The sequence below is a fragment of the Sminthopsis crassicaudata genome, chromosome 5 (genome assembly GCF_048593235.1).
Source record: "Sminthopsis crassicaudata isolate SCR6 chromosome 5, ASM4859323v1, whole genome shotgun sequence".
NCBI lineage: Eukaryota > Metazoa > Chordata > Mammalia > Dasyuromorphia > Dasyuridae > Sminthopsis > Sminthopsis crassicaudata.
Window position 1 is genome coordinate 22,962,125 of NC_133621.1, and position 144,179 is coordinate 23,106,303.

At 37.2% G+C, this 144,179-nt stretch overlaps 1 protein-coding gene and 1 long non-coding RNA gene across 2 annotated transcripts; one reads left to right on the top strand and one right to left on the bottom strand.

Annotated features, from left to right (window-relative positions):
* Positions 1-6,928: 6,928 nt before the first annotated feature.
* CMC1 (C-X9-C motif containing 1) lies at positions 6,929-98,529 on the bottom strand. Its single transcript, XM_074267900.1, has 5 exons — positions 98,165-98,529; positions 72,302-72,597; positions 55,714-55,803; positions 10,909-10,999; positions 6,929-8,341 (listed from the first exon to the last, which is right to left on the bottom strand). Exons 2-5 carry the CDS (start codon positions 72,318-72,320, stop codon positions 8,221-8,223), a joined length of 321 nt encoding a protein of 106 aa, XP_074124001.1. The 5' UTR covers positions 72,321-72,597; positions 98,165-98,529; the 3' UTR covers positions 6,929-8,220.
* Positions 71,549-95,976, top strand: LOC141543069 (uncharacterized). The gene is made up of 3 exons (XR_012482319.1): positions 71,549-71,637; positions 93,804-93,853; positions 95,872-95,976. It is a non-coding gene; the product is annotated as an uncharacterized LOC141543069 (long non-coding RNA).
* Positions 98,530-144,179: the final 45,650 nt, after the last annotated feature.

Sequence of the window (144,179 nt, forward strand, 5' to 3'; positions counted from 1 at the left end):
AGGTCAAAAATGTTTTATAATTTTATACATCAGTATGTTAAGAGGTATATGTCAGTATTCAGAACCGGCAAAAGGAAAAAAATTATCTCCAAGTCTTGACACTAGCTGCCTTTTTTAAATGGCAATACATTAATCCACGGGGAACATTTCAAATTTAGTGAAGAATCATTCATTACCAATGGAATTTTGGTGGGGTTGCCAGAGTTTTTTGCAAGTGCTAATTGCAGAGAACACTTGATGAGGACGGAATAAACAGCCGGCCTTTCTGGTAGGGATCATGTACCTGTTCTTCGAACTGGTGCCGTCTGGACATCTCCTGGCGTAGAGATCTTTTTGCTTTGGGATCTCGAATGCCTTTTTTTTTCCCTTTGCAGTATTAGGCAGTTTGGTGTTATTTAAACTCAGAAGAATTCCTCAACCCTCCTGCTGTATTACTGAACAGCATACATAAACAAGACCAGATATTGTTTGTATCTTTCTATTATCTTACTCACGTATACTGGCTTGTCTGTGATTAATGGAAATGGTGTCAGATGCTGGAATTTATTCTGACCAATGAACACAGCTGACTCAAGGGAGTACAATCTCTTGCAAAGTAATAGAACAAACCCAATATGCATAAAACAAATGCAAGTCACTAGGCTTTAGCTGATAGAACCAACTACCTGTGTAATAACAAAGTGGCAGAAACTATTTCTCATGTGGCTGCATAGACTGTACATTATGTCTGATCTCTAATGTAGCTTTACTGGTGTTGCTTTTCCTTAACCAAAATTGAGTCTTTTTTCTTTTTTTAAAAGTAGTAAATTGGGAGAGACACTGGCTTGGATAACATTCTGAACTATACAAAGATGAAATCATATTGTTTGATTTAAATAAATTATTTTTATTTGAATATGACTGCATGTGAAATTCTTTGTTCCATTTCTCCTTCCCTTCCTTCTTCCCTCCTACTTGATCTGTCTCATGATGTTGTTTTCTAAACATAATAACGCATTTCTCATATTGTTTGTTTTTTCTAACAGTATCCTCTGGCATTGGGAAAATTGTTTTTCTCTACTAACATATACGACATACACTGGAACACAAATTTACAGGGAGGTTACACTTTGAAGTCACTGCTAATTAATGAAAGGGATTAAAAGATGAATGAGATATATACTCCAGAAGCCGGCAGTCTTGAAGGGTCCCGTAGTATTCAATAGAGGTAAAAGTTATCAATTTAAAATGCTCTGTAGCTAATGATGTCTTTAGGTTATGTCTAAAAAGCAATTTTTTGTAGACTGGAATAACTTCCTCTGGGAGCATAAGCCTAGTTAGTGATCTTTGTCTGCAAAATAAGATTTCTTTGTTCTGCTTGTCAAATTAAATGATAAAATGCAGTAGAGGTAGGAAAAGGGATATTGAAAGAATGCTTTTTATGAAAAAAGCATTGGACTTAGCATGAAAAGATCTAGATGATCTTGGCTTCTCTAATCACTAAACACTCAGAATACTGCCACATGTTCTGGGAGAGTTAATTGTTCTATGGATAATTGATTTCCATATACCATTTTATTTCAAATCTTCCTCCTTACCCCCCCACCCCCGAGGCATTTGGGGTTAAGTGACTTGCCCAGGGTCACACAGTTAAGAAGTGTTAAGTGTCTGAGGCCAGTTTGAACTCAGGTCCTGGCTAGAGGGCTGGTGTCCACTGGACTACCCAGCTGCCCCTATTTCAAATCTTTAGAATTGAAATTGCTTAGATTTCTTTTGCTTAGAAATTGCTTAGAAAAAACTTAGATTCCAGTTTCATGGAAACCATGATAATGTTTGTTAATAGGATATGACTCCTACACAACTTAATACATATAACAAATGCCCTGTGGTGTTCCAGGCGGAAAACACTCAATACTGACAGGTAGAAAGAGTCCATCAGATAAAGTTTCATGTATTAGAGATGCATTTGAACAGTGCTGCTCTTTGCAGGTGTAGACATTTAACACGTGGGTCATAGGAGAGCATTTATTAAACACCTCTTAGGATTAATAGTGAATCCCAGAAAACAGTCTTTAGAGAATGAATGCTGATGGCTGCTATTAAGTCCTAGAAAACAGTCTTCAAAGAATGAATGCTGACGGCTACTCAAAAGGGCTACAGAGAGGCTGCAATCAGTATGTTACCAACAAAGAATTGTGTACAAGTCATTGCAATATGTCATCATAGGAGAACTGTATAAGCAACATTTTTAATGCGAGTAAAGAGCCGGTGATGGTTCCTGTGGCATCCAGGCAGTATCAGGAGCAAGGTCTCTGGATGACCACCATCCCGAGAAAAGATGCACAGGAGAACATTTTTAAGAATCACTACCATCTTGATCTATATCAGAAGCATCAAATAAGCCCCAGGCTTCAGAACCAGAGGCGAAATTGGGAAACATTTCACAAAAATAAAGCATGGATAATATTCACATGTGGTTTTCTAAATCACAGGGATCCTTATTAGGGTTTAGACACCTGTTTCTATTTGAGATTGACACTACAACATGTATCATTGGAGGGAGTCTTATTAGACAGAGATGGAGAAATGAAGCTCAGAGAGACTGAATGATTTGCCTGTAGTCACCCAGCCAGTCATTGTCCAGTCAGAATTCCATCCCAGGTCTGAGCACTTTAGATTTTCTGTTCCTACACATTATTTCATACCCTATTATTTTTCCAACTGAACTGACTGCCACCTGCTGGGAATCTTATTTTCTCCCAGAAGCACTTGCTGGAGCTGACAAAGCTTTGGATCCATTGGCTGATGGAGCCCCCATCAACAATCCTGTGAAGAAGGGGGTATTCTTATTGACTGGGATCACTTGAGTCAAACTTTAGTTGAGGGAGATGTGGATTCTGGTTGTCCCCACTCTTAAGTCCAGCTCTCGGGCTGTTCTGCCACCTATAAATGTTGCTCTTACTGATCCTCACCATAACTCTGTGAGAAAGATGCAGCCAACCTGCTTTACAAATGAGGAAACAGGCTAACGTTGCATGACTTGCTCAGGATCATACAACCAGAAGTCTCTGAGGGAGGATTCTAGCCCAAGACTTGGTGCTTTCTTAGGGTTTGCTGCGGTTGCCACCTGTATTTAGAAAATCCCTTTGTTTCAGAAGAAACATGAGGCCATGGAAAGCCTTGGGCAGATTATGAAAGCCAATCTATTTTTTCCTCTTCCCCTCGGGACCCAGGTCATCATCCATTTGCCACGATTGTGTTTCCTAATATCGGATCAGCTGTGGGTGTTGGACATCCAACTGTTATCTGGACAACAGACGTTCTTCCCATTTTTCTTGAATAGGTCAAACCCTTGAGCAAATGGAAGTATCTTTTAGAAGGGTCTGCAGTATCCTTGGGCTTGATGCAATCAACACAAATAATCAACATAGAGTAAGTGTACTGGAATCTTGTATTGGCCACTTTTTGGTCCGAAGTGACCAGTGATCTCTTACAGAATATCAGTTTGTGAAAGCCTATTTCCTTCTAGAACCTTCAAGGATGCGAAATGGACAGAGGGGGTCAGTAGTGATTTATATTCTCTTGAATTTTTTTTTTTTTTTTAGTAATCTCATCTGAAAAAAGTTTCCATTCATTAGGATGCTCTCATGTCATTGTTCCCTCAATGTCTTCAAATTTGTCTTCCTTAGAATATCCCTTTTCTGAGTATCCGTGGTCCACGTGATTTTAGTTCCCATCTTTACGTCCTTCATTACATCCATCTTTTTCAAAGCCCACCTGGTGCGAATGTGGTGGCCCCATTGAAATCACAGTGAAAGGTTTGACACAAATCAACCTCTACACGCCTTTGCCACTTTCATCCAGTGACTTAGCTCACTTGATTCTTGCAACTTCTCTTTGGGCTGTTTGTCTTGTTTTAAGTAGGAATAGCCCTCTATCTTCCACCATTTTCCTCTGCAAGATTTCCTTGGGACAACTGATTTACATTGACTGAACTTCCTTAGAAAACAGTGAGTTCCCGTGGTTGCCACTTTAATCCGTTTCCTGTGTTTTGAAGTAGGTCAGGCTGTAGTTACTTCAGTTGCAGGCCATCTTTTCTCATTTTCACGCTATATTCTCATTTGATATTGTTTTTAATTGATGTATTAGTGGTCTGATGATCTGTTCGTAAGTGATTTAGGTCAGTAACCAATTATTTCTTATTAAAAGAAAATATATTTATTACCTTCTTGTGATGTCATTTATTGTTCATTCCTTTTTTAAGGAAAGTACTTGGAGTAAAAGGCAGATTTTGGTAGAGTCTACAGGTCTTTGGCCTGCATTTTCTTTTTAATTGAATGTCTTTATTCTAAACCTAACAAACAGCACCTCCTGCCCCCTCATCCATGAGCATTTCCATGTACAATGGAGATTGTATAAAAAACTGAATCTGTTGCAGCTGCTTGATTTAAATAAATATTATCTAATGAATCGAGCCATCACTTTCAGAACTCTCTCGCTTTGCTCTGCTTCCTTCTCCCCTGTTGTGTGGGTACTTTAAATGCTGTTTTAAAGGCATTTCTCTTTCTTTCGGACATCACCCTCACTACTCCTTTGCGACCAAGTCTCCCGCCGCTCAAGTCCAGCGTTCTCTGGACACGGACACCGTGTTTCCCTTACAGGAAGCGTGGGTGGCCCCCGCTGGGAGGAGAGCTTGCCTTTCCTTCCATGCAGTCGTGCAGTGTTAGTTAAGCTTGTTACTCCCCATCCCAAGTCTCTGAAATCACATCAGTTTTTACTTCCTGGTGCAATGGTTTTCCATTACATTCAGAGATTGCAGTTTGAGCTACAGCCCAGCTGATGAGTACCCTCTTAGTTTCTAGGTATTTTCTCTCTTCCCCCTCCCCACCCAGCCCTTTAATTGTCTACTCAAGATCATGAGATTCTTTTCCTTAAGATTCTTTCTTCCCTCCACTACTTACCATCTGGTAGAGGAGGTAGGGGATTGGGAGGAAAACTTGGAACACAAGCTTCTGCAAGGGTTAATGTTGAATTGCTATTCATGCATGTTTTGAAAAGTAAAAATCTTTAATAAAGAAAAAAAGAGAAAGTGAAATAAAAATTAAAAGTAAATTATATTTGATTCCTTAAAAAAAAAAAGATTCTCCCTCCAAGAATTGTCCTCCCTCAACCCCACCTCTCCCCACCTGTGTCTAACCTTTATTTTTAACTCCTTCGCAATTCCCTCTCCTCTGGCCTCCTTTATAGCAAAGATGTCCAAAGGGATGGCATTCAGTTGTTGCGGCACTGTGTCTTCTGGGCCCCTGGACCAAGTTCTCGCTGTTGTAAGGAGATGGAACGGGGGGAGGGAGGACTTGTGCTTTTCCTCACAATTGGTTGTGAAGGTACAGTTCAACAAATACTTTAGAATTATTGGTAAACTTCAAATTATCATGTAAACATGCGTGACTTTTTTGGTTTCCTGGAGAGGAGGAAGAACCCAAAAGAACGGGTAGTCAAAATTATCAGATGCTTTCTAAGGAACCCAAGAGGAAGACTGAGAAAAGCCCCTTGGGTTTGAGTTTGTAGTTTCAATAGTACAGGGAAATAACAGATGACAAGACTGCGAAGAGATTAAGGCGGTCTGGTGGGGACACTGGGCAACTACTTTATAAAACAGGAGTAGCCAAAAAGGAGGCAGAGAAAGGTGGAACCATTGACAGGGCTGGAAACTCCCTCTGCATCTAGGAGACCTCAGCATGTTCATAGTGAGATGGAGCATATTGAGAAGACAGTAAAGACGCATGACTGATGACACAAATCCTCCACTTGGATGATCAGTGAGGATTTGCCATTAATCTCGCTAAAGCTGTCATGATAACGATGATATATTTACAAATGTTGTCTCCTTTGACACCACCACCCTAGGATATGCGTGACAGCAGCTGTTCTATTTTACAGTCAGGGAAACCAATGCTGATAGAGAGTAAGTGACCCTAACAGTAGTGCATGCCCAAGTCTGGATTTGAACTTGAAAGGGGAGACACTTTTAGTCAAAGGAAATGAAAGACAGACTGAATGTCAGAATTAGAACCTGGTTTTAAATTCAGACTAGAAGTACCGAAGAAGACTTCGCCAAGATTGGGTGCCACGTTAGTTGTTTCCAGTGGAGGGGACATATTTCAGACCTTCCTTCCCCAACTCTCAGTGATCTTGGGGGTCTGCCTTTTTGCCTTTCTTTATTCTCCAAAATGCTCAGCTCATGCTGGGCAAGGAGTAAGGGATTAACAAATGCTTGGTGACTAGCTGATTAGAAGCTGAGGATGAGAGTCAGGGAAGCAAGTGAATCACTACAAGAATGGAAGCCCATTTGCCCAGAAGTGGGAAGAAAGACTGAGGATCTGACTGTACATCTTGGATTATCAGTGACCTTGGCAGACTTCCATTTTTCCGTCTATAAAATGAAGATCTAGCTCTAGAAATCCTAGGATAAGAACAGGTCATGAGGAGGGCAAGGAATGAGTCTAGGAAGGAAGGGAAGGAAACAGAGGAGGATGGTGATTGTGAAAGTACGACTTCATCCACCATCAGAACTGAGGCCTGGGAAGGATGAGGGGCTGTGACAATGCCAGGAGGGGGCGGCAGGGAGGCTTCTAATGGAGTGCCCTGGGACGGAGAGGGGGACAACGGCAGGAGGAGAGCACTAAGAGCCAACTGGTGAGGAAGTGGGAATAAGACAACTCTTGGCCACAACGGGAAAAGGTGATCTGACTGGCACATCATTTGTCCCTTTCACCTATCAATTCATTTTTCCATTTTACATTTGCCTCTTCTGCCCTCTTCTATGTGCAAGATTTCTTGATCAGAGAAATTTCAGTCGTGTCTGTAAATCATTTACCCCCCCACACTTAGTGTTCTGATTTTCCCCCTCAATTTCGTTAGGTCGAATTAAGTCAGCAGACTGAGAGAATTTTGCCAGTTGGATAATTTAATTTTTAAGTTTAAAGTGAATAAGACAAAAATTGATGTAATAAAGAATATCAATTTTGGAAATTTAAAGTTCCACATAATATGCTTAAAGGTTATTTGTGTTGAATATCTTAAAAATATTAATGATCATTTTAGTTCAGAAATGAGTATTGTTTCCTTTTTTGAAATTACCTTAAAACTACCTATTCTTTGAAAAAAATAAATAAAAGAGGCAAACAGTATAGTATGTAAGTTTTCCAAGAGGTAATTAGTTACAGCCACATAACAGTAAAACATAATACAGAAAGATGTTTTAAAACAAGAAAACCTTTCCAAATTGACTCAAAGATTTATGTGTCTACTCTGAAATATTATAGGGTAAGAGGTTAAGGTGTAAGCTCTACCCCAATAAGCTAAAGCTATTTAAACTTATTTTAATCATACTTCCTCCAAAAAGATTTCTATACAAATGCACAATTTAGAGTATTTAAAGACTATGAATTCACATTGTATTTAACATTCTCTTCTTTCTTTATGATCATTATTTTCTTGTTATATCAAATGACTTTCACTTGGCACTCTAACCAAGGAATAGCTGCCAACTAAATGCACGCACATCTGATGAAAACAAAAGGACACGTAGATTCAAACACGCTTTGGACAGAACCTGAGACCTATGTCTCAGAACAACTCCCTACTCTCCTACTCCCCCATTAGACATGGTGGCTAAAGTTCATAACATCTGTAGCTACCCCCTGAGCTAACAATTGAGAAACCGTGGCTGAGGCTGGAGTTGTATTCTTGTCACTCCCCTAAATGAAGTGATATACTGATTAAATATTTATGGAGGCATACCAAGCTGTATCAGGCACTGAGGTAAAGCATATACAAAGGGAAGAATCCCTCAAATTTTATTATCAAACTATGGAATGAAACAAACATCCATTCATCTATCAAATGATTCAGCATTAAAAGGTGCTTGAGACATGTCATACAATGGAGGGGGACCAGAGTGAAACCCCAGAAGAGTGATGGTAAAAATGAGCAGAACTTACACATCCACAGGCAGGAGGGAGGGAAATACATCCACCTTATTCATAAACACATTTCTTCTATTCACTCATAATCTAACCAATAAATTAAAACTTTATTAAAGAAGTATAATAAAAGATATTTATTTCAAACAACAAAAATATTTCCATAATATTAAGGGGCAAACCAAAGATACTGCTTCTTGCCTTGGCTTTTTGCCATTAGAATTAGATTAAAAATTATTCATAATTAACTATTTTGTTACATGCTGGTAGGAAGCTTCTGCAACCTGTTCTTAGAACGAATTCCAGTTCTTCTGAATTCTTCTCTTTCCTTCAAATATTCCATTTTGCATTCTTCATAAAAATCTGGGTTTTGATAGCTATAAAAAAGAAAAGAAATTAATATGAAAACCTTAAAAATAGAACACAGCAAAATTTAGGAACAGTAGGAAGAGTTAAACAGCAGCAGTAGTAGTAATAGTAAAACATCTCAAATAAAATAGCTATTTTTAGAAGAACAGGAAAAATAAAAGATTACACTGCATTTTTTTCTTTAATCATATACTTAATTTATAAAAGATAATGACCCTCTTTTCTTTCCTTTTTTGCTACTTCATCTCCCTTTACCTTCTCACCTATTCTATGCTAGTGTTATTTTATAAAGTGGTTTCCCGTTTCTGTTCCCTCTCCTCTATATCTGTTCATATAGGTCTTCTCAGGTTTCTTTGAAACCTTCCTTCTCTGTCATTTTTTATAGTGCAAAAATACATTACTTCATATATCACAAATTTTTAGCTATTCCTCAATAGGTAGGGAGTCCTTTAGTTTCTGTTCTTCCTTACTATGAAAAGGTCTTCCAAAACTATTTTGATACATGTGGCTCCTTTCCCAATTTCTTTGATCGCTTTGGATTGTATAAAAGCACAGGAATACTACTACTACTTGATCTCTTTGGATTGTATAAAAGCACAGGAATACTACTACTACTACTATGTCAAAGAGCCCACAGAGTTGATGACTGTTTTCCAAACTGCTTTCCAGAATAGCTACATTAATACCCAGCACTACCAAAAACATACGCCAGCATACGGATTTCTTCTTTTCCTTCTCTTTCTTCTTCCTATTCCTTTTCCTACTCCTCCTCCTCTTTTTTATATCTTCTTGGCCAATCAGATGGGTATTAAGAAAGAATCTCAAAATAGCTTTGAGATTTCATTTCTTTTCATGTGTTTTGGCCATTTATCCAGGGTAATTGGGTCTTTTCTTACAAATGGCACATAGGCCCCTTATCAAAGAAATTTTCTGTAAAACTTTCCCCCTCATTGTTTGTTTATGCAAAACCTTTTAAACTGTGTGTGAACAAAGTTGTCCATTTTATTTTTGGTGCTCCTCTCTATTCTTTGCTTGGTCACACTGTCTTCCTTACCTGCAGATCTGAAAGGAAATAACTTTCTTCATGATGTGATTTGTTCATGTCGAAGCTCTGGTGGGATGTGGGGGTTCACCGATTTCTGCCCGACTACTTTCCGGTTTTGACCAAATCGGGCATCTCCTAACGATTCCTAACTGTTAAATGGCACTCTGCAGCTTGCTCATCAGGCCTTCCCTCGGCTCCCTTGGCTCTCCTCTCACACCTCGCTGGTTCTTGCTCGCCTTTTTTCTGCCCTGGCCTGCTGTCTGATGATCACCCTGTCCGCTCTGCTTCTTTCCCTCTGTGGATCACCAGTTCTCATGGACCCAGTGATCCCCTCCAGCTCTGGCCTCTCTCCTGACCCCTTGGCTTCATTACTCAGGTTCCACTGGACAGCTCAGCACCCCACGTCCCTGCCTCCATCACCTCTTCCAAAGTCCCTCATTTCTGTTCAAAGGCCCCAAGCTCCCCACGGGGTCAACCCTGACTTCCCTGTCTCACCCATTGCTGAGTCTCCGATTCAAAGCCCACATCTCTCCTTTCCACCTTCTTAGGGCCTTTAGCTCAGCCTCTCTTACTACCTCTCGTCTGGGCAGCTACATCGAACTTTTAATTAATCTTTCTGCTCCCAGTTTCCACTCATTTGTTGCCTCGAAGGGCAACATTTATATCATCTCCAACTCAACATATTTTAAACAAAAGTGACTTGATTTCTCTCCAGTCTTATCACCCACATAAGTCACTCTTGATCCTACTGCCTGTCCAGCCCTTTATCCCATCAGCTGCCAACTCTTACTAATTCTACTTCCATCTACAACGATGTAGCCATTGAGTTCCACACTCTCATCACCCTGACTAGACTTTTCCAATAGCCGTCTAGTTAAGAGTCCTCAAAGCTCTTCCCCATCCAACCCATCCTTCACATAACTGCCAAGTGAATATTCCTAAACTATTTTGCTGCCGAGTCATGAAACTCCTCAAGAAGCTCCAATAGCTCCCTATTGTCTCGAGGAGAAAATGCATTCTCTGTGTTCAACCCTTCCCAATCTTCACATAAATTTCAGAAAAACAGGTTCACCATTGTCTCCACGTGACATTTTCACTCCAGTTTCACGTCTCCCGGAATCTGTTGCCCATTCCTGGACTGAACTTCCTCCTGTTTCTCTCCACCTCAGAACCCTGCACTTCCTTCAAAGCTCCGCTCAAGGATCCTTTCCTATGTGAGGGGTTTTCTAATCTACCTCGGTGCTTGAGCCTGAGAAATTACTTCCTATCTCCTTTGAACCTATTCTGTATGTGCTCATCTGTGGACACATTTCCTACCCTTGAAGGCAGGAACGGTTTTATTTCTGTCTTCTTCACTCTAGCTCCTGTACCATGCTTGAAATACAGCAGGCACTTAATAAATGCCGAAAATTTATCCGAAAATGTTTTGTCCCCATGAACAAAGGTCTCTGGATTCCTTCTCTAAATATTCTGAGTATCTATTTGACAGACGCAAGGAAAGAAACACATGGCACTGATTCAGCTACTTACTGTGCAGTTAGGCATTCTTTTAAAGCTGAATTTTCTTTCCGACATTTTACCACCATAAGAAAGCCAGAGTCTTTGCAGCATTTCGTAAAGTCTGAAATGAAAAATGGAGAAACAATTATTTCAATAAGGAAAGAAAACATTTTCATCATAAAGAAAATGTTAACTCAATTTTAATAATATTGTATTCAGCAATTTAGGGGTCCAAGACAGCCCATTTATTAGGGACTGTGCTAGTAACAGTTCCTTCTCTAAAAGGACTTGATAATTTAGTAGATTTAACTTGGTTCTTTCTCCTTCATTTTCTAAGAGCTCCAAAATGACCTCGCCTCAGAGTGAAGGTGCGGGTATGTCCAACTGTAGCTGACCGGCCAGCTCTGCCACAACAACAGGTACAAGTAGCCCAGGTGAACATTGGGAATGAAGTCATCTCTAAATCTGTTTCTCGCACTTCTTTTGAGTAGTAGAGTATGGGTATTAGAATCTCAGAATAGCTTTGATATTTTATTTCTTTTCACATGCTTTGACCATTTATCCATTGGGTAATTGTGCTTTTTCTTATAAAATTTGGATCTGTTCCTTACAAATGGCACATAGGCCCCTTATCAAAGAAATTTTCTGTAAAACTTTTCTGCTGCAATTTGGCTTCCCTCACAGACCACGGCCTTCTCCGTCACACCTCAGATCCCAAAGTTCTTCCGAGAGGCCCGGAGAGGGCCCTTCTCTTGCCCATGGGAGCACCTGCCCTGGGTTTGGCCACTGGAGCGGCTCTCAGCAGCAGGCTGAACGCTTGGCAGCTTATCTTGAGAAAGGACCTTGGTTTTTGTTCATGTTTATGTGTGTTCAAGTGCTTTGTGTGTACACTCATATACAGACACATGCATGTAGACATGAATGCTCAGATAGCTTATTCCCAATTAAGACATGGTGACCTTAAGGACAGCTCTCTCCTGAAGTCTCAGGAATGTGGTGATGAAAGGAATCACACCCTCAGGGAGGAGTCGCAGGAAGGAGCAAGGGATGGGTGAGGAGGGCGGGTGGGCCAGCAAGGAGCGGAAGCAGGATGGCCTCCACTCTATCTGTCCTGACCAGAAAGACCTTCGTACTGACCACAGGGTTCTTGCTCCACCTTGATCTCACAGAAGTAACACAAGATCATTTGCTTTTACAGGTTTGAACAGAGAGACTATTCTTAAGTGTTGATAAGTAGGTATAGGACTTTGCCTTTTACCTCATGTAAGGTATCAAGGTCGGGCAAAACAGGAAATACCCTGCTTGATACTGAAAACCAATTTTTCTCCAAATCTAATTCTTGTTAAACTGAGAAGTTTATAAGAGACTGCATTCCTGCTGCCTTATTTCTAGATTGTCTTTTCCAGTACTATCTATGAGTAGAAAACTAAAGGCCAGCAGCTCTGCACAGCAGCTTTGTTTTGTGTCCTGAACAAATCTGATAAAGGCATACTCTCTATATTTTCTCACTTGACCAAATCTGCTCTTCAGGAATAACTGTGACTGGCCTGAAGCCTCAAGCTGTTTGTAAGGTCTTTGTCACTTGTTTAGCAACAAGGTTTTAATTAGGATCTTTCCTTCGTACCACATAGCAAATTAGCACACTTTTATATATCTAGAGTGATGTTGCTAATACTGCCAACTAATTTCTCAAATGGTATTCGGCAACAAATCCAATTTAAAATTCTTCTGCCTTTCATTACTCACAGGGCCAAATAATGTTACCATGTTAAAAAGCAGAACATATTACTCTACAGGCAAGACACTGAAATGATAATTACGACTACAGACAAGTGTCTCAGCCTACAGACAGAGCAGCCTGACCTGCCTTGACAGAGGAAGCTTCCCACACTCACCGAGGAAATCACAGGTCAGCACCAAACCAAGCAAAACCAAATCCCAAACAAACACCGGCAGCTTAGGCAACCGGGGCCGCACTGCCGGTCTGGAGGCTAGTCGCTACTGAATGAGTCTAAAAGCTGGGGGATACCAAGCACACACTCAGACATAAATTTAATTCTCCTGGTACCAACTTTCTGAAAAACATTAATAATCTGGATCTGCTTCTAATCTTACCTTTGCAGGAGAAAACACTGTAGATGAAACCTGGGGAATTGGTTTATTTGAACTAAATTGGGCAAAAGGTGGAACAAAATTGTCCTCCGTCAATTGTTTCTGACTCTTGAGTGCACCAACAAATGCTGATTGTAGGATTTCTTGGCAAAGATACTGGAGGGCTTTAAGGCCCTTGCTCAGGGTCACACAGTCTGTATGTGTCTGAGGCTGATTTGAATTCAGGTCTTTCTCCCTGCCTCTTGTGCTCACTCCTAGATATACCCTTCACTTTTCAGAGGTGACGCTGGGCTACAGAGGCAGCCCAGCCTCTGTGTGTGGTGGTGGTACCCTAGTCTGCAGTCATAGAGACTTGTCACCAGCTATGTGACCTGCCTCAGTTTTCTCATCTATAAAATGGGACAAGAGAAGCCACCTGCCAAGAGATATTATTTGTAAAGTACTTAATTAGCCAAGTGCCTGGAACACAGTAGGCATTATGTAACTTGTGATAATAAATGTGATCTTTATTTTGGAAGTTTAAAAAAGAAATTAATTGGCTTGAAAAGCAATGATTTTTTACAGGAAAAAGAAAAAAAAAAAAAAAGGCAGCTCCTGTTTCTTCAAAAAAGCAGATCTTTTTTCCAAGCCTCTCTGCAGGGAGGTCTTTTGGGCAACTCTCCTTGTGCCCTCTTCCCCTGCATGTAGTCATCCATATCTTTTTCTATACTTCAAACATGATCACTCTGGCCTATGTAGGAAGAGGCAGTCAATAACAGTTTTTAAATGAACTGATAAATGAAATCTTAGATGCTGTTTCACACTGACAGTGCTCACTCACCCTTTTGTATTTCTGTTATCTTATCAAGCCAGCTCTAGGTTTTACAATCTGCACACCTGACCCAAGTAGCCACAAGGTTTCATTTCTAATCAAGATTAACAACTTTTAGTTCTAGTCTTGATGATTAATTTTTAATAAGAAGATAAACAATAACTTTTTCTGAACTTAACATATGCAATGGATTCTGCTTGGAATAACCTTTGTGGCTAAATATATTGAAAATTCTTAAAAACAAAAACAAGATTTAATAAAATAACTTGTTCTTTCCTGATATAAAAAGTGATCCAATTCCTGAATTATAAGAGGTTAAATGATGTTTAAAAATAAAATACAGCTGGCATTAATAGCATTTGGGGAGGGGGAAGGAAAGAATTTATTTTTTTAAACTATTCATTTTTTTTTAACAAATAATTTAAATTCTGTATTCTTATTAAAAACTGGCTTTTATTTGAAGCTATGCATAGCCAACATTCTGAATTCAAATCCCAGTAGACAAATGCTTGGGTGCTGGGTGGCTTTTTGTAATAATCTTCCCTTCTGTAAGCTGTGAAATAAGAGCCAGCTGACGCCGACAGGAGGTCACTCTCACTTGTCCGCTTTATTAGCTTTGATTGGTTAAAGGCATGATGTCCTAGTGAAACAAAGCCGGGAGCCACAGATTTCTGACTTCTCAAGGTTCAATGTGGTACTTAGATGGTCACATAAATAAGAGGCATCATTACCACGTGACCACACAGCTTCCAGCTAGTTATCTCTAATGTGCTAATCCTAATAAAGATGATAGAACAGGGCAAGTTCTGACAAAGAAGGCAGGCTTCGAGGAACACTCAAAATATCATCGTTTCTTTGATTCTATCCTTTAACATTTCTTTGGGAGTGAGACCCACTTTAAATAAGTATTTTTGCTGATCCAGGATGCAGAACATGAACTTTCAAGGGGGAAGAAAAAAAATCAAATTCATTTCTGAATTTTCCTTATTAATATGCTATTTTCTACTGTGACTTTAATTACAACTTCCAGTTACTAAAATGTCAATGGAAATTAGCATGACTATGGACTATTAGTACTAGTTATTTACACGGTGCAGCTTAATTCCCTTGTAATGCCTACTGTCAGGGGATAAGGATAACAATTTGTTCTATTTCTTCCTCAATCCATCCTTCAAAGGCTTCCTGGGTAATCTCTCTAAGAACAACTCTAATCACATGCCTTTCCCTACTCACAAGCTTTTAGTGGTTCCCCACTGCTTACACAATAAATTTTAAATTCCTGATCTTAGTATTTGAGTCTCAGTAAAAACTCATTAAAAAAAAAAAAAAACAAAACAAAACAAAACAAAACAAAACAAAAAATAAACTCTATTAGACATATATATATATATGTATATATATATATATTTAATAAATGCATTGTTGTTTCTGGTTCCAAATGACTTTCTGACACTTATTTTACCCTAAGTCCCTTTCACACACTCTATGTGGGGAAAAAAAAAAGTGTTCATTATATTTTTGGATAGCTAATTGTTAGAAAATGTTTCTTTACAAAAAGATAACAAAATCATCCTTACAAGTACTAGTTTTTCTATTTCTCTTTTCTAATGTTAGGCATCCGAAAGTTCTTCAAATACTTAAATACAAACCATCACAATTTCTCTCTATCAAAGTAGCTTGTATAGCACAATGGAAAACACCCATGCAAGGTTACCTAGAGGAACAGGTTATAGTGAAATCAGACTAAAGATGATCCACTGGAGAAGAAAATAGAAATCCACTCTAACATTTTTACCAAGAAAATTCCCCAGACAGTATTAGATGATGAAAGAGATGACACTGGAAGATGAACTCCTTGAATCGGAAGGTGTCCAACATGCCAGTGGGGAAGAGCTCTAGTACTGATGAAGCTTCTGGGCCAAAGCCAAAAGGAAGCTCAGCTGCAGATGTGACTGCAAAGATCAATACTGCATGAGAACCTGGAATGTTAGATCTAGGAAGCAAGATAAACTGGATGGGGTGAAACAGGAGCAGGAAACAGGAAAAGTTTAAACATCAACATCCTGGGTGTCAATGAACTTAAGTGGATGGGAATGGGGAAATTAAATTAGGTGATCACTATATTTACTACTGTGGACAAAAATCTCTCAGAAGAAATGGAGTAGCCTTTATGATGGTCAATAAAAGGGTGGGAAAAACATGACTGGGTTAGAATCTCAAAAATGACAAAAAGATGTGTTTAAAATCAAGATTAACTGTTCAACATCACCATAATACAAATCAATGGTTCAGAGGCTCCAGAAGCCAGAGTTAATCAGTTCTAAGAAGGCTAACATCTTCTAGAAATAATATATAAAAAAAAAAGTCACATTCCTTATGTGAGCTGAAAAGACTAAAGCAGGAAATCAAAAGATAACCGGAATAACAGGCAAGTTTGGCCTTAGAGTACAAAATGAAGCAGAGTAGAGAGCCAGAGTTTTGTCCCAATAATCCACTGGACATAGCAAGCACTCTTTTTCAATAACACATCAATAGCATCATCAAATGGTCAATATAGAAATCAGACTGATTAGAAAAGATAATGATAAATGGGGGAAAACTGGGACACTAATGCATTGTTGATGGAGTTGTGAAGGGATCCAACCATTCTGGAGAACAATTTGGAACTATGCTCAAAGGGTTATCAAAAAATGTGCATATTAAAATTCCCTATGACCTGTGTCCCATTAACGAAGCTTATTACTGTTGTTTAGGAAACTGAATGTGGCTTCTCTCTTGATACAAGTGATTATCTGTGAAAGCATGTCTGCATGTCCATTTTCCACAAGAGGCCACATTTAAAACAAACGCCACTGAAAATCCTGAGAGAATGGTCACTGATCTAGTGTCAGCCATGTTGAAGAACGAAGCTGAGTAGATCTTAGTAAGAGTTGCTAATAATAAGACTGGCAAAGATGATGGAATCCCTGCTGAACTATTTAAAATCCTAAAAGACAATGGCAAATCCTAAAAGACAATGCTATTCCAAGGTGGTCAATGAATTGGAAAAAATCTTTTTTACATCCTGTCCTAAGGAAAGGAAATAAGAATGAATGTTCAGATTACCAAACAATTGTGCTCCTCTGACCCATCACAAAGGAAGGTTATGCTTAAGATGCTGAAAGCTAATAGTCAGTGATAAGTGAACAAAGAATTACCAGAAAAGCAGGAGGATTTTCGGAGGCAGAGGAACAAGAGACCAAATTGCCCACATTCATTGGATTATCACGAAAGCAAGCAAGGTCCAGAACAGCTTCTGCTTCAATAACTACCCTGAAGCTTCTGGCTCTGTGGGCCATGGTCCACATGTGCCAAGTCCTCAGAGGTGGGACTAGTAAATTCTCTTGTCTCCTGAAGAATCCGTGTGTGGATCAGGAAGCAAGAGTTAGAACTGAACGAGGAACGAGTGCTTGGTTTAAGATTGGAGGAAGGCTGTGCATGGTCACCTTATTTATTACCTTATATGAAGAGAGCCAGGCAGGACTGATCCAAAGATCACCAGTCTCAGATATGCAGATGACACCAATCTGGTGTCAGAAAGTGCAGTAGCTAGTCTGAAGCTTGACAACAAAGAATCTAAGATCTTGGCAACCAATCCCACCAACCCACAGAGGGCTAAGAAATGGAAGTCATGTCAGATCTCAAATTCTTGGACTCAAAGATTACTACAGATTATGACCGAGCCATGAAAGTCAGAGACTTGCACCTTGGAAGAAAAGCTATGGAAAAACTGAACAGCTAAGCAAAAGACCTCCTGGCCCACAAGGGTTTGTACAACCAAACTTATGGCTTTTCCAGCTGGTTTATAAACAAAGTTTAATGCCACAGAATTGACAGAATTATTGGAAAAACCCCGATACTGGGAAAGATAAAAGGCAAAAGGAGAAGGGCACAATAAAGGAAAAGAGGATTCTGCAGGATCATAGAAGCAAAGAACACACTTGGACACCAAGAGAAGTAAAATAGAACAAAAGACAGAATATATAAACAAAATAAACACAAACATGATTAATCTGAACAGATGGAGGAAAGCAGCAGCAGGTAAAAGACAGGAAAGGCTTTCTGCAGAAGTTGAGGGTTTGAGCTGAACCCTGAAGGACAGGATGTCAAGGAGAGGATGCTGGGTGTCTCGGGTCTGGGGGGGCAGGAGGGGAGAGGTCACTCCCAGGAGGTCTATGAGAGAAGCCATCAAGTGGGATGAGGCTAGAAGGAGAAAGGGGCCGGGGGATGAAGAGCTGGGTCTATGGGGAATAAGGGGCCACTGGAACTGACTATGTGGGGGCTGGGGATGGACCCAGGATGAGGCCTTACTTTAGGAAAGTCACTCTGGCAGCCATGGGGAGAACTGACCAAGCAGGAAGACTGATGACAATTGTCAGGGGCCATACAAGAGCATCTGGAAAGCTAGGAAGGACAAATCTGGTAACTTGGCTGGGTATATCAGAGGAGCAAGAGCTGAGGAGTCCACGGGGACATCTTTGGACACCTTGGCAAAAGGTGCTTAATAAAGGCTAACAGAAATGATTATTTCCCTCCTAAATTAATAACCAATTGTTGTTAGGATTAAGATTTCTCCTCTCCTATTTCCTCATTCAAAACCCAGTCTCTCAAGCACATTTCTGACCTCACTGAAATTCTTAGCCCACCATCATTCATTGTTTACTGACAGAGTGGAAGATAGATCCTTCTGAATAGATTCCAGAGGCTGGAGTGGTCCTGCCAGAGAACAGTTTTTCTTTGTCCATGAGTAACATAATCAAAGTCAAGTCCTCAGTCTTTCATCAGAATAAACCCACCTCTCATTATAATATCCTCTCTCTGATTAACTGATAGCCAATCAGAACTGATTTCTATCAGACACTCTTCCAAGAGCAGTTAAGTGCCGATTTGCCTCCATGATGAATCTCTGGCTTCTCAGAGAAAGCTCATCTTATACAAAAAGCCTTTCCCATCCTCCTACCTGCTGCTGCCTTCCCCCTCTGACTTCCTCCCTCCATTTAGCATAATCTTGCATGTGTCTACTTTTTAACCCATAATCTCTCCAATAATATTTGGGGGCCCTTTTCTGTAACTCTTAACAGTTAACACAGGATGTGGCTCATACTTACTCTAAAGAGAGTTTTCTGGGTATGGGAGGGATAGAGATTTGGAAACGAAGGCAATATTAAAACAAAGTGGATTATCAAGAAAAAGTTTGTTTTAAATGTGGCCTCTTGTGGAAAATGGACATGCAGACATGCTTTCACAGATAATCACTTGTATCAAGAGAGAAGCCACATTCAGTTTTCTAAACAACAGTAATAAGCTTTAATACTCTGCATTAATGGGACACAGGTCATAGGAAATTCTGTATTATCGTAAAAATGCTGGTTCTTTTGTGCCAAAGAGATTTGAAAGATATTCATAATTAAAAGAAGTTGTCATTTTTCTTAGTGATGACAGTTCAGTTGAAGTAAATTCACTTTAGAATGATTTATTCTATATGCATTTTTGATGGATGTTTTTGAAAACCTGAGCAAAATAAATACAAAATATTCAAATTTTAATCCAAAAATGTGAAATGGCTACATTTTGAGAAAGAGCTACAAAGAACTACCTTTTTGATAACCTTCTCAATTTGTGTTTAAAACAAAAACTAAACAAAAAGCCTGGTCTACAGACAGTTCACTTTTTATTTTAAAGGCCCAGATATATTTACATATGAATGAAGGAATAGCCCCCCATAGCAGGGACAATCAGGAGGCAGCTGGTCTGACTCCACCTGAACAAGAAGAGTTAACAGATGCTTTGACTAGGGGCAGGCAGGACACACCAACCACTGTGTGAAAATGAAAACTCTCCTTTGGGCTGCAAGTGAATAGTGACTGCTCTGGTTTATCAAACTTAGCAATACAACTTTTTACTCCTGTTAGCAACATCTGATTTGGGTGAAATGCTTTCTACTATAGCTGTTACTGACTGAAAAATCATGCTGATGAACTTGAAAAATAATATGAGCATCAATATCATCAATGACACTAAGTTTTGAAAATTGCTGCCTTGAAAAACTCTGATTTCCCTATATTACTGTTGCTGTTTTTATAATAAATGCGAGAACTCTAAAGAATTCTATCAAAATTATCTGAGTATGTTATGCTTTTTTATATTTAAGATTTGTATGCTGAATAAATCTGAGCTAAGAAAATTATTTGCTTCAATTGTTTCATTATATGTGAAATAAAAAAAAATTCATTGTTACATCAAGTTTTTAAGCTACTGATTCATAACAAAAAAATTTTTTGGAAGAAAATAGCTTTGTGTTTAACAAAATTGAAATTTTTGAGAAATTTGATGTTTTTAACTTTGATGTAAATATTAATTTCAGGTTTATGTACTTCACACTCAAACAGAGCAAGTTAAGTAAGATGATGACAGAACTTGTCTATGTCATTGCTTAAGCTTTGATGGTGACAGTGGCAGATCACACCCATTTTAAGATCTGACATGCACAAATTCAAAAAATGACCTTGATGGTGCATATTATATTAAATAATTGTTGTAGAACACTGTTGGCTGAGGTTAATTTGCAATGTTGGTCAGGCTTTTGTTGACTTAGGTTTGAACTTTATTTTCCACTGGAAAAACATGTGTTTATACAAGAATAGTTTTTTGAAAATATCCAATAATTGCATCCTTCTAAGTCTTCTTACTCTTTTCCCCAACTTTTACCTCCCTACCCCCAACTGCTTCAGGAGGGCACCTGATAGTCTCAAAAACTTTGCACTAAAATTAGTCTCCTTGAATAAAAAAACATTAGGAGTATGGAGCTTCCCCCAGGGTCACCAAGTTCTAAATATGGTTTTAAAATGTTTTGTTTATATTTTCTTGTGTGCATAACTAGGAAAATACCTAACTTTAAACATGATAATGAAATGCAAATTTGGATTTTTTTTTTTTTTTGGACAAAAACCATAATAAAGTAAATGCTACTATTCCCATAGCGTCAATGCCAAGTGAAAAACAATGTCATTCCATTTTGACACTGTCAAAATTATAGAGAATCTCTGATTTTCTTGTAATTTAAGACATTGAGACCAATTGTGTTGGTAGAGGAAACCTGACGATATTCTAATAAATAAAATCCTAATAAACAAGCTCAAGTGCTTCTTTTTTATGGAGGGAAAAATAAAAAGAATTATCTCAAATTTAATTAGACATTTAATAAATTCCATATGCCTGGTCACCTATGGCAAACTGATCCTTCGAGGTCTGGCTGCAGTTTATTTAAAGACTTTACAATTTTGATACTTAAGAATGAGTCCTATGGAGGTGCTATCTCACCATTTATATTTTCACAACACTTATGATATTGCTATCACACTCTTAAAATAAATGAAAAGCCCATAACATCTTAAAGACCAAATAAAATACTATAGGCTATGTTTATTTCTGATAAGATAAAAATATGAATTTTGTTATGCTCATTTTAATCTTGCTTTATTTGAATACGGGAAAATTTATTAGCTTACTTAAGAGAAAAAGTCTCATGTTATCTTGAAAAGCATTGGTTTAAAATCAACTGATTTTTAAAACAGACACTAGATAACATACAATTATAAAATTCTGACATCAATAATGTTTTATGACAAAGTTATTACGCTTTTAATTTTGTATTTAATTGTGGTTTATTAGCTTGTTACTTTGAAGATTACTTAGTGTGCATAGAACAAATTTAGTGGTGCATTTAATGAGCCAAGAAGGTAGGAGGATGAACATGAAAAGATTGTTTTACATTGTAGTGCATGAGCTATTTGATAATTCTAACATGGTACAAAAGAAAGCTTCTCTCTAGATTGATCATGGTTCAGTTAACATCACTGAATATCTAATACCTCCAACTCAATTAATTCTCACCTGATTAAGATCAGGCTGATATTCAAACTAAATCATCTCTCCAGTCAAGTAGAAATCAATATTTCTGATTTTACTTTTAAATTACAATAACAAATAAAATACTGCATCTTCAATATGCCAAGAGTGGCTTTTCTATTCTAGTCTACCATAGCATGGATAACACAGCTGATTAAAGAATTATTCAAATTTGAGCAACAATATATAGGAGAATCAGATTAATTTGAACAGAGAGATGGAATGAAGTAATTAAATACATCTTACATAGGGCAAATAGAAAATTGACATAAAATAAACTCTACTTCCTTAAAACAAACCTCACTATTTATCAGCTTAAGTAGTTAGGAATGTGGTTTTATTTGGGATTACTTATTTTTGGAAAGAAAATGTTTGAAGCCAACAAAAATGTTTAAAAAACAGACCCCCCCTTTTTTTTTTTACTACCCTTTTCTTATTTTCCCCAACTCCATTTCCTTATCCTGTTCACTGAAAATAACCAAGAAAATCAAAAATAGCTTACTTTCTCTTTACGGTACAGCGGACTTTTTAAAAAGCCTATAAGTATTAGCTGAACATATAATCAATAAATCTTACCAAAAAAAGAACTAGAAAATACTGAAGCATCTTTCCTGAAAAGGCCAAAGAAGAGAGAAATCCATATTGACTTTTTTGTAGGATGGGGAAAGAGGAAGCAACCATTCTCCTGTCCCCATCCTTGCTTTTTTTCCTTTTCTTTCTTTCTTTTTTTTAAACCACACTGTACAAAACCCAAAAGATGAGAATGGTAGGATCCTTTCATTTATTGGAAATGATTGTTTTGTTTTTTAATAGGACCTAAAAGGTTCAGATGTTATATGATGGTCAATAAGCAGATTTTAAATATTACTCTTAAAATAGAAAAAAATTAATATTTTGATATAGAAATTATGTGTGTTAAAAAAAAAAAAAAAAGAAAGATACTGAACATGTTAAATGTGCACATAACTCAAGGCCTGATTGCCACGAAGGAGAAGAAATGGAAAAGTGGTCTTCATAATTTAAGACTCTTGATTTCTGGTAATTCCTGCTCTTCAAGCAGTGCTTCCCAAAGGCCTAGGCGAAATGAATATTATCGGAGTCTCCAAAACACTTTAGAATAGAGGAACTTTTCTCAGCTCTTTTGGGGAGTGAAAACTCAAAGGTCAAGTGATCTATGTCGAGGAGTTCCTCCAAATAAAGTCTTTAGGGAAATGCAAGACGACCACTTTAAACTATATTGTAGAGAGGGATCCCTTAATTAGGTATGGAATTAATCACCTCCATAGTCCTTTCCAGTCCTGTGATTATTCCCTGCAAAAGTTAACTTAGGAGAATGGAATTCAAGAAATGGCTGTTTCTGTTAAGGTTTTCCAAGTTTAAAATTTTAAACCAGGTCATAAAAATATGTTTTAATTATGAAAAATTTTTTTTAGAAAATAAAGAAGTACATGAAAATACAGGATTTGCTCCCAGAACAAATAGAAATAATTTGGGCTGCCTGTGACTTTTTTTAGTTTCTCTAGTCTGATTAAACTTCTATTTTACATATATTTTATTTGCTTATTTATTTATTAACCACCTACTAACTGTATAGTTCTGTAGGGAGAAAAATTAACTGAGAGAATTGAGCAGTGATATCAATTAGAAAACTACTGCAATAGGGGAGGCAAGGGGGGAGGAAGGGCTGAACTAGAAAAGATGATGTTTAAGGCAACAGAGAACTCCTCATGAATGGCTGAGGCAATGACTGGAATGTGTTCAAAGGAAGGAGAGCTCCTCATGAAGAGCAGAAGTTAGCCATTTTGCTATAATTTGTACCTTGAACATAGGGGATATTTAGTAAATATCTGTTAAATGAATGAATTTAGAGGAGAGCCTCTAAGTTTGATTTTTTTTTTTAATATAGTTCTCTTTTAAATTGAGTTTCCATAAATGCCATTGCATATCCTGTACCAATGGTAGCAACAGAAGCTCACATTACATAGCACATAGGACTTAAAAAACACTTTCTTACACATCTAAATATTTTAATATTTTTTAATTATAAAAATTTGCAAAAATACTTTTGCATGCATTTTGGTAAGCAGCAACAATAACTAAAATACAAGACTGTAATAAAAAAGCTGTTACTTTTGCAAAATAAGGTAATGAGAATGTATAAAGGTTCTATTTTCTTTTTTTTTTTTTGCTTAACAGTTGCTTCTCCTTGATTTTAGAATTAAATATGTGTATATATATATATATATATATATTTTTATATATATGTGTGTGTGTGTGTGCATATATATATGTTTCAAAAGCTGCTAATAAAAATGTACACATATAGGTACCTTCCAAATTAAAGATTAATTTAGCAAGCTGTCTTGTAGTTTTTTCTTACCCCACAAAAAGTACTTTAATTTTAAGAGAATGTCAGTAAGATTCACTGAAATAATAGAAAATAAATGAATGCTAAATAATTACTAAGGAAGTGTTTATTTATGGAAATGAATAATTCAGTGTTTTGCAAAGTAAATTCAAAATAGCAGCTGCTTTGCTGACATCCATATAACTTAGAACTTTCTAAAAAAAATCAACAAACTTTTAAACTGAAATATCATCAAATTTTTTTTCTGCCAAAAGTAGAAGTATGTTTTAAATCTTCAATATTCCCACCTATATTTTAAATACAAGGTTTCACAGCATTAATGTAACACCCCAGAGCACCCTTTTCTGCATGAGCCCTCCACAAAAATCTATCCCAGGGTCAGAAGGTTCAGTGGATCATCACCAGCACAAAACCATGGCCCAGGAGCCCCCACCAATACAGGTATTTTCACAAGCTAGTGATAATTGTTTATTAAGTACTGACCAGGCCCTGGGCACTGTGCCAGGCACCGAGGACACAATGCAGGGGAGACAAACTTCCCCCTGCAGAAGCTTGGGTTCTAAGAAATATAAATGGTAATGACAGGAATAAGGGCTGTATGAGAAGACATAAGAAATGTTGTGGCAGCAGAAGCACCTGACAATTAGCGGGTATCTGGCTTGCGGGAGGCCAAGGAAGAGGACTCTAAAAGACTGAAGGAACAGCAGCAGTTCTGACTGAAACAGGAACATTTAGTCAAACAGCATAAATGACAAAAAATAGAAGCGCGCCACAGCCTGGGTGGGGTTTGAGGACCTCCTCTCCCCGCTCCCTTCCAATCAGATAGCAGGGAAGATGACCCGGATGAGGTGTCCCCCCTTGGGACTCCTTTGAGGGGTGGGCACTGTGTTCTGACTCCCCTTGGGCATCTGCAAAGTCTTTAAGCTCCTCTGGGTCACTGGTCTCCGAGTTTCAGTTCTTCAGGTCATGGGATGGGCTCTCACCTCCCAAATGCCGGGTGCAGTCACCAGAGAGCATCTCCCACAAGCAGGCCAACACCCCTGAGTGCTGAGAAGAGTCCATCGGCCAACCACCAGCCAAAGGAAGCCCCCTGAGGCCAGCTCAGGCCCTGCAGGGACAATCTCTTCCTGTGCTAGTTGTGGGGCTCCACAGGCTCTACATAGGCCTGTTCTTCCGACAGTGTCTGCTGCCAATTAAAAACTCGGTGGTCCCATTCCTCAGCCACCCAAAGATACCCCCAAGGCCGTAGGAGCCGTGCAGAGACCTAAGGATCCCCCTTCAGCCCCTCAAGAACAGGGGTGCCCAGCCCCCAAGTCCATAGCCTGGCCTTTGCTATGTTTGTCTACCAGCAGCACAAGCAGTTGAGGGCTTTGTATCTGGTCAGGAGCAAAACCTCATGGTCTTCCAGCCCTGACACTGACAGCCAAATAGTCAGCTGGGGGCACCCAGCCTGGGAAAATACTGCTTCATGAAGGAGCAGCCCTTTTCTAGATCTTGCACTTGATCTCCAATTCACAAAAATTAGACCTAATTACTGATTTCACTTATCAAGAAAATATAGGTTGGCACTTTAAGAAAAAAAAGACATATATATGAATTTTTAAAATTGACAAATTAGAGACTAATTATTGCCAAAACAAAAAGGGTTTTGTCCTTTAAAAATGCCCCTTTCCTAACCCTGAAATCACATCAGATCAGAATGAGAAGGGATATCAAAATCCCACATGTTCATTCAGGTTTTGTTGAGCAAACCCCCTATTTTTAGGACCACCAGCTCTGATTATTACAAGTTTACAATTTATTGCAAATTTATCAAACTATTTAGGTTACTTCCAATTAGGACATCCTATGATCACAGTTAAGATGACAATTACATATTTAAAATTTTTGAAATTCACCAAACTCTTTACATATGTACTGCCCAACCCTTAGAAATGCTTAGAAGTTGCTCCATGGGGACAGAAAGCACTGTCCTACCTGAACACACAACCTCACAATTCACAATGACCAAACCTTCATCACTTGGGGGTTCAACTCTTGGTGATGAACTGGGCAAGACTGAACAGATCTGCACTGGGAATATTTTCAGCTTGACAGATCAAGAACACAGGGACATCTCTTCCCATTACTCTTTTGCTTCTATTATTACTCAATATTAGAAGCGGTCTACCAAAGATAAATTCTAAATTTAAGAAGAACTGACTCTGGATTTGTCACCTTCTGTGTGACTTCTAAGGATCTTTTTAGCTTTAAATCTAACAGTGACAAAAAATCAAAGGGGAAAATAGGATTCTTTTGTTTACAGACAAGTTTAAATAATACCTTTACTGTGCAATCTCCTCCAATTAAATAAACTAGGGGTATGAGTCAGTAAAATAATTTTCATTTACAAAGGATAGCAAAGTAAAATCACAGCAAAAGTTGCTCAATTTATGTAAAATAATTTAAATGGGTTTTAGAGAGAAGGAGTATAAAGGAACACTTCAAATGGATTTACTTGGGGTATCTGGATTATATTCTTCCATTCTTAATTTGTGGTTATCATGAAAATTCTTAAGGAAGAAATGTGGTTATCAGTGCCAAGACTGATATAGTGTAAAACTTTTCACGGGAGACAAAATGGACTGCTATAATCCTTGTCTTCAAGTGAAGATGGAGTTAAGCAAAGAATGAGAAAAGGTAAACAGACAAAGCTACACAGGAAAGGATTCAGAAGCTTGAAGCAGAAAGTGGAATGGAACCAAAATGAATCCACCTGAAGAACCTTCTTTGCTGAGAGTATTTTGGATGCAGCCAAGTGTGAAGGTGGCGTTCTTCACTTCTTGAATTCCAAAGCTTCTTTTTTAAACAAAATTAACACAATGAGTTATGCATCTCTTCAACTTCTCTGCCACAAGAGGAAGGATGAGTCACAAGCTCATTTAATAATCCCTCAATGGGAATCTATGAGAAGCCACAGAAGCATTCTTCATTATTGTAAGGAAAGACCACCTACAGAAAACACCAATGTAATGAGTATTACTGAAACACCTAAGTCTATTTACTTTTACACATAGAAGCATATGTTCCCATCCAAATGCAAAAGGGAAAAAAAAGATTTAACAACTCTATGGTAAAATAAAGGGGGTAATTTTTTTTAAAGATGCTCCCAAAAAATGCAGATCAAAATTTAGTGTTTCTTTGGTGTTCTGAATTGTTTTAGAAGTTGAAATTTATACGATTTTGTTATTCAAGTTTTTTTATAACACTTTTTAGTTTTGTTTTTTCACAGCAAGACAATGCTTAATATCTGCTCCTTCCTAGTATAGCTAATGATGTCACAGAGTTGCCTGGTTTTTTTATTTTATTTTATGCTTTGGATTTCCTATCAAAATGAATAGTCTTTCCAATCCACTTCATATCTTAAATGACGATCACTGACCTCAGTTTTAGCTTCACAAGTAAGCATTTGTTTAGGGTGCATAACATGCCATATAATTCTTGTGCATATGCTAATATTAACTAGATAATTATTTGATGAATAGATCCAATTATTTGTTTCCATAAGCTGGCATTTATACATAACCACAATGTGTATAAATAAACTAGAATAAATGAGTGAAAAGATGAATTTATGTATTTAAGCCCATATAACTTAAAGGTGTCATTTGAAAATCACATGCTATATCACACATCTTATTTAGTTGTGCTTTTATGAGAAAAAAATTAAATAATCTTCACTCTCCTGACCTCAAGAGAGTTCTCACTTAAAGTCATATCAAAACATAAAAAACCCCATAAATTTTACATATGAAAATCTAGGAAACAAAGTTTAATTTTAAAAAAATAATAAAGCACAATGTTAGTAAAAAGTAATGCAATACAGCTAACAATTTACTATATTTTCTTTAAGACTGGGTTCGAAAGGCAATACCAGAGCAGAAAGAAAGGGTCATGAGGGAGAAAGGATTCTAACTGGATAAGGTCCAGAGCACAGAACAAGAAGGCACCACTAACAAAATTTGAAGTCAAGAAATAGGTTGAAAAAAAATGAGCAAGAAACAAAAACTAAAACTTAAAAAAAAAAAAAAAAAATCTCAATATAAAAAGCTATCATGGTGACAAGGAAAACTCAAGACAAGGTATTTAGAACAATGACAACATTCTTTCTGTCACACACACACACACACACACACACACACACACACACACACACACACACACACACACACACACATTCTTGTTAGACTTGTATCCAGTCTGCATTTTTCTTTGAGATATATGTGTGTGTGTGTGTGTGTCCAGGTTGGACATATTTTTGGGGAAGGAGTATGTATGTGTGTGTGTATGTGTGTGTGTGTGTGTGTGTGTGTGTGTGTGTTATCCTCAAAGAAAAATGCAAACTGGACACAAATCCAACAAGAATTCCTAGAAAAATCTACAATAACAATTTTTTTAGAAGGCAAAAATTATTTTAAAAATCAAATAAGAATATTAGAGGAAAACTTGGGAAAAGAAATGAGAGCAATGCAAGAAAATTGTTAAAAGACAATTAACAGCTTGGGAAAAGAGACACAAAATACTGAAAAAACTAATTCCTTATAAATTAAAACTGGCCAAACAGTAAAAGAGCTACAAAATCTTACTGAAAAAAATAATTCCTTAAATATTGAACTGGTCAAGTGGGAACTAATGATATTATGACACATCAAGAAATAATAAAACAAAGTTGAAATAAAGAAATGAGAGCAATGGAAGAAAATTGTTAAAAGACAATTAACAGCTTGGGAAAAGAGACACAAAATACTGAAAAAACTAACTCCTTATAAATCAAAACTGGCCAAACAGTAAAAGAGCTACAAAATCTCACTGAAAAAAATAATCCTTAAATATTGAACTGGTCAAGTGGGAACTAATGATATTATGACACATCAAGAAATAATAAAACAAAGTTGAAATAATGAAAACAAATAAATGAAAAAGTGAAATTATCTCAGTGGAAAAGCAACTGACCTGGAAAATAGAACAGAAAGAGTTAATTTAAGAATTTCTGAATTATCTGAAAGTGAAAATTTTAAAAAAGGGCCTATCATATTTTAATAAATTATCAAGGACAACTGCCCCAACATCTTAGAGGCAAAAGGCAAAATAGAAATTAAAAGAACTGACTGATCATTTCTTAGAAGAGATCTCAAAACAAAACTCTTGGGAACATTATGGTCAAATTCTAGGGCTCCAAGTCAAGAGAAAAATACTTCAAGCAGCCAAAAAGAAACTATCCAAATATGATGGAGTCACTGTTGATTACACAAGATTTAGAAGCTATCATTCTAAAGCAGTGGATGACTTATAATGGTATTCTAGAAGGCCTAGGATTTAAGATTACAAGTAAAAAAGAATAACCAACCCAGCAAAAATGTGTATAACCTTTTAGGGTGAAAATAGTTATTTAATGAAATTGAAAACTTTTAATCATTCCTGATGAAAAGCTCTGAGCTGAGCCGAAAATCTGGCATTCAAACATAAGATTGAAGAGAAGCAAGAAAAGGTAAGAGCGTGTAAAGGGCTGAAACTCTGAAAAGGTGTACTTGAATCAGACAGCAGAGCACGTAAGGCTAAGTAACTAGTCCATGTGAGATAATGGTTCTATATACATATATTTAGATGAGATGATGATGTGATGGCTCTCCTCACCATTGGTGCTTGCTGAATGTGTGGTGGTAAGGTAATCGTAGGCAAGGATTGGAGGGCTGAGGGAGAGAGTCAGAGTCACTCTGCTGCAAGACAAGGAGGAGAGAGGCTTCATGCTCCAGACTCCAGGATTCATCTTTGGCAAGCTGCATGGCAGCTTGTGCCTCCTTCACTTTTCCTCCTAAAGACCAAGGACTTTGACTGATTCTTAGGCCCTCCAGAGAGCTAGCCTGGACATTATAAGGAGAAATTATAAAAAACAATGAGATTAAATTATTTACATCTCCAAATGAATGAAAAGATAATATATATAACCATAAAAACTTTATCATCATTAAGATAGCTTATATACTTATATACACACTTACACACATGCACACATATACACACATAGACGCACCATACACTTACACAATACACATTCATACCACATACATACACACAATATACACACTCATACAATACATATACACACTTACACACAATACATACACACACTTACACAATACACATACATATTTATACAATACACATACACATACTTATACACACAATTGGGTAGACTTCTCCTTACCCCACAGGTTAGACCAAGGGAAACAGAGGCTATGGAGGAGGGGCAGTGACAGGACGGTACCAGACAGTTCCTGCTGCGCACCAGCCGAACCTTCCACAGACTTGGACATCAAACACTTTCTATGTAATGCTAATCTGCCCACAGACACGGGGGAAAGATCCAAGTATGAACAGACCACAGACAGGGGATGGATCAGGCCAAGCTTCATCTCTCAAGCCCCTGATTCAGCAATGGCGGCACCATTCATTCTTCTGCTTTTATCTGGTCTTTTAAAAAGTATTATGTTCTGCTTTGGGGGGACAGGCTGCAGAGCACCAAGCCAAAGAGAGCAAGAGTGAAGAGAGGACAGTACTATGCAGAAAATTAACCACAGATTTTTTGAGGGGGAGGGAGGATGTGGATTTCTTTCAGAATTCTTTACATAAAATCAAATTTGCATAATGAAAACTTACATAAAGAACTGTAGGTATTAATGGAGGCAACAGTTGGAAGCAAAACAAACTTTTGAGGAAAAGAAGGATTAAAAAAGAGAGAAGGATAAATAGAAGAAAACAGCATGGAAGGAAACATAAAGTTAACAATATAAAAGTTAGAATATGAATGGGATGAATTTACCCACAAAATGGAAAAGGATAACAGAATATATTGGAAATTAAAATTCAAAAACATGTTTACAAGAGACACACTTGAAAAAGAAACACACAGAGTTCAAGTAAGCTCAAATAAGGGGCTGAAACAGAATCTATTATGCTTCAAAGAAATTCAAAAGGCAAGAGTAAAAATCCGAATTTCACTTAAAGCAAAAGCAAAAATAGTTCTCATTAAAAGAGAAAAGGAAAGATACTACATTTTACTAAAAGGAATCATAGGCAAATGAAGTGATAAAGACTAACACATGTACCAAATGGTATAGCATCCAAATTCAAGAAGGAAAAATTAAATGAATTATAGGAGGAAATAGTAAAACTATACCAACAGGGAACCTCAACTTTCCTCTTCAGCCCTAGAGAAATCTAACCATAAAACAAATAAGAAAGAGGGCAAGTAGATGAATAAAATTTTAGAAAAGTTAGATATGATAGATCTATGGAGAAAACTGAATGGTAATAGACAGGAATATATCTTTTCCCAGTTATACATGACATCTTCACAAAAACTGACCATCTACCACCTCATTTAAATTATCATGGACAACTACAGAAAAGCAGAAATAGAAGTAAATCAATTTTGGACTAAAATGAAATAAAAATTATGAAGACCCAGGAACAGATGCATTTGTAAGCAAATTCTACCAAGCATTTAAGTAATATATAGTATGTAATATTAGAAAAAAACAAGAGAATCCTACCAAATTCCTTCTGTAATACAAAGAAAGAAACCATTCCCTAATAAATATCGGTGCCAAATAATAAAATGCTAGCAATGGAATTACAGCAATAGTTATCCCTTCCACATTCCCTTTCCCCACAGTGATTTCACTATATCACAAGATGGCATAAGAAATTAAATGAAAAAAATTTTACAAGTTTTGCAGAAGCTGCAGATAACTTGCAAAAGCCAGTGTATGATACAGAGCTTATCACCAAATACTGTACGCAAATTTTATAAGGTACTATAATGACCACACACACACACAAAATTTAGATTTATTCTCTGGTCAAAGGGAGGGCCAAAAAGTTTTACAATGATTTAACAGGAGATAGCTTTGTCACAAAAATCATTTCACCATAACTAGATGGGATTTATATTAAGAATTCAGGATTGGTTCAATTTTGGGAAAACTATAAGCATAACCCTATCAATAACAAATGCAACCAAAATTATATCGTTATATCAACAAATGAAGAAGCTTGTAACAAAATACAACACTCACTCCTATTAAAGAAAACAAACAAACTATAAAGTGTAGGAGTAAATGGAGTTTTTCTTAAAATAAGATGGATACAGGGGCAGTGAATAGAGTACCAGCCCTGAAGTCAGGAGGACATAAGTACAAATCTGGCCTCAGATACTTAACACTTGCTAGCTGTGGGACCTTGGGCAAGTCACTTAACAGATGGATATATCTGAAAGCAAAAGCAAGCATTATCTGTAAAGGTAATAAAATAAAAGCCTTCCTCAAAAGATCAAGGATAAAGCAAGGATGACCATTATCATCATTATTATTCAATATTGTAGCAGAAATGCTAGCTAAAGCAATTAAGACAAGAAAAAAAAAACTGAAGGAATTAAAATAAGCAACAAGGAAACAAAACTCACCTTTTTTTTTTTTTTAATGTTGATACAATGGTATATTCAAAGAACTCTAGAGATAGTCAACTAAAAATTAGCCAAATCAATGATTTTTAACAAAGTTAAGAGATAAAAAATAAAGCCACATAAATCATCAATGTTCCTATATATTGCCAACAAAAGCTCAACAGCAAGAGATAAATTCCATTTAAAATAATGCTGCAGAAAGTACAAAATATATGGGACTTTACCTGCCAAGATAAATACAGTATCATATGGACACAATTACAAAACGCTTTTTTATCACAAATAAAGACAGATCTGAACAAGTAGAAAAATATTAATTACTTGTGAGTAGGCTATAATAAAAATGCAGCCTTAAATCTTATAGTCTAAACAAAGCGCAATGGATTGATATTTATATATCTCTCTGCCACCTTAAAATAGAACTCATCACATCTCTGCTATCCTTACAACTGTCTGTCTTTGTCCTGGCACCTGGGTAACATCTCTCAGTTACCTAGAATGGAACTTTTAGAGCCACCTATGAATCATCCCTCTTCTCCCTCCAAATTTCCTTGCATTTAACTAGTTTGTGTGTGTGTGTGTGAAGTACCTAAAGTATACACTATTATATGTGTACATACTTACACACACATACATGTATAGATATGCTTCATGTATTTTATACATAATTTTCTCTTCTATTAGAATGTAAGCTCGCTGAGAATATATAATGTTCTTTTCTTTGTGCTTGAATCTCTGACAAGGTGCTTAATAAACACTTATTGAATGATTAAACACTACTGCCAATTTTATACTGTTCCTTTGGTTGTGTTGAATAAGGGGAATGAAAACAATGAGTCATAACAATAACCTGACTATAAATTTGAACTAAAGCTGGAATTATTTTTTCATCAACATTTAAAAATTATTAGCTAAAGTCAGAAGTGGACATATTGACCCAAAAGAAAGATGATAAACCTTAGATGATGCTTTAAAGAAGTATGCATTCCACTGTTTTTTACCACAAGATGGAGATAAAGAAGATGAATTTCTAATCCTCAAAAAAAAAAAAAAGTTTACTTTGAAATCAAATATTTAAAGCTATCTGCAGTCTATATATCTAAATAGGCTATATAAAATATGCACTTAAAATAAGTTTTAAAGAAAAGCAAATCACATGCAATCACACCAAATTGCTGAGATTTACAATTTTTTTTTTTAATAAAAAGAAGGGTAAAACAAGGATAGACCATAAAAGGAAATAGAACAAGAAATTCTAATGTTATGTATATTACAGAATTGAGAAAGTTGGCTCTCCAACCATTTAGATAGTAGGATTTAAATATTGTAATCATTATCATGGTTTTGTCAATTTGACATTTTTAACAAAAATAAAAATTATTTTTTTCTTAAGGAAACGGAGCTGGGAATATTGACAGACTTCAATTGATATTTCAGTTTAACATTTTTTTAAGACTAATACTTTGGGTATTGTCCATAATCATAACATAAAAATTAAGATATTTCTACATAGGGTTACAAACATTTTCCCATTTAAATTGTTATATGAAATTTTTACATCTTCAGGGAAAAATCCTCATTACAGAAAGATTTTTAAAAACATCTAAGTGTTCCTTATTTGATATATAAATACATTTACATATCTGAATTATTATCTGGATCACCTCTTCCTACTGATTATGTACAAAAGTCAGGATTTAAAATACATTTCTCAATAATAAAAAAAAGGATTTTTTTTATTTTTTTTTTTTACCAAAACAGAAATGACAGAGCTGTAATTATGCAACAGAAACAAACAGATCTCAGACAATGAGCTACAAGTTATAGCAGGGAGTTAACAGCAAAAACTTTCAAAGTAGACAAGAATTTGATTCAAATAAGTGTGCAATGAAAGTGACAAGTCAAAACATAAAACTCTCTTTGATTACAATTGCTTGCATTGGCCCTATGCTAAAAACACAAGTCACTTAAGGGAGGCTGTCACTGGGTTTTGGGGGGGAAGAAGTATAACTGCTAAGTGAAACTGAAGAATGGAAAAGATTAGGGTTGGAAATGATGGATATGTACTTGGAAAATTCTTAAAAATGTGATGATTGGATCTGGAGGGAAGGTATACATGAAGCTGATAAAAAAAAAAAAGAAAGTAAAAGTAAGCTCAGAATTACCCACATTCTACTATTGAAAGGGTGTGAGTATGTATATATGGGGGTGCTTGAATGCTTGTTTAATAAACACATTCTCAAAGATCATCGTTTTTCTGCAAAGTTCTCTTGAGCCCATCTTTCTACTTGGAGCATTTTTTCTTTATGTGTTGTGCTAAAACAGAACCCTAGAGGGCAACTGAGCATCAGTTTCCACTTCAATAAATCTGCTGGTTTCTGAACTTGGGGTTGAGACATTTTCTTTAAAACAAGAGCTAGGTTGGCTGTTTTATTATTAATATTGTTGATTTGTTCATCATATACATGTAAACTATCAAATGGAAAATTAATTCTTAAAAATTTTAAGTCCTAGAAAATAAGAAACATTAAAGAAATAGGTATAGTCAAATTGGGTTCTCTTTCTCTCACACACATGTAATTTCAGCAGGAATTCTGTTGTACACAGAATGGCATATATAATGATTTATTAAAATATTTTTCTTATTTTACACTGATCTGACATCAAAATTTACTAGTAGTAGCAGCAATTAGCCAAAGAAAAATCCAGAATGGGAGTTGAAAAAATAAAATGGCAACTCTCATAAGTCACATTTAAGCCACCCCATAGCAACTCAATTTCTTATTTAAGTCAGAATTACTAACAAACAGGGGAGCCCATGCAGAAAAGTAGCTCATTTGTAGATATAAAGGTATATGCATATGGAGGGGGTGGGGGAGAAAGAGTTGATTAGTCACTTTGCTTCTGTGGTACCCTGATATCCCACCAGTCACATCAACTACTTGGTGACATCTGATAATTAGACCAATCATTTTCCTGAAACTCAGGAATTGCTGTTATATATGAGTGTTTAAAACAAGTATTGTTTATTAATGGAATATATTTTGCAAGGAACTGTAGTTGGATGACACAAAACTATGGTATTAATTATTGAACCATCTTTTTTTTCCCCCTTCTAAAAACAGTGATTTTAGCAGCAGATTATATCTGATATCTGGAGGCCAGCTTAGCTTATTATACATGGAACAATCCAATTATCTACCAGGGTGTAAAAAGGCTGTGGTTTGGGTGAGGGAAATAACCAAAACAAAACAAAATTACCTATGGTTGAAATTCCTGAAAAATAAAGTCAATTATCAAATATCAATAAAGAAATTTACTTTGTGGGTTATCTGGAACAAACTTTTTTTTTTCCTCCAATAGTATTTTATCTGTCCAAATACATATAAAGATAGTTTTCAACATTCATTTTCTTTTAAATTTTTTCTCTTTCCCTCCCTTTCCTCCTCCCTCCCCAAAATAGCAAGCAATCTGATATAGATTAAATTAAAAAGCAACCTTTTAAACCCATTTCCATTATCTGTCATGTTGTATAAGAAGAATCAGACCAAATAGCAAGAAAGAAAACAAACAAAAAGGTGAAAATACTATGCTTTGATCCACATTTAGTCTCCATAGTTGTCTCTCCATGCAGATGGCACTTTCCTTCCCAAGTTTTATTGAAATTGCATTGAATCACCACATTGTTGAGAAGAGCCAAGATCATCACAATTGATCATCTTGTTACTGGGTACAATGTTCTCTTGGTTCTAACTCACCATCAGTTCTGAAATAAGTCTGCTCATCATTTCTTATAGATAATAACATTCCATTAACTTTGTATACTCTAACTTATTCAGCTATTCCTCAATTTATGGGCACCTACTCAATTGCACTTTCCTGAACACTATAAACAGACCTGTTAGAAATATTTTTGCACGTATGGATCCTTTTCCCTTTTTTATTAGCTCTTTGGGATATAGACCCAAAGTAGTGGGACTGTTGGATCAACAGTATATACAGTTTTTAGCCCTTTGGACAAAGCAGAACAAACCTTTAAGCAACTAAAATACTGAATGAGCATGTCCTGTGAACACAAGTGTCTTCAAGGAATTTACAATCCAAGCCATTGGACATGTCCTCTAAAGGTAAACAACAATCCAATGGAGAAGGCTAAATGCCAAATGGAAAGTACAGAGGATCCCCTGGAGCTCTCAGCTCACCAATGACTCAGTCAACAAATCTTAGCAAGTTGTTTATAGCTCATTTATCCATGTAAATAAAAGAGTGGTTCATGCTCCAAATTCATGCAGGGATACCTTGCATAAAACCAGACTTTAAATCCCTCAATTTAACTTCATCTTTCTCCTGGTACCCAGCATAGCTGCTGCATAGAGTACATATTCAGTGTTTGCTGAGTGATGACTAACAAACTCCTAAATCTCTAATGCCTGTCCTTGTTGCACACAGGCTTATCAAGGAAAACATGGGCTGTTAACATAATAAATCTCTTTTGAATAATTTTTCAAAAGGTCATCAAGTACTCAAATTTCCCCCGTCATTAAAGATCCTATCAAAAAGTAAATTTTCAATTCTGTTACATCAAGATGTTGCGTTGTTTAATTCATTCAAAGTGCAAAAACAAGGCAAATGTTACAAAAAGCAGAAGCTTGTATGGTTCATCCAACACAGTATCATACTCTAGAATCTCATTAGGTTAAAGCATTTAATGAACACTGACAGTGGTCCCCACACAGTGCTAAGTGAGGATATAAATGCAAATGAGCAAGATAATTCTTGCACTAAAGTTTACATTTTTTAAAAAAAGGTTCTGCTTTTTATTTTTCAAGTGACAAGTTTTTGTTGATCTGGTCCTTTCACTACCCTTCCCCACCTCTATAGTAAATGTAAAAGAATTTTTTTTTTAATCCCTCAATACATATCTGCCACAGTCTAGCAAAATAATTTTCTGCTCTTTTTCCATGTATTTGTATCCCTTTCTTCATTCTAAGTTCATCACCTACTGTTTAGCAGTAAGTGACAGGTTTCACCTTCTTTTGTAATTAGGACTCAAAATCCTTCAAAGTTATTTTTCTCTCATTACTATATATACACTGTTCTTGTTATCGTTTCACTCTGCCTCAATTCAGAGATCTTTTCACAATTTTTTAAAAACATATTTCTGACAGTCGTTTTCAATTTTAAGTTCCAAATTCTTTCCCTCTTTTACCCTCTCTCCTAACCACAGAATAGGCAAGTATATCAACTATACATGTGAAATCATGCAAAACATTTTCATATTCAGTTATATAAACAAAAAAGGAAGGAAGAGGAAGGAGGGAGGGAAGAAAGAAAGGGAAAGAGGGAGAGAGGATGGAAAAGAAAGACAAAGGAAAGGATGGGAGGTGAGGTGAGGGGAAAGACAATTATATTTTAATTTGCACTCAAGAGTTCTTCAATTCTCTCTGGAAGTAGGGATAGCATTTTTTCATCATGAATTGGAATTATCTAGTCCTACTGTATGATCAGAGTAGCTAAATCTTTCACAACTGATCATCTTTACAACTCTGCCATTATTGTGCTCAATGATGATCTAGTTCTAATTTTTCTTTACATCTGTTCATACAACTTGCCATATTTTTCTGAAACCATCTCTTTTATAGATCAATGGTTTTATGTCACAATCTTATGTCACAAATTGTTTATCCATTCCTTAATAATGGGCATCCCCTCGATTTCCAATTCTTTGCCAACACCAAAAGAGCTGCTATAAATATTTTGGTACATATAAGTATTTTTTCTTTTTTCTTTTTTTTTTAAATCTCTTTGAGATACAGATTTACTAAGAGTATTGCTAGAGCAAAAGGCATGCAATTTTATAGCTCTTTAGTCACAGTTCCAAATTTTTCTCCAGAATCGTTAGATTAGTTCACTACTCCACCAATGACTCATTAGTGTACCTATTTTTCCTAATCCCTTCCAGGAGTTGTTATTTCTGATAGGTATAAGGTATTTTGTTTTGCATTTCTCCAAGCAATAGTGATTTGGAACCTTTTCTATATATATAACTACAGACAGCCTTCATTTTTTCTTCTGAAAACAGCGTGTTCAAAACTTTTGACTATTTGTCATTTAAGGAATAGCTCTTTTTTTTATAAATTTGACTCAGTTCTCTTTACATTAAAGAAATGAGGCCTTTCTCAAAGAAACTTGCCGAAATTATTTTTTATATTAATTCATTGTCTATGGAACCTTTTAGCAAAATAAAGTTTCCCTGATTATTATCTATATTATTTTGCTTTTGCTCTGAGATCATGATTTCTTCCCCTGCCTTTTTTACTTCAGCTGAAGCATATCAAATTCTGTTCTAATTCCTTATTTTAACTTGGGGTGTCTTTCTGTTTCAAGTATGTCTCTTGGAAATAGCATATTGTCAGATTCTGGCTTCAAATCCATTCTGCTATCCACTTCCCTTTTATGGGTGAGTTCATCCCCTTACATTCACAGTTATAATTACTATGTATGTCTCTCCATCCCATTTTTTCCCCCGTTTATTCTTTTCTCTTTTGTTCCTGTCCCTCCTTAAAAAATGATTTTGCTTCTAACCACTGCCTCCACTAATTTGCCCTTCATTTTATCATCCCTTCTTTCTCTTTTTCTCTTCTCTTCTTCTCTATTGTTTAAGATAGATTTCTACACACAACTGGACAAGTGTGTTCTTCCCTCCAAACCAAATCCAATGAGAATTTCAAGAATTTTCTGCTACCACCAACTCCTATTTCCCCCTTCAGCAAAAGCTCTTCTTTGCAGGCTTCTTTTATGTGAGAAAAATTTTTCCCATCCTACTTTTCCCTTCCCTCTTCTCCTAGAGCATCTCTCTCTCATTCTTTCAATTATTGGAGACTATTCCACAATCATCAACTCGCACTCATGCCTTCCTATTTATGTAAACTACTTTAATACTGATAATATTTTAGGATTTACATGCATCATCTTTCCATATAGGAATGTAAATAGTTGAACCTTGAGTACTTTATGATTTCTCTTACATATTTACTTCTTTTTATTCCATCTGAGTTTTGTGTTTGAATGACAAATTTTTGATTCTGCTCTGGTTTTTTCATCAGGAATACTTGAAAGTCATCTATTTTGTTAAAGATCAATTTTCCCCCCTGAACGATTATACTGTTTTCCTGATAGGTTATTCTTGATTGAAATTCCAGCTCATTTGCTTTCTGGAATAGCACATTCCCAAACGCCCTGCTACTTTTAACACAGAAGTGGAATCTTAGGTGATTCTGACTATGGCTCCACAATATTTGAACTGTTTCTTTCTAGCTGCTTGTAACATGTTCTCCTTGACCTAAAAGCTCTGGAATTTACCTATATTATTACTGGTGTTTTCATTTTGAGATCTCTCTCAGGAGATGATCAATGACTTATTTCCACTTTTATTTTACCCTCTGGATATAAGATATAATTTTTTGAAATAGGATAGCTAGGTGCTCACACTCTCTCTCTCTCTCTCTCTCTCTCTCTCTCTCTCTCTCTCTCTCTCTCTCTCTCTCTCTCTCTCTCTCTCTCTCTCTCTCTCTCTCTCTCTTTCTCCCTTCCTCTTCCTCCCTTCCTTTCCCCCTTTCCCTCTTCCTCTCCATTTCCTTCTCCCTCTTCCCATCAGGCTTTCTGGCAAACAAATATTAACTCTTAAATTATCTCCCCTCAATCTACTTTTCCAGATCAATTATTTTATCAATGAGACAGTTCACACTTTCTTCTATTTTTTCATTCTTTCAACTTAGCTTTATTTTTCTTGATGTCTCTTCCACATTTCCAATTCTAATTTTAAGGAATTATTTTCTTCAGTGTGGGTATACTTCTTTTTCCATTTGGTCAATTTTGCTTTTTAGTTCTTTTCTTCAATAAATTTTTGTATCTTCTTTTCCCTTGAATCTAATCCACTTTTTAAGGAGTTCTTTTCTTAAGATTTCTGTGCCTCTTTTACCAATTAGGTCAATTCTATTTTTTTAAGGTGTTACTTTCTTCACTATTTTTTATATCTCATTTTCCAAGCTGTTAATTTTTTTATAAAACAGAAATTTAAATTTTCAATGATTAGAATTGTTCATTTTATCTTCTGGAATCTTATCACTTGTTTAGTCATGGATTCTTCCCCTACTTATAGAACCAAATGGTACTTGCTACAACTAGGTGATGCAAAGGTTAGAGCACTGAAATTGGAGTAAGAAAGATATGAGTTCAAATTCAACCTCAGAAACATGCTAGCACTGTGACCTTGAACAAGCCATGTAACCTCATTTCTTTCTTCTTCATCAGCACTTTTTTTTTTTTTTAATGAAGTAATTTTATATTATCTGCCAGGAGCTTAGAGTTTATTTGGTATTGGAATTAATTGTTCTTTGAAAGTTTGAAAGAATATACTTCTGAATTTGTCCTTTTTTTTCTTCCCGCGTCCACTCTCCCAATTGAAAGGTTCAATTTCTTTTTTTCTGGTACTGAGTTATTTAAATAGTCTTTTTTCCTTTTTTCTTAATATGGGCACTTTATATTTTTCTAAGTTTTTATCTATTAAGTTGTCAGTTTTGTTAACATTTAATAGGGTAATATCATTTCTATTAATTTTCTTTATTTCCTGTTCAATTATTGTGAGTCCTCTTTCTTCAGTTTCAATACAACTTGATTTTCTTCTCTTTAAAAAAAAAAATCAGATTAGCTATTTATGCATTTTGTTAGTTATTTAAAAATTTTTGATTTACGTCTCAATTCAATGATCTTTTGCTTTCAATTTTACTCATCTCTTCTTTCATTTTCATAATTTCTACTTTGTTATTTAGTCAAGGATTTTTTTTTTATTGCAGACTGATTTATATTTTTTCTCTCTTTAATTGATAAAATTTTTAGAGACATAATTTCCCTTTAGAACTGTTTATACTGCATTAAGCTTTGGTATGTTGTGTAATGCTATTATTGTCTTTGATAAAATTGTTTATAACTCGTTTTTTTGGCCCATCAATTCTTGATAATTATTCTATTCAATCTCTAATTACTTTTTAGCTCTTTATAGACCCTTCATTAAATAAAATTTATTATACTATGATTGGTAAATGGTTTAGTATTTCTATTTTCTTTCCTTTTTGAGAGATCTTTATGCCATAAAACCTGTTCAATTTTTGTAAAACTGTCATGAACAATTGAGAAGAATATAAATTCCTTTCTATTTCCAATGCCAGAGATCTAGCATCACTAATTTTTCTATGAGTTCTATTCAGACCATTAATTTCTTTCTTGCTTATTCATTTTATTAGATTCATTTAGCTCTAAAAGGGGTAGTTTTATTATTTTTCCATCCAATTTGAATAACTTTTTAAAGTATTTAGATGTTGCATTGTTAAATGCATACATATTAAGTATGACTATTGATTCATTATAATGGTAGCTTTAAGCAAAATAATTTTCTTGATTATTTCATTTTGGTTTATCTATATTTACTATGACCTTAAATGAAATTATGATTACTACCCCTTGCTTTTTTTTAGTTCAACTGAAGTATAACAGTCTTCATTTTAACTCTACTTGAAACTTTGGGTTTTAAATGTATTTCTTGTAAAGAACATTCATTCTATTACTTCTTCTGTTTTATAGGATAATTTATCCCATTCACATTCATAGTTATTATGATTGTTAACTATTTATTTCCTCCATCCCAGCTTGTTATACTTTTTCCCTCTCAATTTTCCCACATTCTTCTTAAGAAATAAGATTACAAAAGAGAAGTTTAAATGATACTAATGAACCAAAAAATGAAACAGCCTGTTTCTTTTCTTTACCTATCCTTGCCATAGATTTTTGTATTCTTCTTATTCTAAGTTTTCTTTTCAATATTATTGCTCTATAAGAAATGACCATCAAGATGAATACAGAGAGGCTTGGAGAGACTTACATCAACTGATGCTGAGTGAAAGGACCAGAACCAGGAGATCACTATACACCTCAACAACGATACTATATGAAGATGTATTCTGATTGAAGCGGATATCTTCAACATAAAGAGCTAATCCAATTCCAATTGATCAATGATGGACAGAATCAGCTACACCCAGAGAAGGAACACTGGGAATTGAGTGTAACATGTTTCACTATTGTCTTTCTACACAGGCTACTTATACCTTTGGAATCCAATTCTTACCGGGCAACAAGAAATTTGGTTTTACACACATATATTGTATCTAGGTTATACTGTAACACATGTAAACTGTATGGGATTGCCTGTCATCTAGGGGAGGGAGGGGAAAATTTGGAAAAGTGAATACAAGAGATAATCTTGTTAAAAAAAAAATTACGCAAGCATATGTACTGTCAAAAAAAATTATAATTAAAAAATTAATTTTAAAAAAAGTTTTCTTTTTACATTCCTCCTTCCAAAATGTTAGTTTGTTTTACTTTTAACTATGCCCTTACTTATTCTGCCTTCCTTTTCAGGCTTTGCATGACCCCTCCCCTTGCCCCAGGAGCTCATATTCTAATGGTAGAAGACAAGGAAGAAAGAGCAACTAATCAGGAAGTGGGAAAGTGGAAGGTTTGGGTTCATGAACATGGTTTAGAATTATGATCTGTTGGCCTAACTGAGTAAAATAAAGTGAAATCTCATCTATTAGTGCCCAGAATCTCAGAAAATGTATCCAAAATTCTAATAGAGGGAAAATGAGACTACCTGGAATGCAGAAAGTGTTGGTTTAGAAATAACCAGGAAGTGACATTTCAGAATTACCCTCTATTTAATTGATACTATAAAAACGTCATATGACAATGTTCATTTTTCATCTATATCCTACCACCTGTCTTCTGGGAGGAGGTTGGAATATTTTTCTATTATTGATCATAAATAACAAATATTCATGAAATTTATGTCACAATTTGTCCAGCTTTTCCCTGAAATTATGAGTAAATGCTTTATTCCAGTTTTCTACTACCATGGAAAGTAATGCTATGAATATCTGTGTATATGTTGAAACTTTTCCTATATCTTTGATGTCTCCCAAGTGCATGCCCAGATGAGATATCATAGGATCACAGGTTATGCAAGTTTAGTGATTTATCTAGCACTGCTATCATACAACTGACATGACTTCATCTGTGTGGGTACTCATTCCCCAACACAAAGACAACTTGCTCTAAAACATAATAGGTGGTCTTCAGGAATTCTCATAGTCAAAAAATTCAATTTTCCATAGCTAATACATTAACATCTCTAATTCTACCAATATACTAAGTGACCGTACACCGTAGTACATGTTAAGAATACAAAGACAAAATCTCTTATCCTTTAGTCTACCTCTCAGACCTGTGGAGGAGGAAGGAATTTATGACCAGAGGAGAACTAGAGATCATTATTGATCACAAAATAGAAGATTTTGATTACATCAAACTAAAAAGTTTCTATGCAAACAATACTAATGCAAACAAGATTAGAATGGAAATAACAAATTGGGAAAATATTTTTACAGTTAAAGGTTCTGATAAAGGTCTCATTTCCAAAATATATAGAGAACTGACCCTAATTTATAAGAAATCAAGCCATTCTCCAATTGACAAATGGTCAAAGGATATGAACAGACAATTCTCAGATGATGAAATTGAAACTATATCCACTCACATGAAAGAGTGTTCCAAATCACTGCTGATCAGAGAAATGCAAATTAAGACAACTCTGAGATACCACTACACACCTGTCAGATTGGCTAAGATGACAGGAACAAATAATGATGAATGTTGGAGGGGCTGTGGGAAAACTGGGACACTAATACATTGTTGGTGGAGCTGTGAAAGAATCCAAAGAATCCAACCATTCTGGAGAGCAATCTGGAATTATGCCCAAAAAGTTATCAAACTGTGCATACCCTTTGACCCAGCAATGCTACTACTGGGCTTATATCCCAAAGAAATACTGAGGAGGGGAAAGGGACCTGTATGTGCCAAAATGTTTGTGGCAGTTCTTTTCGTAGTGGCTAGAAACTGGAAAATGAATGGATGTCCATCAGTTGGAGAATGGTTGGATAAATTATGGTATATAAAGGTTATGAAATATTATTGCTCTGTAAGAAATGACCAGCAGGAGGAATACAGAGAGGCTTGGAGAGACTTACATCAACTGATGCTGAGTGAAATGAATAGAACCAGAAGGTCGCTGTACACTTCAATACTGTATGAGGATGTATTCTGATGGAAGTGGAAATCTTCAACATAAAGAAGATCCAACTCACTTCCAGTTGATCAATGATGGACAGAGGTAGCTACACCCAGAGAAGGAACACTGGGAAGCGAATGTAAATTGTTAGCACTACTGTCTATCTACCCAGGTTACTTATACCTTTGGAATCCAATTCTTACTGTGCAATAAGAAAATTGGATTTATACACATATATTGTATCTAGGTTATACTGTAACACATGTAATATGTATGGGATTGCCTGTCATCTAGGGGAGGTAGTAGAAGGAGGGAGAGGAAAATTTGGAAAAATGAATACAAGGGATAATGTTATAAAAAAAAATTACTCATGCTTATATACTGTCAAAAAAATTTTATAATTATAAAATTAATTTTAAAAAAAAATAGAAAAAAAGACAAAAAATAGCCTGAAGGAAAAAAAATCTCTTATCCTCAAAAATACCCTAAAATGATTTCCATGTGATTAAATATTTGAAAGCATAGCACTACATATCAAGTAGAAGACTAGGCTCAGTCAGGATGATTCAGATGATATCTGAACAGACTAGCTGAATGACAGGGAAATTACTTTCTCTCTCAGTATTGTCAATAAATTCTTTAAGAACAAAACAGCAAATCAGCTGCCAACCTGTGTCAATGCAGAGTTTTCAAAGTTCCCTACCCCAAGATCTCAAGTTAAATCCAATATATAAATAAGTAAGATGTGTATAGTCATTTCCATATAAAGAATATGTGGACTTTGTAAGAAGCATAATTAACTATGATAACAATGTTCCCCTGGGGAAAAAAAATTCGATTTGAGTAGAAACCATATGGAACTAGTAATGTCATTTATTACATGAGGACTGCTTAAATAAATAATCCTTGAATGATTTAGACCACTGCTTCTTCCCTCCATTAGTGCAGATAATTCAGAGTAGGCTGTAATTAAGATTTCCATGCATGTGGAAATGGAAGTGACTCCAGTCTAAGAGAGAAACCATACAATCAAAATAGATGTTTTGATTTCTTTGGGTATGATATGGATTTAGATTATTTGAGCATAATTTATCAGGTTACTAAATTTTTTAAAAGTCAGCTATTTGCCTAAGAAGAAATAAGGTTTATTTTAAAGCTCTAAGAGCTTATTGACACAGATTAGATTTAAAATGTTTTAAAAGGTCACAAAATAATTGTCTAAAATTAAAAATAAATGACCTACTAATTTAGTGCATAAGAATATAATTCTGTCATAACTAACTCTTGAAGAGATATAATCATTTCCAGGCACTAGTTGCACATATGCAGGGATCTGACAGTTTTCATAAATGCTGGGAGGAGAATGCTAAACAAGGTAAAATTTCTGAGATAGGGGTATCCCTTTAGCTCTGGGAAAACACATTCTTGACTGTCAATGTTAATGAGCCTTTAGTAAAAACAGCAAAAACAACTAGGAAAACATCATCACATCTACTGTTATCACACTGATCTTCTTAAATGCCATTTTCACCTTGCCATTCCCTTACTCAATCCCACTTCTTACAGTTTCATATCTAAACAGTCAGTCAGCACCACGGTGGGGTTGAAAATAAAGGCAAAAACAGAGTCTCTGTATACATGTAGTTCACATTCCAATGGAACACAAAATACACCATCAGCCACGTCCATATACAGCATACACAACATAAATGGGAGAATATTTTAAAGGGAAGGTACTAGAAGTAGGGAAAACTAGCCATAGCACTGAATCTGGAATAAAGCCAAAAGGCAGACGTGGGGAAGGAATAATATTCCAGGGGTGGGGGGCAGTTGGTGGAAAAGGGCAGAGGCAGCAGATGAGTATCTTGTTCTCAAACAGCAAGAAGGCTAGTGTTGCTGGATTGTAGCCGATTGGAAGGGGCTAAACTAGAAAGGCAGTACTTGTCAAGAGATTTAAAGACCAAACAGCATTTCATACTTAAAAACAAGGACACAACTGGACTAGGCCTTAGGTCCAGTGATAGGTTTTTAGGAGGAGCACAGCCTCCCATGAGAACATCCGTAGGAGTCCCCATCACATGTGACACACAAGATGGTATCCGTGAAGAGACATTTTCAGAAAGGTGCTCATCATCAGTAAGTCACCTTCATCCATTTCCTTTGTGCGTTCTTGTTTACATGTTGTCTTCCTGATTAAAATATGAGATGCTTGAGGATGGGAGCCATTTTTTCTCTCTCTGTATTCTTAGCACAGTGCCTAAGTCTAATATGTGCTTGTTGATCCACATAATACTGACTGGCCAGATGACGCCAGAGTGGCAGAAACTTTAGATTGGAGGGGGACTCACCTGAAACACAAGAAATGGTAGACCAACCCACAGAAAGTCAGGGTGCAGCTCTTCAGCTGAGTTTTTAGGGGGATAATGCAGGGAGACACTACAGGTGCTGACAGATGAGGTTAACAACATATTATCTACACCTGCTTCTTTACAGACTGAGAAAGCTCCAAGGCTTACTGTCCTAAGTGTTAGAGAACCCAAATTCCATATGTGGGGACTGCCATATCTCTGAATTATGGAATTACTCCTAAGCCTGCCTTTCCTTTTGGGACCCTTTGGACCGCTTCTTAGAGATCTCTTTCCACAAGGACTAAGTGGAGGGGAAATCTTTGGCAGGGAAGAAGTAGTGGAGAGATTAACCATCATGGGCTTTGGGAGCCATAAACTCTTTGGAACAGCCAGTCATTACAACGTTTGGCAAAGGGTCGCTTTCCTGTTATTGGGCCCTGGTCGCCACTGAATAGAAGAGAGCCATATGATGACCTTTCACTCAGCATGACCTTCATGAGTTGGGTAATGGAAGAGGGATTCTCTAACAAATTGGTAGAATAGAAAATGCTTCCAATGACAAATGGAAGTAGTATTTCCTAAATCATCACAATGCTGACGGCTGACCTCAACTCTAATGCTTTTCTGCCTCAACTTATCCAGTGGAGCCCTGCCTGTAAGGAAATAGCTCTTGAAGAATGCTGTCTCATCTATGTATAATTTGAGTAATGGTCCTACACATTATGAGAAATGTAAGCATAATTACACTTCAGCAAGTATTCACTCAGTTATTAGGTTAATATGGGGAGATACTCTCAGAAATGGGGGTTCTGGCAAATCTTCCCAGTGAGGTCAGTTACATAAGCATAACTGGCCTATAAGAGAACCTTGAAGGATGGAAGTGACAAAATTCATGATGAAGGTAATCAATCGGGTTAAATGGTCTGAGGTCTAGAGAGAATATAACTCAACAAAGCTCTCTCTCTGGTCCTGGAAGAATGGAAGAACCTGGTTTACATTTTCTACAGGATGCAGTTGTTGCTGAGACATGTCAATGTCTGGAGTCAGGAAGATTCCGGCCTCAAAATTTCAATAGCTGTGAGACTCTGAATAAGTCATTTCAGCTCCATCTACTTCAATTTCCTCCTCTATAAAATGGACTTCCAGGGCTGTCAGGAGTCTCACGTGACACCATAATCATAAAGCACGTAGCCCAAAGCCTGGCATAATGTGAGTGCTCCATAAATGTTGGCTATCATCATCAGCTCCTGCTTATCAGGCTTAGACATCCTACGTTCTAAAGGCTCTTTCTTTGTGAAGTCAGAGCTCCCCCAAGAAGGGTAAGTGCTCTTTATCTAATTTCCTGATCTCTACTTCTCAGAAGGACTTGCCTGACCAAGAAGACTTTTGTTAAGCAGAAGCTCAATGGCATTTCTCCAAGCTTCCTTATTTCACTTTCTATATGGAGTCAACCATACCTTAAAGTTTTTTCCACCATCAGAAAGACCTGTGCAGTTTAGGGAAATGGCATAATTTCCCATTAATTGGCATGCCTTTTCCAAAAAATAGTTTGAATAGCCCTTTCCCATAAAGAGTTTGGGGAGTCAAACTGTAGAATCACTGGGAAGAGCTTTGTTTTTTAATAAGAGACATGTAAAATTATGTTATAATCATGATGAACAGGAGTTTACCTGCAATAGGAAATTTGTTGGGTTATTGAGTAGTATTAAAAATTCCTAGATAAAAAGTGAAGAGAAATCTTATCCAATCCTCTGCATAAGAAGTTGATAGGTCTTCAACAGAAGTTTTTAAAGGGACCAGAATTGGATGTTAATCCCTTGATGAACCTTCTAAGTTGGAAGAGATTTTGGTGTGCCTAAAATTATTAAGTGGCATGAGTCCTGCTATCAATTTAAGGTCCATTTGTAATTTTTATGAACTGCCCTTGACATAACATTCCCATTGGGAAGCCAAGGGGCCCAGTGGATAATGCAGGTGGCTTGAAGTCAGGCAGCCACATCTTCAAGTTCAAATCTGGCCTCAGACCCTTCCTAGCCTCTGGGCAAGTCACTTTACCCTGTTTGCCTCAGTTCCTCATACACAAAATGAGCTGGAGAATGAAAGACAAACCCCTGCAGCATCTTTGCCGAGAAAAACCTGCATGGGGGTCACAGAGTTGGACACAACTAAAAGTGACTCCACAACAAAAATTTACATGCATTTTGAGTTAAGCCCTGATTATCAGAGATGTTTTATTTAATGGGTCCTCCAGAAATCGATGAGACCTTGACCCAAAGGGTAGGATGTCACCAGAACTACGTCGAGTGCCTGGAGCCATTGCAGTAGTTGTGACCAAATCTGATCTTTGATCTGCCAAGGCGCTTTTTATTGATTATATTTGATTCAGTTCTCTACATATTTGAGAATGAGACCTTTATCAATGATGCTTGCAATAACAATTTTTTTTCTCAGCTTTCTACTTTCTTTATAAATTTGGCTGCATTGGTTTTGTTTGTGCAAAAACTTTTTAATTTAATATTATCAAAATTATGCATTTTATATCCTATAATTTTCTTGAACTTTTGTTTGGTCATAAACTCTAAGGCAAATAAGAGTTGAAACTTATCCAAGGCAACAGCCATTTGAACTTGGGAAGATGATGAGTCTCCCTGGCTCCAGGCCCTACACCAAACTCCCTAGCTAGCCAAAAATATTGCTTATTGTGGTTCAGTCCCCAGTGAGGTTTTCTTAGCAAAGAAACCGGGGTAGTTTGCCATTCCCTTCATCAGTTTAGTTTTATTTATGAATGGTCTTTCTCATCAGTATGCAAACTCCTTCAAGTCAAACTGTTTTTGTTTTGGGCTTGCATTGGGTCCCTAGCAATTAGCACAGTGCCTAGCAAAATTTAGGAGCTTAATAAATACGTGTTGGTTGAATAACTAATTGAACAATAGACCAAGGACCTGGGTTCACAACCAGTCTCTTCTTAATAGTGGGTCTTTGGACAAATCACTTAACATTTCTGAGCCTCTCATTTCCTCATCTTTAAAATGAGAAGCATGGACTAAATGATCTCCAAAAACCTTTCTGGTCCTATTATCTTTTTTTCCCTACTTCAGACAACTTTGATCTTTGATCTAACAAATTACTAGTCTGTCTGTATAGAGAGCTAATTTTCAAGAATGCCCACCCATATTAGTAATAAATTATTTTGTAACATTTGTGTATAGATAGAGTTACTACTGGGTTCTCATCAAACTTGGGGCCAACTCAAAGCAGCATTCATGATATATAATCACAAAGTTTGTGTGTACAGTCTACAAATATTTGATATTTCTCATTCCTTATTTATGACCCATGTTTTTCAATGTTTTATACTAATCTTTGCACTGAAGTGCATAAGTACCAAAATATATATATTGATTTAATTTAAAGAATCTTATCAAGTTCTTTGTAACATAATGGTGCAAAAGTTGTAATTGTTTCATAGTGAAACTTCATAAATATTCATTATGGGCACTGCTATTATGAGATGACAAAAATGTCCTATGAAATATTACTTTATTGGCTTTGGCTTATGGTACAACTAATTCCACTAACCTTTTTATTTACTTCTCCAAAAAGAACATGTAAGCCATCCTTCCATCTGGTTGTAGCTTCTTTTGGTCTTCTGATTTCAATTATGCCAACATTAGATATGATTAAATTACTTCAGTGTTAAAACTACTCACTATTCACTGGGCAAAAATTGCCTATTTAGAATAGCAATAATAAAGCCCATGTTTATAAATGATTTAAAAACTGATTTCTAACATCTTATGACCCTTTTTATAAATCTCTGCATAAGAAAAAGAGGCCACAGAGGACTCACAAGACATTTTAGATCTGTCTTTGCTTCAGGGACTTTGCCAAGGCCAAAAAAATTCCTCACCAAATGACAATCTTAGTGAACCTTCCTATATCTGGATACAAAGGCACCCAGAAAAGAGTTTCAATCCAGTGAAGACCACCAGATTCTTTCTAGCACAGTACCATTTGCCAGTGACTGACCTATCCCTCTAGAACTCAGGGTCACCTCCACACTATTTATGAGGGAGACTTTATAGAAAAAAACAAAACTAAACTAAAACTGTTAGAGCAAATTTCTAATGCAATTTCTACAGATTAAAATTTTTCCCTTTCAACCCATTTTCTTCATTAAAACATTTTACTACAGGGCAAAAAAGGAGACTGAAAAATGTGTTTAAAGTTAAATGATGAGTAGGACCAGGATTTTTGATGAAGTTCCTAATTTGGTACTTGGCTTTCGTGGCCAGGATAATTTCACAAATGAAATGAAAACTTAGTTTTCAATAGAAAATATAAAAAGAAAACTTAACTTTCTCTATACAGAAAAAAAATTTGATCATTGCCCAAAATAATTTACCTCCTCATGATATTTCAACCTACAGTTTTCAAAATATCAGAAGGCCAAAATGGTTTACTTATCACCAGATTATTTCTCCTTATAGTATAAATACAGCAAAAATTCCTTTCTTTCACATGAAGGTAAAACACATTTATACTAAGTATTTCTTAGGATGCCAGTTATATGACTGAAAAGTAGTTCCAATAGTGATTTTAGCCATACACATAAAAAAATGATTCAAGTAATGTTTCACAGAAAGAGTCACTGTATAGTTACTTACCTATTGATAAAGACTAACTTCAATTTATTAAAATAAGATAGCTGATATGTACAACTCAAACCAAATCTGTCACCTATGGGTATTAAAAATCAATAGGGTATAGATAATTAAAATATGATATCAGACAGCAAAAAAAAAAAAAAAAAAAAAAAAAAAAAAAAAAATTACAAGGAAAATTAGTGCTAGTAGGAATATGGCAACCTGGCTGAAATTGATATTCATTAGGGTACTCTTCACATGAATAGAGAGCATTTGGACTCTGTGGTCTTTATCAGAGTCCTCAGCTGGTAATGGTTGAAGGTTAATGCCTTACCCCATTCTGTTCAATTTTTCTATCCTAATTAGCCTCCAAATCTATAGCTGTGAGCACCAAGTGTTCTGTGCTCAAAAGAAAACTAATTAATGCTAGCAAATATAGATCAAGTCCAAAGATCCAACAGCCAAACTCTTAGTTAAATGCTCCTTGTTAATAGGAAGTGTAGTCTGTCAACTGCTGTTGGTGACTAATAATTGAGGCGTCTATTCTTTCTAGTTGAAAGTGATTTCATTTCTCTTTGTCCCTTTAAAAGCTGTTCCATTCCCTTCAAAAACCAAAGTTGCAATGGTAGAGCTCCCAATCTGACCCAGTTCTTGTGATCAGCTGGGCTGAAATGATAAGAAAAATCAACCAAGAAAGATTTCTGTGTAAACCATGTCTTAGGTGTTAGGCAGGCAGTCAGATACTTATTAAAATTCCTATGTCTTTATTCAAAAACAATACAATTAGCAAGTTTGTTGTCTTTATATAAGGTCCCAGAACTATTTAATGGAATAAGAAACAATGAAGAAAAATATCTTCTAATGCAAACAACATGTGGATTAGTGTTCTTTCTGACCAGCTGTAGCAATGGGCAGGAAGGTTAATTCTTAACCCACAGGTTGGGAGGAAAAAGTTCAGCATTCTTACTAATACATAGACACAAATCATCCAATCTCATGTAAAATATGTATTATATACCATATGGCCTGGAAAACCAGTCATCTATTATTAACAAAAAATATTAGAAAAAATAGGCTCCGTCTAAGTTATAATAACTCTAATGAAGATAACAAATATACAGAAATGGAACCCAAAAGCAGCCAGTCTTTAAAGAACTTCTGAGTCATCAAAAGCCAACAAATGTTCTATAAAAACATCATCTATAGTAGGCCATTTTACTTTGATTATGGCAATGGAGAATAAAGATTTTCCCTTTTTCTTTAACCTTACTTAGCTATAGTTTTATGGTTGCACTAAAGGGCAAAAGCAATATAAATTTTTTTTCTTTTTTTTAATCAGAAAAAAAATCTGTTAAACTTCTACCCTCCTGTAGAAGGCATCAAGAATTTAAGTTCACAATCTAAGAAATCAATGCAAGGTTACACACACACACACACACACACACTTCCATTTTAAGCTAATACTTTCTCCTTTGAGGGTGGCACAAGATACATTATTGTCACATTAACTTTCAAGAAGTATCTCAAACATTACTTGTGAGCTCTTCTGCAAATTCTGTAAATTAAAAACCTAAATTTAAGTGACAAGTTTTGATTGGGTTATAAGGCAACTTTACCAGAAAAAGGGAGCTCACTTTAGAACTTCTAAGATGATCTATTTTCCCTTGTGTCCCAGATCACCTGAAGCTCAGAAGCATCCCAGCCAGAAGCAGGTGGAAGATAACTCCACGAGAGTACCAGCATGACACCTGTCGGTGCCAGCTGGGCTTTGGAAGGCTTGTCTGCAGGGGCCAAGGGGTTAATCTTTCCCAACACCTGGAGGGTGTTTGTTCTGATTAGCAAAGCTGGGCCATTTCTGTTCCTGGGAGAAAAAGAACTGCACTGAAGTGCACCCATCAGCTTGAATTACTCAGGACTTCACCCTTATTCGTACCCATTTTTTCTGATAAGAACAGGTCATAATAAGCCACTTAATTCACCGTAAAGCAGTGTTGCTTTGAAACGTCTATACACATTTACACAACAGTCACCAGCACAAGTCCAAGCTATGGCACTGCTCTCCCTTCCCAGGGCCTGGTCTGTCAGGTACAAAGGTCATTCTCAAAAGCAGGCAGCTCCCAGAGGACAGAAATGTTCCCAGTGACAGAGCCTTGGGGAGCAAATGCCCACTCCAGAAAGCCCGGCTGACATCGGCCAGGCTCTAACAGAGAGAAGCCCATCCTCTTCACTAACAATCACAGGGGCCCGCAGGAGGTGGGGGTGGGGGGGAGCAGCAATTGGGGGCAGCCAGAGTTTTTTTGTCACATAACTCTTACGTTTTTAGTTCATTTTAAAGAGATTCTTCAGCTGCAGCAGCAAAAGGCAGTTCTAACTGCCCAGTCACTATTTTACAACTAATAATAAAAAGGACTCATTTTATATTTTCCACTCAAGTGCATAGTTTATATTCTCCAATGAAATGTTAAACAATAGACAGTTAAAAGAATTTCATGTCAGAAAAATCTGCCCAGAAAAAAATTTAAAGTATAGCCCCTGCTCCAATCAATCCTCCATTCAACAATCAAACTGATTTTCCCAAAGCATGGGCAACTTTCCTCTCCAGTATCCAATATTCCTCTGATTGGCTTTAAAAGCCCTTCATCATCTGATCCCACCCCATGCCCCATCCCCGCTTTCCAGTCTTCTCATATCTCATTCCCTTTGAAGAAGACCTTATCTCCCTCTTCCATGCATTTTCACTAGCAGTGCCTCATGCCTGAAAATCTGTCCCTCCTCCTTTCCACCTCCTAATTTCCCTGAATTCCTTTGAATTTTGGGCCAATTTCGGATTTTAGCTGTCCCAGTGTCAGCAGTTCAAGGATTTCCAGTGTTTACACCCAAATGGTTATAAAATTTTGCATACCCTTTGATCTAGCAGTGCCATTACTGGGCTTATATGCCAAAGAGATCATAAAAGGGGAAAGGGACCCTCATGTGCAAAAATGTTTATGGCAGCCCTTTTTGTAATGGCTAGAAACCGGAAACTGAGAGGATGCCCATTAGTCGGAGAATAGCTGAACAGGTTATGGTATATTAATATTATGGAATATTATTGTTCTGTAAGAAACGGCAGCAGGATGATTTCAGAGAGGTCTGGAGAGACTTACAGGAACTGATGCAGAATGAAATGAGTAGAACCAAGACAATATTGAACACAGCAACAACAAGATTATGTGATGATCAACTGTGATAGACGTGGCTCTTTTCAACAATGAGAGGCTAGTTCCAATAGATTTATGATGGAAAGAGACATCTGCACCCAGAGAGAGGACTGTGGGGGCTGAGTGTGTGGCCCACAACATAGTACTTTCACCTTTTTGGTTGTTATTTGCTTGCCTGTTTTGTTTTTTTTGTTTTTTTTAAAGGGAAAAAATGTTTTTCCCTTTTTGATCTTTCTTGGGCAGCATGAGTTTGTAGAAATTGTATAGAGGAGTTTGATGACTTTTTGAGCATAGTTCCAAATTACTCTCCAGAATAGCTGGATCCATTCACAGTTCTACCAATAATAATGTCTTTGCATATATTTTGAAAATAAAAAGCTATTAAAATTTTTTAAAGACAAAAAAAAAAAAAAAAAAAACAACAACAACACCCCCCACCCTAACAGAAAAGTGAAAATACTTAGCCTCTGTAGTTAAAATCTCAACAATCTCTAATACACATTACTTTTTAAGGAACTATTTTTACTATATAGTTTTAGAGAATACTGTAAATTGTATATAAAGTGAAACCTTCCAGGAAGTTCTCAGAACTAAAATATGCATGAGAAGAACATCGTGCATATTAATTTACTGACTGCTTGACTCTATGGCTAAGGATTAAATTCAGTTCACATTATCAAAGAATGCATTTGATCTCTGGGTGAACACTCCAATCTTACCTCGCACTTGATCAGAACACCTCTCTCTGGCCTTCTCTCTCATCATCTTAGGAATCAAAACATCTTTTTCTACGTGTCTGAGATGGTCTTCTGCAAAAAAAAAAAAAAAAAAAAAAGGACAATATTAGTAAAATACATTATTGCATTTAAAAAACAAACCCAATTTATAAAGGTCTCTATCTCAGTCAAATCACTGCCAAATAAGAATTCTGTTTCCCACTCTCCCCAAAACCGTTACAGAATGTACTCCAAGTCAAGTGGCTAGAGTGTTGGGCCTGTAATTCAAGACCAGTCTCAAGGATTTACTAGTTGTAATCTTGGGGACATCACTTAATCTGTTTGTAAAAAAGGGTTAACAACAGCATTTACTGTCAACAGGCAATCACCACCTCTGGAGACTTAGCTGAAAACCAGGTTTATTGCAAGAAAAATGAGGCCACATGTAGATTCCAGAGAGTTCACATCCTTATAGAAGTTTGCATGTTCATGATGGTACAAAGAAAGAGGGAAAAAAGGAGAGGCTAGACAGGGAAGGAAGGGCAGGAAGGCTTTTCCCTTGGGAACCACTAGACTATGAATAGGACTTATCCGCACAGGACCCAGGCTGGCACAGACTGGCTGGCACTTGTCCTGCCCACCAAGGACACCCGGGGAATCCAACAAACTAGGTCGGCCAGGGGGACTTTGTCCTTGACACAGTCAGGGCCTCCTACATGGTCTGGGCCCAGGAGCTCTGAAAATATGGCAGCTCATGAACACCAACTCCCAGGATGGCCTTGAGGATCCAGCGAGAGAATGCTGTCTAGTGCTGGCCAGTGCCTGGCACACAGTGGGTTGGCTGCCCTCCTCCATTCTCCAGGAGGACCAAAATAAAGTCACTATGTTAGTCGAGCTACGGGGCATCCGGCGTAGTGGATGAGACTGCTATGAGTTCAGAGTGCTCGGCCACAGGTCAGACACAGAAAGTCCCTATGAATGTTTGGAGGGCTTCTCCAACTGTGCACATTTCATACTTCCTCTGGGCTAATTCAATTCTAGAAATGTTGGCCATTACCAACATTATTAACATTTTAGTAAAAAGTACAAATATATATTAGTACTTGATTTATCATAGCACAAATCTTATGGCCACAGATGGTTAAAATCACTAGCATGGCAGTGAAAAAATAATGTTGTTTAACTGACACTGCCTCTAAACAACTTCCTTTCCCCTCTGGCATTTTTCCTATTGACTTCTAAGTAAAAGAAAGTTCTTTTGTAAAGACCAGGGAAGGGGGCGATCCCATTAGATCTTGGCAGCAGCCTTATGAAGTCAAGAGCAATATCCATGAGAAATGTATCCAAACTGCAAAGGGCAGAGGCACTGCTGCTGGAATGCAGACTGGTAACGCACTGGACGAGGACATCGGCATGGGGGTGAACAGGGAGTCAGAGCCCGTGGGAGGGCAGTTGTGAGCAAAGTCCTCGTGCCAAAGCCAGGGAGGGCTTACCCCGACACAGTGGAGGAGTCCAGCCCGACTTGTTCTGGGGACCCCTGTGGTACACTGAAGACTGCAGTCTTGAGGAGACCCCAAGTCACGCCATTGTCTCCTCTGCTGTTCAGTCATCTCGGTTGTGTCTGACTCTCCGTAACCCATTTGGCAAAGACATTGGAGTGGTTGGCCATAATTTATGTCTCATTTTACAAATAAGGAAACTGAGGCAAATAGGGTGAAATGACTTGCCCAGAATCACATGGCTAATAAGCGTCTGAGGCCAGATCAGAACTCAGGAAGAGGAGCCTTCCTGACTCCAGGCCCCCAGAGCTCTAACCTCTGCTACACCCAGCTGCCCATTCTCTTATTACATCAGAATAAGCCAAGTCATCAAGTCCTTATTGGGCCTGCTAGTGCCAGTCACCGTGTGAAGCTCCGCCACAACCAACATAAGGACAGCAAACACTGCCCTAGTGCTTACTACATGCGAGGGACTTTTCAGTCATCATCTCACAACAGTTCTGTGGGGTAGGTGTTATTATTAACTTCACTTTGAAAATGAGAAAACTGAGGCAGAGGAAGGTCAAGGGGCTTGCCCAGGCTCACACAACTAATAAATTCCTGAGGCTGCATCTGAACTCAGGGTCTTGTGTACACTCACATGCCACCTGGATGCCAAGCTGAGTACCAGTAATACAAAAAAGGCAAAAACTCTCAAGGAAATTACAGTCCAGTGGGAGAGGGAATCTAGACATGATAAATCAATTAGAGGTAATCTCAGAAGGAAGGTACCAAGATGAATGAGATACAGGAGACACCCAAACGTCCAGTGCCCATCCCATGGCCACCTCCCTGGAGGGAAGCAGGGAGAGTCCCAGCAGAGCCTCCACCATCAGGGGCAGAGCATGGTCCAGACACAAAGCTCCAAGAGACCCTGCTTCTTCCCTTTCACTCCCCACCAGCCAGCAGCCAGGTGGCACCGGCCCAGCACCAGCAGCCGGACAGCACCAGCCGGCATCCCCAGTACAAACCTGGCCCCCTGCAGTCTCCAAACTGGAGATACACCAAAAAAAATCTCATAGGCCTCTAACTCACTGAAACATGATTATAATCAAGATAAGGTCACAAACAGAAATCAGATGAGAGGAACCAAAGTAGTTTTGTTGTTACCAGTGTGTGTATATGTGTGTGTTTATGTACATGTGTATATGTAAGTGTATTGTGTAAGTGTGTGCATACACACATATATGTGCACGTATAGGCGTATGTGTGTCTGGGTTGGTGTGCATGTATTGCATCCTGTGTGTATGTGTGCACATGTGTGCTTGTAAGTGTGTGTACAGGTGGGTTGTTCATGTGTACGTAGGCGTGTGTGAATGTGAGTATGTATATATGTGTGTTGTATGTGTATGTTTGTGTTGTATGTATGTGTGTGTATCTAGGTGTGTTTAGTTAAAATCTACAAACACTATTTCCCAAAGAAAAGAAGAAAGAGAAAACAAGTAGATTAGAGCAGATCTCCATGGGAGGTTTGGGGCTCAGGTGCCAGACCAAAGAGTAAGGATTTGGGGAGATTGTTGCCCTCAGTAGGGATTATGGAAGCAAAAATTTCCACCAATTACAGGCTAAGTTACTTCACTTAAACAAAATCACTTCAAGTTGAGAGCTCGTAAGTCAATTTACTGCTAAAATATGTATCAAACCACATTTTTAAAAAGGCTCTAAAAGGGCTTCATCCCAGAACTGTTTGAAATCTGTCCCAAACAGAGCCTACATTTTGCCAAACTATTCAAACTAATTAACCTTATACATACAGTTCTGCCCTGGCACAGAAAGGGAGAGAAGACAGTGGACTATCCTGTTTTGAAAGAAAAATCCTTTTTTATCCCTAAATTACAAATCAATCATTTTGTAGAAAGCTATCTTTCGTTCTAGGCTAGCTTCCTCCTCAAACAAATGAATTTTAATTTCTAAAATAAGATCTTTTGTGAAGACAATCCACTTTAAGAAAAAACAAGAACGAAGGCTTGTCACAGATTCATCAATCCATGAGGGGTCTTTGGTACAAGTGATTATTTCCAATAGTGGCAGTAAAATTTAAAACCCCTTCAAGTTTTGTTATGTTTCAGGCCAATTGGAAAAGTAAAAATCCCCATATGTGATGCTCAAAGATAAGGAGAGGAGCACAAAACACCTTTTTCCTTCTCTAAGTTGCTAAAACATGAGAAGATGGGAGGAGGAGATACTGATAATTCTAAGGTTAAAAACTAAAAATGGAGGGAATGGATGGGTAACTATTTCTTGAGAAAAAAAGCTTGAAAGTAAGGAAAAACTAAAGAAACACTAAATTATCCCCTCCTCTGAACAAGTGGGCCAGAGCAAATAATCATTATAGGGCCTAGAAATCTAGTGATATTTTTTTTCTTTTGAGCCAATCCCTTTTATGAAGGCAATTCTCAAATGTCATGCAGGTATTCAAGTTCCTTCTAACTTTAGTCTGTTTTGAGCTTTATAGATTATTACGAAGATCAGAAAACAAAATTTTACAGTGGTCCTTAGTCAAAAGAAAGAAATCTTCAGAATAAAGGTACCAGAGAGAATTTTCTTGTAAAAATTCCTTTAAAGCAAATTACCAACATAATTTTGTCATATATAACCATTTGTAAAGGTATGACCCATGGCAGGGTTTTACCCTTACCATGAATTCTAAATTGGTTGAGTCCAAATTAATGGGGTTTTACTGTAGTCTAGTTAAATCAATAAAGGCCATCAGCATCTTTTTTTTTTAAACAGAAGCACAACTTGTGGCTATTTCAGGTCTTCAAAGCGATGATGATGATGATGATGATGATGATGATGATGATGATGATGATGATGATGATGTTGATGAAGACGAGGATGACTAGCAGTTAATGCTATGGTGTTTACAAGTGTTATCTCACTAGATCCTTACAACAAGCCTTGGAAGTAGGTACCATGTTACAGCTGAGGCTAAGTGCCTTGCCCAGCTAGTCTGAGGCTGGATTTGTACTCAGATGTTCTTGACTCCAGACCTACCACTCTACTCATTGCACAGCCAAACTGCCTCTCTGCTTGGGTGAAAAGAAGATGTTTTGATACTCTTTATTTATATTAGTTTTCAAGCTTTTTCAATTAAAATATTCACAAACATCCAAACAGTCATAGGTATATTACAATAATTATTTTTCCCCATTTCTAAACACGTTCCTTAATGAATTCACTCAATAGTCATTTAATGACTATGAAAATCACAAAGTCAAGGTCTTTATAACATGAATGGAACAGAATAAAGATCCCATTAAAACCATCAAAAAAAAAATTAAAATTTTGCTAAATCAGTCAGGAAACTGGTACAGCTTGGTGCAAACTCTTGAAAGCAAGGGAGCCATTTCTTTATAGGACATTTCCCCACATAGTAAAAAGGAGGAAAGGAACTACGTATATAAAAAACATTCATCATCATTCTACTTGTTATAGCAAAAATAAAATAAAATAAGTCAATAAAAACAAAAACAATCTCTGGAGCCACTAAGTGGGAACCGGCTGACTAACCCACACTCTCCTGTAAGGAGTATGGCGGCCTTGGCCCTGGAGGTCAGCTGCTGGGTTCTGATGCTCACTCAAGGGGAGTCTGCGATCAAGCTGCTGAATTTGCTGGGCCTCTAGTTTGTCTGATGAGGGATGGGACCTGATGCCTTTCAGGTGCATTCTAGCTGCGAATTTATGGCTCTATCACTGAGGTGTTGGCAAGAAAAAAAAAAAAAAAAAAAAAAAAAAAAGGAAACTTCGACTGAGGAAGGAATGAGGAGACACAGAAGGAACCTGCAGAAGCAGAGCTGTGATGTGGGAGGAGGAGAGAGTTGGGCCCCAGGCCTGAGAGCTGCCTGAGGGCTACTGATGCTTTTGGAGCAGGAGATGTCTCAGACTCTGTGCCCTGTCCTGTCTGGATACTTGTAGCTTGTTTCTGTGACTGTTATCAAGCATGTACAACATTTCTTGTGTCATACACAAGCTCAGCTGTGAGGAAGCCAAAGGCAGAAATGAAACAGCCAGACCTCAAGAGGCTTCCATTCTCCTGAGGGGGTTAGAACGCTGCATTCAGAGAAAAGCTAGCACATATGGAAGGGAAGTGCCTGAGGGGGCTCGAGGAAGGAGCAGCTGAGGGTGCCATGGGGGACAGGAGGAGAGAGAGTGCATTTCAGAGGGAGGAGGGGCAGCAGGACTTAGGGTGAAAGAAGCCAAGGGGGAGCCTGGCATAGAGAGCCAGTACCTCCAGGAGGGAGAACCACCAGGAAACAAGCTTGCGGGGCCCAGGAAATAAGGAGAAACATATCTGGAATGGCAGAATAGGTTCTGGTTGGGTCCAGGAGCCTCCTCCCATGTTCTGGAAGCAATGGGAAGTCCCTGAAGCTTTTGGATGAGAAAAGGGATGGAATCTCCTCCAGGAATCTCATTTTGTCAGCTGTGAGTTCCATGAGCTAGGGAGGGGAAAACTATAATCAACTAGCATTTAGGAAGGGTCTACTCTGTGTCAGACAGACAGACATCCCACCAGGCACTGGAGAGACCAAGACATGTGTACATGTATGTGTACATGTGTGTGTGTGAGAGAGAGACAGACAGACAGACAGAGACAAAGAGAGGGAGAGCAAGCGCAAGAGCACACTTGCCCTCAAGCAGCTTACTTTCTATCATGGGAAGAGTAAGAAGAATGTAGGATATTAGAGTTTAATAGACATCATAATTTCTCTGCTTGCCACTCAATTAGCTTAGGAGGGAAGGCAGTAAAGAAGGCAGAGAAGCTGAAGGATGGCGAAGCCCTCACCAGAGATGAGATACTTATGAGAAAAGAGCCATTTAAGTAAAAAAACTGCCAAGTGTATTGTGATTGTGTCTAGACAAAGATGTCCAAAATAGAAGGTGATCAAAGGTTTCCTCCCCCCAATTACAGATTTCATTTGGAACACATGATGGATACAGAGTAATATATAAGAACACATAAAAGCTCCTGGATAAAATTTCCTAGTTAACTTTAACAGTTTTTTTTTTTTGTTGTTGTTGTTGTTGTTTTTTAATGCGGTTTTCCTTTTCTTGAGGTTAAGTTCTTTTCCTTAACTAAACTGAATATCGTGAATTCCCTTAATGTCAATGGTGTGTGGATGTGACAGGCATGTGTAAGTGTCTGTATTACAGAGTTCCTGATGTTGAGATTTCTCTACTGTATACTCAGACCAGTTCAAATTGAGATAGAGAACAAGGATGACAACACAAGGGAAAATTTCCCAAGCTCTAACTTCTCACCATTCTATCATCACCTGAAAGTCAATTTTCACCTTTTTCACTGGCTGAATTTGTTAGCTCACATTTTGCTTTGGGGCTCATGTGTTCTTGCAATATGGCAGTACTGGATTATAAGGCTACCGATAATAACACTTGCTAAAAATCCACAATGGTTATGGTAGAGTGAATCAAATTCAGGAATAGTATAGTTAGAAAAAAGGTGAGACATGAAAGAAAATGCAGATTTCAAATGACATTTTAATATTAACTTTTTTAAAGTTAACCAGATACCACCTAATACAGCTATTCTATCTCAGGATTCACATCCCTTTTCCTAAATAGAATTTTGTTTTACTTCCAAGGTACATCTATAATGTTGCCTCTGAAAACTAGAATCTATCTAATATTAATATTTCCTAGTTCACTTTAATAGAAAGACTAGAAAAATATTAACAATCCTGTTGTAGAAATTTTGCGAGAATACTCTAATAGAAACCACTTCTATCTATAAGTATCCTTGTCTCTCTACTCTCTCTTCTTTCTCTGTAGCCAGAGACTCAACAGCAATAGTTCCAGGGAGGTTTACTGGAGCAGAAGCAACAAGACACAGCTTAAAGGAGCCAAAACCAAAAGTAGCTAGACAGACCAAAGATCAACACAAGGAGAACAGTGATGTACACATTTGCATATCCATATTTAGCTCTCTTTTCCCCCCTACTTTTGATCTTTGTGGGGGGAGAATAGAATCAAACAATAAAGGAAAGATGGAATTCGAGAATACAGGGATCAATAATATGTTTCTTCCATGACCCAGCACTACAATCTGTCTCTGACAACAAAGGATGACAAGGCACAGAGGAAATAATTTGAAATGCTAAAATTAAACTATGATGGAAATGTACAATAGTTATGAGATCAGTGATCTGACCTCAGAGGCTATCCAACTAATTCCCTCCCTTTCCCCCTCCATCTCCCACTTCCCACCATCTTACAGATAAGAACACTGAAGTACATGCTGTAGAGTAGGGAGAAATACAGATTGGACTCATTGAACCAACTTTTCTGAATTAGTGAAAACCAAAATCCAAAGCTGCAATATCTTCTGCTTTATAATGCATATGCGTTAAGTCAAATAGAATTATAACTTCTTAAATCTTATTGTACATAAGTTAATGATAAGCTTTCTAAGTCTTTTTAAAAAGTTATTACAACAAATAAAAGGTAGTCGGAGATTCCCTATGAACCCACTTTTACAATATGAACATCATCTAAGAAAATAATGGTATGTGTATATGAATATATGTACACACACACACATATATATCCTTATTGACTCAAAGCTTCAAGGTCAAATAGCTATGTCTCTAAATATTGTGCTCCTTCTAACCACTTACATCGGCTCTTATTAAGCACCTAACTCCCATAATTAGATGCAATAGTGACATTGCCCACTTCCTAATAGCACCTTCTTGGCCCACAGATTTTTCAGACTGCAAAGGTGTTGAAAACTTCCTCTCCCACCCACACTGCTTTATTAACCAAGATAAACCAACAAAAGACAACAAATCTAAGAGTTTACTGAAGCAGGAAACCAACTTATGCAACATACACAGTGGCAATATCAGAAATGTCTTCCAGTCTCCCTCACAGCCATGATTTCAATAAAGAGTTTATCTGCTTTCCTCCTAGAATGTAGCATCTAAAGGCATCACTTTATGATCTGTATCACATATACTCTGAAGAAGCTGTCCTTTATACCGATATATGTATTATTCCATTGACTCCCAATAAGAAAGTTTAAAATGTGATCTAATGGGAGAGGATATGGAGAGGAAGAATTCACAGAAGAGTTGAAAACTTTTGGTGAAGAAGAAATGAAAATGAGTGACCTTGGAAATCATAAGCACTGATTCCCATCTAATGATTTTTTTTTTTTTTTTTTGGTTATACTACTAGTATTTAGCAGAATGTTCCCAACCCGGAGTCCTGCACACCTGACTGTCCTCCCATCCCAGACCAGGCCATTTCTCTTTCAATAGCAAGAGATTCTGTGGAGAACAACAGGACATAGCTATTGAGGTTGTAGCGAACCTGAACAATATGATGCTTAGCTTATGGACGCCCTCATCCTCATTTACTCCACAAATTCTGAGGACTCACCAAACACCCTGAAACCTCCCCTCCATCTATCTATAGTCCTCTAAACCACTAGTGATTTTGAAATTTCAAGCCGAGTTTTTTCAGAGATAGTGCTTCAAAGGACTTAAAGATACTGGCTACTGAAGAGAAGGGGATGGAGAGGGAACAATCCCTGGCACTGAGAACACGAGAGTTAGAGACTTCATTCTGAAACTTTAACCATGATGTTCTTCTCCAAAAGAATTGAAAAATCTTCTGAACCAAAACAATATTGTTAGGATATACATATTGTTTTCCAAGACAAGTATTCTGAAGGACATTTCACATTTGTACATATAAGTTTTAATACCTTTGTTCAAAATGTTAAATTATTGTATTACATTATAACCATATCTTATAATCTCTCTTCTATGTCCCATTCTTTTTTTTTTTTTTTTTTTTTTTTTGAGGTTGGGGTTAAGTGACTTGCCCAGGATCACACAGCTAGGAAGTGCTAAGTGTCTGAGACCAGATTTGAACTCAGGTCCTCTTGAATTCAAGGCTGGTGCTCTATCCACTGTGCCACCTAGCTGTCCCTAATCTCTCTTCTAAAAATTCATTAGTTAGCTACTTTCTCAACTGGTAGATTTAATAGTCTGTTTATCAAATATATATGAAAGGACAACCCACTGAAAATGAACAATCTATATATGATATAGATTCTACAAGTGTCTGTTTAATAAATTTAAAATGCCTTTTACTTATAACATTCAAGAACTTGTAAGGGTATTTATTAATTTTGGCTATCTGGGTTAGAAAACAATCTATCACTTTGACAGCAAATTCCACTTACATACTCAAGCTGGAATTTTCTTGGTTGTCAGAAGGTATTTAAAAATTATTAAAGCACTCATAAGAGCTATACAGAAACTACAGGTTAAATCACTAGAACACAGATCATTCATTCCTTCATTCACCACACACAAAAAAAAAAAAAAAAAAAAAAAGAAGAAAAAAGACTACTTCAGATTTTATTAATCTGACTCAATGCCTAATTACAGAATGACTATTATATTCATGCTACCATAAAGTCCTACAAAGGAATAACAAAGAATTTAAAGCTATAGTGCTTATAGTTTTGAGTATAAAATCTTCTGAGATAATTTAACCAATAAGATTATAAACTCCTTAAGTATAGGGTCTATATCCAAATTTTTTGAATGATCCAGAAAAGGTAGTAAAATACTGACATGAATAGTAAACGTTCCAAGAAACATGTGTTAAACAAATAGCTGTAACAATTAGTCATCTTAAAAAATTAAATATTTCTACGGCATAGATGATTAATAATGATTTTTTTCTTTCTTGACTCAGAGATTATCTACGAAGTTATTATAGTCCACGTTATTGCTCATCACCAGTTGAAGACAACTTTAGTCCTCAATAACAAGGAATGTTTCTTAATCCATTATGTTTAAAACATCTTGAAATCTATTGCCTGTTACTTGGGACACACCCCTCCCTCACAAAGAGGCTCTAGAAAAACTGCCCCCAGGTTTGGGGCACCCTGTGGGCCAACACCACTCCACACCATATTCGCAAGTGGCAATCAAAACATTTGTTTTCACCTCACAGCCAAGAGATCATTTAAAATATAAAGACACTTATTTTAAAAGCCCAGCAAATCAAGAAACTGGAAAATGAGGTCCACAAACATATACTATCGTCTATCAAATGTGTACAGTAATATTGATAATGTCAATCTCACAAGAAAATCGTGAAGATCAAATGAAATGTCGCCTGCAAAATATTTCATAACTGCAATGTATCATGGAAGCATGTTACGAACATGGTTTATATCATTTTTATGACAATTAACTCAATTACCAAATACTTTAAAAAGTGATTCCCTAATTCATTTCCCTTATCCCTCCACAGTTCTTGGCCCAATGCTTTGCATAAAGGCAGGTATACAGAGATTTTCTAAAATAAATCTTATTTTATAATCCTACCTTATATTAAGAGCTCTAAATTCCAAGTAATTTCACTAAGTCGATGTGTTTTTATGACCTGACTTGTAGTAACTTTTTGCCTTTTTTTTTTTTGGTGAGACAATTGGGGTTAAATGACTTGCCCAAGATCATACAGCTAGGAAGTGCTAAGTGTTTGGAGGCTGAATTTGAATTCAGGTCCTCCTGACTTCAGGGCTGGTACTCTATCCACTGGGTCATCTAGCTGCCTTTTTGTTACTATTCTTTAGCTAATGGTAATGAATACCTCAAGGACAAGGAAAGTGATCAAGGGGCAAATTGATTCAACTTATCTGAACCCCAGTTTACTCATCTATAAAACACAGAGAAGAAATCATTCTCTCTCAGTTCATTGTAACACTCTTATAATGCTATGATTCTGCTCTCATTTCCTCAAATTAAAAATGGGAATACTCAGGGCTGGGAAGGAAAGGAAGTAATTCTATAAGTCAATAATCAATACCCCCCCCCCAATTTGGCAGAGGTTTCTTCAATCTGCTTGTTCCTCCAAGTCAGTAATCATCGTTTAGAATGACCCTAAATCACTCCCTTAATTTGTCCAGGGCCAATCAAAAGCAAATGGGTGAGAAACATAAGCCTGAATAAAAAGAAGCTACTGACCCAGTTAATAGAACCTGTACTTACAGTTGTTTTCCTAGTGATGTGGTAAAAGAATAAGGGACAGGACCTCAGAGGTGGGCCCCTACTGCCAGAATCAACAAATCTCAGTATTGCAAAGGACCTTCTCTGTCATCTGCCTGTTTGTCCCAAAAGAGGAATTCCTGCTGCACAACACTCCCTCCCCCCAAAGCTGTCACCCCATCTGCAGTTGAAGATTTAAGGTAAGGAGAGCTATTACCTCCAGTCAGTCACTATTCTGTTTTGAGACACCTTCAAAAATTGTTTTCCTTATGTTCAATTGAAATCTGCCTCTCCATTACTTAGAATAGTTCTTATTTCTGTCTGTAGGAGTAGAACAACCCTAGCACCTCTTGAAAGACAGATCACAACCCACTAAATTTTCTGTGTATTTGGCAAGTTCCTTCACAATGATCCAAGCAAGTCACTTCACCTCCTCTTTTCAGCCTCAGTTTCTTCCTAGGTAAAGTGAGTTGGACTAGTGATCATCACCTTACTAATCAGGTGCAATCAAGAATGGTATTTAGAACACAAAAAGGACCTCTTTACTCTCTTTCATCAGTAATCTCCCACCAAATCAAATGTGTAGCACCTTAACTTCCCGATTGATCCCCAGACACTAATTGCTTTTAGGATTCTGCTGGCTTTCACTGATGGATTTTTCCCCCCCTTTATCAGATAATTAGACACTTTGAGCTTTCATTTCTGTTTCTAATGAGTCTTTCAATTTATACCACAAGTGACTTTGAGAACAAATTGCTGTGTTGGTTTAAGAAGAAAAAAAGCCCACTATTTAAGGGGAAAAAAATCTATCCACCAGTGAAAGCTCAATAAATTAATTAGCCTGAAAACAAATCTCTGACTTTACCAGCTGAGAAACTCTAGGGCAGTAGCCCTGTCTTATCAAACATAAATATGTGCTGAACGAGCAACAATGTCAATGCATCCCCAAGAGGAGTTCCAAGAACTGGTCAATCTTAGGACCACTCCCAGGAGGAAGATTACTGTAGTCGCCTCACAAAGCACCTTGGCAGAACATGAAGCCTCAACTCCCCGGCTAAATAAAAGCCGATAACTGGGGGGCTCAGATAGCACTCCTGGAGACCAGGGGGCAGCCGGCAGTTCAGCACCCCCTGGTGAACAGGAGCAGCTGGGAACTGGTCCAGCCCAGCCCAGCCCGCCCACGTGTTCTGTCCAATCTTCTGTAGCACTCTCCACAACTTCCTTACTTTAACAGTTTTGAGTAATGAGATCAATTATGTGATTTCTAAATGCTTTCATAACTACACTTTGCCAGAACTATAACAATCTCAAACAAAATGCCCACGTCGAATAAAGCTGAGACCTCCTAAAGGGTCAATTAGCACTTCTGGTCATCTGAAAGACTACCTGACTAATGGGAATTTAAATTTTAATGAGAAGTGAGAGAGATTTGGCCAGAAACAGCATTTTCCATATGATGCTTTTTTTTTTTTATTTTAAAAGAGACCTACTATGTAAAGTTTTCGAAGCACATCTGCTAAAGAAGTAAGAACAGCAAGAAGGGGAGCTGAAGAACTTCCTGTAATTTTTAAGGCAGTGAGTCCTGCAGAATTTTTGACACACAGAAGAATAAGTATAGATGCCTAAAATGTTAGAAAACCATTGAATCCCTGTTACATCCCAATGAATGAAATTCATCGCTAATTATGCTTTTTTAAATCCTGCAAAACATCTAGCACAGTCTATGCACAGCCTAGACACCTGATGATTGTTTCTTGAATTGTGTAACTGAATTATTAAATGTTCTTGTGGGTACTTTTAATAAGCATTTTAAAAATATAGATTGTCAACTTTAATGTTTCTATCAAGGGTTAGGAGAATAAAATGGATGTTCATGAGGATTAATTTTTTAGTCATATTTCATCATAAGGGGGCACTATGGTAATATTTAGAGAGATTAACTGAACAGGAAAGAGATAACCAAATGAATAAGTCCACCATCAAGGAATAAACAATTGATAGCAAAATGGAAAAGGACTATCAAATTTCATTAATTACACTCAGATAAAATATATTATTCAAGCTATTGAACTGAGAAAATATGTAAGCTAATAAAAGATGATTGGTGAGCAACAAAAAATGTATTTGTTTTAGAAGATGGAATCACAATAAAACAAAATATTTTAAATGTCCTTTTAATAACTTATCAAAGATAAAATAGAAAACTGCTTAAATGTAGAATCAGGTAACGTTTGACTATAGTCGGCAACATAATGTTTTCTATTACTGGCTCAGCAAGCCTTCATCAATTTAGCTCCAAACAGTGGGTGCTAAAATTCAACAATGCTCATTTAAAATAAGGACCAGATGTTAAGCTGAAGGATCTTTTATGGCTCTAGGTGAGCAAATTAATTCAGTGGTATTTCTGAAGGACACACCTGCTTGTCATCTTTGTTTTCCTTCTGCTCCTCTTCTGCTTGTGGTGCTTGCCAACGCTCAACAACCCAAGTGAGCGGTGTAAACGTCACATAAAAAGGAGTGATAAATATGGTTTCTGAAAAAAATGGGCACTTTTATCTATGTGCTACTTTTCTTATTAGCAAATCCCATCCTGTGTACTAAAATGCTTTAGCCAAAATCATGTATTTCTTATGAAAATTGTGCTTCCCAGTTGAAACAATACAAAACACGTCTGTTTTCTTGCCTCTGAATTACCATCACAATTTCATAACACTATTGTGGTCATTTAGTTGCAATTAATAAAAAAATCTAACACGTTATCATTCGGCTAACTTTAGAATTGTTTTTTACCTCTTCCTCATTTAAGTCCTTCATTCTAGGACTCTTATGGAAAAAAACAAATACAGTAAGTCCTTCAAGGGCAAAACAAAAGAAATAGAAATGGATGGGATCATAGTAAACAGACATTTGGATCATTTATAACCATTCACTTGTGAACCTTTCAGTTTAGCAGGAGCGGCCACTTTCACACACAAGTGGAGCTCTCTTTAGCAGCGGGAACTGCTCAGTAACATTATACGGCCACATCATAGACCACTCCAACCCGGAAGAATCAAAACTGCCGGGGCCCAAAAGGCAGTTCAGGCAGGGGCTGAGGCCGGACACCTACACTGCCCCAGTACTCGGACCGCAGTCCTTTGTTTGTCAGAGAACAAGCTCTCAGCTCATTATTCCTCGGATTCCTGGTGCAGTGAAACCTCCTTCGGCCTTGGCCCGGGCATTCTTTCTTCTTGTCCACGCCTCGGTAGATCTCCTCTCCCCTTTCACTCCACTGGTGAACTAAGATGCCCTGACCATGGCTCAGAAGTTTTAAAAAGGAAGAGTAATACATTTGGACAAAATATAAGAAAAAGGAGCCTGTAGATTTTGAGGTGAAATCACGAGGAGGAGGGCCATCAATGTTTAAGTAACTTCCTGCGGCTGCCCTGACCCCTCTGGAAGGGTGGCAAAGTACAGAAAGCCCCTTCTCAAAATGTCTGTCAATGCTCAAAATAAAATCCACCGGATTATAGATACACAAATACGCCACACCCACATACATCAACACTGAGAGACAGCATTCGAACTCAGGCCCTCCTGACTCCAGGCGGCCCTCTGCGGGCAGCTGCATTTATTTTATTTACTGAAATAGTTATCAAAACTTAGAAAAGCAAAAGCTAAGCCCGCCTCGCCTCGGTGGCAGCCCCTGCAGAAAGCACCTTCGCCCAGGGGTCCCGCGTCCCTTCCTCCCTCCCACTGTCCTCCGGGCGTGTCTGCGGCCAACATGGCAGCACCGGGTTGTTGGCTGTGCTTTTGAGTAGTTGGGAATGTAACTTACACACGGCTGTCCAAAGGCCTTGCCCAGGATCAGAGCCGAAAGAGGGCCCACCACCCTGGCCGTAACCAGCCCGCACCCACGTGACAGCCAAGGGGCTGGGCGGGACAAGGCACGTGAGCGCAAGTTCAGCTCTCCAAGGCGCCTTCTCTACACCAACCCTCCTCCTCCTTCCCGCTCTGCGGATGCTCGGGTACCCAGGCGCTGCACAGAGGCCGCGGTGGCGCCCCCACACCCAGCCGGGGCCCGGAACAAGCCCGCCCTCTGGGATGGGAAAAGGCCCCGACCCAGGGCCTTTCCCCGTATCCCAGAAATCACGGATGTAAACCCCTGGAGGCCGGGGCACCCTCAGCCTGGACCTCCGGAGCACTTCCCCTGAGCCTCACTCGGCACCGCGGACGTTCGGGAGTCTGAGGGCAGGAAGCAGGTCTGTGATTTGAGCAGTAACGGCCCCGCGGAGTCCGAGGCCGCGCTGCCTCTGGAGTCAGGAGGCCCGCATGGCAGCCAGCCTTCTACATTTATCCACAGGATGGCCCAGGACGGGGTAATGAACCTGTTTACTCATCAGAAAAACGGGGATAATTCCCCCTACTTGACAGTTGCTGTGAAAATGATTAGACAGAGTAGTTCTAAAGCACCCTGGAACACTACAGGGATTTCAGGTACAGTAGTAATTGCCTGGAGAAGGAAAGCTGCGCAGACGCATCTTAGTGTCAGGCGCGGTGCTGAAGGCTCTGGCCCACACTGGCTCAAGTTGGACTTGACCCCAGGTCTCCCGGGTTTCCAATCATACTAATGCTCTCTATTTATACTAAAAATGCCTCATTATTATTTGAAGTATAATTGTCCCTATTTGAGAGATGAGAAAACTGTGATTTGTGCAGCGCCCTAAAGCTCGTCAAAGTCAGGGGTGGATTTGAACCCAAGTCTCCAGGAAGGGAGGGAGGGGAGGAGCCTGCGTGGAGGGAGGAGTGGGGCGGGGCCGCGCGTGCGTGGCGGAGAGGAGAAGCCCCGCACTCAGGTCGGTTTCTTCCTTACTCTCCAGCCTCGAACTGCCACACTTCCCCGTCACAGAGCAGGCCCGGAGCTCGCAGGAGACTCCACGGGAAGCATGGCGGCAGCGGCGCTGGGGGTGCCCGGGAGCCGGGGGCGCAGAGCTCAGGGTTCCGAAGCTCGGCCCCGCCGCCCCGTTCTAGTCCCGCTCCTACCTGCTTGGTTCTGCTCCATCTCAGGCTGCGGCGACGGTGATGACGTCGTCTCCCCAGCGCGAGGAGGGGCGTGGCCTCGGTCTGAGGGGCGGGGTCTCAGGGGGGGCGGAGGGCTTTACCCCGTGCCTTTCCCGGTGGGGATAGGAGCTGCCGCGTCCTTGCTTAGCTCCGCCCTTTTCTGACCCCTTCTTCGGAATCTACTTCCGCCACGCTCCTCGAACTCGCGCTTGCGCTTCGGGCCGCCTCCCCCTCGCGAGCTCTCTGACTTTTCTTGACTGCCACTGGAAAAAAAGCAGCTGAAGGAGATAAGGGGAGGAGAAAGGCTTTGCGCATGCGTAAAACACGGTGATTCCTCCCTCCCACAGCTCGCGCATTTGAGCGCCCCCCTCAGGGGGGGAGGAGGGAAGGAAGACCCCAACCACGGCAGGTAAAAGATCTTGAGTTTTAGATCTTTTCTGGGCGCAAGAAGGTCACGTTTTCCCTTTAGTCTTTTCATTCGCTTTGGTAGCAAGGATTTGGACTTTACCCATATAACTCTAGAATGTAAGCTTGCTGTTTCTTTTTCTTCTCCCCTGAGGCTGGGGTTAAGTGACTTGCCCAGGGTCACACAGCAGGAAGTGTGAAGTGTCTGACACCAGATTTGAACCCGGGTCCTCCTGACTGGGGGGGGGGGGGGTCTCTCCGCTGCGCCACCAGCTGCTCCTAGAATGTGAGTTTCTTGGGGCAGCCCCAGTCCGGGACCTGGCTTTCCAAGGCTCATTACCCCACCCGAAATTCTGTCTGTCCACATCTATAAATCCATTAGTTGCTTGGGGCGGGGATCGTGCCCAGCATGGCTGTCCCCTCCCGTCCTTCTCCACTCCCCGAGTTCCTTATCCTGGTGTTGAAACCTCCTGGAGCGCGTGCTTGGAGGCGGTTCTCCCTTCCTCTCCCACTCCCGGGGTACTGGACTCCCCTCGGCCTTGCAGTCCCAGACGGACGTGCCCGGCCCTAGCCACCCGCTCCTGGCTCCCGCCCTCCAAGGCTTCCCGGACCCCCTCCGTCCCCAGGAAGCTTACCATTCTTAACCTTGTCCAGCGGCCTAGAGCCGCTTTTCTAGAGCCTTCCTGTCCCCACACGTCCTTGCCCGGCGCCTGCACTCCCTGCACCCCCACGCAGGAGCGGGCCTTCAGCTGTCTTTGTATCTCAGCCGTGCGTGACAGAACGAGGTGCTTCATATTTGAACCAAATAGATGGATATGTACCTTCTAGAACGGGACACTGGATGAAAGGTAGCCACGTTGCCCGGTGGATGCCCAGCAAGCACGGACACCTCAAAGGCAGGCTTATAGGGAAGTCTCAAGGGCAGGAGCAGCGCTTATGAAGGCCTTGAGGGAAGCCTGCGGGATTTCCCAGAGCACACGGAGCGGGAAGGCTGCCCGCCCATCACCGGACGGGGAGCATGGGGGTGCTAGGTCCCTGGCTTGGATCCACTTAACGGGCTTAAAAACATCTTTGGTCCGTTTTGCCTTCACATCCCAATCACTTCAAAGCTATCTCCTCCCTCCCCCTATGCCAAATGAGCCCTCCTTTGAAAAAAGAAAACCGGAAAGGAAAGGAGATGCCGCCAGTAAGGGAGCGCGGCATATACAAAGTAATGGAGAACAGCTGGGAAGAGCAGTCTCTCTGAAGTTCTAGAAGTGAGCATGAAGAGAGCTCATACAAAGAGCCAGAAGAGGAGCCACAGGAATTCCCTGCGGCGGGGCTGGACCAGGGAAGTCACAGGAGCTGCTCCTTCATCCGGCTCATCTCCACTCACCCAGAGTGTCCCCCAAGAGTCTGTGCGGCTCCTTCTCTTTTCCTTCCGTCCTGTTTGGTTGGGTCTCATCAAGTCAGATGATTCTCAGATTTGGCCTCTTTCCTTGCCTCTAATCTCACGTGTCCTGCTGATTCTTGGACATTTTAAACAGGATCTCCGCAGACGGGTCCAAAACCGGACTCAGCATTTGCCGGAAAGCTCCCTCTTCCAAGCGTTCCCATTACCGTGAAGGGTACCACCATCTTTCTCTCACCCAGCCTCAAACCCGGGTGTTCTCAACTCATGAACCACAGATATCTAGCCAAGTTCTATTGGGTCTACGTTGTTACATCTCTCACATGTCCCCTCCTCCCCTCGGCAGCCGTCACCACCTTGGTTCAGACTGATCATTTTGTGTCTGGACTCCTTTAAAAGTCTTCTGCTCATTGTCCCCCGCCTCAAGTCACTCCCCTGGCATCTAATCTCCATTCGGCTACCAGAGTCTGAGCATGTCATCTGCGGCACAACAAACTCCAGTAGCAAATGCAAAAGGCTCTGGTTATGGCATTCAAAGCCCATTGCACTAGCCCTCTCTTAGCTTTCCATTCTGACACTCCCCCCAAAAAGGGAGTATTCTTCCGTCCAGTCCCACTGGCCTCCTGGCTGTTCCACGAACAAGATCATCCACCTTTTGGCTCTGGGAATGTCAGGCAGCTCTAACTGTGGCCTATGCCTGGAATCTCTCATTTTTCCACTCCAGTTACTAAAATCCCACCTCCCACAGGAAGCCTTCTCTAACCCTCTTCATTATAGTGCTTTCCCTCTTTATCCTATATATAGCTCTGTATATATTTGTTTGCATGTTGTCTTTCCAATTAGATTGCAAACTCCTTTAGGATAGAACTGCCTTTTGCCTCTTTTTGTATCCCCAGAGCTCACCACAGTGCCTAGCACACAGCAGGCTCTTAATAAATGTTTAGGGAATTGAACTGAAGACTTTTTCATTACCTCCTCCATTCATGTCAGCCGAATACTATAAGGCTTGGTGCTGGGCTATTTTCTCCTGGATATTCTCTCTCAGTAACCTCATTAGCTTCCACTTGTTCAGTCATTATCCCTAGATGGATGATTCTCAGACTTATGTAGAAAGTTCTTATCTCTTTCCTGAACTCCATTCAGTTTCATCAACTGCTCCCTGGACTTTTCCAGATAGATGTTCTAGTATAAGGGTCCTTTAAATGGGCGGCCACAGGGCAAAAGGAGATTTAAGTGACCCAGAAGTAATCTCTGTGGATATAGGACTGCCCTGTGGGTGGGATCCTGTCCATATTGAGATAGCTTCGTAATGGGTGATGGCTCTCTCACTGGTTGGCTGTGTGTGTGACCCCACAGGCCCTTTATAAGCCTACTGCAGCCAGCAGTCGCTCTCTTTAACCTGCCTCCCTAGCCTGGGGTAACTGAGCTAAGCTGATGAGAGGTAAGCCCAGAGGGGTAAGGAGTTTGGTAGTGAACACGTGGGTCTTCAGACCAGGTGTTCATTAAGGAGTTAACAAGTCAGGGCATCAGTCAGGGCATTATGTGAGCAGGTATAATAAAGGCTTTTAAGATTACATGTGGCTGTCCTTGAGCACACTACCAGTTATTAAACTATAGATTCAAGAAATCATGGCCAGAGACCTTTGAAGGCCTTAGAGGAGGCGAGCCGGGTAAAGTTGACACTGCAAAGGTCAGTGGTCAAAGGTACTCTGTTGGACCTAGGACAGACTAGTAATTGTAACTGCCAGGAGGGCATGTTACATTCTACAAATAGCTAAGAGACTGATTTGACAAGGACAGATTATACTAAAGTATTTCAGGGGGAAATAATATAAAACTGGAAATCATATGATTTCATGTTAATTATATTTGCATTATGGAGGTGAATTTTTTGAAAATCTTTGCATGAGGGATGGTCACAATTCACATATATCTGGGTCTTCTATTGATTAAATATTTTGCATAAGAAGAATGATTGTATCTGTGAAAGTAAATGTTCAAATTAAATGAAAATATCAACACCTCCTTATTAAATTAAATGTAGAGGTTTTTCCTTGCAATGGTCCTTTGAGATAGTGGGTTTTATTAATGCATAAAGCTTTTCCTTGCCAGGCTAAAACATTTAGCTTTATTTTATTTATTTTTTTTTTTTACAGTACATATCCCCATTTAGGCAACATTATTCTCTAGGGCTATGAAGCTATATCCAATTTTCTTGATCTAGCACATAAGGGCCTCTAACTGTGGGACTGAAATATAAACCTTCCAACCTGCAGCAATATGTTTAAATCAGGGTGAACTGTATGTGAAACACTCTTTAAATGAACAAAGGAAATTTAGCACTGTGAACTCTCACTTATCAGATGTGAAGAAAGGTGTGAAAAAATCACCTCTCACCTCTGGAAAGCTTTCTCTTTTTTCTTTTGTTTATGCTATGTGGTGTTTTCTGGGTGGCCACCAAGGCCATGTTTTCCTCTAAGTTCAGAGAGCTTCAATACTAAGATGTCCCATTTAATGATATGTGACTCTAATTCAGTTTTTCTATTTTTTTCTTTCATGACCCAATACATATATTTTAATTTTTATAATAATTTGTATTTATTTTTAATATTTAAATGTTTAATATTTTAAAATTTAAAAAATAATTTAATAATGCATTTATAATAAATCTTAAAAGAGATTATGGTGCTTTTTGTAGTAACAAAGAACCAAAAGTAGACATCCATAAATTTAATTCAATTCAATTCAACAATGAATTGCATTGAAATGAGGTAGATATTATAGCAATAAAAAAAAAAAAAAGCATTTTTAGCACTTACTGTATGCAAAGCAGTGGTTAGGAAGAGAATAGCAAGGCAATCTCTGCTTTCAAGAAGCTAACAGTCTAATGGGGGATGATCAGACATGTAAAAGGGCTAAGTTGTAGATTACATGGAAGGACTCAGTAGTTCTGAAAGAGGCAAATGACAATGAATTTTCTTCAGTGTCATTTCCATTGAAAAAAATCTATATCCATTGCTGGTATTGAATTACTGGAAGGTACCAAGAACTCCAATGAAAGGACTTGCTCTGCTAAGTCTTCAGAAGTTCTGGTTATTGAGATTGTGATAAAATATGGAAGGGCTCAGACTGATAAAAAATCTGGGAATAGAAGGCAGAGAAATCATAGTTCAATACATACAAATGTGCCTGTGTTCCTCATTCACTGGGAAAATCATCAAACATTATGTCATATGAATATCATGGAATATTATTGTGCATTATGAAATTACAAAATATGACAGTTCATATCTATATCTTCAATCTTATGAAGAGTTCAGAGAAACATAAGAAGACTTATTTGAGCAGATACAGAGTAAGCAGCCCAGGAAAACAATTTACATATGGACAAAATAATGTAAAGAAAAGCGGTGATTTATGACCTTAAAAAGCAAATCAATAATAATGATCATTTTTTTACTTCAGAAGATTGGTAAATAAACAATTGTGTTTAAAACCTTGCCTCTGGTCCTTTTGTAGAGCGAGTCACTTAACCCTTCTAGATCTCCCTTTCATCATTTATAAAATGGAAGTAATGATACTTATAGTTGCAATAGTGATCCATTGAGAGAAATCACTATCTATCTAACCCTAACCCTATCCTAAATGACTAGTAATAGTATCCTTGTCTGTCCAGGACTTCTGAAGGTAAGATAATCAATCTCCTGTCTCTGGCTTAAGTAACACATTTTAAGGATGCACAAACTTAAGAAATTTGTGATTCAGGCTGTGTCTATATAAAACAGCAGTCTCTACTCAGCACAATCCCATCTTGACACCAAGTTCTGAAGAGTGTAACAGAAAAGGCTAATCCTACAAAATGGGTCATAAAAGAAAAAATTCCAAGCACTGCGTAGAGGTCAAAAATTGAGGAGATGCCATAAAGGAGCCAGAAAGGACTAACTGAGCCAGCTGTAATTCAGCAGGCTTTGCTTGCTCTGAGCTCTTGGACATGGTTTAATCAATGATTATAACAATTAGTATGGACATACTTATAAATTTAAAACTTAGGTTTCGCCTTCCCCAATTTTTTTTCTTTTTTTTTTTTTTTTTTTTTTTGTTTGTCTTTGTTTTTCCAGTGCTTAGTAGAGTACTGGCACATTATAAGTGCTCTATACGTACTCTGTTATGTATTTATCTCTTCTGGCCTTCAAATTAAATTTTCAGGTCATAGTTTATAGGCAGAAGGGCACCTACTCTAACTCTTTCATTTGTACAGATAAGAAACTGAGGACCAATGAAATTGATTGCTTTTCCTGAGCTCATTAATAATTGACAAACCCCAGATTTAAACCCTGGCTTACTGACTCCATATTATAGTTCTTTACCCAGACCTTTTATACAAATTACCATATGATATGAAGCCATCTCTATTCGTCATCCAGGTCACCCTTCTCTGGATGTTTTTCATCTTATCAATGTCCTTCCTCAAGTATGGAGCCCAACTACTAAAGTACTTCAAATATAACCTAACTGGTGCTTGTAAGACCTTACAACTCCCAAGATTCTGTGATTTGTGACTTGTCTAACTTCATGTTCTTTTTGTTGAACCTAAAAGTTAAACCTGATCTTTATCTGCTAGAATACCAAATTAGTGACCTAAATCAGCATGGTAAGACCTATTTCAGTCCTGGCTTTTTATTCCTAGCTCTGCTGGCAATGTGTGATTTTTTTTCTAGGTAGGAAAAAAAAAATCTGCACATTGGTGACTGTGTCAATCTAGGGTTGTTATTGTAAAGATAAAAAGAGAAATGTATGAATATATATGTATATGTGAATATGAAAATTCACATATATGTATATATGGCTATAGAAGTATATTAGATAATTTTTTTCTTCCAAAAATTGTGGTAAAAGAAGTTAATGTTTTATAGATTGGAACCATACTATGCTTAGATGCAAAGTTCTATACTTAATCTTTTTGACAAAAAGGAAACATTTTCCTGCCCCAGAGAAGAGACTTAAAAATACTTGTCAACTGATAAATACTTTATGTCAATAAATTATTTGTAACTCAAATTGTACTCTCTGGGAGCAGTTGCTGCTGTAATCTGTATCATCTGAAACCCTTGTGCAACTGAATCAGGAGATGGTAGCAAGCTTCACCATTGATCTTCTTGAATTGTGGTTAATCATCACTTTAATCATAGTTCTTCAGCTTTTCAAAGTTGTTTTTCTTTTCAATTTTCAATTATTGTTATTGAATAAATTATCTTGATTATATTCACTTCAATCTGCATCAGTTTTTAAGTTTTCTCATTTTTCTCTGAAAATATCCTTTTTGTCTTTTTGTATGGTATGATAATATCCTATCCAATCACTATACAACAAAGTTTTAGCCATTTTGCAATTGATGGGCACAACCAAAAGTGCCACTCTATGGATCCCTTTCTTAATTTTTTATTTCTTTGGTTTGTAGCCTTGATGGAATTAGTAGGTAAAAGAGTATTTACACTTAGTGTTTCTTTGGAGTATGACTCCAAAATGCTTTCCAGACTAGCTAGATCAATTCACAGTTCTATACAAGTAGACTATCATCATGGTTGTCTATACTTTTCAGTCTGAATGGTTCAAGATGCTTTTTGAGATTTTCTTGACAAAGATACTAGAATGCTTGGTCATTTCCTTCTCCAGTTGATTTTACAGATAAGGAAATGGAGGCAAACAGGGTTAAGTGAATTGCCCAGAGTTACACAGCTAGGAAATATCTGAAGCTGTTTTAAAATCAGGTCTTCCTGACTCTGGGCCCAGTATTCTAGTCACTGTACTACCCAGCTATTCATATGTAAAAGTGAAATAATGTTGTTTCCTCTTTGACTTGTTTTCCCAAGATCTTTTTATCTTATTGCTATAACTAACATTTCTAGAACCATATCAAATAATAGTGTGGATAATGGACATCCTGTACCCATACTTTATTGGAAAAGACTCCAGCATTTTTTATTACACAAAATGATGATTCTTTTTCAAAGATAAATAATATTTCATTTAATACCTTGCTTTTTGATGTCTCAAAAGATATGGGTATTACATTTACATACAAATATTCTTTGTAAACATAATGCCTTTTTCTTGAAATGCTAAGGTCTAGAAGAAAAAATGGTTAGGTGAGAGTAGCAGTGATGATCCTAGAAAAGCATGTGTTGAAGCCTGACTTGATCCTTTGAAAAACTAAATCCTAGAACTGGGAAGGGTAGGGTGGGGTGGGGAGGGAGGTTACTTTTGTGAAAAGTATTAGTGCAACTCAAAAGATCATGAAAACTCGATTCTTTAGTGATTGGGCAGGACCAACATTCCTCCCCAGGTTATCCTACTAAAGTTGTAAGCAATAAACTGTTAAAAGAGAAAGGACCGAAGGTCTGCAAATGACAGAGATCACTTTCCACATCATACTATTTTCATAAAGATAATGACTTATGACTTGAATGGTAGTTTTAACCACAACTTTTAGATAGCTTTGTTCTATTTACATAGTGACCATTGATTATTATGGATGTATTCTTTATGAACACTGCTGTAAAAAGGAAAAAAAAAAAAGGTTTAAAGGACTTACTGGGTTGAATATCATGGCAAAACCCACAAACTTCAATAGAGATGATGGATCATCATGCAGAGCATCTGAGAACTATGTGATAATCTAGACTTTATCATTTCAAAAAAAAATTTTTTGAGAATATACATGCATGCCAAATGTCTTTTTCAATGATTTGTAATATACGTTTTATGAGTGGAACCTTTTTTGTATAAGACACTTCAATAAATGTTTTGATTTAAAAAAAAAAAAAAGATATGGGTATTGTTCTTTATCAAAAGCTTTTTCTGAATCTATTGATATAGTCATGTGATTTTTATGTTTTCATCATTAACATGATCCTTTTTTCTTATAGTTTTCTTAATATTAAACCAGTCCCCCATTCCTGGCATAAATCCAATGTAGACATAGCACTGAAACCTAGCCAAACATCTTTGGTTATTTTTTATTTAAAAATTTTGCCTTGATATTAAGAATATACCACATAAATATGACAGAATGATTTTTGGCAGGATCCTTTTTTTTCAAATAGTCAACATAACATTAAATTGATTACTCTTTGAATATTTGATAAAATTATTTTATAAATTTGTATGATTGGATATGATTGGACAAAATGGATTTTAGTAATTTCTTCTATTCTTCATTTGTTATGAATTTTCTTTCATTTTGAATATGGCAATTTAATGTTTCTATCTGTTTAAAACATCAGACTAGTTACTAATTCATCTTTTTTTCTCCCCCCAAAACCTTTTAGCTTTATCAATAAAAAAAAAGGGTTTTTGCATGCATTTGACAAAATACAATGCCCATTCCTAATAAAAACACCAGAGGACATAGAAATAAATGAATTTTTCCTTAAAATGATAAGTGGCATTTATCTAAAATCAGAAGTAAGCATTTGTAATGGGGATAAGTCAGAAGAAGTCCCAATAAGATCAGGAGTGAAACAAGGTTGCCTATTATCACCACAATTATTCAATATTGTACTAGAAATGTTAACAAAGGAATGACAAGGAAAAAAATCGAAAGAATTAGAGTAGGTAATGAGGAAATGAAACTATCACTCTTTGCAGATGATATTACGGTATACTTAGAGAATCAACTAAAAATCTACTAAAACAATAACTTCAGCAAAGTTGCAGAATATAAAATGAACTCACATAAATTATTGGCATTTCTGTGTTACCAACAAAGTCCAGCTACAAGAGATAGAGAGATATCATTTAAGAGAAACCCTATTTAAAATAAGTGTAGATTAAAAAAAAAAAAAAAGTTTTTCCCCCATGCTTTCAATTTTGTTTATTTTTATAAATTATTTTTAGAATTTAAATTTTGGCGCTTAGTTGTGATTTCTTTTGATCTATTGCTTTTCTGGTTTCCTGGGGGGGGGGGGTTGTTTCTAGTTGCAATTCATTCATCTGTTCTTTTCCTCTTTTGTTGATTAAAGTATTTAGAGATATAAAATTTCTCTTTAGGACTGCTTTGACATCACTTCCAAGATTTGTTATGTTGTCTCCTTGTCATTTTATTTTATAAACTCTCTATTATTTCTTTGATTTGTTCGTTAATCCACCAATTATTTAGGCTTAAGTTATTTTATCTCTAAAACTTTCTTAAAAGGGAAGAAAGGAATAAACATTTATATAATGTCTATTATGTGCCAGGAATTATACTAAGTACTTTACGAATATTATCACATATAATCTTCACAACAACCTTGCAAGGTAAGTACTATTATTATCCTCATTTTACAGTTGAGGAAACAGACAAACTGAGAGAGTAAGTTACTTGTCTAGGGTCATACTCACAGGTAAGTGCCTGAGGTCAGATCTTCCTGCCTGTAGGCTCATTTTACCAACCCTTTGTCATATACTTTGTATTGCATTGTAGTTGGTAAAAAATGTATTTTACGTTTGCTTTTATGTACATGTGAAGTCTTTAGGTCCCAATACATGATCTTTTTTTGTAAAGGTGCTATGTATAAGCCGAGAAATATGCGTTCTCTTTTCTGTTCCTTTTTAGTAATTGGCAGAGGTCTATCCTAACTACTCTGAATTTGATTCAAGTCCTTAAGCTTTTTTCTTATTTTCTTTTTGTTATGTTTTTCTAATTCTGAAAGAGATAAATTGAGATGCCCAGTTATGATAGTCTTACTGTTTCTTCCTATATATTAACTACATTTTCCTTCTTACATTTTTTTTTCCTTTTGAAGATCATTTCATACTTCATCTTTCAAAAGTGGTTTTTGTTTTCATTTCAATAATTCCTTTCTGATGTGACCTTGCCTCTTAATTCTCCTTTTTCTTATCCTTTTCCTATCCATTTTCCTGAGAAAAATGTATTTCTACACCAAACTCTTTGTAAGTACACGTGTCCAATTCTCCTTTGTTGGGTTCATATTAACATGATGTTCATGTGATGCCTATTTCCCATCCCACTCTCACTTCTTCATGGTTTATATAGTTTTTTTGTCTATTGTATCCTTCTAACTCTCCCTTTTGAATTAGTGTATTCCTTTTATCTTACTTTCTCTTTTTTCTCTTAAGCCTATCTAATCATATCAAAAAGTCTATTTCTTCTCCATTTATAAGAATATAAAATATTCATTACCTTTCAGATCTTTACAACTAATCAAATATATTTATTTTTCTCTATTTCTTTTAACTCACATAGTTATATTTCAGAGTTTCTACCCAATTCTGATCTTTTCATTATGGTATACTTGAAATTTTTATCTTTTTTTTTTAAAGGTCCATTTTTTAAACTAGTAGTGTTAATACTCAGTTTTACTTTTTAATCTTGTGCTATATGAAATATTGTGTTGCAAGTTCTTTATCAGATAGCTGCCAAGTCTTGTGTATTCTTTACTGTGACTCCTTGGTATTGAACTTTTTCTTGGTTTCAAGACTTTTTAAAAATTGTGGTTTTCTGTTAGTCCAGAAATTCTTAGCTTCTCTTTCTCTCTCTTCTCTCTTCTCTCTTCTCTCTTCTCTCTTCTCTCTCTCTTCTCTCTCTCTCTCTCTCTCTCTCTCTCTCTCTCTCTCTCTCTCTCTCTCTCTCTCTCTCTCTCTCTCTCTCCAACTTGTTTCTCAGGTCAGTTGTTTTGTTTTATAGTAAATATCTTAAATTGCCTTCTCTTTTTTCAGTCTTTTGATTTTGTTATCTTTTGGAGTTATTTATTTCCATTTAGTCCATTTTTATTTTCTGGGGATCTTTTATTTGTGAAAGGATTTGACCTTCCTATACCAAATTGTTTATTCTACTTCCAGTTCTTCCCACTATAACTCCTATTTCCTTCAAAATATTATTTTTTAATATTTTAAACTCTTTTTTGACTTTTCCAGGAATTATAGTAGGTTTGTGGCCAACTTATGTTTTGTTTGAAGTTTTACTCATAGATGTAGAGATATTTTTGTTCTTAGACAATATTATTGATCACTTTTGACTTTTTTTATTCATTGTTTTTCAAGACTTACATCTTGGTTTCAGTTAGGCTCTGTATGCTTTTGGAAGGAATAGTATTGGGAGTTGTTTGGTTCTGACCTGTATTATCTGGGATCCTTACATTGTTTATTCAACTAATGAATGCTGTATTTTCCAGGGAATCCGGGAGTGACTTAGACCTTCAAAATGCCACCTTTAGAGCTTTCTGGCTCAGGCTGGTCTGGCCTCATTGAGACAACTGATGGTACAGTGGCTAGATCCTTAAGTTCAAACCTGGCCTTAAACATTTATTAGCTGGGGGACTCTTATATGTGATTAAAAATATTAATTAATTTGTGTTTATATCAATTTGTCATAGCACTTGCCTCTTCAGGTTGTTATGAAGATAAAAAGTTAATATTTGTAAAGTGCTTAGCACAGTGCCTGACATATGATAAGAATTGAACAATCTCTCATTCTCTTCTCATCCCTTCCTCTTCATATCTCCAGTCTGTAGCCAAAACAACTCAGCTACAGACTCCAAATGCTCTTGGATTTCTTCTGGTACATGCTCTGTCGGGAACATGTCTCTAAATTTCCCCTGCTCTTTCTTGATCCAGGTACTTGTAGATTTCCCAGTCTGGTGTTCCTAGGTGGACTTTTCCAGTTGAGTCTCTTCCCTAGTTCCCTGGGATGAAGCTGACACCTTTAAGTTCCTCTAGCCCACCTTGTGCTGGAGGTTTCCATGCGCTCAAGGATCTTATGTCCTATCCAGATCCAGCATGTGTGCACAGATACATAAACACGGAATATGAGAAGGGGAGAATCAGCACTCACCCCACTGGTCATATCAGTGAAGGTTGATCCTGGGAGCTGGTGTCTGAACTAAATTTAAATGGAAACAGCAGGGACAGGGAAGGAATGGGGCCCAGCTCTGGGGCCCAGCCTCTGCAAAGATAAAGCCCCAGGTGCAAGAGGCCGTGCTGAGTTCTGATGATCAGCAAGAAGGTCAGTTTGACTGGAGCAGAGAATGTGTGAAGGAGAGTGATGTGAAAACAAGGCTAGAGTGTCACACTGAGCTCAATTGTGGGAGGTGCTCAGTGTCAGACACTAGGGTTTAGATTTTGTTCTGGGGCCTCAAAGAGTCCTCGAAGCTTTTTAAGCTGGAGAGGGACATTCTCAGATCTGTGTTTTGGGAATCACTGGGAACTCTGGGAAGTACCAGGGAAGAAGGGAGAAGTGGGGAGACTAGTTAGCAAACTCCTGCAGATGTCCCAAGGCAGAGAAGAAGGCCTGAGCTAGGCTGGTGGAGAGAGAGGAGGACTTGAATGAGAGTGCTGCAGGGGGAGAATTGACAAACATGTTCTACTCAAGAGCAGCATCTTTGGAATAATAGTTTCAGTTATCAAGGTGGCTATCCAAAAGGGTAATATTAACTCTCCATTCTAATCCCTGGATCCTGAGGCAGAGAAGCTAAATTGGAATTCCAGCTCTGATATGTAGCAGCTGTGTGTCTCAGGGCCCATCCCTTTTCCTAGTCTGTCCTCAGTTTTTTCATTTAGGGATGATCCCTAAAATCCCTTCCAATTCTGACTCATATGACTTTATTCTCTAAGTAGATATTTCTACCCAGAAATGGTACTAGTCTTTTTAAATCACCAGTTTATATGAGACAAACTACAAATTAAATATAGACAAGTGGCAAAGACTCCCCCCCAATGAAATCTGAAATAGCCTCTCCCATTTGGATTGTTTAGACACAAAACAATCCAAATAGAACAATTGAAATCTCTTGTCTATATTTTGGCTATGTGTAATCTATATTGGGGGTGGGAAGTCTCCAAAGGACATTGGACACACCAAAGACAGAAAATAGTACATCAGTTGCCCACATGTAGCCTTTCCTTGCTTCTACCCTGCCTCAGGTCTTGTAGATTCCTTTCTGCCTTCAGATCACATTTTTAAATGTTTAATTAAGGCAAATGCATCTTTTTCTTCATTCCCAATGAGGAGCAATGCAATTAAAAAGTTTGAGAATCTGCACTGGATGTTTGAGAAACAGATTATGGCAAACAACCCACCCTTAAAAATTAAATAGAATATTATAATCATAAATAGCTCTGGCTTACTGGCATTTCTGTAATTCTGTCTAACATTCATATTGTCATTTGATTAGTTAATCATCCATTTTCCAAGGTGTGAATGTGTTTTCACACTTCTGCTAAGACTGTGTTAACTATGAAACTATAGATAGCAATAGAGATTAATTATCTATGGCACCAGTCTCCACACCTTGTGCTTACCAGAGAGAGGAAGAGAGTATATGCTTGAGCACAGGTGTGATTTTAAGAAATGAAAGAAAAGCAAAACTTGGTCAAATGAGTTCAAGGAGTACTTTCAAATGACATAGCTACAAAATGTTAACCATGTTTACATCTTATGTCTGATTTCATGAAACAATGGCTTTACCAAGCAAGGGTAGAGTTCTTTATGAAGTCTGTTGGAATATACATTCTATTACAAATGACTCAAGTGTAAGGGCTTTGCAAATGAATTAATCTTTCATGGAATTAGGAAATCTGAGAGAATGCCTTCATTGGATTGGGGAAATCTCTGAAGCTCCATTAAGATAACACTTAGAATTAGAGACTCATCCTCTGAAATTCAATTGAATACATCTGAGCTCTTTGAAGCTCAAGGGAGGAGGGGTGATGCTGTTGTTGCTGGATTGCTTGTTAGACACACTTCCCCCTCCCCTGCTTCGGGTCTTCCTCTTTGCTTCATTTTTTCATCTGCCCTGAATGAGGTGTTTGTGGTTCTCATGATGTGTTTGACTTGGGTTCCATTCTGATTTGGAATTTTTTGGCATCATCATTCTGCTCTGCACTCCTCCAACTTCCCTGTTTCCTGAATGAAACTCATTTTGTATTTTTAAATGATGTAATTGCCTTAGTTTCTAAGAAAGGGATATTTGCTGCAGATCCATGTATGAGTGTGTTTCAATAGGAATTCCCCCTACAACCTTTAGAAACAGGGACAGCATGCTAGAGGGGAGAGCGTACTGAGTTCTGACCCATAGAATCTGGGTGTGACTCCTTGATCATTCTCTGTCAGGGTTAGAGCATCTCAGCTTCTCTAGTTACTGTCATAGTGTAAAGAATATTAGACTTGGTATCAGAGGACTTGAGTTAGAATTCTGGTTCTGTCACATACTTCCATGGTAATCTTTTTGGTTATTTGTTGCTATTCAGTCATTTCAACCATGACTGATTCTTAGTGATCTCATGGACCTCTGTTCAAGGGGTTTTCTTGACAAAGATAATACAATAGTTTTCCCATCACCTTCTTTCATGGTAAACAGAAATTAAGTCCCTTGTCCAAGATTTCAAAGCTAGGAAGATTCTGAAGCTGCATTAAAATTTAGATTTTCTGTCTCCTCATGAGGCAAGTTATATAATGTCATAGAATAAGACCTGGAAGGGATTAAAATGGTTATCCCCTCTAACTCTCATTTTACAGATAAAGAAACTGAGGCTCATCAATGAAATGATTTGCCCAAAGTCACAGTCTCAGGTCCCAGAATTGGAATTTGAACCTTTGTCCTTTATTTTAATTCTACCATTTTTTAAAAATCATCCTGAATTTCCTGGCTCTAGGACTCAGTTTTCCCCTCTGCAAAATGAAAGGAGTAGATTAAATGATCTCTAAGGTTGTCCCTTCCATCTCTAACATTATGATCCTAATAATAATACCATTTGTTTATTTTTTTTACCTAGATCTTGCGTATACATTGCATACATGTATCTACCATATGTAAGTCTCCCTAGAATAGATTATAAGCTCTTTCAGAGAGTTTAATAAATGCTTTTTGATTAATTGATCACTAACCAATTATAGGGATTGTCTGTCAGGAAAATTATAGGGATTGTCTGTCAGGATGAAGAGAGATCGGGCACATAAACTGTGTTAAATGCCAAATAAATGTGAATTACCATTTTATTTTCTTTAAGTTATTTCTCTTATCTACTCAGATTAATTTACTTCAGAAAGGAGGAAAAAAATCCCAAATTTCCAAAAATGAAAGAAATCTTTGTGACATCTGCCAACAACTGATTTTTACTATGATTCTTTTTGCTTTCTTTTATGTCTTCCCATTACTTAAAAAAATTAATCTATTAATATAGTTCACAACTTTAAAAATGTATTTTATTAATATATTTTGGTTTTTAATCATCAAAATTTTCCTCATTGTCCCTTCTCTTCCTCCTCCTCCCAATCAACCATCTCACAAGACAAATAATATTTTAAAGAAAAGAAAAAGAAAAATTAGCAAAACTGATAAATAAGCCTGAAAATATATGTGATGTACCACACACATGAACCTCCCTAATTGGGAGTCCTGCTTGTTCTCTGTAACTTTGTAACATTTACTTGTGTTTGTTTTGTGGTTGCACTTGTACTCTTTGTATATTGTTTTCTTGATTCACTTTAGTTCAGTCTTTATCAGTTCATAAAATCTTTACATATTTTTCTGTATTCATCAGTCATTTTTTACAGCACAGTAATAATATTCCATTACATTTATGTACCATAACTTATCTAATAATTTCCCAATCAGTAGGAATGCTCTTAGTTTTTAATTATTTGCACACAAATCATAACTTAATAATTTCATTTTTTAATTAGGTTCCATATTATTTGTGAAAACTTGAGCATCAAATATTTTCACAACATAAGTTATATGTTTATATGTATATATGTATCTATAGCTATGTATATGTATCTGTATATGGGAAGATAGAATCAGAGACAGAGTAAGACAGAGACATACACACACACACACACACACACACACACATACAAAGAGATATCTCATTAGTTTTTAGAATAAAAAGATCTCTCTTCCTTACAAATTAGAAATTTATATTCAAATGGCAAATAGACTTTATATTCCTTCTATTTTTTTTTTCATTTGCCTGAGATGAATTTGCTGCCTCTTACATGTTCCAAATTTAAACCTGACACCTAGATAGGAAACTGACAAACAGGATATGAGTAAAGGAAGATGCTTTTCCTACCATGTTTGATACAATCAAAACAGATGTTGGCTTTTTACAAAAGTCGTTTTGCTTTTGTTTTGTTTCTTTGGATCTAAAGCAGTCAGACAGTAACAGTGACAGGCTGCACACTTAAGTACTCCGTATTTATCGGCCCAAAAAATGTAATATGACTGGAATTCCATAGAGTTACTGCCTAACAACTTGCCATGGTTTAATTTCATTTCTAGCCATTCTAAATACAGACCTTTGCATATGTCAACCATAAAAGTCATATCATCTGTTCACTGCAGTTAAGAAAAGCTAGGTCATTCCCAATCTGGTCTTCATAGCAGAATAAAAGCAATATCACCATTAAATTACAGAACTTGGGGTAAGAAGGACCCTCTAAAGCCACCTAATATAGTTCATACCTTCATGAACATTGCTTCCATAGCTTGCCTGAGAAGTTGTCATCCTGACTTTGTTGAAAGACCCCCTATGAGGAGGAATCCACAATCTCTTTGAGCAATTCATTTCATTTTCTGAGTGATCTGATGGTGAGAAAGTTTTTCCTGATGTCAAGCGTAAGCCTCCCTTGCTACAACTTCTGCTCACTCCCTGTTCTGCCCTCTGAGACCAAGAAGAGATATTGTTTTAGAAAGATATTTTATTCTCATTTGACATGAGTATGTAGCAAAGTGGATTTGGAGAATTGAGTTTCCTGGGTATTTTATTCAGAAATCTCTCCCCTGAATATTCTAGATAACTGTTGCAGCTTTCAGGTGGATACACAGCTTTGTAACATCCCTTTTATTTCTCTGACAAAGAGTTTGGAGACTGAAATTACCTCGAGCCGATTTTCTTAAATTAAATGTTTTACTTAACTTTTGATAAATTCTGTGAATGGGAAAGTACATGGGGCTATACGGACTGCAATATGTGACTAACAGATATCATTAAGAAAACTGTATAACTGGGGGAAAGAACCCAATTTTGCAAGATGAGTTATTTTGAGGTTGCAAGCCTATCTTGTTTGCTTTTCAGAATATCTATATCTATCTATCTATATCTATCTATCTATCTATCTATCTATCTATCTATCTATCTATCTATATGTATTTTTTTTCTTATGAAGTTTTTCCTTGGATTTTCTGTAAATGTCAAATACTTCTGTGATATTCAAGTGGCTTTTCTTTGGCACATAAAGGATGTTTCCTTGACCAACTTTGATAATTTTTACTTAACATAGTTCTGACGTTTAACTGTGACATTTTGAGTAGGCCTCAAGTCAGAGGTAACAATTTTATTCTCTAACTAGAAAGTCAGGAATAGTTTGTTAAGGGTACTTGGTTGGATTATAAACCAATGCTGAGAAGCAGCAACAGCAGAAGGTGATGCACATCACCTTTTCCAGTTGGAAATATGATGCTATGGAAGCAAAGGGCCTGGAAGAAAGAAAGTGGGAACTTTGATTAAGATGGCAAAGTCTCAAAGGCAGAATCCTTGCCAGGTTGGGGAATGTATCACATGGCAGCTGCTGGAGGTACTATGTCACTTCACACCAGGCCTGCAATTCCCCTTGCTCCTGGGCTTGAGGAGGTGGGGTAGGAAGTGCTGGGTAGAAGGGTATGATCAAACATGAGCTTTGTAATCAGAGGCTTGATGGTGATGGAAATGGTGATGGTAATGGTAGGGGGCGAACTTCTCATCATCTTAAGTTTGTATGTTCTTATTCTTATTAAAACACCAAGACTCATTCGAAAAGAAAATAAGCAAATACTAAACCTTATCCATTTCTGTATTAAGGTAATATGTGTTTGCTTAAGGGGCTAGCTAGCTAGATATTTATCTATAATTATACTGTGAATATATACTTCCTTTTCTGTTACCTAGAGCATCAGAAATTATCCTGGTCACTGGTTGAATGACCCTGCCATTGCTCTGGTAATCAGCCATCAATCCTAAAAGCAAAAATCTATAGACTTCTAGGATCAATTAGAATCCATGTAAGAGCACACTCCAATCCAAAAAGTTATCCCCAACTCTCCCTTCTGACCATTTTGATGACTTTACTATGTTGTAACACAATCAAATACTTTAATATAATTATAATATAAACATTATATGAAAATAATTGTGAATGTGAGGAAATGGTAAGTTATTTTTGATCAAATAAAAGACTAACTACTTGGGTTTTATAAGGATTTTGGTTAAGTTTTCATAAGGAAGGTATGGGACCCCCAAATATAGTTGCAATTAGGGTATGTAGAAGGAGTTGGTTTAAAGTGGGAGAAGGACAAAAGATGGGGATTTTTTTAAGTTACAAATGTATTTTTTGCAGTTCAACTTGGTTTTGCAAGTAAGGGGTAAGAAATCAGTACTTAGAAAAAGAGAACAATTTGCCCTTTAAACATATGTATTCATTATGCCTCTGAACAGGAGCTGGTATCTGCTTCAGGGAGTGAAAAGCAAAGGGAACTGAATTTTCATAAAAAAAAAAAAAATAAAAGTGAAATGAGTTAGAGGCATTGACAAGAAGTTTTGAAAAGTTTCTTTGCTAGGTGTGCTCTAAATGAGGGGTCAACAAGCTAAGGCCAAGGAGAATTAATTTGTTTCTGACTTCAGGGAAGTGCCTCCCTTTCTCAGATCTCAGTTTCCACATCTATTAAACAAGCATGATGGATTGGATGACATACAATGTCTGATGTCCTTGTCCAGTTTTAAGAAAATATTTTATAGCTGATTAGTATTTTTATTTTATTTTTTAATATTTTAATAGTTTTTATTTACCAGATATATGCATAGGTAATTTTACAACATTGACAATTGCCAAACCTTTTGTTCTAATTTTTCACTTCTTCCCCGTCCCCCCAGATAGGCAGGTTGACCAATAAATGCTAAATATGTTAAAGTATAAATTAAATACAATATATGTATACATGTCCAAACACTTGTTTTGCTGTACAAAAAGAATTGGACTTTGAAATAGTGTACCATTAGCCTGTGAAGAAAATCCAAAATGCAGGTGGACAAAATTAGAGGGAGTGGGAATTCTATGTAGTGGTTCATAATCATCTCCCAGAGTTCTTTCACTGAGTGTGGCTGGTTCAGTTCATTACTGCTCTATTGGAACTGATTTGGTTCATCTCATTGTTGAAAATGGCCACGTCCATCATCATTGATCATCATATAGTATTGTTGTTGAAGTATACAACGATCTCCTGGTCCTGCTCATTTCACTCAGCCAGATTAGTATTTTTTTTAACCCTCTATTTAAAAACAAACAAACAAACAACTAAAATCATATTTTCTAAACTTTTTTCTCTGGTTCAAATTTCAAAATGTAACAGGATTATGGGTATAAGCTTTGCCTATCTCACATTTAGATCACTTCTCATTCTGTTACTTGATGCATTATCATATTCATCTTCATCATCCCAAGTTTTAAAGTAATCCAGAGGTATGCTTAGAAATGTTTTTCATTCATTAAAATTACATTACTTATTGTTCACTCATTGATTAACTAGTTCCCATCTCACATATTAAACATAGCTTATTTAATAGCATAGAGAAATTTCTTTCTGCAGAAGCTCATATCTTCTTTTACATTAAAATTTCTAATCTAGAATTGAATAAATGTTAGTTACTGGTATTTAGTACATTCGTGTTTCCTTCCTCTCTCTCTTACCCTTTTTTCCCTACCCTTTTTTCTTCTCTTCTTTTCTTTCTTTTTTGAAACCATCAGAAATTTTCCTGTTAACTGGTTAAATGATTTTGCATTGCCCTGGTGTAATCTGCATCAGTTCTAAAATCAAAGATCAATAGGCTTCTATGATATTTCTATGAAATATGCATAAAAGCATGCTTTAATCCAGAGATTATCCCCCAACTCTTCTGACCATCTTAATGAGTTTGCTATGTTATAATATTATATGAAGGGACAGCTAGGTGAAGCAGTAAGTCAGGAAGACTCATCTTTCTAAGTTCAAATCTAACCTCAGACGCTTACAATCTGTGTCCCTGGGCAAATCACTTAACTCTGCTAGCCTCAATTTCCTTATCTGTAAAATGAGCTGTCCAGTCTCTTTGCCAAGAAAACTTCAAATGGGATCACGAAGAGTCAGACACCATTGAAATGACTGAACACAACAACAATAACAACAATAAACATTAGATGAAATTGGTTGTGAGTTTGGGGAAATGACAAGTTCTTTCCTTTCTTCTTTTTTCTTCCCTTTCTCTGGCTTTTCTTCCTTCTCTCCTCCTTATTATTATTCTCTACTTCTGTCTTAATAATGAAATGATCATGTGAAAAGTACAATACTGAGGTCCAAAGAAACAGTCACAGCTTAGCATAGAAGTTGTAATCAAGATTATAGCGGATACACCTTTCAAAGGCAGATTTCACCAAGAACAGTAAGGAATAAGAGTACTGAATCTGCAGTCAGGAAAAGCTGAGTTGATATCTGTCTCAGACACTCATTAGCTATGGACCCTCTGCAGGTAGCTTAATCTCTCTGTACCTCAGTCTCCTCATCTGTGATAATAATGGTATGTACCTCATAAGCATTGCTTTGCAAATCTTGAAACACTATATATGTCCAGGTGGTTTTAGTTAATATAATTATCATAATTATTTTTTTTGCTTTTCAGTGAAATGTTTCTTATAGAACCAACACAAAGCTTCAAAGAATCTTGTGAAGGTAAATTTTTATATACTTAACTACTTAAGTATTTACTACCCCTGCTAGAGTTGTAGGCAGCTATAATCTTGTTTACAAAGATAAAGTACATATTACTTGCATATAATTATTTATAGTATAATAAAAATTTAAATCTACAAGGGTCTTCAGAGCTTCTACAATCCAACTCTCTCATTTTTGATATAATAGTAACTGATGTTTATATAGCACTTTGGGGCTTGCAAAGCCCTTTATAGATGTGGGCCCTTATTTCATTCAACACTAGATTCCCACAAATTTTTGGATTCAATGTGAGGTGCCTGGATGATGAGTGTGGCCCATTTGTCTGAGGACCCCATCCCACTTCATTGAAAATTATCCACACTATGTGTGTATCAGACTAAGAGAACAGATAAGGAACATGCATTTTAAAAGTAAAACATTTTACCAGGACTAAAATAATGAACAAAGGAGTGCAAAATAGTAGGAAAACACATTTTAACCTACATTCCCTAAAAAGTACAAACATATGCTCAATTCCCAGCACAGTATTCTGGGAAAACAACTTCCTTGAGAGTCACAACTTAGAAAGGTCTGTCTTCTTCTCTCTGTGTCCCTCTGTTTCTGTACCTGTCTCTTCCTCTCTCTCTGGAGAGGCCCCAGCTAGAGTAAGCACCAAATAGGACTTCTTTTTCTTCTTTCTTTCCCTATTTTCCCTAACTCTAACCTTCCATTCCTTCCTTTTCCCCTTTCTTATCAGATACTGTTTCCTTCTAACCCTTGCTAACCATCCTTCTTAGGCCCTTTCTCCTTTTTAAATGATGGTAGGTTGGTCTACTTCAGAATACCCATTTTAGACATTCCAATTCACCCTCAGATATCCTGAGCTTTGCTTTCTACCCTATAAGTGAGTCCTTCTCTGTGACATTTACTAGTTTTGTGACTGAGTAAACCATTTAACTTTCTCCAGGAGGGCCTCAATTTCCCCACTTATAAACTGGGGATAATAATAACTGCCTTGAAAGATTGTTGAGGATCACATATTAACATGTGTAAAGCCCTTTGCAAATTTTAAAATACTATATAAATATTAGATACTATTACATATTTACTTCTCTTTTCCATGTTTTTTAGTCTGAGTATATATATATATATATATATATATATATATATATATATATATATACATATATATATATATATATATATATATATATATATATATATATACACTTTTAGAGTCCAAGATCTTTTTGTTTTTATTTAACCTAACACTTTAGTGTTTGGCACATAGTAAACAATAAATGTCTGTAGAAATGAATGGATTTTAATTGTATTGAAGTTCAGAAATAACCAGTGATTAAGGAGAAGTTGGAGTCTTCCAGTGTCTTAAGCTAATTTTGAACTCAATTTCAGGTCTACTTTCAAGGTCATGAAATTCTACTTCTGCTGTATATATATATATTTATATATATACATATATATATACATATATATAGATAGATAGATAGATAGAATATATATTCATATATATGGGCTTGCTGTTGTATACACACACATGCATACACACACAAGAATCCCCATATAGATCCCTATATATATCTCTCTATATATATGTATCTTCATACATTTACATATATATATGTACATATATATGTAATTATTAAAGCTTAGAATGTAAAACTGCTCTAAGACTTTTAAAATACACGGTACAGATGAAGTGCATATAGTATCTTCAATGAGGAGATCTTACTAGAAATCAGGAAAATTACCGTGGAAGAGGTGACATGTACCCTGAAGGAAGCTGGGGATTCTACAAGACAGAGGTGAGGAGAGAATCTCCTAGAGCTCACACATGGGGGACCACCTATGCAGAAGTTCCAGAAGTGGGAGATAGACTGTAATGAATGGAGAAGGGCTAATAGAAACATTTGACACTAGTGAAGAGTATATAAAAGGAAGTAATATGAAACAAAACAAAAGTATCATGGAGAGCTAATTTAAATCCCATAGTGAGGATTTTGTATCTTATTCTACAGGGAATAGAAGAAGATAACTGTTCATGGGATGTTGAGGAATCCAAACCCACCTTCTTAACCATTTCAAAATCTGCTGGTTTAGTGCTTAATATTATTGATAATAAATACTCCCTGAGAACCAAAAAATCCATGCCAAGGATTGCTGGTAACAAGGAGGATGTTTTGGCAGGGGTGTGGCAAACAGGAGGCCTCATTCCAAAGGAGAGAGGTTACATATGAAGCCATAAGGCCACATGCAGGCCACAGTACATCCAAATGTGGCCTAAATCAGATTAAAATGTAGCTCCTGTCTGATTTTAATGTGTTTATGTATTGATGAAAAAAGTACATAAATGTAATCAAGTCACAAAAAGTCAGAGTCAATCCACAAGGATTCTTATGTAAAGTCTAGTGGCCTTCATTAGTGTTTGAGTTTGATGCTGGTGATGTAAAGAGCAATTTTCCGGGAATTTATCCAGCAAAAACCCAAATCAGAATAAGGCCAGTCCAAGGCAAGAAGGTTGGCATTCTGCCAGAATGGAGTTTTTTGATTTTCTCTTGATCTTGATAGTTTGAGAAGTGATGAGTCAACCAGTGGTGTTGTGCAGAGAGAATGATCCCAGCCAGGGTTGGTATTCTGCTCTTCAATGGAGAGAAGTATGATCATTCAAGAAACCAAGGAATGATTTTGGCTGTGAGCTGGTAAGCCAAAAAACAAAAAAAAACAAAACCCTTCCTAACTAGAATTCCTAGGGATCAAAGAACTTCTGGTTGTAGAGAACTCAAGGCCATGAAAATCCCAGTAGAGGAGATGGTCTCAAGGTATAATCCCAAACCATTGGATTAAAAATGTCAGAAAATTCTTGAAAAAGTGGATTTTGTTTTTTGAAAGGAGACTAAAATTCCTTAGAATTCTTTGGCCGGTTTGTATTTCTTATGTCCACAAATGTGTTGGAGCCAGCTAATATCCATCAAGGGATTATTATAATTTCAATATGATTATATATATATATATATATATCACTGAAATCAGTAAATGCTACAAATCAGGACTTTCTTTATTGGTATTGTTTAGAGTTAAGAAAATTATAATAATGTAGATTTAATTTATTTTTTTGTAGATTTAATTTAAAAGTGTAGTCTTCATACTTTTTTTTTTTTTTAAAGCTGGTTGTTAAACATTTATTAGCACATTCCTGATTATACCTACTTAATGCAGGAAGATGAAAGAAGAGTCTTTTTTTTTTTTTTAAACCAGAAGTCTATAACAAGGGATTGGATTTTCATCTGATAGGAAGATAAAATAGATAATATTTTAAAAATCTCTTTAAAGTCCCTATAATTTCATAGAACTAAAAATGTTCTGGTTAGCATTCATAGTAACTAACTAGTTGTGCAAAATGATCTACTAGTGTTGAGAGCAGCGAAGGGACTGTGGATTAGCTATTAAATAAGAAGGATGTTAAATGACTGGGGAGTGGGAAGAGGATTGAGGCAAAGCAATAATTCAGGCTAAAAACAAAGTGGCAGTCTAGAGTGTGGAAAGAAAGCAAAAGGACAGTGGCCGGCTAATTGTACTCCCTGGTGAATCCATTCCAAAAGGACAAGATGGCTTGAGTGCATAATAGACTATATAAACTACAGTTAGGAAGTCTCTGGGAATACAGAAATGTCTTGTGCCACCCTTGATGGAGCTGAAAATGGCCATGAGCAGAATGCGGGCCCCATCTTGTATTATCAAAGGACATGGAACCACTTACCCCAGCTCCACCCTGAGTGCTGCATGTTGGTGTGACAGAAAAAGGCAATGAAGCACAGATGAGTGACTACTTCAGTCAGGATAAGTATTCTACTTTGTTAAGTTCTGTCCTCAAATCTGCAGGAGGCTACAGGTCTTGTCAGAAGCAAATCTTTCCCATCAAACTTTCCCCTGAGCTCTTTAAGGGAGTTGGTAGTTAACAAGCCTGCGATGGATCCAGATCAAAATGGGGCCTAAGGATGCATACACAGAAGAGCCCAAAGTCAGAAATAAAGGTCTAATGAATATCAAAAGTCAAGAAGATCTGAGTTCAAAACTGCCTTAAGTTACTTACTAGTTGTATGACTCTCAACAAATTATTTAACTTCTGTCTGCCTCAGTTTCCTTAACTGTAAAATGGGGATAGTAATAGCCCCTACATCCTTCTGAAAATCGAATAAGATATTTGTAAAAGCACAGTGCCTAGCACATAGGAAGCCTTTTATAAATGCTTCTCTCTTCTCCTACCCCTTTCCATGATTTTTTGCATCTTGCTTCTGCTGTGACACAGCTTACCTTCCTGGGCCCAGTCTCTGCCAAGAATGGTATCAGATACGGCATGAGTTGTTCCAGTGAAAGAAACTGTTGCTACTTGAAAAAGAAATTCTCCTGTTTCCTCCTCGCTTATTCTGGAACAGGGGTATACAGAACAAAGTTGAGTTGAGATTTTCTTTCGTAGTTGGCTTTGTCTTAACTGCTGGAGAAAATGACCTGCTCAAGCTCACTCATGCCTCTTAAGGTTACCAGGTATATATCTGACTGTTCAGCCAATTAATGGCTAGTCACTCTCTTATTTCATCAGATTGATTGAGAAACATATTCACATTTCCTAAAGGAGGCAAAACAGGTACACTTTCTTTTCACTGACCCCCCTAAAATATGAAAGGGATGAACCCTTTATGATGGGTGAATGGGCCACTCCCATTTTTGTACCATTTATAAGTTGTGAAGAGGTCATTCGGGGTGTGAGGCACTCAAGGTTTCATGCCCTTTACAAGCTGTAAATGCAACCACTCCAAGTCTGAAAGGGCAAACTTCTTACCACCCCCTTTCTCTCCATTACCTGCCCCTTCTATCCTATAATTTTATCAAGTGGATTTGGGAGACTCAAATGAATCCTTGATTAACAACCTTCCCCCCCCCACACACACATATATTTATATACATGATCTCCTTGGATCTGTACCAAAGACATTACAGTTTTGCATCCTTTTACTTCTACCACCAGTCATCATTAAACTGCTCTGCACCTTCAGTGCAGTGGCTGAATCCACGTGGAGGATTAATGGTAGGGCATGGACAATAATCACATAGCTTAAGAGCATATGGATGGGGTATTGTGGGAAAGAGGAGACATGAATGAAACCATAATTCCTTTCAGAATATCTACCTTAAAACAGAGTGATCAGTTGAAGTTGTTTCATTTACAGCTCCATTAATGAACACTTATTGAATGTCTACTCTATACCAGGCACTATTCTAAGGGCTAAATATACAAAAAATACAGTCCCTGCCACTGAGGATTTATTGGGGTTAAACAACGGTGTGCATCTAAGCATGTACATGTATATTTGTGTGTGTGTAAATACATATGAAGTTTACATCACATATATAAAGTAAAGTTTCATCTCTAGGTTGACCATCCATAGTTTTCCCAATCTTCCAGCCCTTCCCCAAACAATAGAGCCTCTGAATATCAATGGAGCCTCATCCTGGATTTCATTTTATTTTCATATTCTCAATGAAAATTTTTAAGTACGTGAGACTGACAAAGGTGGGGTGCTAGCAAATTCACAAAGGAGGATCCTTATAGGAAAGCCAACCATGAATAATTCTGTGACAGATGGGAAAGCAAACAATGATGCACTAAATATAACTTCAGGGGAGCTGGGCAAAAAATGCAGGTCAGCAGCCAGGACTGTATGAAGAAAGTGGACAGACCAGAGGAGAGCTATGATTGGCTTTGGTTCTTTCATTAATTCTCATTTGTAAGTTTGTTTGTCTCAAAGACAACAGTAGCTAAAATGCATGGTGTTCCTTCAGTAATTCAAAGTATCAAACGAAGAACATATATGAGACTGGGGGGGAGAAGGGTTAGGGGGAGAAAGAAAGCTAGATCTGTGATTTCTGGGTGAGGAATTCCATTGTAGAAACTCCCTCCACTGATTCAGATTAGCAACTCCTTGGCACATTGAGAAGTTAATTGATTTTCTCATGGATACATGTTACTATGTGTCCAAGACAAGATTTAATCTTGATCTTCTTACCTTTAAAGACAACCTTTGATCTACTTTGTCAGACTGTTTAGCAAACAGTAAGTGCTAAATAAATGCTAATTAATTGATTGCTCAGCAAAATTCAAGTTAAGTTCAGAGTAAAGTTTGGATTCTAACAACACAGAAGGACAGCCTTTGGGAGTTAGAAGGGATTTTTTAGCCATCTTCTCTAACCTAGAGATAAAAGGAATCATCCCCTATAACATACTCAATAAGGAAAGGGTCACCCAACTTCTGCTTAAGGATCTTCTAGGATTCTCCTGAAGTATGAAAAAAACTTTTTTTTTTTTTTTTTAATGTTTACACATGCAGGAAAGAAGCACTATAAAACCATGAGATGAGTTTTCCTGCATTTTTTTTATTTATAATTTTTTTTCACAGTATATATGCATGAGCAATTTTTTTATAATATTATCCCTTGTATTCATTTTTCCAAATTATCCCCTCCCTCCCTCTTCTCCCTCCCCTTGATGACAGGCAATCCCATACATTTTACATGTGTTACAGTATAACCTAGATACAATATATGTGTGCAAATACCATTTTCTTGTTGCACATTAATCCTGCATTTTTCATGGATTCTTTCTCATTACTTCGTAGTCATTCTTTGCATACATAAGGACTTTAGAGCTTTCCAAAAGACCAGTTTCTTCCTTGTCTTATGCCAGGTTAAAAATCTAGCTCTAAAGTATTAAGACTATCCTTTAACTCCAATCTAAACTCCTCTCCCTCTTACCAATGTTTACCTAAAATAATTTTGTACTTAATTTAAGCCTAACTGATCTCTATTCACTAATCCTATTATTTCCCCCTAACCCTAGCCTTTATTCTATCTCCAAAAAATGAAATAAAATAAAAAACACTATCCCTATCACTGATCTCAGCTCAATCTATCCCCATTCTTCCAGCCCTATGCCCAATAAAAACAGTCTCACAATATCTTTCCCTCATGTGATTCTTTCATCTTAAAACAGTTTCCTTTATCTTGTAACTATAATTGTTTCACACACTAGGAAATTAACAAAGGATTGATCACCGTCTCTTTATTTGGTCTCAATATCTAGACTGAGGCATTTCCTGCAGGCCCCAGAATCCATTCTAAGCTAAAACCTTCAAATTTTCATTAGTCTCTGGTCTGCTCTCCATGGTACATCTTCCCTATTCCATACTGGGAAGATGGCGTTAGGTATTCAATCCAATTTAACACATCATGGCATAGTCCATAGGGCACTAGACTTAGAGTCAAGACTTACATTAAAATCCTTCTTTAGATACTTTAGGACTATGGACAAATGCTTAATCTCTTCTCTGTTCCTCAATGTCCTCATCTGTAAAACTGGAAGGGACTGGATTTAATGGTCTCTATGGTCCTTATCTAATAGTAAATCCCTACTATGTGTCAGAGAGAATCTGAGGATACAATACAAGAAATAATCTCTTCTTCCAGGGAGTTACTTCGGATCTACTCTTCACTTTAAAATAAAGTTTCTTTGCTTTCCTATTTACTGCTGAAGTTCTTTGGGATGAGACTCATGGTTCTTTATGACCTCTTTCAGTGTAAAAATATTCTACTAGCTTATCTCAGGGCACTCAGCAGTCATGTGTCTCCTTTGGTTAAAGGTGCTATGTCAAATGTGGGTCTAGACCCAAAAAGTACGTAGCACTAGGGTAGAGCATAATTTTATCAAGGCCAAGATTATAGGTTCAAAGCCTTTGTAGGCCACTTAGTTTTAATCAGAAAATTGGAATCCTTAGCCACAAACTGCACTCCTAACCCCAGTCAGCTAATCTTATTTTATGTGTCCTAGTTAGCCACAAAAGAGCCTGATAGTATGGGTATAGTTGGTAACGCCTTTATATAAGCACTTACATTTGGTTTATTATAATAAAACAATTTATTACAATAAAGTGATTTTTAAATTTTGTGAGTTTTCCCTTTCTCTATATTTCTAAATCTTTTGACATCATCCTATATGATTTTTTTTTTTTTTTTTTAGGCTGGGGTTAAGTGACTTGCCCAGGGTCACACAACTAGGAAGTGTTAAGTGTCTGAGATCAGATTTGAACTCAGGTCCTCCTGAATTCAAGGCTGGTGCTCTATCTACTGCGCCACCTAGCTGAAAACATAGCTTCTCCCCCTACCACCTCAAAATATAACATATGCTTGCTTTAAGATAACCTCTTTAAAAAAATAAAGAAAAAGATATTAATTTTCTTGGCTGGGGATTGGCTTACATAACATTCTTTATGATCTAAACTCCACTGACTCCCCCAATAGAATGTAAGCCCCTTGGGGATAGGGATTGTTATATTTTGTTGGATTTCTGGCATGTAGTAGGGACTTGATTGATAATAATAATTGATTGTTATAGATCTTTAAGATTGATGAATCATTTTGTCTCTACTGTTTTAATTTATCCTTACAGCAACCTTGAGAAGTAGGAAATTACAAATATTATTATCCCAATCTTTACAAATACAAAAACTGAGGTTTACACACTTGGTAAGTATTAGAGGCAACATTTGAGCCAAGATTTCTCTTGAGTCCAGAATGATTTTCCATGCTTCAAGTTTTGTGGCAACTCAGGGAGAATAAATGACTAGACCACTCAGATGGCTTGTGACAGGGCAAGGACAAAGCATCGTTCTTTCCACTCAGAGTCAATAATAGGTCCTTTTGTCAACTTTGGACACAACACTTCAAAATGGGAATTTAAGCAGATAGCATAAAAGAACATGTCCTAAATCCTTCAGTGGTGTGCCTAGGATGCTATGGGGCAAATGGAATCTTACTTATTCTAAAAGACCTCTTATTAGTAAGCATGTGGATTAGGAGAATAAATCAGCCCAACGCTTTGTATGGATTACATATTTATTTGTCTTTATCTTTTTTTATTTAGAGATACAGTAATGGCAGAATAGTGATTTGGCCTCTTGCTACGAAGAGCTGGATTCAAGTCAATTCCACTTTGAATAAATGCTTTTTTAATATAATCTCTGAACAGACAAATTCAGGGCTCTAGATGGTTCACTATGCTCCAAATTATAGAAAGGGACTAACCTGCAGTGTTAAAGAATTTCCTCATCTGGAAGTTCCCCACTGCAATGAAATCACTGGTCCAATTCCTATCCCTATTTTTTGTTTGTTTTTATTCTGTATACATGTATATAGGCATTTGTTTTGTTCCTTAATAAAAAGAAGCTTTTTGAGAGCAGGAAGTTTTTAAAAAAAAAAATGTATTTGTATCTCCAGTGCTTAGCAAATGTTTGCTGAATGATTGATTGAAGTTTGCTTTTATTCTTATTTCGCTTGTATAGAATCGTTGTTGTTATTTGAACATATGTGAACATATGTTATTTTAACATGATAGATCTCAAGATCTATCACTTGTTGAAACTCATGCATCCAGTAAATGCACTATAATTTTCCTCTAAATTCTAGATAATTATTTATGGTCTATAGGCTGTGACATGATGCACAGTTACAGTGAACTTGTTATGTAAGCCAATCCTCAGCCAAGAAAATTAATATTTTTTTCTTTATTTTTTTAAAGAGGTTATCTTAAAGCAAGCATATGTTATATTTTGAGGTGGTAGGGGGAGAAGCTATGTTTTCAGAAACCATCCTTAAAGTGCTTTTTTAGTTTCAAAGCAAAATGAATTTTAAATAAATATACAATGCATTTTTTCTTTCAATGTGACATATATGCTCCCAATTTATGTCGCTATAGCTGCTATATAAGTTAGAGCTCCCTTTTTCCTTTCCCTTCCTTTTTCTTTTTTCCTTTCCTTTTTTTTTCCTGTCCTGTCCTGTCCCTTCCTTTTTCCTTCTCTTCTTTTCCCTGCCTCTATCTCCATGTCTGTCTGTCTGTCTGCCTCTGTCTGTCTCTCTCTGTCTCTGTCTCTCTTTCTCTCTCTCTTTCTCCCCACCCCCACCCCCTCCCTCTTCTCTCACAAAAGCAGGTATGCAAGTTCTCTAACTGAGATTGTGTGTGATCTTTGTAGTACATGGTTGGGGTAAAGAACATCATATCTTTTGTTCAATAGTTTTTGTATTTCATTCTGATCTTCTGCCTTTCTAGTCCTCCAATAAGGCTAATTACAAAGAAAAAAAAAGGTGGAACTAGTGGAGAGAGATCCTTTAAAGCCATTCCTTTTGCAGAGTGGAACAAAGGAGAGTACCGAGGGCATGACTAGACCTAAAAAAAAAGAAAAGAGAAAAACCACCTAATGAGGACGTTGAGCTAAGTGCTTGTGAAGAAAACTGGCAAAAAGAGAGCTTTTAGTCTAAAATCCATAAATAAGTGTGCATCAGATGAGTACTAGAAGATTTTTAACAAGCCAGGCCATGGAAACTCTATCCTTCTATGTAAGAGCTGCAACCTTAAAAAAAACCACCTTTCTTTACAAGGTATTTTCTTTCAAAAATTAATTTAAAAAAGATACTTGAAAATTAAGGTGTTTTATTCATGTCTTTGAATCCATTATAAAGAGGATCCCATAGAAAGCCCCATTTTTCAATAGAATTATGAATACTGCTGACTTCCCGTGGGTCAGAGGTCTGGCACAAGTCTCTGAAGAAGTTGTTCATTGAGAACTGTGACTTGGAGAAGAGTTGACCTTGGGGCTCCTTCTTCTTCCTCAAAGTTTTCAAATGGGAAGTGAAGCAGCTCCATGTATAGCTCAGAATTCTAAAGCTGGAAATTGAATAGAACCAAGTTAGAAAAACTTCCCCCTGTATCCCCTAATCCTTAGCAAGACATAAAACAGAACTGTGCAGATGGAGGAGACCTCAAGTGGCCATCTAGTCTAACCCTGAACTGATAGGACATTCCCATCCTTAGATAGCCCATTTTTTTTCTTATCAGTAAGATTTTCTTGACATAAGATCTAAACATTTCTCCTTGAAGTTTTCACTCATCTCCTCTCTAGATCCAAGCAGAAAAAGTTTATTTTCTGTATGTGGTACACCTCCTGACCCATAGATAATTGGCTGAGAATACAGAACAACACAGATTTTTCAGCCATGGTAGATGTGGCAATCTGTTTTGCTTGACTATGTATATTTATTATAAGGATTTTTTTTTCCAATGGTGGAGGTGTCAAATGGAAAGAAAATTTCTTTTTGCTAATTGAAGCAAGTAGCTATTTCATTTTAAAGTCTATATCTTCTTCCATCTTTCATAGGAATATAGATTTAGAGATGAAAAAGAACTCAGAAGCCATTAAGTCCAGCCATCCCTTCTGTTTTACATATCAATTAACAGTTAGAGAATGGTTAAGTGATTTGTCTAAGTTCACTCAGTTATTAAATAAATGAGGCAGGATTTGAACCCAGATTTTAAACACAAAGTTATTATGCTCCACCTGAGTCTTCACTTCCCCTGATTAAACATCTTCAGTTTCTTCATCTTTGCATGACAGGGACTCAAGTCCCTTCCCTGTTCTGGTGGTCCTCCTCTGGGCATACAGATGAGTAGATTCTTTTTGACTGATGGATGAATAGCTCGGCATTTCTGTATCAGAGAATAACACAATGTTGCTTGACCTGGCTTCTCCATAATCTACTTACACAGGCTCCACTGGGATTCATCAATAAGCATTAATTAAAATATTACTGTAGGTCAAGTACTGTGCAAAGGCAAAAGTGGTAATGATATACAAATATACAGATATATCTAAAATGCAAACAATGTGGTAAAAGATAACCCTGGAGGGATATGGGAAAAGATGCTAGCTGCTGGAGACTAATAAGAGCTACATGTGTACATACCTGTATGTGGATATATGCGCCCCTACTCTTGTTTATAATGGAGAACTGGGTCTCTCAGAGAATGGCTGTCAACAACACTGAGTTGAGTTTCTAATGCTGTTGATTATAAATTTCTACCGTGTATTTCCCATCAATACTCAGCCAGGAGACACAAATAGCTTTTAGCAAAGGAACAAACTAAGTGGTTTATCAAGGCAAGTAGTTACAAAAACATTCCCCCATAAAAGCTTGAGGACTCACCTATAGAAATATACAAGGTCCATGGGGAGGGTGGACATACACTATGGAGAACACATTTGGCCAAGGAGTAATTCACAACTCCTGAACATAGTAAGTCCTTTTTCTCTCTGTGTAAGACCATTTCCCCTTGAGTTTGGCCCTGTACTCAGTTTCTTTCTAGAGTCCTTAGCTAATTTTCCCTCCTCCATGAAAGGTCATTAAGTTGCATGGGCATCTGTTGCTCTTGGTTGAATGTGCTGTTTCCTCCTAGTCCAGCTTTCTCATAACTGCTGGATGCACTATCTGCTTTTTTTTTTCTGAAGCAATTGGGGTTAAGTGTCTTACCTGGGGTCACACAGTTAAGAAGTGTTAAAAGTGTCTGAGACCAGATTTGAACTCAGGACCTCCCAACTTCAAGGCTGGTGCTCTAACCACTGCACCACCTAGCTGCCCTGCACTATCTGCTTTTGCTCTGATTCTATATTAAGTGAGAAGTATGAAGATGGGGAGAGGAAAGAGAAAGTGATCCCTCTCAGAGTCTGGAATCTGATTCTCCCAAATGGAATTCACTGAACTGGAACCCTGCCAGCATTAGACTCATTCTTTGTTTGACTACATCTCTTCCAACTGGCTCACTGTTTTTATACAAAGCCCAAGAGATAGGATTTGATCTTCACTAACAATCACAAGATGTTTCCTGTGTGGAATCCATTTTTTCCATCCAATAGCCAAAAGCCTATAATCCTCTCAAATTGATTAAGGATTGAGTCACACACCTAGTTTGCATTTTTGATTGATTGACTCAATTGAGGTGCCTGGAAGCCTGAGATTATGTTAATTGAAGTGGAGTTGGAAACTTCTACTCTAATATAAATAAAACTCTTTGAAGACCCTAAAGTGCTATAGAAATGTCAGTTATGATGATGAAAACAAATAAAATCTCAAGGGAAAGGAAGTCTAGATCCTTAAGTTTAAAAAACAAACAACTTTTGCAATGCTCTGTGTGTGTGTGTGTGTGTGTGTGTGTGTAGTTTGAATGCATCTGCCTTATTCATTTTGAACAGTACAAGTCACACATGTGCCATGGCATCCATAACCTCCTCATTTTACTTGATTGCTCTTTTGCACTCAAGGAAGGACAATGGAACTTTCAGCTATTAGTGTTCCCAATGATTTGAAAGACTCAGTATTAATGATTATTTTAAAAGTTCTTCAGTAAGCTTAAATGATAGTGACAATGAGGTGTCACATGTACATTGGTTAATGGAAGGATAGAATTGAGACATTGTGGAGATTAGTCAGAGGAAAATGGGGGCCATGGAATCATTTGATCCTGGTGATGAGTTGGTTTGCATAATTGCTTCACTTTTTTACTTTGCTTCGGTTCTTTGATCTACTGAATAGTAGTAGCCAGAAGGATCGAAATAATTTTTCCTGAAAGCACAAAATCCCAAGCAGATGAACGCTTAGAGCTGTGACTAGTGTAGGACACTAAAGCTTTTACCCTTGGTGCTGATACCCAAGGGAGGATGTGTTCTGTTTTTCAGTCCAGAGACTGGACTGTTTTATTTTTTGTTCCCCAGTCCTCTACCTTCCAAGTGTTTCCTTGTCCTTAATCAGCCCTACTCTCATGGAGGTTAGCAGAAGGATGGGTTCTGGGAGCAGACAAAAGAGAGTTTTGTAGACATATGGAAGAGAGGGGGTGAGAGGTTCTGGGCAACTCTCCTTTTCCAGTACCGTTGCCCCTGGATTAGAAGTGGCTGTCTGATCTCCTGTGCACTGGACACTGCTAATTAAGCAGCACCTGGTCATTTGAAGCTCTCTGCTTACTAGGGACCAGTGAGTGCCTCATCCCTAATGCTCATGGAGAATTGAAGTATTTTTTCTTCCCAGAAAGTTCTTCTTCTCAAAAAAGCCTGGTCTTATCACCAGAACTTTGAAGATGTTTTTTAAAGTATTCTAGTAGAAATAAGGTCCATCAGCATAGTAAGTGCATTCTCTATTCCCAGAGTATCTGGGCCTGGAACTATTTTCTCTCTGTGAAAACTTGGAGATTGTGGAAATGGTTTGACTTCTTGGAACAGCTCACCTGGAACTCACTTGGAACACCTCACTGAAGGTATAGGACTCTGAAATTCATCCTGACCTGATCCTCATCCTTTAATTCTAGATCTCTCCTGTCCATAATACTAGGTAGAATGGGGCATTGAGGAGGTAGAGGCTGCCCTGGATTGATTTTTTCCTCCAGATCAAGAAGCTGCTAAACAAAGCTTTATCAAAACTGATGTGGCTGTCACAATGTTTATGTTATATGAGTGTCCCCAAATGTGGTTTTAAATGATACCACCTCTTCCTGCCTGGGCGAGGGCATAACTGCTTAGCTCTGAGCAAGTCTAAGATTGTACTTGGGTGAGAATCTATTGTTCTATCTGCAAATACATAAAGCAAATAGATTGTGTTTCGTGCAGTTGACTTGGCTAATGTATTAGAACTGAAAATGATGAGGCAAAATTGATTAATTCAATTCTTCACCAAGATCCCTTTGAAAATCGTCACATGATTGATAGGGTCCATATGTGAATGATCTGCAGTGAAGGTGATGAGGGCAAAGCAGACAGCCCAGTATGTAAATGACCAACAAAACCTTAGACCCTCTAGAGAAAAATTCCTTTCTTATACAAACTTTAAAAGACATACGGTTTCTGGAGAAACTCCTTTGATATACAAACTTCTCCATATTCTCTGGAAGCAGAAAAGTATTTTTCAGATACAAATTCTGTTTTATTATCATGGTTTGTATAAAATAAAGTTCCAAATTCTATTCTTTGCAATAGGGCTTCTCTCTTGAAGCTATTATTGCCCGCCAAGACTCTGTGGCGTCCTTTTCCTAATGAATAAAGGCTTTGTTTTAACACAGCTTTGAGTAGGCAAATTCTTTTTGCCAAGGACCCATCCTTAGCACTTTGGAGAAAGAAAGAGGAACCTACAGACCCATCCATCTCTGCCTAGTACCACACCCTCTTCAAAGGAAGAGATGAGAAAGAAAATGATTCTCTTCTCAGTCAGAAAGCAACAAAACAAAACCCATCATGTACATCAGCTGCCCCATTTTCTTACATCTTATTCCCCCCCCTATCTTTCCTCACCCATTCCACAAAGTAGTGAAGCTGGCTTCCTTGTTGTTCCTTGAATAAGATGCTCCATCTCCTAACTGCAGGCATTTTTACTGGTTGTTCCCCATGTCTGGAGTTCTCTCCCTCATCATTCCTGCCTCTTGGCTAAAATCTCACCTTCTAGGAGGAGTCTTTTCTAGACTTTTCTTAATGCTAGTGCTTTTCAACTTATCCCGCATTTATCTTGTTTGTAAGTAGTGATTTGCATATTGTCTTCTCCTTGAAAACAGAGACTATTGTTTTGCCTTTTTTATCCCAAGAATTTCATACCATGCTTAGGATATAATAAGTTCTTGGTGAAACCACATATATCTAATATTCTTTCTTTGGGCCAAATCTGATGAGAGTAAGATTCACACAATATTAGTCACCCTCCCTTCTTTCCCTCAATTATAATATTTTCTTTGCCTCTTCCTGAGATGTAATTTCCTTTGTTTTACTTCCCTTTTCCCCTTTTTTCTATTATAATCCTCTTTTCACCTCTAGTTTCTTTTTTATATTATAACAGTAAAATCAGATTATACATGTACTCTCTGTGTATACCCATAATAGAAATACAGCTCTCGAGTTTTTTTTCCCTTTTTACCTTTTTATGCTTCTCTTAAGTTCTCTCTCTCTCTCTCTCTCTCTCTCTCTCTCTCTCTCTCTCTCTCTCTCATATATATATATATATATATATATATATATATAAAACAATTTTTTTTGTTTAGCTCTAGTCTTTTCATAAAAAATAAATGGAATTCTTCAGTTTCATTGAATGTCCATCTTCTCCTCTGGAAAAAAAAAATGCTCAGTTTAGAGGGTAATCCATTTTTGGCTGCGTTCCAAGTTCCTTCACCTTTCAGAATATCATATTCCAAACCCTTCCAAACTAGTTCTAAGTAATCCTTATTGTGGCTCCTCAGTATTTGAATTGTTTCTTTCTAGCTGCTTGTGATATTTTTTCTCGGTCCAATAGTTCTGAAATTTAGCCACGATATTCCTTGGGGTATTAATTTTGGGGTTTCTTTCAGGAGGTGTTTGGTGAATTCTTTCAATGGTCATTTCACCTTCTGATTCTGTGATATCCCGGCAGTTCTCTTTGATGATTTCCTGAAAGATAGTGTCTAGGCTCTTTTTTTCATCATGGATTTCAGGGAATCCCATAATCCTTAATTGTCTCACCTACATCTATTTTCCAGGTGGGTTATTTTCCCAATTAGGTATTTTACATTTTTTCTATTTTTTCAATTTTTTGGTTTTGCTTAACTAATTCTTGTCATTGAGTCATTCATTTCCATATATTCAGTTCTGAATTTTAGTGAATTATTTTCATTTACTTTTTAAACTTCTTTTTGTATTTGTCCAGTTGAATTTTTAAATGGGTTGTTTTGTTCTATGGAATTTTTTTTTTTTCCATTTCACAAATTCCGTTTTTTAAGGAGTCATTTTTTTTTTCTGTTTCACAAATTCTGTTTTTTAAGAAGTTATTTTCTTTTTTCTGTTTCACAAATCCTGTTTTTTTCTGGGAATTGCTTTCTTTTTCCATTTTATCAAATCTATCTTTTAATGAGTTATATGTCTTTTCCAAAACCTTTTGCAAAGTACTGAGATTAGTTGTTGAATTTTTTCAGTGATGTCTGACTCCTTGTGACCCCATTTGTGGGGTTTTTTTTGTTTGTTTGTTTGGTTGGTTTTTTTGTTTTTTTTTTTTTTAGCAGATATTGGAGTTGTTTGCCATTTCCTTTTTCAGCTCATTTTACAAGTGAGGAAACTGAAGCAAACAGGTTAAGTGACTTGACCAGAATCACACAGCTAGAAGATGTCTGAGACTGGATTCAAGCCCAAAGCTCTATGCATTTTCGTGCTACCTAGCTGTTCTAGCAACTGGGAATACAAAGCCCCCCCCCCCCCAAAAAAAAATGAAAGTCTCTCTCTCTCTCCTCTAGGAACCTAAATTTACTTAGATTGAAGCTGGAAAAAATGAATTTGATCTCAGACATGGTATGATGTACTTTAGAATCAGGAGGACCTGAATTCAAATCCATCCTCAGACACTAATTATGTGATCATGGGCAAGTTGTATAACCTTAAACACCCCCCAAAAAGGTCATCCTCTAGTACTAAGAGCATAACAATTGGCAGAAATCATTTTGAGAAAATAAATATCTGTCAGGAGCAGGAATAAAACCATATAAACCAGTGTGCTTGAACCAACTGAAAAGAGCCTATTATTAAATAATCACAGCCTCAGAAATTGGCAAACAGGACTACTTAAGGGTTGGCTTGATTTATTGTTTTTTTAATTGTACGGACTTAAGAAGGTGTTAATAATGCAAATGATACATCAAAGTGTGTCATGTACATCCCCCTCCCTTCCCAGAGATGGTTGTTAAACATTTCCCAGCACATCATGGCTGGCACTCATGTATCCTAAGAGTAGAGATGCCACAGACATGAAGCTATTTAAATGCCTTTCCAGTAATAATTACCTGACATTTATTTAGTACCTGAAACTTTTAAACAGCTTTATATCATATATATTTTCATTTGATCTTATTTTCCACTTCTGGCTCTGAGAATTGTAGTAAAATGAATATAATTATTCCTGATAAAACGGCCTTCTCAGTCATCTCCCCACTTTGTCTTCTGAGACTAAAACATCCCTTCCTATTTCTCTCTATGTCACATCTTACCTAGGAGTATGTCAGAATTGTTTCTTTTTCGCATTTGTTATCTCCAACATTTATTTTAATGCTTGGCAGAGTAATAATAATAGCTAGAATTTCTATGATATATATGGCACTTTATTGGTTATCTCATTTCCAATTCTGGGAGGTGGGTGCTGCTGTTATCTTTGTCCAAGCTAAATAACTTGCCTGATGATGTCACAGCTGGTAAATATGTGCTCAGATCTAGTGTTCCACTGCTCACCTAATTAGTAAATGCTTCATACATGCTTTTCTTTCATTCAACAGGTATCCCCATTTTCAGATAGAGAAACTGAGGATCAGTGCCTCAAAGTGTCAAAGATGGGGTTCAAATTGAGCCACCCTTTCCAATTATTCTAAGGTGGTCAGTTTTATTTTATCATCATCATCATCATCATCATCATCATAATCTTCACTGGCATTTTTTAACACCTACTATGTGCCAATCACCTAATGAGTGCTTTACAAATGTTATCTTATTTGATCTTTACAACTTTGTGAAATGCCGTTGTACACTTGAAGACAATGGGACAAGCAGAGGTTAAGTGACTGGCCCAATGTCACAGGACTAGGAAGTATTTGAGATCCCATCTGAACTCAGATCTTCTTGCCTTCAGCCTCAGCACTTTATCCTGTCTGGCGCCACCTAGCCCCTCGTGTCTCTTCAAATTAAAAGTAATGTTGATCCATGTTGCATTCTCATCTATGTTTCATCACTGCAGAAGCCTTTCTTCATTTCTTTCAGGAAAACTTTATATGAAACAAATAATCTTTTAAGTTGAAATCTTAATAAGTTAGTATTAATAAGTCAATAAGCGTGGGTCAGAGTTGAACATGAAACTGTGGTATGTTGCCAACAGAGCCCGAATCCCCAAATTTCCTCAATGAAGGCTGACATTTCCTGGCAGTCTTCCTCTTCTGAAGCCTGGTGTCTGCTGCTTGCCAGCCCTGATGAGCAGCATCGTCTTACATCCTATGTGATACTGGGAATATCCCATCCCATCTTCTTGGCCTCCTGCTTGGCCAGTGACAAGAAGATGGTACCTGGTATAATGCAGGCTTGTGGATCCTCCTATGGCAAGAACACACACGGCTCTGTTATATCACAATAAGAAGAGGTAGTGATTATAGGAAGGAAGCTTTCCAAGGAAGGTGGTGTAGACCCTGCTACCTGGGAGACTCAAAACCCCAGATGAAAGGGTTAATGAGTCCATACATTTGTGGAGGTAGCAGGTACCTTTTTTTTGGTTAGAATTTAGGACATTTTGTCATGAAATTATGACAGTACAAACTGTAAGCAACTTTTAGAGAGCAGACTTGAGCTTCTCAGTGCCCCCAAGATATGTTATCTTACAGTAATATACACTTTGTCGAGTCTGGTTGCTTAATTAAAACCCAGAGTTCCTGTGATAGTTGGAAAATAACTTTTTTTTTTTTTTCCTGGCAAAAACTTCCTGGTGCTCTGTGATCTACACAATTTCATGACAAGCAGATTCAGACTGTAAAAATAATTAATGCATTTTTATGGTTGCTGTGAACATAATTAAACACTGTGACAGATGTTGATCAAATCTTCCCCAGAATCTTCTTTTCTCTGCTTTTAGCACCAACTGAAGTTCAAGTCATGAATTCAGGAATCAAAAACTGAGAAAATCAATCATGTGATATATACGTGTGCATGTATACATATACACATGTTTATATACCCATACATTTTAAATACATACACACAATACACATACATATTAAATAATTATATTTGTTTTCCTTTTTGAGAGATAGAGTATAGGGACCATCATGGACTGGGTCTGGTCCAAGCTGGTCTGATGCTTCAGGTTCAGACATCAGAAAAAATGAGGCACTTACAGGCCATTTGGTAACTAACAAAATGAGGATCACTCAGCCATAGCATGAAAAAGATACTGACTGAGTCGAGTCTCTATGGTGGCTCTTTTAGTCCTCAGGAGTTTGCTTTTGTAAGTTGGACACTAGGATGCTAAGAAAATAGCCTGACTCTTATTTCCCTAAGTCAATTAAGCTTCAAGGATCAGTGACTTGCTTTTAAAGGAAAAACCATCTTGGCCAAACATTGCTTCTTCTACCACGGGGAGTTGCGGCGGAGGGAAAAGATGAATTTCTTCCTAGCATTTATTTTTTTGGGGGAGCTTGGGCAAAACACTTAACTTCTCTGAGTCTCAGTTTCCTCATATGTAAAATAATGGAGTTGGGAGAGAGGATCTTTCTATTCCTTTTCAGCTCCATTTTAACAATTCTGATGCTGTCATACCAAGTTTTTTCTTTTTTTTTTATTATAGCTTTTTATTTACCAGATATATGCATGGATAATTTTACAGCACTGACAATTGCCAAGCCTTTTGTTCCAATTTTTCCCCTCCTTCCCTCCACCTCCTCCCCCAGACGGCAGGTTGACCAATACATGTTACATATCATACAAGTTTCTAAGACTAAAAACAAACAAATATGAGCACTATACTCACGGATCACCTGAGTTTATCATCAACACTTTTTGTCTCAGAATGATAGGTTGTGGTAGTCTAGTTCATAGGGTATGAATGAAGTTAACATCAGGCTTTCTCTATGTGAAAATGATCACCGCACAATGGTTTAGGATAAAGATTAGTGGGTTTGGAATTAAATGACTTGGATTCAAATGCTACTTTTGTCCTTTGACTTTGGCTAAAGGTCTCAGGACTTCAGATTCCTCCTCAGAAAGATAAATAGATTGGACTAGATGGCTTCTGAAGTCCAATCATCTCTAAATCTATGGTCCTATTGGCCTAACGGCAGTGAAAGAGACCTAGAATATAAAGTAAAACCTACTCTTCATAATGGTAATGGAGATTCAGGGAAATACTTTACCTTACTTCAAATCAGGATTTTGTTGTAGGTAGCTCTGTTTCAGGGAATATAATTCACCCTGAACAACTCTAGTGTCAACCCTAAGCTATGGTTCTTCTTCAGGAACATGACCCATCAAAAGCACACTAATAATAATTAACATGTTTAAAAAGTATTTATATCTTTTGTATCTCCTTTATTTTAAAATCCCTATCTACCTCCCTCCCTTTTTTTTTTGTCTCCACCTCTGCCTTCTATCTCTGTCTCTCTTCTCCTCTTCTTCCTCCTTTCTCCCTTTCTATCTATCCCTCTCTCTTTATCTTTCTTCCTCTCTTTCTATTTCTTCTTCTTTCTTTCTCCTTTCTATTTTCCTTACTTGAATCTCACAAGATACATACATTTTCATATACATAGCTTCTAGCCTCTGAAAGGAATGGAGGGAGGTACATTTTCCCTTCTCCTTTTGGGGCCAAACTTGATTGTTTTAATTATGCAGTATTTCATGTCATTTCTCCCTTCTTCACTTTTTGTGGCTATAGTCATTACGTGTGCTATTTTTCTAGCTTTGCTTATTTCATTCTGCATCAGTTCATGTAAATCTTCTATTTCTTTCTGTATTCATCGTGTTTGTCACTTTTTGTACCACAGTAATATTCCACTATATTCAGGTACTATAGATTGCCTGGGCATTAATAACTGACATATAACATTTTAAAGTTGCAAAGAGCTTTGTGAGCTTCACAAAACTTCCGCAAGATAGAGACTGGATGAGAAAATTACAAACCCAAATAGAAAATAGAAACCCAAATAACTTGCTTAAGGACATTTCAGGACAGTGTTAGAAGTGAGATTCAAACTCAGATCTTCCTGACTCTAAATGTAGCCTTCTATTAGGGTGAGCTGGTAAATGTTTAACAACCACAACACACATTTTAAGTTTAATCTATGTTATTAACATTTTTTCCCATCAATTTCTTAAATCAAGACAATCAACAAAACAATATTACGTTTTGATTTGTAGCATTTGCCAGTTTTTGAAGTGTAATTATTGATCACAGGTAAACTATTACATTAGGACATGTTAACTTTTTGTTGGTAGAATAGCATTGAGTAACACTGAAAATCCCACAAGTTACACACAAATTACTCATGCATGAAGCAAATAATCACTCTTAGATATACAGATTATATTTTATGAATGGTTAATTTCAGTTGACTTACTTTTTTCCATCTTCTTTACCATTTCTTGGACTTAATATGGATATTTGAGGAAAAAAAACTGGTATTGACTTTCAATAGCTGAAAAATTAGATTATATATCTAGTTTAACTAAGAAAGTTTTCAAAATAACTTGGAACTTGAAAAGAAAATTTTAATATACGTAGGATCTAACTCTCTTATGCTATTATAAGATTAATGAACAAAATTTCTTTGGAATGCTTTCTATCAGAGTTTAATCATACTGGATTTCATTTCAATTCAATAAACACTTAAAAAGTGTTCGCTTATGTTCCAGGCGTTATGCTAAACACCAAGGATATAAATAAGAAAAAGACAGTCCTTGATATCCACGGAGAGAAACAGCACACAAAAGGAAGCCAGAAAGAGAAGGGAGGGAGAGATACTAGTGGTACCCAGTGCTGAATCATCTTGTTCCCAAAAGATGAAAGCAAGTAGATCTGCAGACAAAAAGGAAACAGTAAGCCCCAAAGTTTAAATCCTGTCCTCTGTAAAGGAAAATTTTGGGAAGAGTTGATCTTTTAATCAGACAGGAGAGGAGGATGAGGGAATTGGAAAGTATTGAGTATCCAAGTCTGAGTTAGATACATGGTGATGTTTAGAAGTTATCTGCTATTATCACTTACCCATAGATCTCTTCTGTTACAACACACATATTTTTGACAAACCATAGACAAAGAAGTCCATCCACTCTTTCACTTCATACATAATTGAACAGAAAGAAAATAGGCTGTATTGTTTTTGCATTCATTCATTTCTTATAATGACTCCAAGCTATTCCCTGAAAAAAGACTAGGTCCAATACCAACATTTGTCCTAAAGCAGTCTACATTTGAATGTCATTGGCTACTATTTTTTCCCAAAAGAATTCAAATTAAATATTACCCAAAGGACAATGGAGAGGCTCATGGTGGGTATGAGCACACTTGAACATATTACAAATGAGTCATCATATAGGAGAAGGATGTCACTGCAAAAGTGTATGACTGAAAACAAATGGGTTGGTGATAGAAGGAAAGTGAGGGAAAACTAATGGACAGTCATGTGCTCCATTAGTACCCTTGAAATGTCAAGACAGTATGATGAAGTGCCCTCTCTACACAAAGTAGTACTCTCTGGCAGATTTATAGTAGATACAAAATGATTCTCTTCTCTAGATTTTATCACCTTGGAGAGAATGAATTAATGAAGGAGTGAATGAATGAATGAATCTCTCGGAGATGAAGGAGAATTAGATCACTGACTTTCTTGGCTAATGTAAATCTTTTGTGTTATTTTGCATTTTTAATGAAATTTTTAAAAAAGTATATGGTTTTATTTTTTGTTTTTAAAGAGGAGCATGAGGTAATGTCTTGACTTGTGTGACCTATATCTAATTATTATCTTTTGTGGGGGCTGGGAACTGAAATTTTTAAAAAAGTATATGGTTTTATTTTTTGTTTTTAAAGAGGAGCATGAGGTAATGTCTTGACTTGTGTGACCTATATCTAATTATTATCTTTTGTGGGGGCTGGGAACAGTTTTTTATCCCCACATGTAGAGACCTAGAAATGGGCTATAGTTGACCAATATCCTGAAATTTCTTAGGGGCAATGTGAGTCAAAATGTGATTTTATTGGGTGGAGTGAGGAAGAATGTGCCCAAGATTAAATCTAGTTCATGTAAACTCAAAGCTCAGAGGCATTGCATTTACACACAAAATACTCATGCATGAAGCAAAAAGTCACCACTAGATAATAGGTCATATATATGGTTAATTTCAATTTGACTTACCTTTTAAACATATATTTAATTTGTATTTAATTTGGACATCATTTGAAGAAAAACTGATGGTGACCTTAATGGCTGAAAAATTAGATTTCCAATCATTAGTACTTAATAAATGCTTATTGAATTGGAGTTCCCTACAACAGTTACATCACAAGTGAGGAGGTAGGACATACTTGGATGAAGGACAGCCTGTGCAAACACGTGGAAGTGGAAGACGGAATCTTGTGTAAAAAGAATTTTAAATGGGCCAGTTTGGGGAAAAAGTCCAACGCATTAGTGTAACGTGACAAATCTGGAAAGGTTCAGATTGTGAAGAGTTTAAAAAGTCAAACAGAGGAGTTTGTATTTTACATTTAAGGCAAGAAGGAGTCACTAGGACTTCTTGAGGAGGGGAGTGACCTGGTTAGGTCTGTGCTTTAGGAGTATGAATTCAGTGGAGATGTAGAAAATGGACTCAAAAGAAAAGACTATCAGGGAAGATTACTTAGGAGGCAATGTTTGCAGTATTTAAGATCAGAAATGATTAGGCCTTGAACTACAGTTGGATGTGTGAGTGAAGAGAAGGGGCTAGATGTAAGATAGATCGAGGAAGGAGAAGCAATAAGTTATTTCCAACCACTTTAGGAATGACACAAGAAGAATAAAGACTAGAGGATGACTCTGAGGTTTCAAATTGGGGGACCTGAAGAATGGTGATGCACTCAAGAGAAATAGGAATTGTAGGAAGAAATTAGGATTTGAGGGGAAAGAATACGTTCTGATATAGAGATGCCAAAGAGACATCTACTTGGAGATGTTCGTTAAGGAGGTTGGTAAGAAGAGCCTGAAGACAAGGAAAGAAAATGGGATTGTTTATGTCCTATTAAAATATAAATGCTTTTGGAGCAATGGAATATGCTTAATAAATACTTGTTGCCTGTTGATTGACTGGTGAGAAGACAACATGGAGTATTATGTTCCATAATCTGAACTGAGTTGTTGGTAGTAATGATTATATTGTGAAACACCAACATCTAAACCTTCAGCCATTTAAATGAGCCACTCAATTGAGGACATGTACAGAGACATTGGGCCTGATAAAATCCGAGGCTGGACCTAGAAGAGTGTTACTGAGGTGAGAAAATCCATCCCTCTAAGAAACAAACTTCCATTTCTCATCACTAGTAGAATATTTCTTCAGGCCGTCTCTGCTCCCAGCCAGCAGATGCATCATCCCTCTGGTGCTCCTAAGTGTGAGAAGAGCTGGTAAATTTTCAAGCTAGTGCAGCTGTTTTCAGGCTGATGAATTTTTATTAAATCTATTTACAAGACTAAGCTTGGAAGCATCTGGAGGAAGAGTGGGCTCGTTGGATGCTTTCAGGCTGTTCAATGAAGTATTTATTTATTTTTTTCTCTCCCAAGGCAGTCGAGAGGCATCTTGGTGCTTTGTCTGTAAAAGAATCAGATTCAGAGGAGCCTCTGGGGGTGTGTGGTGACTTGACAGGTTAGATTTGCTTCTTTAAGAAGAAACAGCCATTTGAGAAAGGGGAATGGGCCTAGGGAACCTCACATCCAAAGTCTGTATACAGAAGTTGAAAGGACAGTCTGTTGCTGGTTTCCTTAGCTATAAAAGAAGGGGCCTCCATGAGCCAATCTTTAAGTCCCTAAGCTTCTCTGGATCTACTAGTTATTGAAAGGAATGAGGGCTGGGCAAATGTTTCACCAGATTCGTGAGGAGGTTTTATCTGTTCCAAAATAGCACCAGGGAGACATTAGGAAAAGATGAACAGCTATGTGGCTCATTCTAAAGAAGGCCCTCCTCTTGGGCCTGGTGAGTATTACCCTTTGTTTTAATGTGCAATTGGGGAAAAACAATAAAATATTACTTAAAAACAGTATTACCCTTATTTTTTTCTTTCTTCCCTTGTGCCTTTATTATGGTCCTCTATAGTTCAACAAAACCTTAGTAATTCTAAGTCATTTTTGATTATCTAATGAATTCACACTCTTTACTTTGTGGGGCTACAGAGGAAAAGACCAAGGAAACTTGTCACACACACTTGGGCCATACTGGGGTATAATTTTGTACTCACCTGCCTTAACTCTCCCTTTCTGGCCAGAAATCATGAACTTGTCAAGATTAGCTAAATTGGGAGGTCACTGATTTGAATTTAGGAATATTGAATGTTGCTTTCTCTATGTGAACTGAACATTGGCTTGTTTGGTGCTGTTAACTAACAAACAGATCTTACAATTCTTATGCTGTTGTTGTATGTTTTTTGCCTTCAATTTCTAGTGTAGAGTTAGGGTTTCATTTCTGGGAAGTCACCCACTTTTTAGAATCTTCCAACATGTTCTTTCACAAGCCTGAGAATAATTACTGCCCGGTCCTGTAAGCAAGGATTCTAGTACAGGGGATGAATTAGATTGAGGGGAAAAGGATCATGTCCTGTGCAGGCCACTGTGGGAGCTGAGGATGCTGAATAACTTGGAGGCCAAAAGGTTCTAGGAGAGGAAAAGATGGCATCGTAGTCAGGTACTGAACATGTTGGGGAGGCAGAGAAGCAACCTAGAGATCCATAAATGACTCATCAAGAATCGGGACAGTGAGAAATTGTTGCTACATGATCATCTCAGAGAGAAGGTCTGAAAGAGGCATCAGGAGCAAGGAAGAGGCTTTCTCTTCTTTATATATCAAAGGGAGTAAGAAGAGCACAAGCTCCTAGTGGGAATGGATCTTTAGAGGAATCTAGTCCAACTTCCACATTTTACAAAGCAACTGGACTGCAGAGAGGTTTCCCAAGGAGACTGACCAGAGCAGGATTGAATTCATTTATCTTTCATCAAACACCATGTTGTTTTCACTACTCCAGGTATAATTTCCAGTCTTGGAGAAGGATTCAGGGAATGTTGTATTTTCAGGAGAAAGCTAGATTTTAGTGAATGCTAGAAGATGGGAAGAATGTAAAAAAAAAATTAGTAGAGCTGAGTTTTCTAGACCTATGGAAGCGGTGATGGTTGGCCTGGTCACTCTATGCTGTCCTCCCATTCATCCTTCCGGGTGAGTCTGTGTTGATGCCAAAATTTCTCTTGCCCTGGTTCTGAAGGCCAGGCAGCGCTTGACAGATTTGGGGGAGGAGGATCCAGAGAAGGCAGGTCTGGGACCCTGCAGGATTGTGGCACAGGGACTGGGTTAAGTGGTAGATTGTTTTGGCTGGGTTGTTGAAGGTGGGAGCTAGGTTGGGAAAAGAAGAATAACATTCTGTCTAGAGAATCAGTATTTGCGCCAAAGTCCTGGCAACCTCACTCTATTATGGCTTATTAGATTTTCTGTAACACACACACACACACACACACACACACACACACATATATATATATATATATATATATATATATACATATATATATATATATATATAAAGTTGAAATAACATCCATGAAGAAGCCATATAAATTAAAGACTCTCTAGAGTAATTTTTTCATACCATTATTATTCTGGCTAAAGATATCTCTTTGTCTATTCTCTCTACTCTGAACATATCTACCATAAAGACCAACAGAAACTTAAATCACAGAAAATATTTAAACAAAAAAAAAATTGCCTATTTTGCCTAACTTTTCCTAGGATAGAACAAACCATTTATAGCTCTATGATGTTTCTATAATTAATGTCCTCTGAATAGATCTTACTTTAATCCAACTCTGAGAATATCCAGTTTTTAGTGATTTGGAAAATTTTTTTTGTAAATATGAAAGGAAAATAATGATTTCCATGTACTTAATAAATTACAGCGCCATTTGAACAAATAGAATCATAAAATGTTGGAGCTGAAAGGAAGGACCTTATAAGTCCATTGACACAAAAATTTGCTTGGTCCTTCAATATGTTCTTAAATTTCAGCATTTCTAATGCTTTTGCACCCAGAAGTACCTATTTTACACACATTATATAATTTGATTCATACAGTAAGCTTGTGTTAATAGTAATATAGAAATTATCATTCCCATTCTACAGTTAAAGAGACTGATTCTGAGAGAATTAGAGACTTAGCCTTGCTTGTATAGCAAATATCAGAGATGAGATTTGTACCCAGGGCATTCTCAAGTCAAAGTCCCATAATGCACCGCTCTAGGCTGCCTTATCAAGAAGAATCAAAAACATTTATTTTGATATTTCCTTTTAAAGATCAGGAAACTAAAACTAAGAGAGATCAAGTGACAGACAGCATAGACAGGAAAAACTGATGCAAATCCTATTCCTGATGCTTACAGCTAGGTGATGATGAACAAGACACATCCTCTTGAAGTCTTACTATCTGCTAATTCATAGCTAGGTTGTGAGCTACTGTTAATGGTGTTGCTGGTGGAGTTGCCACAATAATGAAATCACAGAATCTTGAAGTTCCTACTTCACTGTGTTGTGAGAGTTGTATTTTGTAATGCACAGGGAGCCATCAAACAGAGTTGACCACCTGTCAAAGGAAGTCCCTTCTCTGTTAGCTAATCCTGCTTGTACCAATAGAAGAATTATGTTGATAGAGTGAATCATCAGATCATTGGGTTCCTTGCCTTGATTCCTTTCCCACTTCTTTGCAGATACTGTTAAACTTCCCTTATGAGTAAGCTGAAATGCTGTTGTTTCTATTTGACAGCACCTAACCACTGACAGTGTTGATGAGTCACTTATCAGGCAAAATTTATGGGTGGAATGCCTTGTTCTTTGCTTTGCTCATCTAATGATTTTGGTTGGCTTTTCAACATTTGAAAACTGTTGCATATGGGATATACTGGAAAGGGTTGTGAGTTTACTGGCTCTTGTAACTATATGGGTCCCAATTGTTCATGTCCCCTTTTTAGTAGCTGAGAATACCTTTTGGGGGGCTTCTTTTTGACATGACTGTGTATTGTATGGAGTAAGGGGTGATGTTTGCTAACTTTCTGCAATACACAAGCCAGTCAAGAGTCAGGAGAATGAGAACTAGACCCTACTTTAGACTTCTTTTATTTAGTGGATCAATTAAGTTCAACTCTTCTTAACCCCAAGTGGGGTTTTCTTGGCAAAGATATTGAAATAGTTTGTCATTTCCTTCCCCAGTTCAGTTTCAGATGAGGAATTGAGGCTACTAGAAAGGTTAAGTGAATTGCCTAGGGGCATACAACTAGTAAGTGTATGAGGCTGAATTTAAACTCAGCTTTTTCCTGACTTCAGGCCTGGTGTTTTAAGCAGGCGTTTTAAGTTACCCCCTATGCCTCCACTCTTTAGCTTTCTCCAAAGTTCAGTTCAAGTATCACCTACTAAATAAGTCTTTTCCATATCCCACTCAGCTGCAAACGTTCCCTCCAAAATACTTTGTAATTATTATTATTTTTAAAATTATATATGTACATGTACATATGTACAAATCCTGTAGTCTTTCCTGGTCACTTAGTAGCTCCACAAAGGCAAGGGCTATTTCTTATTCTTTTCAGTTATTTCCTTCACATAAAATATTTGTTGAGTGAATGGATGAGAGAATGATTGGCTAAATGAAGTCCCAACCCCAGAAATAGATCTAAGAATTCTGTCCAATGGCTTGGCATCATGGGAACTGTATCATGTTACAAATGTTCTGACTTTTTAAAATTACTTTTTCTCTTATTGTCTGCTCTCCAATTCCTCAGTATTCTACTGAGCTATCCTTTCTGTCCCACTTTACAAGAGTTCTCTCTACCTTTGCTATTGGCACTGCGTGCCAAGGACATAATAGGAATGGTATTATGTGAAGAGCACAACAAGCAAGCATCTGTTAGTCTCATAATTCCTTTTCTCCTAGGTTTTCCAACAGCTTGTAGTGATAACTAGCTAAAGTTGCTGATGCTTAATCTTGTTCCATTGTATGATAATGTTTGCAATTGCTGTTTTATCCTTTGGGGAAAGGGGAATAATCCTCACATGTTGGTTTCATCTCTGAATCACAGAAAGTAAATCCGCATCCCATGTGTGTGGTTTATCAACTAATGTTGACAGGAAGGAAGAATTAACAAATCCATTAGCATTGCATGGTACAATGGAATGAACATTGAACATTCTCTTCAAATCCCATAAGTGACACTATGGGGGTGACGTTGGCAAAACACAAACTTCTTGGCCCTTAGTTTCTTCATCTATAAAATGACAGGGTTGAACTAAATGGCCTCTGAGGTCCCTTCCAGCTCTACATCTGTGTAGAATAGTTAGCATATAAGTGCGTAAATAATAACTTTTCTTTAAGTCATATGTTTAACTCTCGTTAATAATTATAATAGCTAATTTTTTAGTTTTTTGTCTTCAAAATATATGCATGAATAGTTTTCAACATTCTCTCTTGCAAAACCTTGTGTTTCATACTTTTTCTTCCTTCCTTTCCCTCACTCCATCCCTCAGACAGCAAGTGATCCAATATATGTTAAACATGCAATTTTTCTATGTATATTTCCACAATTATCGTGCTGCACAGGAAAAATCATATCAAAAAGGAAAAATGAGAAAGAAAACAAAAAGCAAGCAAACATCAACGAAAAAGGCAAAAATACTATGTCGTGATCCACATTCTCTCTCTGGATGCATCACAGATCTATTGGAATTGGCCTGAATCACCTCATTGTTGAAAAGAGCCAAGTCCATCAGAACTGATCATTGTTGTTGTACATTGTACAAATGTTCTCTTAGTTCTGCTCACTTCCCTCAGCATCAGTTGATGTAAGTCTCTCCAGGACTTTCTGAAATCATTCTGCTGGTTGTTTCTTATAGAATGATAATATTCCAAAACATTCATATACTATAACTTATTTAGCCATTTTCCCACTGATGGGCATCCACTCAGATTCCAGGTTCCTGCCACTATAAAGAGGGCTGCCACAAACCACATGCGGCTCCTTTCCCCATTTTTATGATCTCTTGTGTAACAGGCCCAGTAGAGAAACTGCTGGATCAAAGAGTATGCACAATTCGCCAGCCCTTTGGGCATAGTTCCATATTTAATAGCTAATATTCTTGCAACTCTTTAAAGTTTACAAGGAACATTACACCTATTATCCCATTTGTTCTTCATTACAGCCTTGAGAGAGAGGGATGATATTGTATTTTTATCCCCATTTTACAGAGAACTGAGGTTCAGGTGTGACTTTCTCATGAACTCTTGAATAGAGGCAGTATTTGAACCTTTATCTTTTGACTTCACAACCATTGCTTTTTCTGACTTTCTCAAAATTATGAGAACTCAAATCCTGTCCTTTGCTGATTTTAGAGCGTATGTTCTTTTCATTCCATCACAAAAGACTTTTTTGTACTAATCAGCAAATGATTCTTTTTTTTAAAAAATCTCACTAGTATATTCTAATTAAATGCACCAGTCTTTACACAATGGGGACTTGTGAATACATATTTTCTGCTGCTCACAGTTACCAACCAAGCACAGGATAAACGATCCATTTTTCATGAATAGAATTAAGAACAAAACCCTGATTAATGAATCTGCTAATTCTTAGCTATTTCAAACATTACCTGGCATTCATTGATTAACCTTCACCCTCAAAATAATTCCCAGCAAAAAGTGCTCTTCCATAGTTTGTTTTCCTTTCTTTTTTCAATTTATGATTACCAAAAACTATATTTTGTATTCTGGGCTCTCATGTCTTCTTATCATGTTTAACCAATTGCCAAAAACTTGCTAAGTCTAACTTAATCAATCAAGTATTTATTGAGCAACTCTTGTGGGTCAGGCACTTGCTAGGAGCTGGGAATACAAAGGAAAAAACTACACATTTTTTGCCCTTAAGAAGCCTCCTAACTGGTTTCTCTGCTCACAGGCTCTACAGTTATAAACAATTCTGCACCCAGTTCACCAAAACAGTCTTCCAAAAATACAACTCTGACCAAGTTTGCTCAAAATTCTATAGGGTAAAAGACAAAATCCTTATGGCCATGCACAATCTGATTCCCATTTCTAGGCTTTCTAGAGTAGCCAAGCCAGACTCGTAGCTTCCCTTTAAATCTGTTTCATCTCTTTCCACCTCTGTGCCTTTTCCAAACTATTCCCTTTGCTTAGAATCACCCTTCTCATCTCTGTCTCTGAATCCTTAAATCAAGATTCAGCTTAGAGACTGACATTTTTTAAATCTTCCCTGATTCCTCTACTTGTTGGTATCATTTCCTTCCTCACTTGTTTTTGTTCCATACTTACTGTGTCAACATTGTACCTTTCCAGTCAAATGTAAGCTTTCGGAGGGTAGGGATTCTTTGACCTTTGTTTTTTCCTCCTTATGTATCCAAGCCCTCCAAGTCACCAATCAATTAGCAATACTCTATGAAACCTTCTTTGCCAAGCACTGGAACAAAAGTGAAACGATCTCTGCCTTTGAGGAACTTAAATTCCACTAGAGTAACCAGCAGATACATCTATGTGTTTGACATATAATAGGTGCTTAAAGAGTTACTGTTGCATTTAAATATAAATTTCTTTTCTGTACATTATAAGGTACAGTTTATATTTTTAAAGCAACATGTAGTAAAGGTAATCATAGAATATATGTTGTCATTTATATTGTCATGTAAAATAACAAGAGAGGTATGTTTTTTTTTTTTTTTGTTTTTTTTTTGGTGGGAGCTGAAAGGCAAAGTCAGGGTGGGATCTAAGGCATAGAAAACATGAAGGCATGGATAACACTGGTAAGACAATAGAAACAAAGATCTCATATCTAGACTCCAAAAACTCAGAAAGCAAACAAGGACAGCTAAAATCATTAAAAATAAGGCTGAGAAACTGGACATACTTAAGTTTCAAGGAGCATTTTTTCATGTTTAAGGTGTATTGATACCACAGCATCTTGACTAGGCCATCTTCTCATGTCAATGACTACATTAAAGATCTTTAATGTAGAGTCTATGTATAAAGGAACCTTTCACACTTTTTCTTACCTCTACCTCATAGGATATTTAGTTTTCTTCAAAAAAAAAAATCCAGATACCACCCACTACACAAGACCATTCTTGTTCCCCCCATTTCTCAGCATTCTCTCCCTCTTAAAATGACTTGAAATTGCTACATATATTTTTTTGTATTTACATTATTTTTGTGTAAAATATAGTTTGTGTATCCCCTCAGAAGAATGTAAGATCCTAGAGGGTAAATATAACTTCATTTTTGCCTTATATCCTCAATATCTGGCAATGGCACTAACATACAGTAGGTGCTTAATAAACAGACATGGAATTGAATAGAATTGGGCCAGCCAAGTGAAAATGAGCCTTTTAAGATAACACTGAAAGAGAGCAGTTGTGGGAAAGAAGGAACATCATACTAGATCCATAGGCAGGAACCCAGTATTTGATTCCCAGCTCTACCAACAAAAATAACTGTGATTTGGGGTAAGTCACAAATTCTATGAGACTCAATTTCCTTTGTAAAATGCTAGGATAAAACTAGATGGTTCTTCATTTCCCTTCCACTTGAACATTTTGTGAAATGCCTTTTATAAATTCATTTTTGGTTTTGTCTTTTAAAAAGCACACAAATATACCATTATATAATATTTGATAACAATGCTTAGAGGTACCCTGAAGTAGAGTTTTTATTTAGCTTCTCAATATCTAGGTTTAATTATTCTGCTAACAAGAATCCTCCTTGGAATGGGAGGAGCTCTTGCAGATACCCGGATTTTGTTTAGTAGAGTAAGAATAAGATAGAAATCTCTTGTTAATCTCTTGTTTAAGGACCTCTAGAAACAATAATAGATTTATTAAGTAAATACTGTATTCAGTAAGGGGGAGTAAAAAGATAAAGGGCAGCTAAGTAGCATGGTGGATAGATCCCCAGTTCTGGAGTCAAGAAGATGAGTCTTCTGAGTTCAAATCCAGCCTCAGACATTTAGTAGTTGTGTAACCCTGGACAAGTCATTTAACCCTATTTGCCTCAATTTCCTAATCTGTAAAATGAGATAGAGAAGGAAATGGCAAACCACTCCAGTATTTCTGCCCAGAAAACCTCAAATGGGATCACAAAGAGTTAGACACTACTGAAAATGACCAAACAAAAACAAAAATGATAAAAATGGACCAACAGTTCCTGTTCTGTTGTTTGTGTACATAGCCCAGATACTTAGCCTAACAGTCAGGGCTTTCCACCAATCCATCCTGAAGACCTTGTCATCTTCATTTTTCATTATCCTTTCTCTGTGCTGTCCTTTAGGTGAAATCTAACCAATGTATTCCTTGTCTGCTGTTAGCAATGTATATCCCCAAAGCAGAAATGTAAGAATCTGACAGAAGGCAAAATCATGAAGATGTGTGTATGATTAAAAACACATACGCGCGCGCACACACACACACACACACACACACACACACACACAGACACACACACACACAAGGAGAGATAGTAGCGCAGCCTGGCAAAAAACAGTAGTATGGAGGGAATGCAGACAGGCAGCCAGGGAGAGAGAATTAGCGATAGATAAACCACTGGGATAGATTAACATCTGCTTGTACTTCAGTCTTCTTTCACACTATTAAATCTATAAAACCAGCAGCAGGTAAGTGCTGTTCATTTTATTTAGTCCCTTGTCTCTCTTCATTTCAGGCAGGTTTGATTTGATTTTTTAAAGGATGCTTATCATATAGCTAACTAATATTTATTAAATACTTTTTAGGTGCCAGTCACTGTGCTAAGACACTTGTTGGGTTCTGTGATTAAAACATACAAAGGATGAAGGCACTAGCTCATACCAAACAGAAAGCATGAGCATTCACACCTTAGAAATTCAAAATACTAGTTGTGGAGAAAATGTTAATGATAGAAATTAAATTTTAAAATGCACATTTTTTGAGATTTGATTTTTAAATATTTACTGCCACACCTCTGAATTAGGGGTCTAGGGCTCTCCTTATGAGTAGTGTTGGAAATCGCTCCCTGTTCTTTGCCAGCATTTGGATGATCCTTCCCTAGCTTTACCATTCACATCTGAGTCTAGAGACCAATAATTTGTATATTTTTTTATTGTAGGAATAAGGAATCTTTGACAGAATCCTGTTTATCTGTATATTCCCTGAGGTAGCAGAGGGAAATGAGGAAGTTGGCTTATTAGTCATATTATGAGAGATGGGATTTAGTCCCAGAGGTTCTTGGATGAAAAGTCAGTTCTTAGTTACCCCTCTATGACTATTCTATCTGCTATTCTACCCTGGGAAGAAGTAAACATCTTTTCATTTTCTGTCTAGGAATTGTCTAGTCTCAGCTCAATGCTTTTGTGCATGGCATTCTTCCTGGCCAAAATGCCATCTTCCTTGACTCGTTTCACTGTCTTCAAAAAATTCACTTCCAGGAGTCACCTCATGATTGATCCCTCTTGGGGTGCTTGTGGCGTACTAATTGATCCTTCTCTTGCTTACCAAATGGTTTCTTCAGTCTTACCTCTTCAATTAGATTTTAAATAAGCTCCACAATAAGCCAGATAGTGATGTTGGCTATCCTAATGGAGGTAAGCAAGAGTGGACTGTGATTCCATAACCTAAAAGGCATTTCTGTTTAGCAGGGAATAGTTTAATTTTTCTTGTTGTACTTCCATCCTAATGATGTTATTCCTCCATTTACATATATTAAACACATGGAAATCAAGTAGCAAGAAGAAACAGCCAGGGATTAGAAGCTGATGATTCCTAATTGCCAAAATGAATCATTTATACTCAGGTAGTCGAGTTACAAACAGTGGTGTAACACACACGGTATGTTCTGTACCTGAGAATACTTTAAAGTGGGTCGGTGTTTTTTCCCTAGTTCTTAGAGCTGTTTAGAAGAGAAGAGTGAGAAATCATTTCTGGGTATTATTTAGATTGTGATTAATTCCTCCTTTGCTTTCTGTCCTTACATATCCTACCAATTCAGTACATTTGATGAATCATCAAAGAAAAAAATTGGTTAGTGAAAGAGGTGGACTGTTCATGCAGTGAGACTGAGGGAATAACCCATGGACAGCCCAGTGGTTTTCATTGTTAATCTGTTAAGGTTAGAAAAATTGCAAGATAAACCCCAAGACCCCAGCTTTTGGGATAAAAACCTCACCATCTGATAAAAACTGCGGGGAAAATTGAAAACTAATATGGCAGAAACTAGGCATTGACTAACACCTAACACTGTATACCAAGATAAGGTCAAAATGGTTTAGACATGATTTAGACATAAATAGCAAATTATAAGCAAATTAGAAGAACAAAGGATAGTTTACTTCACAGATTTGTGGAGAAGGAAGGAATTTGTGACCAAAAAAGAACTGGAATTCATTACTGAACACAAAATAAATAATTTTAATTATATTAAGTTAAAAAGTTTTTGTACAAACAAACTAATGCAGACAAGATTAAAAGGGAAGCAATAAACTGGGAAAACATTTTTCCATTCAAAGGTTCTGATAAAGGCCTCATTTCTAGAATATATAGAGAATTTACTCAAATTTATAAGAATTTAAGCCATCCTCCAATTGATAAATGATCAAAAGATTGTTGGTGGTAGGGGCAGCTAGGTGGCGCAGTGGATAGAGCAACAGCCCTGAATTCAGGAGGACCTGAGTTCAAATCTGAATCCTAGTGGATATTTAGCTTAGCCTCTGCTTGTCTCCACAAAGGAAGAGGAAGAGAGCACTGAATGGTAAATGTGTGGCACAAATAGAACCAAACTTGATGAGTGACTGAGTTTGAGTGCACTTATGAGGTCATTTTTGTCTGTGTTGATGGAATGCTGCAAGTTGGCCTCTAGCACATTGATTGGGAAAATCCCTTAGAAAGGATTGGTAGAAAAATATGAATAATGGATGTATAGGAGAAGAGTTTGTAGGTGGGAGTGACTTCATTGGTGAGATGATGGATCCATTAAAATAATTTTGAAGCAAATTACAAAGTAACGAAATGCAGATCCTCTGGTAATCCATTTCAATGAAAGTTTGCTTGAAAGTTTTTATCTTACTACTAAAACGTTTAATTTTAATTTTAGATCTTTGAAAGTACTCCCCTCCAATTTAGATATTAAACAAGATCCCTGTAGCTTAACCCAGAGTCTGAACTTGCTCTAATGAGAATAATTGTATATATATGTATGTATCTCTCTCTATATATATATGTATATATATGTATATGTCAAAGATTTGTGAGTGAGCACAGTGTAGATTCCAGTCTCTCTTTGCTAAAGCATAAAAATAATAACCTAGTATGGAAGCATCCCCCTTAATATTATTTCCTCCCCTTTTGGGGCTCCATTTATATATTTAACTAAACTTTTTTTAGTCAATATACTTCCACAAATACGTGTTGAATGCACTAGAATTTCTTTTTCCAGCTTTCACGTTTCTAAATTTAAGTCCTAATAATTTAGTCAGCAAATTGGAAACTAGAGCAGACCACTGAGGAAAAGGACAGAGGATAATTAAACTGAAGGTGAGGAAAATCTGGTGAAGTTATTTAAATGAGCCAGATGTAGTCACATTTATCAGCTCTGGTGTAATCTCATGTAAAGACCTGACCTTTATGTAAATTACAGAGTAATTAGCTATAATTTCTGCAAGTTCATATAGGCTTGTAGGAGTTCTAGAAGACTGAAGTGAGAAAAGTGATATTAGTATCATGGGGGAGATGATAGAAATTACAGAGCTTCAAAAATAATTTCTATTTGTAGTAAATTGTCATAGAGTGGGGGTAGGAATGAGATTGGGGCAAACAGAGGACTTCAATGGTTTACCTTGAAGTCAGGAGCAGGGAAGAAAAAAGTTTCATATGTTGGTTGGACGCCCAGTGGTGAAATTGTGGAAGGATACCATTAACCTCAAACAAGATTGGCACATGTAGATTGGTTGGTTTTGTAGCAATGAAGGAACTCCTAAAGCCACAGAATCACAGATATATTTAGTGTTTCTTCGAGTAAAAGAGAGTAGAAAATCTCCAGAGAAAATTGCAAAACACAATATTTCCAATTGCCATTTAGACATCTCAAACTAGATGTCAAGTAGACACCTTTACTTAATATATACCAAATAGAACTTATTCTTTTCCCCAAACTTTCCCCTCTCCTACCTTCCTTATTATTGTAGATGGTGACACCATTTTTCTAGTCCCTCAGACTTGCAACTTTATCCTGAATTCCTCACTGTCACCAGCACTCCCTTGTCTATATCTATATCTATATCTATATCTATATCTATCTATCTATCTATCTATCTATCTATCTATCTATCTATCTATCTATCTATATTACTGATAGGGAGGTAGTATAGTGGAACCCGGAAAATAAGGGTTCAAAATATACTTCTGACACTAGCTCTTTGCTACTGAAAAAGTCATTTAGTTTCTAGGTGTTGTGGGCAACTTGTTAAGGTTTAATTATTTAATCATAGATATGTGTTTTAGTGAAGGCAGTTTCCACACTGGAATTCCCCACAAAATGACAAAATTGCAGCTTCTTCTTGTATTCAAATATATAACTGATTAGAAGATTGCACTCCAAGCTGTTGAATTATTTTTATTATGAGAAATAGAACAATGGCATATCCATATAAAAATGGAGTTTTTAAATCATCAGCCTTGTATTCCTCCTCAGCTTTGGAAAAATCAGGTAAAATCTTGGGAAATCATAGCAAAAATTTGGTTGCTGGGAGAAGTTTATTAGTACTGCACGCCCATCTTATGATAGCATGTTTGCACAGGTTTCTGGATAATGGTTGATGCTCTCACACTTTCACAGTCACCAATGGAATGACGCGGGGCTGTCGGCTTGCTCTCAGGCTTTTTAGCGTGAGGTTTTCAGCAATGTTGTTGGATGCCTTCAATGAGGATAAAAACAACATCAAGGTCAGCTGCCACACTGAGGGGAAATTATTTAACTTGAAAAGGCCACAAGTCAAGATTAAAGTGGAGAGAGAATTGGTGCATGAGCTTTTGTTCACAGATGATTATGCAGTTAATGCAGCCTCGGAGCTTGAGATGCAACAAAATATAGATCAGTTCTCTTCTGCTTGTGCTAATTTTGATCTAACAATTAACACCAAGAAAATAAAGGTTCTCTACCAGTCAGCACATCATTCATATATAGAATCATTGGTTACAGTAAATACAGAAATGTTGAATGCTGTGGATAAAAATTCCCTTACCTTGGCAATATACTTTTCATATATATATATGAAATATGTGTTTGTATAGATATATGAATATATAGATATAGATATGTATATGTATAGATATATAGATATAGGTATTTATATATATATATAATCTATTTATATATATATAAGTATAATGAGGTTGATGCACTCATTGCCAGACTAGCTCAATATTTGGAAGATTCTGAAAGAAGGAGTGGGAAGAAGAGTTGACTGACTACCAAATTGAAGATATACAGAATTATTGTGCTGACCTCATTGTTAGTGCCTGTGAAATCTGGACAGTACCATACTATTTGAGTTGTCTTAGGAAAATTCTGAAAATCACTTGGCAAGAGAAGGTACCAGACAGTGGGGTTATTTCTTGAGCTGAATTGCCAACATTGATACTTTACTGCAGAGAGGGCAATTCCAGTGGGCTGGTCATATTGTTCAAATGCCAAATGTATGATTGCTTAAAAGACTATTTTATGGAGAACTTCACACAAGGCAAGAACTCACACAGATGTTGGAAAGAAGGGATTAGATTTCTCTGAAGAACTTTAGAATCGATGGTGAGACATTGGCAAAGGACTGCCCATATAGCATGCCCACATCAAAGATGGCACTATCCTCTCTGAGGAAAGTTGAATTATAGTAGCTCAAAAGAAAGGAGGGTTGCACAAATTTATTTTTAATGTATTTATTTTTCCAAATACATGCAAAGATAGTTTTCAAAATTCACCTTTGCAAAACCTTCTGTTCCAAATTATTCTCCCTTCCCTCCCTATGATAGCAAGCAGTCGAATAAAGGTTAAACACGTGCAATTCTTCTAAACATATTTCCATATTCATTATGCTGTATAAGAAAAATCATTATAAAGGGAAAGACCACAAGAAGAAAAACAATAACAACAGAAAGGTGAAAATACTGTGCATTATCTACATTCATTCTCTATGATTCTCTCTCTGGATATGAATGACACTTTCCATCTCAAGTCTACTTAAATTGCCTTGAATCATCTCGTTTCTGAAAAGGGCCAAGTCCATCCCAGTGATCATCTCATAATCTTGTTGTTACTGTATACAATGTTCATCCTTATTTTTTGAAGAGGGCTGATGACATCATGGAGAGATATCTTGACTTGGGTATGAATTGGTTTTAAATAAGGTAGAGTTGCAGTCTTCAGCCTCACTCCTATTGAATCATCAAAGTCCAGTAGAAAGACAAAAGTCAGAACATTTTTTGATGTCTGACTAAGCTCCAAGTCTCGCAGTCTCCGACATTTTTAGACCAAATCCCTTAGAGTAAAGGTGTGAATCCCAAAGAGGATCTAGAACTCTTATATAGGAACCACTAAAATAAGGTTTTGTATTGCTGAACCTTTCCCCAAGTCCTTCCAGTTTGGGAAAACTGGTTAGAGTCTTATGGGTCTTGGCCCAGTTTTTATAAAGCTAATCCCCCAGCTCCATGCCATGCTGAAGCATCAGAGAAAGGCTTCAACGGAGGAAATTACCAGTGGGAGTTATTTCTAGCTCTAGAAGTTGAATTTTTTTCTCAAAAAATGAAACTTCTTAGTCTTTCTGGTTTCACATTTGGAAAAGGCATCTTCTCCTCTCCTCCCAAATGTGAACAGCTGTATCTATTAAAATAATCATGAGGGATGGTAGTTTTTGCATGAGTTCCGGGTTGGACTTCCTATTCTCCAAATGAGTCTTTATCTGAATCTATCTGAACCTCTCTTCTTCGTTAGGATTTAGGTACATGTGAGATGAATGTGTTAGAATAGTGTAAATGATATTTGCTGTGTATGATTTATTTCCCCTCCCCAAGACTGTCAGGGGAACGAGGTGTTACATCTTGTGAGATTCTTTTCCCAACCCCAAGTTTTAAATAAATGAAACTTGTCCGGGATCCAGCATATCATCGCCAAAGAACCCCGGGCCTTGATGAACATTTTGTCTGTGTTGGCAAGCAGAATAACAGCCAAGTAGTAAAAATACCTTCCCTTTGGAAGTGGGGGGGTGGTTTGGTGATATGGAATGGCTGCTGCATGGAGGGAAAGATTGACCCCTTAGTATAGAAATGGAAGTTTTGGGGAGCAGTTCCAAGTGTTGTGCAACACTTGAAAGGGTCCTAACCTGGGAATCTAGAGTCGGCTTCATGGTTCTGCAAAAAATCACTTTCTTCATCTATCAATCTAGAACATTAAATTGTCAAAAGATGAATTTAGTTATAGTAGAAGTAATAATGAATACATAGAGCATTTATTGAATATAGTATTTTTTATCTCAATATTTATTGGGTGAATAAATAAAAAAATACATCTTAATAGAAGTAAAGGCAGCAGCAATGGTAATAGTACCAGCAAATGACATTTTAAAAAATCAGCACAGCTGATCTATACATTAAAAAAGTCCAAAAACTTATGCAAAGTATGGACATCCTTCCTTTGCAAAGGTCTAAGTTGGGGAGATGTTATATCTCTTGAGTCTTGCTTAATCTTCATAATTTTGTTACATTTACTTTTAAGTTTTTGATGTGCATTTATTGTTTTCATTTTATAGTAGTTACAACACATTTTTTCCTTGGCTCCGTTTATTCTACTTTGTAACAGTTTGTTTTGATTTTTCTATAATTCTGGGATTCATAATACATACATTATTTCTCATATCCTAGTAATATTCTATAATATTCATGTATCACAATTTGTTTATCTATTCCGCAATAGATAGCCATCTGTTTTGTTTCCAATTTTAAGCTACCATAAAAAAGTATTGCTAAAAATGCTTTGGGTGATATGGGAACTTTCTTATCTATCTATGGTTTCTTTGGGGTATAATACCAGTAATAGAGTGTCTGATTCAAAAGGGTATGGACATTTTAGTCACTTTATTTGCATAATTCCAAACTGCTTTCCAAAATGGTTGTACCATTTCACAGTTCCACCAACAATGTATTAGTGTGCCTGTTTTCCCATAATCTTTCCAACATTGTTGTCATTGTTAGTCATTGTTTGCCAGTTTCTGTGTATGAGGGGTAACTTCAGAAATGTTTTGATCTGCATCCCTTTTATTATCAATGATTTAGATCATTATTTCATATAGTTGTAAATGTTTACAATTCTTTTGAGAATAATTTGCTTATTCTTTGAGTATTTATCTATTTGAAAATGGTATTAGACATATATTTATTGTTTGTATTTTATGAGATTTTTTTTTTCTATTTGACCATTTCCCTTCTTATCCTGGATGCATTAATGTTGCCCATGCAGAATCTTTCCAATTTCAAGTACTCAAAGTTAGCCATTTTCTCTCTTATAATTGCTTTTATCTCTTTTTTATGTATGTAATAATTTTCTTGGTGTCTTGAATCACATAGGACTTTCTAGGTTAAAGGATATGAAAAGCTTAGAATGATTTTTGAATGATTCCAAGTTGCTTTCCAGAATTTATATCAATTCTAAGTTTCACCAACAACTATATGACAAAAAGAGAAAATGTCTATACATATATTGTATTTAATATAAAGTATTAATAATACTTTAACATATTTAACATGTATTGGTCAACCTGCCATGGTGGGGGGAAGGAGGGGAAAAATTAGAACAAAAAGTTTGGCAATTGTCAATGTTATAAAATTACCCATGCATATATCTGATAAATAAAAACTATTAATAAAAACTATAGATATCCTTTGATGCTTGTGAAATAAAATAGAAACTTCCTACAAAAAGTAAAAAAAAAAAAGAAAAGAAAAAAGAAAAAGAAAAAAAAGAGAAAATGTTTAAATGGTAAAGAGGATGTGGGAGATGAGGGGTGCTGGCTCATCCATATCAACAAATTGTTGATGAAACTGCACATTCAACCATTTTGGAAAGCAATTTGAAATTATTCAAGAAAAGTTACTGAAATATTCATACTCTTTGATCTAGTAATCCCATCACTAGACATATACCCCAAGGAAATAAAAGACAGAAAAAAATCCATATATATATATATATATATATATATATATATATATATATATATATATATATATATATATATATATACACCAAAAAGCCAACAAAACACTAGTTTCGAAAATCTGCACTTAGGAAGGGCTGAATAAATGTTTATTGAGCTGAAATGAATTTTAGGCCCACTTCCTCATAATCATGCATTAGTAACTGCCTTTGGCAGAAACATAAGATTTATAAGATTTATTCGCATTTGGGTCTTACATTGACCCTGTGAGGTAAATACAGATATTATCTCCTTTTTGTAGATGATAAAACTGAGGCTTATATAAAGAGGTTGTGGTTTTTCTATGGTCTCATAGCTAGTGAGTGTAGGAGATTCTATCCAAAATCTATATGCAGTATTGTCTCTAATAGCTGGCATATAGCTCTCCCTTTCACCTGGGCAAAAGAGCTTTGTGGGTACCATTTGCAGGTATCATCAGGTGCCAATCCTGACAGGAAAGGGGGTCAGATGTTAGGAGACCCATTTTTCTAGCCTTGGGATTGTGATTCACTCAAGGTCCACCGGATAGCCAGAAGCAAGGGAAGACCAGAACTCCAGGCTCCCCATCTCCGGCACGCTGTCCTTGCTAGCACCTGTCATTGCCTCCCAGATACACAATTAAGTCAAATATTCTCTTGTCTAAGTAAAGAAAAGGATTTCAGGCTAATCCTTCAAGTCCCCTTTCAAGCAAAGATTCACATTCAAATCAGAATTCTTCCCTATTGAACAGGTTTATACATTCATCTATTATGAGATCAGCAGCTGCATGGGAGGGAGAGAAGGATCAGAGGGTTGTGAATTAGGATGGTGCTGAAACTCTCCAGAAATGTAGACGAATAGATAATAAATTTCAGGTGCTTATTAAAATCTCACAGTTTCTCTTGCCTCTCTCTTCCCCACCCCCACCCACTTACCACTGTGCTGCTAGGAGAGAAGGCTGACACGGACAGGAAGATTATACTTACCCGGCTCAGAATCCACTCCTTCCATCCACCTTGCTGCCCCCACCCCCTATAACTCACACTCTATTTCAGGATTTCCTTTATTCACCTTCTGAACACAACATTTTTCAAAAACCTCATCTCTCTCTCTGAGTTTGGAGGGGCAGCTTTTGAACAAAGATGAATGATACCAAGCTCTCTTTCTATCTTTTTTCTGCCTCTCTTTGCCCCTTTCTTCCTTTTTTCCCCCAGATGAACTGTTGGCCTTAGGAAAACAGGCAGCTGGGAAAAAATTTTTGAAAGTGATTTTGGGAGATTTAGCCTCTAATTGTATGTCTGCCTCTCTCTTTCTCTCTTTCTATATCTTTGTCACTCTCAATGTCTCTTTGTCTCTGTGTCTCTGTCCCTGTCTCTCTTTCTCTCTGTGTGTGTTTCTCTGTCTGTTTGTCTGTTTCTTTCTCTCTCTGTCTGTCTTGTCATTGTGTCTATCTGTCTCTCTTTTTCTCTGTCTTTCTCTTTCTGTCTCTGTCTCTCTCTTTCTCTCTGTGTATGTTTCTCTGTCTCTGTCTGTTTCTTTCTTTCTCTCTGTCTTGTCATTGTGCCTGTCTGTCTGTCTCTCTCTGTGTCTGTCTGTCTTTTTCTTTCTGTCTTCTTTTTTTCCAACCCATCATGCTGGAAAACATACCAATCTGGGGAAATCAAGCTAATGTCTCCCAGCTGTACCCAGAAAGTGTGAACAGCTCTGTCAGCTGAGCCAGCCCATGTTCCCTTTCTTCCGATGGCATCTTATACTTGACCAGTCACTTTCCATTTGCCATTTGAGCTGCTGTGAGGGAGCTGGGGCTTTATTGCCCACAGGAGAGTCTGGGTGAGGAGTCAGAAACTAGACCTGCAGCTGCCTTGACCAGGGAGAGTTCGGTCACCAGACTGAAGCTGGCAAACACATAAGAAGCCCTGACAGGGGGACCACAGAACAAGCACACGGGGGTCTGGCCTCAAGCTTGCTACTTGACCAAGCAGTAATAGGAGGGGAAGTAGAGTAGATCCCCTTTGGGCTCCTAGCTCTTTATGGGATAAGCAAATTGGATGCCATCACTTAACACTGTGAGCACCTCAGGTCAAGGGCTAGCATATCTGCCAGAGTGATAATGTTGATGGAATAGGAAAGAGCTTTTTAAGGGAGGCAGGGAGGGGGATGTGAGCTAGAACAAGGGAGGTGACAGTCCTGCTGTGACCTGCACATATTCTATCTGAAGTTTTGTCTTCAATTGTGAGTACCACTTTTCTTGATAAATTGGAGAGTATCCAGAAGAAGCAACCACTTACCTGGCTCATATAGCTAGTCAGCTCTGAAACAGTACTTGAGCTCAGGCCCTGTCCTGACTCTTAAGTCTAGGCCCCAAATAAATGTATGTTTAATTAAAGTCGTTTCTAGCACAAATTGGGCTCTGAAGGACCTTCAGATCCCATGGTTTTGTAATTGGGGAAAGGCTTTTCCAAGAGTATACTATTAACCAAAATGGAGAGTATAATTCTGTTATTTAAATAATTGGCTGAAACAGAGAGTGAAAAACATGAGCAGTTTAAACACCGTACAGATTGACATTTCTCAACAGTTTATCCAAAACTACTACTTTGACGTGAGTTCATTCCCCACATGACTTAAAAAGATAAATTCTATTTTCTGAGGTAATCCAGAGAAACTCTCACCAAGCATCTCTTTTTCCTCCAGAGACAGCACGTTATAATAGAACTTCAGCAACAGCAGATATGAGTTGATATTCTGCTTCTCACACTTGTTATTTGACTCTGAACAAGGGTCAAATCTGAGCCTTTTTTTCCTCATGTACAAATAAGATATTTGTATTACTGACACACATAGCATTGTTAGAAAAGGAAATACTTTATAAGTTAAAACAATGTTTTATTGTAGCTGTTGGAGAATCTTGACTTAGATATTACAATCCTCAATTGCCATTTTTGTAATGCTCTTGGGAATGAATTTGGTTGATGACCAGCTTCAAATGTGATATTGTTTCAGAAATCTGAGATGTAGCTGAGTGAATCAGAGCCCTGCAGGTTTGCTGAAAATTCAAAGGAATTTCACTTTTGATAACTGCTGCCTTACATTCACTCTTTTAGCAAGCTGTTTTTGCACTTTCTAAGCCATCTTTCAAACCCTCGGGGTTTTTGTTTGTTGAGAAATGAAAAATCGCCACTAGTGGGTCCTGAAATGGACATCTGAGCGTGGCGATCACTTCCTGTTTTTTCCATGAGGATTTTTGTCAGGTCAAACCGGCTCATCATTAACACTGCTATTCAGAAATTATGAAAGTTCAAGTCAATCACCACCCCTGGAGCCCCAAAGGCAGTATTGCCAATTTCTGGGTGATAGGAGGAGGTGAGGAGGAAGGGAAGAGTGTCTCTCCAGAACCAGTTAGAGCTAAGAATTGTTTTTATTGCTTTCATGTTAAAGCATATCAAATTCTTTATCCCAGTTATTTTAGATGCAGGTAAAAGTTCATGGGTCCCTCCTCACATACCATGTGCTTTTTAGGGAAGTTCTCTTCTGACACGGATCAAATGAGGCTTTTGATGGGTCAAGGCAAGGGCTGAAGTAATGAGAATAGATTTGAGCTGAAGCTTCTACTCTGGTCAGTCTCCTTTGAAATCAGGGCCACAAGTGGGGCTAGCCATGTTCTGTGATCATGGAGCAGGGCAATATTAATTGCCCTGTGTGGGGATCAAAACTGTGACCTCACTAGCACTGTGTGCTGACCAACAGAGCTGAACAGATTTGAACAATCCTATGCTATCATGAATGACATTAAAGACTTAAACCCTACTAATAATATTTCTCATATTACATATTACATAGGAAACAAACTTTAAAAAAAGATGAAAATACTATGCTTCAGGCCACATTCAGGCCTTACAGTTCTCTCTCTGGATACAAGACATTTTCCATCCCACGTCTACTTGAATTGTCTTGGATTACTGTACTGCTGAGAAAAGCTAAATCTATTAAAGTTGATTATCCCAGTGTTGCTACTACTGTGTACCGTGTTCTCCTGGTTCTACTCATTTCACTCAGCATCAGTTCATGTAAGTCTTTCCAGGTCTTTCTGAAATCAGCCTGCTCTTCATTTCTTATAGAACAATAATATTCCATTACATCCACACACCCTTCAGCATTCATCATTATCTCTTCCTGTCATTTTACCCAATCTGAGAGGTGTATAGTGGTACCTCAGAGCTATTTTAATTTGTATTTCTCTGATCAATAGTGATTCCATTACATTCATATCCCACAGTTTATTCAACCATTCTCCAACTGATGGGCATCCACGCAGTTTGCAGTTCTTTGCCATCACAAAAAGAGCTGCTACGAACATTTTTGCACATGTAGATCCTCTTCCCTCTTTTTATTATCTCTTTCGGATATAATTTGAAGTTTGTATAGGACTTTACAAATATTACATTGTTTTCTCCCCACAACAACCCTGGGAAGTGGGTGCTATTATTAGTTTTAGTAACATTTTAGTAACAAAGAAACTGAGACTGACTTGCTCAGGATGACACAAAGACTAAGTGACATGAGAGATGTCATGCTCACATCTTCTTGAATCTAGGCTCAGGAATCTATCTCCTGTGTCACACAATTGCCTTAAAGGTTTTTTTTTTTGTTTGTTTGTTTGTTTTTTTGAGCATTTGTTACTTTAAAAGATAAATAAATTAAAAATATTCACAGAAGTTCATTTATGTCTCTTTGTAAAAGAAAAGAAAAATATACTAAAATCAGGATTGCTATGAAGAGCATTATCTATCAATAGTTGCTAGGGAAATTCAAGGCATTATTAATAGAGGTTGTAGAAACCCTTCTTTCCTCATTCTCTCTCTCTCTCTCTCTCTCTCTCTCTCTCTCTCTCTCTCTCTCTCTCTCTCTCTCTCTCTCTCTGTCTTTCTCTGTCTCTGTCTTTCTCTGTCTCTGTCTTTCTCTGTCTCTGTCTTTCTCTGTCTCTGTCTCTGTCTCTCTCTCTCTCTCTGTCTCTCTCTCTCTCTGTCTTTCTCTGTCTCTGTCTTTCTCTGTCTCTCTGTCTCTCTGTCTCTCTCTCTGTCTCTCTCTGTCTCTCTCTCTCTCTCTCTCTCTCTCTCTCTCTCTCTCTGTCTCTCTCTCTCTCTCTCTCTCTCTCTCTCTCTCTCTCTCTCTCTCTCTCTCTCTCTCTCTCTCAGACCAGCAAGAAAGTTCACATGATGCTCAGCTAAGAATCTATAACCATAAAGAGACAACATAGTGGTAGGAATCCTGGATCTGAATTATAGAGAGACCTGAGTTCAAATTCCCTATCATATTTAATATTTATGGAGCTATGCAAACGTTTCTTAACTTCTCTCTCAACTGCGCTTTTCCAATCTATAAAACGCATATATAACCCCTAGCACTTATTTCCCAGGGTTATTGTGAGGCTCAGATGAGATAATGTAAAAGCCTCATAGAAATGCCAGCTCTAATTATCTGCATACTTTGCCATTTCCTCCATTTTAAGGGTCCCGTTTGAACCTGGAACCTAGGACAAGGAAGACTGTGCTTCCAGGTGGGGGTTAAATAACTGCCCCCATTGATAGGATTCTAGGAACTGAAAGCCAACTTTTCTTCTTCAACTCTTGTGTCATTTTCAGCAGCTGAGCATCCAACATAGTTTGGTGCTTTGGGTTTTTTTTGGAGGCATTCAATCCAATCTCAGAGCATCAACTAATATTTCCTTGTACTAATTTAATATGTTCTCACATCCATTTTGTGACTTATCCAAGTTCTACCGACAAACAGCAGATTGAGGAGTGTCGATCTAAATTGAAAATATGCCAGGTTTATTAACACCAACACAAACAGGCTCTTTAATTGAATTGCTGATTCTGTCAATAATGTTGTTCACTCATGTTTTAGAAAAAGTGCCACGTCAGCACTTACCCTCCGTGACTCTCTCTACATTTCTAAGGCCTTGTCGATTTAATTCTGAGGAAGCAGTGATGTCCCATTTTTTGATACTTAATACCTGTATGATTTTGGACGAGTCACTTAAACTCTCTGGACCTCAGTTTCCTCATCTGTAAAATGAGGCATTTGGACTAAAAGTTTTTTGAAGTTCCTTTTGGCTTGAGATTTGGCAGTAGGTTCTTTGGCTCATTTTTTAGACACATTGATTTCTGATATATCATGTTATTGAGCAAGCATGTAGCCAGTGCCTACCTTGTGCAATGAATTAGACTACGTACTGGAAGAAATATAAAGGGAACAATATGGAGGCAGTTAGGTGGTTCTCTTCACTGAAAGAGCACTGGGCTTAGAGTTAGACTGGACTTGAGTTCAAATCCTGAGTTCAAGTCTCAGTCACTTACAAGCCGTGTGACTCAGCCTCAGTTTCCTCACCTATAAAATGAGCATAAGAATAATACCTATCTCAAAGTGTTATTGTGAGGACCAAATCAGATTGACGTATGCAAAGTGCTTTGCAAATCTGAAAGCACTCTATAAATGTACATTTATATGTATGAAGGGCCATATAAAGTGATGTGAAATGCTATATAAATCACCATTATTATGATTATTAACTTTCATTATATAACTCATTTTTTTCTAAAATGATCTCTCTTCTTTTTTTGTTTTTCCTTCTAGATTGGTTCTCTTTGATGGTATATTAAGGTCTTCTAGGGCAAAGTTTCTTAAACTGTGGGTCTTAAGCCCACATTGGGTCATGTAACTCACTGTGTGGGTCACAAAATTATGATTTATTAACAATATTTGATTTGTATACCTGTTTTACATACCTATATACCTGGGCTCATTCACAAATTTCCTGCCTTAGAGTAGTGGTGAGTGGGAAGAGTTTAAGAAGTCCCAATCCAGAGAGAGGAATGCTTTAATTTTTTTTCTTTGTTCCTGATGTGTATTATGTTCCCTGACACATATGAAGCAGTTAATCTCTTCTTGCTGGCTGGTTCATGCTTTCTTCTTTGTTTTCATCTTCCTGTTTTTGTCATCCTTTCCTCTCTCTTCTTTTTTCTTTCTTTTCTGTTCATCCTGGTTTTAAAGTATGACTGCTATGACCTCTTAGAGCTTTTATTTTTCTCAGTATGTTGACAGAATAAATTATTTTGATACTTTTGTTTGACTCTGACATGCTTCTATGCCTGAAATATAGTTGATAAAATCCATCTTTATGCTAAATGCTTCATAGGAAAAAAAAAAAAAAAGGTCAATCCACTACTGGGAAACTGAGGCAAATTTGGGTCATGTAGATTTCAAACCCAGATTAATTTCTGTGCCTAGAATATTTTTCATGACAAAATTTTCATTTCTCAATCTTTTACTCTGCATTGCATTAGATGTTATTTTTATTTTTTTCTAAGGCTGGGGTTAAGTGACTTGCCCAGGGTCATACAGCTAGGAAGTGTTAAGTGTCTGAGACCA

Bases quoted from the DNA above. Each gene is read 5' to 3' on its own strand.
- CMC1 (XM_074267900.1), bottom strand. The intron at 11,000-55,713 runs GTAAGATTGGAG...TTTTCATTTCAG, and splicing joins GTGTTCTGATCAAGTGCGAG to ACTTTACGAAATGCTGCAAA. The intron at 8,342-10,908 runs GTAAGTAGCTGA...TCTTTTTTATAG, and splicing joins AAAGAATGCCTAACTGCACA to CTATCAAAACCCAGATTTTT.